The sequence below is a fragment of the Trichosurus vulpecula genome, chromosome 4 (assembly GCF_011100635.1).
Source record: "Trichosurus vulpecula isolate mTriVul1 chromosome 4, mTriVul1.pri, whole genome shotgun sequence".
Taxonomy (NCBI): domain Eukaryota; kingdom Metazoa; phylum Chordata; class Mammalia; order Diprotodontia; family Phalangeridae; genus Trichosurus; species Trichosurus vulpecula.
The window spans coordinates 292865631-293009809 of record NC_050576.1 but is presented as its reverse complement, the minus strand read 5'-3'; positions in this window follow the sequence as shown (position 1 = coordinate 293009809).

Here is a 144179-nt window from a genome sequence, read left to right as displayed (position 1 = left end):
GGACTGGAATCCTGGCTCTGCTATTTACAATCTATATGATCTTAGGGAAGTCACTTATCATTTCTGTTCTTCAAGTTCCTTATCTGTAAAATAAAAGTTTGCACTAGATGGTCCCTCCCAGCCCTAGATCTATGATTCTGGGGCAAGATGATCCTATGAGTTTGTTGTTCAGTCGTTCAGTTGTGTCTGACTTTCTGTGACCCCTTTTAGAGTTTTCATGGTAAGGATACTGAAGTGGTTTACATTTCCTTCTCCAGCTCATTTTACAGATGAGGAAACTGAGGCAAACAGGGTTAGGTGACTCACCCAGACACAATTCATGTCTGAAGCCAGATTTGAACTCAGGAAGATGAGTTTTCCAGACTTCAGATCAGGCACTCTATCCATTGTGCCACCTCACTGCCCTGATCCTATGAGTTTATCACGGATTAAAGGTGGCACAGTGAATAGAGCACAATAAATGAAAGACACAAATAATGTCTCAGTCAAATACCAGTAATAGTAGTAAGCATTTTAAGGCTTGCAAAGTGCTTTACAAATATTATCTCATTTTATCCTGACAGCAACCTTGGGAGGTAGATGTTACTATAACTCCCATTTTACAAACAACAAAACTGAGGTGGTTAAGTGACTTGCCCAGGGTCACAGAGCTAGTGTCTGAGGTCACATTTAAACTCAAGTCTTACTGACTCTAGGTCTATCTTTTGTATTACCACTTAGCTAAGGCAAAACCTGTATTTCAAATGGGGACATTTTCTATGTAGGTTTTGGAAAAGAAAATTGTTCAGTCTGTTCTAAATGCTTTTAGATGAAGCTCTCAATTATGAAAAAATTCTTGGTTAAGTTTTATATCTCTACACTTGGTGTTCCTCATTGGTTTGCCAACATACATAAGTATAGGTGGTGATCAGTCAAGTAACTCAATGGACGTTTAGTAAGCATCTACTGTGTGCCAGGTCAGATGGCACACTTACTATGTGCCATCTACTATGTCTCCAGTGCGAAGTTCTGGAGATACAAAAAGAGGCAAGAGATAATCCCTGACCTCAAGGAGCTCACAGTCTAAAGCGGAGACAGCAAGCAAATGAATATGTACAAACAAGCTATAGAGAAAATAAATAGGGAAAGCATGGAACAATGAAAAGTGAAACGAACAGAACCAAGAGAACATTGTATACAGTAACAGCAATATTGTTTTAAGAATGACTTTGAGTGAATAAGTCATTTTGACTATTCTAAATATCCAAATTAATTACAAAGGACATATGAAGATGTTGTGTGCATCCAGAGAAAGAATTGAAACATAGAAGTATGTATAGAATGATTTTATATACATATGTACATGCATACGTACACATACATATTTATAAATCTATGTATACCTATTCATGTCTAATGGTCACCATTGCTAGGATGGGGGGGAGGGAAAGAAAAAAAGAGAAAAAAGAAAATTAGTATATAAATTATATATATACTTTTATTATATATGTAAATGGAATAGCAAATTGTACATTAGAGATTTTCAGTTTCACGTGTAGTTTTTTTTATTATGCCATGTTATGGAAATTCTTGCTTTATCCCATAAATTAAAAATAAAATAAATTTAAAAAAAGAGGGGACTATGTCTGTGATTTTGTTGGTCTAAGGAACTCCAGGATGAGAAAATTCATTCTACTGATGCAGGCTGGCTCCTTCTTCACAACTTAAAGTCTTAGAGAGTTGCTCACAGTATGGAGATGTTAAATGACTTGGTCAGAGTCACACTGCAAGTATGTGTTGGAGATGGGACACAACTAAGGTTTTCCTAGAATTCCTGGATATATTTATAACTTTATCTAAAAATAAGTTCTAAAGATTTTTTTTTCTTATAAAGTCAGATTCTTCTCTAAAGACTGGAGCAATTTGACATCATCTGTCTCTGTTTTTCCAGGAAGAATACAAATGAGCTCTTTAAAAAGCTCAAACTCTCTAGTTAGTTGATAATAGGAACTTGAATATTCTGTACCATACTGAAGCTAGAGGGGAACAGAGGAGGGAAAAATAGGAAGTAGTAGTAAATAGATAAGCAAAAAAATGTAAATGAGATGGAAAATAAGAGAAAGATGGTGCCACCTGCTTGGGTTTATTTGTGAGAGCTAACTTTTTGTGACATTTTTCAGGGGTCAGTCTGTTTCTTAACACAGTTGGATTTTAGAAAAATTGCTTATTATATAGTCAAGCCCCATTGAGAAGATTTACCTTGTGGGCAAAGCAATGAGGAGTTGTGAGCCTCAAACTCTTTATCCTAGACATCAAATGTATAGCACCAAGTAAAAAGGAAATAGAAACTTCATTAAGTGTACCTCGCTCCCAGCAAACCCAATATGGCAAAATTTCACAGTCTGGAGCTACAGGGAATAATTCATTCTGAGCGGCTTAATTTTGGTGATAGCTGAGTATTCACTCCATTTAAGCCCCCAGTATACTTTTTTGGGGATGTTTATAGCAACTCTTTTCATGTTAGAAAGAAAACCTGGAAACCAAGGCAGTCCTCAATTTTGGGGAATAGCTAAATAAATTGTAGTATGTGAATGTAACAGTATCTTATTATGCCATGAGAAATGATGAAATGGACAATTTTCAGAAGAAACTGGGAAGATCTCTCTGAACTGAGAGGATAAGATTTTAGAGAAAGATAGAAGGATGGTGAGACAGAGAGACAGAGATTGATCTGGGAGTCATCTTCATAGCTATGTTGATTAAAACCAGGGGAGCTGAGATCGTCAAGAAACAATGAGGACCCAGGAGACTTTGGGAGATCCTTATGGTTAGGGAGTTACTTGGTGGGACACTGATGATAATACAGCAAAGGAGACCAAGAAGGAGCAGTGGTACAAGGTAAAACATACCCAGGAGTGAGAAATATCATGAAACTCAGGGAGGAGAGGATGGTCAAATGCTACCAAGAAGTCAAGAAGGATAAAGACAGAGAAAAAGCCACTGGATTTAGAAATTAAAAGATCGTTGGTAACCTTGGGGAGAGCAGTTTTACCTGAAGCTTCCAGAATCTTTTAAGTTCAAGAAAATAACTGAGCTAACACTTGTAATCTGCTTCTGAATATACTTATTGGGACCCACTGAATGATGGTAATGATATGGTTTATCTGATGAGTAGTCCTGTTCTAATAGAGCCTCATGGAACAATAGAAGAGAGAATGATATTATTCCCTCCTTCTCACTTGGTTTGTTGTTGAGACTGGAGCTCTGGCCATTGGGTAGATTGATGGAGAGAGGAGCTGAATAGTGAGTATGGCCTTTGCTCTCCGAGGGCTAAGAGGCGCTTCTGATCCTACTCACATTCTAGACATTTTGCTCAATCCACTATCAGAAAGGAACATGTGGCTTATTGGGACAATTATCACTATTATCCTGTCTAGAAATGAAGGAAATGCATTTTAACTTCTGAACATTATTCTGCCATTGGAAAAAAGTTATTAAATAGGGTTTCTTTTAAATTGAGTAGGGTAGAATGAATAATTTTCATGTCAAAGAACAGTGTGTACCTTATTCTCCTTTTAAGCCTAAGTGCTATATACGGACCTTTTAAAAACTTGAGTTTTTCTTGTATCATTTCCAATATCACTTTTACAATTTTTTCAAATGGAATTTATTGTTCCTGGATGACAAGCACATTAATAGGGTCATAGGATTTGTTCTTGTTCCTCCTGGGATTCGTGTTTTTGGCTAGTCGTTTAAAACTTTTCCCAAGAACTTGATGAAGGTTCAATTTCAACATTGCCTGCGTTCAGATGCAGGAAAGTTTTCTATGTCTTCATTGCCTGAGAATCCTGACTGTTTAGAATATAATAGGTGAGCCTCTCCATGAATACTTTCTACAATGCATCCCTACCTAGACTGAGATGTTCAGAGTGGCTTCTATCATTCCCCAGAGATTTATGCCTTTCTGTTTTCTACCATGTCATACATCATACCAATGAACATAAAAATTCCTTCCTGGTCAACATATAGTGATGAATATCTTGGGTGTATGCTCCCCCATGTTTGGCATAATGATCTGTGAAATCTGACACCATTGCTCCCCCATCAACTCCATCTTTGCTTAATACAGGACCCATGAAGGTAAGAAGTCCCAATTTGCTAGTTCTTATCCTGTATTATGGTATAGCCCCTAAACTCCTATCTACTGTTTACTTATCTCCATGGTATGGAACCAACATGTGGTGAGGCACAAATCCCCTCCTTTTGCTACTCTGTCCTCTATTGTAATTCTGCTCCTTGGTAGTTCATATCCTCCTCTACTCCCCCTCCCATTGTGCCCTCTGAAACTTATTTAATTATTAATTGGTAGTCTCCTTTATTGGAACTCCATCTCTGTCATATCCACCAAACAAAGGGCATACTCCAAAACTCCTATGGCTTCTTCTATTTTCTCTCTCTGATCTTTCACCTAATGACTTTATCATTGCCCATGGATTTAATGATTGTTAATATCATTTAATTATCATTAATATTAATTGTAATTAATATTAATATCACTAATGTGTGGGATGAAAGACCCTCAGCAATTAAAAGTTAATAAGGAGCCATCTCAGGGTGGGAACAGAAATAAATTTTATTCAATTCTCAAGAATTGGGCATACTCTGCTAGAACAGATCTAGCAAGGGAGGCGCTTTACAAGAGGCAAAGCACCCATAATTATACCTAACACAAGAGAATTCCTGCCCACCTCTGACCCTTCTCAACATTGGCTGGGAGGTGGGCTTACAATCTGAGCACGAAAGCTAGACAAAGAACTGGGAAATTGAGGCACAGAAACTCCAATTCCCATTCCCTTAGTTAATGATTACAACTGAGGTGACATCTATAAATCTAAAGGAGAACAGGATAAGGGGAGGAGGATACCCTCTCCATTCTTTACAGGAGAGAAAAACAGGTCATTATGACCCTGTTCTTGCTGAGCAAATATTTAAACCAGAACTAGAAGAAAGAGCAAAAAGTTTCAGGGTAAATTTTCCCAGAGGCTGAGCCATCAGACTCTCAAGGCCTCAGAAATTTTTTTTTACTTCCCTATTTATTGATTTTTAAACATTTTTTAGTATAGATATTAGTATAGATATAGATATATATTCATACCTATCTTTCCTGGGAAGTCCTCACATTTTGTTTACCTCACACAACTAATATTAATATATGACTCCTAGACATATACATATGGTCCTTGTCTTTTCTTAATCTCCAGCTCCATACCACCAGTATCCCTAGTAGAACTTGGTGCCTACTAGACATCTTAAACTCAATGTATCTTTTCCATCAAATCTGTCTCCTGAACTTTCCTGTTACTGTCAAGGTCCCCATCATCTTTCCAGTGACTCAACTTTCAAACTTCAGTGTAATCTTTCACTCCTGCTTACCCCACATATCCAATTAGTTGCCAAATCTTGTTATTTCTTTCTCCACAACATCTTTTGGATGCATCCCCTACTCTCCTATCACACAGTTACCATACAAGTTCAAACCTTTATTGCACTTGGCTTCCATTATTGCAATAGTCTCTCGTTTGGTTCCCTGCCTTGAATTTTTCCCCATTCTACTCCATCTTCCACTGAGCTGATGAAGGGGTTCTTGTAAAGTTCAGGTCTGACCACATCACCCCATGCTCGATAGACTCTGTTGGCTCATTACTACCTCTAACACCAAGTACAAATGCCTCTGCAATTGGCATTTAAAGCCCTTTATAACCCGATCCTTTCTTACCTTTCTTAGCCATCTATTCTCGATTTTGCCTAGCCAAACTAGCCATCTTGCCCTTCTTCACATCTGATGCTCAACATCCTGTCTCTGCCTTTGCATCTGCCAGCCCTATACTTGAAATCCTCTTCCTCCTAACCTCTGTCTCTTGGAATTCCTGGGTTTTTCAAGATTCAGCTCAAGCACCACTTTCTGCTTTAGGACTTCCTGGTATCTTGCCTCCTTCCCATATCCCTAACTTACTGCTTGAACTTTCTCTTCCAAGTTTACTTTGAATGCTTTATATGTGTTTTATGTATACATACATACATCTGCATGTACATACATGTATACATACATACACAAGCTGGTGGTTCAGAGGATAGAGAGCTGGTCCTGGAATCGGGAAGACCTGAGTACAAATCTGGCCTCAGACACTTACTGCCTGTGTAGCCCTAGGCAAGTCACTTAACCTCTGTTTGTCTTAATCCACTGGAGGAGGAAATGGAAAATCACTATAGCATCTTTGTCAAGAAAAGAAAATCCAGTTATGGTCATTTGCCTCAGTTTCTTCAACGTCAAGAAAATCCAGTTATGGTCATTTGCCTCAGTTTCTTCAACTGTAAAATGGGGGATAATAATAATAGCAGGTCTCTCACAGGATAGTTGTGAGGATCAAATGGGATAATAATTATAAAAAAACATTTAGTACAGTGCCTGGCACATAGTAGGTACAATATAAATGCTTATTGCCTTCCCTTCCCTTCCCACATTTTGCTTTTTGTCCTTGTTTTTCCAGCTCTTAGCACCATGCCTAACATAGAGTAGATGCTTAATAAGAGCTTGGTGCTTAATTGATTGACATGAACTTCCCTTCATCCTTTATCTATTCATCTCAGAGTCTTTACATCTCCTGGTGATATTAGAAACATAGTTTCCTCTAGAAGATACTTCATTCCTGACTGCCTGCTCCAAGTATGGGTCATCCTTCTTCCATGATCTCTCAAAAAAATGTGTCTAAAAGGAGGAGTTTGTATATCTCTTGCTCTCCATCACTACTTTGAGGATCATGATCATTCAGCATCCTGTCCTCTTTTGATGTTCATGCCACTCTATCTATATCACTTGGTTCTGATGCTTACCATGGTCATGTACCAGGCTTCAGATCATTTCCTCTCTATTCTTAAGGAGTTAAATACTTGCCTCGTGGTCTTGCTCTCAACTCCAACTCCTGCCTTCATACTTGGGGGTTTCAATATACATGTTGATGTTCTCTCAAACATCCTGGGACTACAGTTTGTCAAACTTCTTAACTTTGATGACCTATATCTGCCTCCAGATTACAATAATACCTCAGTCATCTTACATACTCACATTAAAAACAACAACCCATAACCATCTGAATCTTTACTCTTATTCAGATACACAGGACAGTTTCATACTTTTCCCCTTCTCCAGCCCTAGAGATTTGCATCCCTACTTTTGGCTGATCTCTCTTGCTCTGTGCTTTTGCACATGCTGTCTCCATGTCTGAGATGCCCACCCTCTTCACCTTTGTCCTTTAGAATTCCTAGCCTCCTTCTAAGCTTAGCCCAAGCGCTACCTTCTAAATGTGACTGTTTCTGATCCCTTTGGCTGGTAGGATATTCTCCCTTGAAATTTCCTCATGTTCTTTGTATATGTTGTTTCTTCCCTATAAAATAGTCTAGTCCATGAGAGTAGGGCTAATTCATATTTCTCTTTTTATTCTCAGCATCTAGAAGTCTGGATTTCCTCTAAGGTCCCATTATAGATCTAACCTTATTTGCTTCTAGGATTTGGAGCTGACCCATATTGGTCTAATCTGGTCTGATTGGTCCATAATCCCAACCACCTGGCCTGGGTTTGACCTGAACATTCTGCAGACTATAAAGAAATGTCCAAGCCCTAATGAAATGTTGAGAAGCAGGCAAGAAGTGGTTTAGAGACCATGACAGCTAAGATAGAAGGATGAATTAATGAGAGCCAAGAATGAATGAAAAAGTATGTATTAATCATGAATCATATCCTTGAACATGGTAGTGTTGTTATTAATTAATTATGTTATTACTTAATGATTCTATTAATTAGCACGGTCATTTTAATTAGAGGAGTTGAGAATAATGCATTGCTATTCTTTTTGATGCATTTACAAAGCTGTGCCCTTCCAGTGTTCATTTGCTAGTTTTAAAAATTACAACCCAGCTGAAAGAGCCAATAGGAAACCTGTCATATTCAAAAGCCATTCATAAACTAGGTCTTTATCACTACATAGGGGCTGGCTGTTGAACAATGCTGCTGACAGAATCACGATCACATCTGTAATGTATGTCTATTGTTATTCAGAGATGGTTTGAAAGCTAATCCCTCCTCGATGTATGTAATCCAGCAACAGAGAGCTAGTCAGTTGAACACCTGATCAGCATAGAGGAATGGAGATCACTGTGCAATTATGTGGAATTAATTTTTCCCTCTTCTTTCTCATGATCAAAGCTGCCTTGCGCTGAAAGAATGTGTGAAGTGAGCTTGCTGCTGTTAAAGCACCGATGTTTGATGGCCTATGGGAAAGGCTTTAGCTAGTGTCCTTCAACCAACCAACATCCACGGGATGATAGACCAATTTTGATGTGGCATTACTGTTGACACTTCTCATTCTGAAAGCTTATTTTATTTTGCTGGTCCTTCTTGTCTTTATAAGGAATATTAGGAATATTCCCAAAAGGTATTTTTCAGCCTGAATAATAATAGCCTACATTTATAAAGTTTCTTTTAAAGGTTTGTGAAGTACATTGGGGCAGCTAGGTGGCACAATGGATAGAATGCCAGGCCTGGAGTCAGGAAGTCTCATCTTCCTGAGTTCAAGCTGTGTGACCTTGGGCAAGCCACTTAACCCTGTTTGCCTCAGTTTCCTCATCTGTAAAATGAGCTGGAGAAGGAAATGGCAAACCACTCCAATATCTTTGCTGAGAAAATCCCAAATGGGGTCAGACATGACTGAAATGATGGAACAACAACAACAATAATAAAAGAAGTGCATCACAGTAACTTTCTCTGTGGATCTTGACACCTCTATGAAGCAGGTGCTATTATTAATCCCATTTGACAGATAAGGAAATTGGGGTTCAGAACTTTTAAAGGACTTGATCATGGTCACGGAGCTAATAAATATTAGATGCAGCCTTCAAATACTGATCTCTCAGTATTCTTTTCATTATACTATGTTGTCTCTATGAAAACTAACAAATTTTACTTCTTTAATCCGCTAAAGTATGCATGTCATTAAAAATGCCTATTCTTGTTTTCTGAGTCCTTTATGAAGGCAGTTAAGTTTTTTTAAGTGATCAAATGGATAACAGAAGTATCAATGGGAACAAGGATCTACTTTGGGAGTTGTGCTAGACAGTAGGTGATTAAGGTTGAACTTAAATCCAATACAAAAGTCCTACTCCAATGAGTTATCATGGCACAGAGGTGACTCATTGTTCCTGACTACGCCAGAAGAATGTGACCTCTGGAAGGTTCTATTAAGTTGGAAAATCTTTGCATAGGGTTCAGCATTGGAATGTACCTACTTTTTAAGGATCAACCAAGCTAAGTACAGAGAGGCTCATAAGCATTAGGTAGACCAAAAGGTGATGGTTTCTTCTTGGCTGTTGTGGCCCCTGAATAGTACTTAATTAGATCTATGATATTGTTAAAAATGTTGAGTTTTCTTCTTATTGTGCAGATAACCTATCTGTACTCTCTTATCCTGTATAAAAGGAGAAGAAAACTGCCTAATTTACCAGCCTAGATACCACAGAAAATAGGATGAAGAATAGCAGTAGATGTGAACAAACATAGCCCAGAGACAAAATCCAAGGAAGGAGTCAGCAATAAAACTCATTGCTTCAGAGGTCAAATGGTACATAAAGTATGGGTAATAGGTAAAGTGAACGAGAGCCTCATAGGCATCACTCAGACTTGGTGAGATGGGAACTGATGACTGTTGTCAACCCACAGGAATCTGATCTCTCAAGAAGGATTTTAAAGACATTATAGATGAAAGAAATGAGAGCGGGCAGAAGAAGGTGAATACAAAAATTTGGCACTATCCTGTAGCATAAAAAGATATAGAGTCCTATAAGAATAGTCACAAGTTTTGAAGCAAGATGAACTAAAGCTTCCTGGAATGCTAGTTATTAAAAAAAGTGGTTTTGTTTGTTTTTAAATTAAATATGAGAAATGAAGAACACCGGAGAGGTGACTGGACCTCTCCAGGGTAGATGGCATGATAAAAGTAGATGACAGAATAAAGTTAGAACTACTAAAATTTCGTTTTGCTTCTGGTTTTTTTTTCTGCCAAAGAGAATAATCTTTGGAATAAAAGGATAAATATTGCTAATAACAATAGCATTTATAAAGCACATTAATGTTCACAAAGTACTTTACATATGCCATCTCATTCGATCCTCACAACGATCATGTAGGGTAGATGCTATTATCATTCCTATTTTAGCTATGTGGGCACTGAAGCTCATATGAGTCAACTGGTTTATCCAGAATCACAAGTTAAGAAGCATCTGAAGTAGGATTCAGACTCAAGTCTTCCTGATTTCCAGTGTAGCACTTTACCTACTGTACCAACTAGCTGTCTTCATAGGGAGTAGGAGCATAAAAAACAATTAAGGACATAGTAAGATAGCCCTCCACCAAGTCCTCATCTTCTGTGGTAGCATAATGTAATCTCTGGGAGGTTCTACTGAAAAGCCCTTGAGTATTGCCTCAGCAACAGACTGAGTCTATTTCCTGAGAACTAACCTGACTGAGTAGAAGAATGTCACCAGTAGGCTGGCCACCTGACGATGGATGTTTTTGGCCTTAGCGGACCATGACATAAAGTATGGGGTCCCACGTAGCTTCCTTCTATTTTTGCAGTGACTGTGGCAGAGTGTAGGGAAAAGTTCTACAATGCATGAACATACTATAGACACAACTGCTGTATATGTCTAAGTTGTGCATGTATATAGACATATAATGTAAATGGGCAATGGATTGGCTAAGAATGAATCAGGAGGGCTGACTGAATTGCCTATGGAAAATGGTGACCTAAAACTTTCCTCTGAAACATCATTTTAATGACAATATTCTCCTGGTATTGTTCTATGACCGAGAGTCATAAAACCCCATAGTACCTGAAGAACTGAAATTGAATATCTCTCATAGTACAATGTAGAGGTGCCTATTGGGTATGAGTAGGCTTCAGCACACAACCAAAAAGGAACAACAAACAACCACTAAAGAAATGTGTGATTGAGATAGTGGTCTGGTCATGTGGCAAGTTAGAGATAGCCATTGAAAGGCATATCTGCTATACTTGTGTCCTCATGGTAACAAGAGAAAGCCAGGGAGGCTCTTAGCACATTGGGAAATCTCCTCCAGTAAACTTATGGAAGGGCATGAACAAGAGTTAGAGAGGATAGGCAATCATGGATGGATTGTGACTTGCATTACTGCAGGTGGAGATCACAGCTTTAGTGGAGTAGTTAAGCTTTTAGTTTCTCTATTCATTTTCGGTTCTGAACATCCTAGGAGGAGGATGAATCTAGCTGTTGACCTTCATCGAGAATTCAGTTACTGTAGGGGCAGGGGATAGAGCCAACTGGATTTAGAGTCAGGAAATCCAGAGTTTAAATCCTTACTGGATCCTTATTGTGAGACCATGGACAAGTCACTTAATTTCTCAGCCTCAGTTTCCTCACCTGTAAAATGAGGGGATTGGATTTCAGTGGCTTCTAAGGTCCTTTGAAGCTCTGAATCTATGAATGTTACTGTTTGAGATGCCTGCTTATTTCTCCCAAAGTCCTGGTACTCTGGTGGGAATGACTTAGTACATAGTTAGGCAGCCATAATCTCTGTGTAGTATTTTGGAGCCCTGAAGGAGATAATCCATTGTACTCATTCATAATAAAGCTCTCAGAAATGAGTTTATTTGCCAGGGAATCAGAAACCCTTAAAGAGGTTTCATCTGGCTGCATGTAAGAATAATTTGCCAATTCATTTGGCCATTCTTGAACTTGTTGATCAAATCAAGCTCATTGAGATTTATCTTGGCTTTCATGTAATAAAATGAATGTCCTTTTATTGGCTCTGTTTTAAGAAAAAATAAAATAAGGAAGCTATTAGAAAATATGACTTGTACCTCAGTCTCCACTCTTTTGGCTATTGAAATATTAAACCAAGGGACATACATTTTGTGTCAGTGTTCCTATCAGTGCTGAGCCTCACAGCTGTTGGTTGGGTTTATTTCACTAATAAGCTCTCTGCTACACTGGATGCCATCAATTTGCTTCTCTGAACAGTAAGCATTGGATCTAAATAGGAGAATCTTTTTAGTTCAGCCTGGAATACCTCCATTTTCATATCTGTGGCCTTACATAAAGCCACACTCCTAAAGGATTTGCTGCATTGGAAGTTGAAAAAGCAATTTCCATCTTTCATGCCAGCTTCATACAGGAGGGCTGGATCAGGAAACCACCATTCTGGGCCCTTGACAGCATCAGACTGGAAAAGCCTTGTTTGTGCTTGCAGTTAGGTGAATGAAGCTGACAGCCATAGAACTTTGGGATAAAACTCCAACTGTGTTCCTAGAAAGAAGTACTTTGAATCCTATTTTGGAAAAAATCCAGGCATGGTGAAATTAGTGCAGATGACTTAAAAAAAATTTACGCTTGGAATCAGTATTAGGAACAGGATATTAAGGGATAGATTATTGAATAGAATCACAGAATGTCAAACCTGGAAGGACAGTAGAGACCATCTAGGTCTGTGCTTCTCATTTAACAGCGGAGAAAACAGGCTAATGGAGATTAACTGGCTGGCTCATTGTAAGCCAGCTAGGTGGCAGAGGTAGGTCCAAGAACTATAAATGGAAAGTAAATTAGATGTTACTTTGGTCCAAATCTCTCCTTTTACAGATGGGGAAAATGAAGACCAGAGAATTTAATTCCCTCTAGTTGGTAAGGGACTTGGATTTCGCATAGCCCTTTTACAACCCTATGTATATTGTCTTTGCCATTGGAATGTAAGCTCCTTGAAGACAGGGCTGTCTTTGCTTTATATTTATATACCTAGTGCTAGGTGAAGCAGTGGATAGAGTGCCGGGGTCTGAGTCAGGAAGACCCAAGTTCAAATGTGGCCTCAGACACTTACTAGCTGTGTGACCCTGGGCAAGTCACTTAACCTTGTTTGCCTCACTTTCCTCATCTGTGAAATGAGAAGGAAATGGCAAACCATAGTATCTTTGCCAAGAAAACCCCAAATGGGGTCAAGAAGAGTCAGATATGACTGGAAAACCAGCAGAACCCTGCAGCAGCACTGGCATAGAGAGATAACTTGAACAGTGCTGTGAGGTCCACAAAACACTTTCCTCATAACAACTTGAATTAGGTAGTAGATGTATTATTGCCTTCATTTTACAGATGGGGAAAACGAGACTGAAAAAAAGTTAAACCATTTATCTATAGCCCCATGACTAGTAAGTGTCAGAGCTGAAGTAGATTCTTTTCTTTTTTGGAGGGAGGAAGGCAGGGCAATTGGGGTTAAGTGACTTGCCCAAGGTCACACAGCTAGTAAGTGTGTCGAGTGTCTGAAGTCACATTTGAACTCAGCTCCTCCTGACTCCAGGGCTGGTGCTCTACTCACTGCCGCTGCCTACCTGCCCCTGAAGTTGATTCTTAATAAATGTTCATGGGATATTTTGTAGCAAGTGACTTGCCCAATTTCTCCTAGGCAATAAATTTCACAGTTGGAATTCCTGCCCAGTAATCCTGACTCCAAATGCTATTCTCACTGTAGCACACCTGTGGAATCCCTGAGCACTTTAGCACTCTCCATATCATGCCCATCTTGTTCCCTCCATAAAAACGCAAACTCATTGGGACTGGAAGCTCAGTGAAATAATGCTGCTCAGTTTTTTACTGGCTTGCTAAATTTGTGTCTCCCCTGTGAGCCCTGAGTACTAATAAGAACCAAAGAATGTGTCTGGAAATTGGAAGGCTAAACTTTTGGAGTCCTGTACTATGATTTGTGAGCCTCCATGGGGTGGGATGGTCCATAAGATTTGCGTTTGCTTCAGTTGGGACAGCTAGAGTCTGGACCTGCGATTTCTTAGGATGTTGGGAGCTCCCTGTGCTGAGACACCCTCAATAGATTAGAATCACCCAGTTCCTCAGAGGTTTAAAGATTGCCCGAGGCACCGAAAGGTTGCCTGTGGTTACATAGCCAGCAGACACCAGAGGTAGATGATCCTTATCTTCCTGTAGAAGTAATTAAATACCAGAATCTGTGTTTGAAGGGACCTCAGAAACCAACTAGCACATATCTGAGTCGAGAATTTCCTCTGTACCATTCCCAACAAGCGATCAGCCTTTGAGGGTTCATTTTTTAGAATTTAGAACAGTCACCAGTATTGTAACACAGAAACTTTTGAAGATTTGAAGGAAATACACACCTCTCCTTGAAATTAATTAAGCTCCCTTTACATCATAGGTGTATTGCAGCAAATTATACTCATTTTTGTACTCATGGCCTCCAGTTGTAATATATAATTGTAAAAAAATTGTAATATATAATTGTAAAAATATTAGATTTGGAGTTAAGGAACTCCATTTCTAGGACTGGCTGGAAACTAAGCGCAATCTTGGGTAAGCTGACCACTCTAGGTCTCAGTCTCCTCATCTTTAAAATGGCTTTGGAGTAGGTGATCTCTAAGGTTCGTTTCAGCCTTAAAATTCCATGATTTTTTGAATGCTTCAGTATTTTGATTGATCTATGATAACAGAAACGTAGGTAGGTCTTCCCCATGCCTACGCAGACTCTATAGGTGGTAGTGTTAGTAGAAGCAAGAAGACCAAATTGGGAAAGCATAGGCTATGTTTGGGGAAAGTGAGTGCCCATTGGTGTGCTGAACTGGTGTGGAGCCTGCTGATTGCTGCTCGGTTGGATTGCCTGGGAATCGGATTACTATATGTTTATTGACTCTTGTTTATTGTTGTTGCCTCTGCAGTATTTTGGTTCTAGCCAGTAAACATAAGACATGGCTTGAGGGAAGGTTTCTGAATGGGGTGTGAGTCTAACACCACAATGACCCCAATGCCAGTACAGGGGAGTAAGGCAGGGGCCTAAATAGCATACTGGCACCCGCTCAGGTTGACTAGATGGGTGAGATGGTCCTTTTTTGGTCTCCCATTTCCTTTTATTCTTCTTCACTCTCTGCTGACTTCTCTGCCTTTGGTCTAAGAAACCTTTATTTCAGTCTCTCCCCATTACTCTTTCAGATTTATTTGTCCATGAGCTCAAGTTTAACCTGCTATGCCATCCTATGCATTCACCTGGACTATGAATTGAATGATTTTGTCTTTAACCAGGAGGGTTCTTTCTCCCAGGCCCTGCTAATCACCCACACTCACCACTGCTTTTCAGGCCGGTCTCCGTAGATAAATGGAAGGCCTTGAACAGAAGGAGCTTCTTGTTTTCTGTACTCTGTAGTCAAGCACAGTGAGTTTTCCCTTCCTTTTCTCACTTCTCTCTTCACCTAAGCAGCACAATCTGCTTTAACTCTAGTACTTTTAACTCTAGTTAAAACTCTAGCTTTTAACTCTAGTACTCTGTACAACCTAATCTAGTCCTCTTCTCAACTAATTCTCAATAACTTCTATAGGTTTTTTCTAAACAAAACAAAACAAAAAACCAATGCACTTTTGCTGAAATAAGCCCCCCCCCCCCCCCAAACAAACACAAGCAAAAACAAAAACTCAGGAATTCTGCTTGATTTTCACAAGAAAGGAAAATCCTCAGCTCTGGCTGTGTGACCCAGGAACTTTGTCTCTTTCTTCTTGCCAGGCTAGTTTTTAATGTGCACGTAGTTCAGTCACTCTTTGCTAGTGACCTCCGTGTTCTCCTTGACTCAAGATCAGGTATGATGGGAAATATAGGTCAGTGTAAGCCTTGGTGAACATGACAGCTGTTTGGCATTTGTTATAATGTTAGTAACACCTCTCCTCCCGCCCCCCACCCCCCTCCATGCACACCCACATAGTCAACTCACTTTGAAGAGTGTAATGGCATGGGTCGAAGGTAATGGGTTTTCCCCTTTATTGGTTGTCTTTACTCAAAGGCTGATCACTTGTTGGGAAGGTTATAGAGGAAATTCTCGATTCAGATATGTGCTAGTTGGTTTCTGAGGTCCAGATTCTGGTATTTAATTCATAAGTAGATAAGGAGCATCTCCTTCTGGTATCTACTGGCTATGTAACCACAGGCAACCTTTCAGTGCCTTGGACAATTCTTTAAGCCACCGAGGAATTGGGTGATTCTAATCTATTGAGGGAGTCTTGGCACAGGGAGCTCTCCCCACATCCTAAAAAATCATAGGTACAGACTTATTCTTCTCTTCCTCCCAAAAAGTAAAGGTAAGTTTGAGTCTAAATTAGCCTACATTCTAAACCAGCAGGATCAAAATTAACAAAATCTTAACACACATAATTATAGGTATCACATAAGGTTTTTTTTGTCATATAAACTAGTAGAGGGGGGCATCGTTGAACTATGAATTGCCATATCCCTCTGATAAATGCAGTAGAAGAACCCCTAGTACTTTAAGGCTGCCTTAACAGTTCATGTTATTTCTGAGATTCCTCCTGGTGGTGAGAGTTTGGCAGGTAAAATCTTGGCGTGGGCTGGCATTATTTGTATTGTATTTATTTGCCAATTGTTCTGAAAAATATCAAATTATACAATAGGTATAGGAAGCCTTTGGTGATTACTGAGAATTTGGAGGGTAACATCCCTTAGGGAACCACCAAACCCTATTGCAAGGCTTCAGGAAATTACAGACTATCAACTTCAACATTACCCCTTTGTTGGAGGACTAGAGTGGGGATGGGCAGGCATGGAAGGGGTTGCAATGTACATCAGTGGAAGAAATACAAGGGGATCACAGATCCACAGACCCAGCTGGTTATTTTGAGTTAGTATTTACTCTTAGAATAAAGCTGATGGAGTTTTAAAAACCTATATCTATGTATCTGTAGATCTATGTATACATATATATATCTGTATCTATAGATCTCTGTCTCTGTCTCTCTCCCTCTCCCTCTCTCCCTCTCCTCCTCTGTGAATAACAGGTCTGGAAGGTCATAAAAAGATATAGTAGGGCTGAGAAAATTAGGGATTGATTTTTAAACTATCAGAAAGGAAGGTTTTGTTTTGTTCACTAAGAACTCATATTTCCAGTGCCTGGCTGAAAATAGGAAGCTGCCAGGGCTGGAGATATAGACTCTTGAGCAAACACCATTTTTGTCTAAGTAGCAGAAGAGTATGAAAATGAAGAAATTGAGCTTGTTGGGGGAGGGCATCCTGAGCCTTTGGCGACATTTGGCTCTGCTGAAGAAATGCAAGTGACATAATCCCTTGTAGGGCAAAAGGTAAGGCAATGAATGAAATGAATGTTTCGTGTAAATAAACATGCACATGCAAAATATGCTTTGTACATTTTCTGTTGAATATTACAATATCTGGGGTTCATTAGCTCTATTGCAAGTAATACAGTATTTGTCCCATGAAAAAATCCAAATATCCTTCAACATGCTTTTGCTACACACATAGAAGGCTAAAATATACATGTAGAGAAACATGGATAAGAGTTTCAGCATTAAATTAGGTTGGATTATTTTTCATTAAAATTGCTAGATGTATTTTAATTGTGTCCAATAAATTACACTTTGTGTAAAAAAAAAAGAACATTTGGTTAACATTGGGGTAGAATTTTATGATTATATAGAAAAAGTACAGGCCATAACAAATTAATTAAATCATCAGCATGCAATATTCCCAGGGTATTATGGTGAATATTTACACTGAAAACATATTGTCCCAGTACATAGAAGGGTTAAATTTTGCAAATCCAAGCTCTCATTTTGTTAATATTTCCATAAGATTCATTAGAGCCATTTTCTCAGAAGATTGTTTGAGAGATCAGAGTTCAGCAAGGACTGGAGTGTATTCCTATGATTAATGCTAGTTACTGAATGCCATGAGCACACTATACATGCAATTTGAGCATACCTGTGTGCTTTATTAGAGAAACATCAGCTGCCGGGTTTGGTGTCAGTGATGGGCAGATGCTACCCTCCCTAGGGAATAGGTCATTCTCAGCAAGAACATTTAGATCTGATTGTGGGGTGGGGAAAAGGAGGAAATGGAGGAAAAGGATTTGCCAGCCCTGAAGCTTTTCCTTTTTGACCTTCCTAAACCAACTTCACAGGGTAGTCAGAAAGACAAGCATGTGACCATGAGCAGTGAGCAGCTATAGTGGAATAGAATAAGCCGTTGGCATGGGATCAGACAATCTGGGTTCAGCCAGGTTCCACTAAGGTTCATACATAATGTCTGATAATCTATGTTTATAAAAACTAAACTATATATCTCCAAAGACTTGCCTCAGGTTTCTAAGAAAGATTCTCCCCCTCCTCATCTCTTTCTCTCCTCTTTGTCTCTGCCTCCCACTCTCTCTCCTTTCTCTTCTGCGTCTATCTTCCTCTCTAGTGTAACAGTTGCTACCTTGGCTTTCATTGCCTGAAAGTCAAGAGCATTATCACATTTCGCCTTTCCCCCAAGGGTTCTCTAGTACCCTTAAAGGGGTTTGGGGATTCCACCCTCTCTGCCATTGGCTCCTGCCCCCATGGATGATGTTCTTTCAATTGTAGGGGCCCCTTGCAGTCCAATTTTCTTTAACTACTTGACAGTTGGATCAGCTTTTACAAAGGAATATTTACTTCACATAATACGTATGTAGATAAATGTATTAATCCTATATATATATATTATATATCAAATAGTGTTTATGGAGAGAGTACTTATGACTAGGAAGGTTAGGAAGGGTATCTTGTGTGAGATGGTATCTCAGAAGTGCTTCAAAGGAATCTAAAGATTGCATAATGGAGAAGGACATGGCAAACCACTCCAGTATCTTTGCCAAGAAAACCCCGAAGGGGGTCATGAAGAGTCAGACATGACTGGAAAAGACTGAACAACAACAGAGATCATATAAAGGTGAGGTGAGGAAGGGGAGTGATCTGGGTTTGGGGGAGACAGCCTGTGCAAAGGCACAGAGACAGGAAGTATTTAAATACAATAAATAGGGAGATTTAAATAGGCTAGTTTGACTGTAGCACAAAGTGTGTATGTGTGAGTAACACGATCAGTCCAGAAAGATAGTTTGGAACCAAACCATGAAGACAATATTTCATATGTATGCATATAAGAAATATTTTATATATAATATTATAAATAAGTTTTATGTATATGCACACATTAAAATAACAAATCATTTAGAGTTCATATGTTTTATTCCTTATTTTCTTAATTTTTTTGAGATTGTTTTTGAGTTGATCACAAAATTATTTTTTAAAAGAGATTAAACATGGAGTTAGCCACCTCCTGTAGACAGTTCCCCTGTCTGCCAGTCCCTTCTTCTCTAAGCAAAACCTTCCACCTTCTTGAATTATCTTCTTAGGGCTGATTTATGTAAATGCTGTTTACTCCATTAGGATGCAAATTCCTCAAATGCAGAGCCTGTTTTTATTTTCTTTTTTCGTCTTCAAAGAGAGCACTGTGCCTATCACAGGATAAGCAGTTAAAAATGCTTGTTGATTGAGAGTCCTTGGCTAATCCATCCCCACCCCACCCTCTTGGTGAAATAAGCAGAATCCTGCAACTGGAAGAGAAGTGAGGTCAATTACCCCCATTTACAACTGAGGAAACAGATTCAGAGAGGTGAAGTAAATTGTTCAAAATCTCAGTGAATTAGGAGTGGCGTGAGGAGTAGAATTAGGGATTTTTGCTTTATGCTATTCTCACACCATTCTCTCAGCTCATTTTAAATGCTGAGAAATTTAGTAGGGAAAGCAAGCTTATTTAAGTTGAACTAAACTTGGCTCATTTTAAATGATGTTACAATGCTGAAGGCTGAAGTGTCCAAGAATTGTACTTTCAGTTAATTGCCATATTCTTTTTTATACTAACAATGAGGCTTTGAGTTTTCTGTGTTTGAATCTGGTGTAAAAAATACAACAATCTCTTAACATCATCAAGGGCTTAGAGTACTAAAAAGAGGACAGAACAACGCTATAGTGACACAGAGGTCCAATTAACCACATGTGGTTCACACACTTGGATAAAAATTAAGGAGAAGTCCAATTCAGTGCTTATCAAAATTTTATCTCTAAGGGAATCCAGAAATAGAGTTTTTCTAATATGTAGCTGCTAAATCAACTAATTGGTAGTTTTAATTTTAATTCTAGGGTTCTCAAGCAAAACTTTCAGGTAGGGATTCCAAGACCTTGTGAATTTTTAAATAAATGATCTTCATGGTGAAGGAACCTTCTTTTTTTTTTTTCCTTGGAGATATTGAGGATTCAGATCCAGAACACCACAATAAAGTGAATATTGTGATAAAGTGAGTCACATTTTTTTTTGGTTTCCCACTACATATAAAAGTTATGTTTACTCTATACTTCAGTCTATTAAATGTGCCAATAGTATTATGCCTAAAAAGGTGCATACCTTAATTTAAAAAATACTTTATTGCTAAAAAAATGCTACCCATCATCTGAGCCTTCATAATCTTTTGCTGGTGAAGGGTCTTGGTTAGCTGATGGCTGCTTACTGATCAAGGTGGTGGTTGCTGAAGGCTGGTGTGGCTATGACAATTTCTTAAAATAAGACAACAATAAAGTTGGCTGTATTGATTGACTCTTCCTTTCACTAAAACACTTAGAGACTATTGTAGGGTTATTAATCAGCCCAATTTCAATATTTTTGTGTCTCAGGGAAATAGAGATGCCTGAAGAGAGGGAGGAGGGGAGTGGCTGGTTGGTGGAACAGTCAGAACACACAACACTTATTGATTAAGGTCATCCTCTTATATGGGCAATGCTCATGGTGCCCCAAAAATAATTACAATAGTAACCTTGAAGATCACTCATCACATATCACCATAATAGATATAATAATAATGAAAAAGTTCAAAATATTGTGAGAATTACCATAATGTGACTCAGAGACACAATGTGAGCACATGCTTGGAAAAATGATGCTGACAGACCTGCATGACCCAAGGTTGCCACAAACCTTCAGTTTGGAAAATATGCAATATCTGTGGAGCACAATAAAATGAAATGCAATTATATGAGGTATGCTTGTACAATATTAGGGCTTTTGGCATAGTATCTAAACTTGCATCCATACTAGGCAGAATATTGCAATTCCACAAAAACTCAAAGGAATTCCAAAAGCATTATCCACTAGCCCCTCTTGCTTTCACAGAATATATCCAAAGCCACATTTCATATCCCCCTTTGCCCATCTGTACATTTTTATTTTGCACAGCCTGTCATTGCTATCCTTAATTAGCATTTAAGAATCTGAATAAGCTAGGCAAACATCAGCTACAAAAGCTTAACTGTAAATCATTTGGGCCAGATGGTGTATTCTGTCTACCAGATGCTAGTGCAGCCATACCAAGTATTCTATCGCGCTCTGAGAGATCATTAAGTGGTCTCTTATGTTAATATTTGTTCATTTTATAGTTGTACAGATTCCCTAATCATAGAAAACATGAGGCTTTGGAAAAATCAAACCTATGGAAAGGTTGCATCCATCTGTGTTTTTAAAAGTATGATGGTACTTTGATTTGGGGCACATGTTGGTACCATCACTATCAACTCTTTCCACCCAAGGGCATCTCCTGGCAAGGACATCACTTCCCTGGCATTAGAAATTGGAGTGAGAGGTCCATACTTTAAGGTAGTTTTTTTTTTTGCTTCAGTATGGGATAGAACCTTTTTTTTTCTTAGCAAGTAGAGTTATTCATTACTTGAAGAATCAGCACTTCCTGTCCCTTCCATGCTTCATGCTTAGCAGTGTCTGTTTTTTCAGTAACTCGTAAATGAGCCTTTAATTTTTGCTTTACTTGGCAAGTGATATCCAAAGATTATTAGAAGGCAGGGGTTGGATGCTTAAAGACTTCAAAATCACCTTAAAGTCAAATGAAAAATAGCTTTGGGAGGGGCATTTAGGTGGCACAGTGAATAGAGCACTGGCCCTGGAGTCAGGAGGACCCGAGTTCAAATCCAGCCTCAGACACTTGACACACTTACTAGCTGTGTGATCTTGGGCAAGTAACTTAATCCCAATTGCCCCCTTCCCCACTCCAAAAACAATAGCTTTGGGGAAAGGCAAGATGGAAGGTACCAAAAAGAATTAGCGGTTGGCTTTCATTGTATTTTCACCAGATTGAACTGATTTAATTGAGAACAGAAGGGTTTACTCAGACACCTTCCAATCGTCTACAAAGCTAGAGTTACACCTCTTTTTGAATTCAGCCAACTTTTATTAAGCACCTACTAAATAAAAGGAAAAACAAAAAAGAAAAATAAAAAGAGTCCTGGCCCTCAAGGAATAAGGATGGGGTGAGGGACACAATGTATACATCTACAAGTAAATAAAAAACATACACAAAGTAAGTAAATAAAAAGTATTTAGAGAGGGAAATGGCAGCTGAGGGACAGGAAGAAAATGTTTCATATAAATGTGGTTCTTGTGTTGAGTTCTGAAAGGATACAGGAAGTGGAGGTGGAGAAGTATGTGCTCCAGGAATGGGGACTGGTCTGAATGAAGAAGGCATAACAGCTGGGAGATTGTATGTTGTGTGTGCTGAATAGCAAGTAAACTAATTTGACTGGAAAGTTGAGTGAGTGAAGGGGTGTAAAGTGTAGTAAGCCTGAAAAGCTAGGGTAGAACCAGACTGTGAAGGGCTATAAATGCCCAAAAGAGGAGTTTGTAATTGTTCCCAGAGGCAGTAGGGAGCCATAGGAGCATTTTTTTTGGTGGTGGGGGTAGGGAGGCAGTCAGGGATAAGTGACTTGCCTAGGGTCAAATCATTAGTAAGTATCTAAGGTCGGATTTGAACTCAGGTCCTCCTGACTCCAGGGCCAGTCCTCCATCCACTGTACCACTTAGCTGCCCCATGATAGGAGCTTTTTGAAAAAAAAAAAAGGGATATGGCAAAATAGGATATCAATTCAGCAGCTTTGGAGAGGATGGTTCTGAGTTCAATTAGACTGGTGGCAGGGAGATTAATTAAGAGGCTATTATGGTAGTCCATACCATAAGAGATGATAGCCTGCACTAGGATAGTTGTGGCATGAATGGAAAAAAAGGGAATGAATGTGAGCGCTGTCATGGAAATAGAAATGGCAAGATTAGATAGAACTAGATAGGTATAGGGAGTGAGGAAGAGGCAAGAACCAAGGATGACACTGAGGTTGCAGATGTGAGTCACTGGAGGAGTGATGGGAATGTTGACAGAAATCAGAGACTTAGGAATAAGGGTGGGTTCAGGGTTAAAGATAATGAGGTCTCTGTGGGCTATATGGAGTTTGAGATACCTATGGGGCACCTGCTGGGAAATGGTGCTGTGAGATTAGGATTCAGGAGACAAATAGGATCAGGACATAGAAATTTAGAAGTTATTAGCATAGAAGTTATAACTGATCCCATGAAAGCATGTATGATCTAGGAAAGAGAGGGTATACATAAATACATATGTGTACATCTATGTATATATTTGCATATAGGTATACACACATACACACACAGAAAAAAGGTCCCAGGACAGAGCCTAATGGTACATTAGCTTTTGGGGATCCTTGGATGGATGCATGGATGGATGGATGGATGGATGGATGGATGGATGGATGGATGGATGATGATCAGCAAAGGACACTGAGGAATAGCCAGATACACAGGAGGAAAACCAAGAGAAAGTAGTGTCATGAAAACTCGGTGGGGATTCAAGAGGAAAGAATGGTCAACAGTGTCAAACATTGCAGAAGTCAAGAAAGATGGAGGCTGAGAAAAGGGAATTTGGTAAAAACAGATTTGAAAATTGAAATCATTGACAGTTATGAACATGGTCTCAGCTGAGTGATGAAATCTGAGTGCAGGGTATTGAGAAGTGAGAGGAGAGGAAGTGGAGGAGCCTGTAGACTGCTTTTTGAGGAGTTGAGGAATGAAAGGAAGAAGATAATCTGTTATTTGCTGAGGTGATAGGGTCAAGCTAAGGTTTTTTTTTTGTTTCGTTTTGTTTTAAGATGGGCCTCCATCATTCTGGTAGGATACAACATCTATATAGAAATACAAAGTAATTTGAGGAAGGGGGGGGAGAGAGAGAGAGAGAGAGAGAGAGAGAGAGAGAGAGAGAGAGAGAGAGAGAGAGAGAGAGAGGGGGAGGGAGAGAGAGAGAGGGGGAGAGAGAGAGAGAGAGAGAGAGAGAGAGAGAGAGAGAGAGAGAGAGAGAGAGAGAGAGAGAGAGAGAGAGAGAGAGAATATATAATAGTAAAGAAAAGTAGGTTGGAATCAGATTGTGGGGGACCTTAAATGCCAAACTATGAATTCTACTTTATCCTCATAGGCAATAGGGAGTGACAAATATTTTTGAATAGGCAGTTGATATGGTTGGACTAGTGCCTTAGGAAGAATATTTTTACAGCTGTATAAACCAGATTGGAGATTAGAAGGAGCAAAATGAGCATTATTACAACAGTCCATTTGAGAGGTGATTAGGACCTGAACCAGGATGGGAGGCATGTGAACAGAGAGAAGAGGACATTCAAGAGACATTAGGGAGGTAAAGCTGACTAAGTATAAGTAGAGAGGAACAGTAGAGAACCTAGGATGTCTCTGTAGCTATGAACGTGGGTGATTAAGGAGGTTGCTATTATACTTGGTCCAGAAGTGGAAAGTTTGGAGAAGGGGCAGATTTATTGAAGAAAATGAAGAGTTCCAATTTAGATGTTGAGTTTGAGATGCTCTCAGAACATCTAGGTAGAGATGTTCCTCAAAGAACTGACCAAACGGAACTGGAATGTTGGAAAGAGATTTCTGAGAGAGATGTCTTCAAGATTGTACCTTATCTATGTAAACCAACAACTTGCATTCTGGGCCATGGGTTACATCTTGTCTCACAGAATTCTCTAACTGGCCCATGATTCTGCTTAGGGCCAAAAACATAGTTGTACTCACATCCTCTGTGATCACTGTGCAGCATGCATGGGGGTGTTCTCTGGGGACAAGATAACATGAATTTGTGGTGGACTCATTCAAAGCAGTTTTGTGGCCTCCTTTAGTAGCATTTTCTAACTTGGGAGGAGAAGCTGAGAAAGTCAATGCTGAGGATGACCCAGGGTTGGGAGGAGACCCAACATGAATAATCAAGGGACTAGAAGTGCAAGTGGTTCCAAGGTGGGATAGTGAAGAGTTGAACTCGTAAAAATAAGTCCAGAGCAAATATGATGCACAAAGAGAATGGTGAAGGGTAAAGGTGATCAAAGTTTCAACAGAAACAAAGGATAGTTTTAGGAGGAATGTAGCAGGAGTTGAGATGAAAGGACCAGAGGTTATCATTAAAGAGGGAAATGCCAGAGTTCAAAATAATGGAAGTGAGAATTTGTGATAATGGGGAGATCTAAAGTATTATCTTCTGAGGTAAAATGAAGTTGTAGGGAGTCAAACAAGTTGATGAATTGAGGGTAGGGCCCAATTGATGGAGTTGGAGCCAACTGATTGTGAAGATTTCAGTATGGGCATTTACACCTTGGAAATCAGCAAATGTTACAAATCAAGGCTTGATTCATTGTTTTTTAAACTGTCTAGACTTTAAAAAGTGATGGATAAAGTGTCACTAATACAGATTAAGCTTAAAAAGTGTGTCATGGGTAATTTTTTTTGGAGAACTAGTTGCTAAACACTTTTCAGCACACTGTTAGAGGTGGTTATGGTATTTGAAGAGACATCAGTGTTAATGTTGAAGGGAAGGGACTGAGGCAAAAAGGAAGACTGCAAGTCAGGTCTTCAATTCTTTGAGAGAGGAAAGAGTGGTCTCAAGGTTTGTAGGTTATTATGACGAGAATATGGACATGCTAATATAAACAGATGGACTGACTCTCAAATTAGAAAAGGGGCTCAGTGATGGTAGCAAAGGAAGGGATTGGAAGTAGCTTTGAGGAACAAGGAGTATGCAGAACCTTCTGCCTGAGCTAATCTGTCAAGGGGCATGGTGGCAAGAAGCCACCAGCATTGGCTAGAGGGTTCAGAATGATGATATTCTGTAGGAAGCCAGATTTGAATGAGCATAAGAGGTAAAGAATATGAGAAGACATTTAGTATGAAGGGGATTTGTCAGTGATAATGTGGGGTTCCAGACAGCACAGTGGGAAGGGAGAAGGGAGGGAGGCCAGAGAGATGGGGTGGGGAGGGGGGAGAAGGAGAAAGAGGGAGAGGGAGAGGGACAGGGAGGGAGAGAGAGAGAGAGAGAGAAAGAGAGAGAGAGAGAGAGAGAGAGAGAGAGAGAGAGAGAGAGAGAGAGAGAGAGAGGGAGGGAGAGAGGGAGGGAGAGAGGGAGAGAGAGAGTATGTTAAGAATTAGGGAAGTGTAACCTACTATTGTTGGAAAAGAGTTCAGTTGATCATAGCAGGGGATGGGGAGGTTCACACTAATTGTGGCCAGAAAATTCATGTGAGGGGGGACACTTACCTTGGACAGCATGGGGCTAGATCAGCCACCTCATTCTTCCATCCCTTTCTATCGAAGTCCTTAAAGGGGCTCTCCGCAGGGCAAGGAAGTCAATGGTAGTAGGGTCCAGGAAGGTCAGTTGTGAAACAGGCCTCAGTCCCAGTTGAGGGGCAAGGAGTGGGGAGTACTATGGCAGGCTTCAACATAAGGGGCAGGGTTAGCAGTGCCCTGTGTTTGCCTCAGCAGTGGTTGTCTCCGGTTACCTAGGGCCTAGGTGGTGACGGAGGGCTGAAAATTTTTTTCAGATGGCTATGGCAGACAGCATCTGGTGAGGCAAAGTAGAGTACTTTCTGTCTCTACTAATGACATTAGGTGCTGGAATGAGGAAGAGGTCCTTGGAGAACCTCTGGCCCCTACTTTCTTGGGCTGAGTGATGGTGAAGGATGGTCCAGGTGCTGGGTATATGTAACTGTACCCATGACACCTTCTTTCTTCTCCATTCAAGATAGCCTCTGCTTCCAAAAGCACCTGGTTGTGACATGTATATTTAACCTCCCCAAGGAGGCAAATCACAGGGCCTTATTTGCTAGCTGAGAAGAATGACTTCTTCAACCAGTCTCTAAGCTTCATAAGGGGAGTAGTCATGTGTTGGGAGCTATCTCCAGTCATCCTGATCTATATCAGGCCACTGGACCCAGATGGCTCCGGAGGAGAAAGTGAGTCTGGTGACCTTGCCCAGCTCTCCCTCACTTAAATCCAATTCATTTGCAAGTCATGGCATCATCTTCCTGATGTCATGGTCCTCTTCAAGAATGAAAGACAAACAACAGCCATGTCTTAGCTCAGCTATTTCTCTCCCCTCCTGGCATCTAGCAGAGCACTGGCAAACAGTAAACACTGCATAAATATCGCATAAATGGATGACTTAGCCAGTTATTTGAATTCATATTTCTAATTGGTCTGGTTTCCTAGGGGTATAATGGACTCTGGATCATTAATTTTTTTTTTTTTTGGTGAGGAAGGTACTTTGTAAGCTTTAAGGTGAACACATTTAGGTCATTACTATGATTTCACCAGCATGTGGAATTCTTAATGTGGAAACTCCCGCCATGGGTGCAGATTTGCAACTGGTCAGTCACTTCTAAGTAGCCACTTAAAAGCTGTCTGAAGCACAGAGAGATGGGGACTTACTCAGGGTCATATAGTCAACGTGTGTCGCAGGTAGAATTTGAGACCAAATCTGCCTAAGGTCAGCCTTATATCTACTATGTGGCCTCTTGGCAGAGTGCTATAATAATAAAAAGTCACATTAATATAAAACAAAGCAACATGTCAATGTGTTATGGTTATTGTCAGTAGTGCTCTACTGAGGCATCAGGAAACTCTTTGTTTTATCTTCCTTTCTTCGTCCTTCTTGCCACTATACCCACATAGTACGAGAGACCTTGATTCTAGTTCTGGCTCTGCCCAGAACCATCTTGAGCAAAACACTGCACCTTTCAGCCTCAGTTTCCTCATCTGTAATGAAGGTGTTAGACTAGATACTATAGGAGAGAGGCAGGAAAGGAAGAGAAGGAATATGCATTTTATTTTTTAATTTTTGGAGGCAATTTGGATTAAGTTAGTTGCCTAGAGTCATACATCTAGTAAGTGTCTAAGGCCAGATTTAAATTCAGGTCCTCCTGACTCCAGGGCCAGTGCTGTACCCACTGCTTTACCTAGCTTCCCCAAGAATAAGTATTTATTTAGGGCCTACTAAGTGCTAGGGTCTGTTACACTCTTTTTTTTTTTTTACAAATATCTCATTTGATGCAATCTAAGATTCCTTGCAGCTCTAACATGGTGAGATCCTATGATTCCAGTTGGCCTGCCCAGGTATCTAGCCCATGATGAGAAAGTCCACCCAGGTCATACCCACTTTGTAATCCTGGGTAACTTTACTTTCTAATGAGAGGAAAGCTGTTGCTCTGGTCCTTACAGTGTCTTGGGAATTTTAATATCATCACTCACCACAACTTTCAATTTCACTCAGTGAGTTTCTCTTGAATTATCTAGATAATTTCTTCTGTCCTTTGTTTTGTCCTAGTAGGAGCCTTGACCAAACCAACAGAACTCAGTGCAATGCCTTCTGCATACCATAGAAGGGGAATATTCTCATTGGAGCATAAACAAGTAGGAAGAGTGTTTACCAAACTCTCTGAGTTGAATACCTGGGTTCTAAATAGACCTCTGATTACCTTCTCACTCTGTAATTTTCTAGTTGCATTTTCATTCTTCTGGCTGGTGAATCACAACAGGGAGAAAAAAGGAGTAGATGACTACAATTATTTAAAATGATTTAATCTTCTTAATTTGATTATTAAGTTTCTAGTATTTAGTAAAGTGCCTTATATATATATACCTACTCATTCTCTTTCAGAATCCTTGTGTAGGTACCATATTCTGGTGTGTTGTGCACTGAGCCACCCTGGTATATTAGCTCTGAACTCTGAGACAGAGGAATTGAGGTCAAATTCTGGCCTTACCACTTACGAGAAATGACTTTGGGCCAGTCACTTAACCAATTTGATCCTCATTTTTCTCAACCCTGTAATGGGGATAGGAATACTGTCCTCATGGAAGTACTCACCTCTTGAAAGTGTTGGGAAGGAAGTGTTTTGTAAACCTTAAAGCTTTAGATGAATGTGAATATTACCATGATTTACATTATTAATAATCATAACTTGTGATAAAATGCTTCATAAATACTAAATATATCTAGAATTTTAAGATTTTAAAAGCACTTTGTTCCAACAATCCCAAGAGTAGCTATTGTAAAGGGACTGAGACCTCAGACATGTAAGAAGAACCTTGGTCCCTCACCTTCCTGTTTTCTGTTCCTATCAGACTTTCCTAGACATTTGCATAGTTTAGCACTCATTCCTGCAAGGGTAAGATAGGTGTTAAAAGGAAGCAAAAGGTGCCTATGTTTATCTCTAGCCTCAGAAAGGTTAAATGGGAGGTTGTTGTTGTATTTGTCCTCCATTCTTGAAGAGGACCATGACATCAGGGAAATGATGACATGACTTGCAGTTGACTTTGATCTGAGTGAGGGAGGGCTGTGCAAGGCCACCAGGCTCACTTCCTCCTCCAGAGCCATCTGGGTCCAGTGGTCTGATATTTACCAGGATGACTGGAAATGGGAGGTAGGGGAGTGATGAAGGGATTTCACTTGCCCAGACTCAGTTGGGAATAAGGACTAGGGACCGTTTGTGGGGTTGGCTGAGTCAGAGAAATCTCTGGGATGTTTGAGCAGTGTGGGATCAGGTGGAGGCTAATGGTCTGTTTAATAACAGAATTGAAGACATGGGTCCAAGTCTAAAGCAAATATCATCTTCTCAGGCTCGCTTTTTCCTCACTTGGAATTTCTTCTGGAAACCTTTGGATAGAACTCATGTCTAGGTTTCCGTAGATGTGGGCAAAAGGACCCTAGCTCTTATGCAAAGACTCGAGGGAACCATGTTTCAGGTTTATGACAGCCTTTCACAATTCCAAGGGTGTATGCAGTGCTCTACAAAAGAAATGGTTCAGTCTTCCTATTAAAGTGACCTCAATACCCAGCAAACTGATGTGTAGCTAAAACATTTTTTCTCGTGTGGATGGAAATGTGCTTTAAGTGAAATGTGCAAATGCAAAAACATGCAAAGTAGTTATAATAGTTCCTAAAGAGCTGACAACATCTTCCTTCTCTTCCTACCAAGCCTCACTTTCCTTCCTAAGGACCTATGCCATATCTAGCCTTACAGTACTATCCTAATGGTTTGAACTTCCTCAAAAGGGAAACAGTTGGGGATATTATAGATACAACCTACTGGTACCCAAACTAGTCTCACCTTCACCCTATGGACTGATATAGACTTCAAGTACTGTTTTGAATTTTCCCTAGAAGGAAAAAGATTTGCCTTCTCATTGAGCATGTGTGTTCTGAATAACTCATAGTAACAGCGGAGGTTACAGTTCAAATTTTTGCTTCTTTATAATGTAACTCAGTTCCTTGCTTTTTTTTCCAGTTCCAGGACTACGTGCTTAAGCAATTTGTCTCCAAGAGTCTGTCACTGAATAGGAAGGTACCTTCCTCTTTTCCTCTATATAAGAGACAACATCCAAAATCTCTTCAAAATTCAGTCTCATCTAGGAAATTTCCCTTTTCGCCTTTATCCAGAATGGTGGTTCCCATAACCTTCCAGGGCTGACACAAATAGTATCTAGGAGAGAGGCTATGTGGATGGTAATCCCCTATAATGTTATACACTTTAGAGCAGGGACTCTTAACCATGAATTTTAAAAATTATAATGATATTTTAATATACTGAGTCTCTTTTATAATTTGTGTATTTTATTTTATTCATTTATAAACATTATTTTCAGAAGGGTACCTTAGATTTCACCAGCCTGCCAAAAAGATCCATGACATATAGAAGGCTAACCTCTGCTTAGAGCAAGACTTTATGGAAGGAGACATAATCTAGAAACCTGGTTAAGAGGTGGGGGTAGAAGGAGGGACATTAATAAGAACATGGGAGGACAGCAAAAACAAACTACCAACTTTACACATCTTCCCTTGAGCTGATGCTGGACGTGCATGTTCTCACACACATAGAAATTCAGTCACTCATCTCCTTAGTCACTCACTACCTCTTTGTTCCAAAATAACCCATTGTTACCTCTATCCTGCTGTTGATGATTTAGAAATCTGTGGGACTGGGGAAATCTAGGACAATCTATAGAGTGTAAAAGCCACTCATGGATTACTGTGATACTCAATGATATCTAAGACCATTTCCATCTCTGAGATTCTGTAATTTCAAGAACTGAGACTGATAAAAGACTGTCTTTTGATGTAAGGTAGCATTTCCATCTGTTCAGTTTTTATATTCCCTGAATAATATTTCAAAAGTTATTTCTTTTAAACTAGTATTTATTTCTAGCACATTTCACTTAAAGCAAGTTTCCATCCACACAAGAAAAATGTATTAGCGACACATCAGTTTGCAGGGTACTGAGGTCACTTTAATAGGAAGACTGAACTACTTTTGTAGGGGACTGCATACACCCTTGGAATTGTGGAATCCTACCAAATCCACCTACACCTGTCAGGTGGAATTTTTTTTCTTAGGAGTGATCACCTGCCTCAGTTTCAACCTGAAAAAAGAATATTTGATCATATTTACACTCCCGTGCTTGGCTTTGCAAGTGGGAAGGGAAGTTTCCCAGGGTTTCAATTTTAAAGAAATACAATTGTAGTTCAATAGTCAGCAGAGATGATAGGGAGTGGGCACTGCAGGGCCATAAAGCCAATGTGGATAGTACTGATAAAGGGATGTGGAGCTTATTTAGCCTAAAACTGGCTCTAGCAAAAAGAGGGAAGAAGTTAATTTCATTTTATTTCAAATCAAATCAATTCAATATAATAAATACTTGTTAAGCTTTACACTCAGGAAGAGAGTGCACAGTCTGTTCAAGGTCCTTCCAGTGCTTTTTCTGAGCCCTCTTTTCTACATATCCAGAGCTTCATATTGTTAGCTAGTTTCCCAGGATTCTTCACTGGGTGATGCCCAGTTTGAAGATGCCTCTTCCTGGCACTGCCCCATGCTCCAAACTCTTCCCTGCCACTGTATTTCCTGCAGACTTATCTGTTCTTTGATCTATCTTCTCAGAGACCCACTTTCCACTAAAGTGAGTCTGAGAAACTTTTCAGCTAAAGAGTTCTTGGCAGCCTGTAGCTCATTGAGAAAATCCCTTTAGGATTTTTTTACAGTATGTTTTTACAGTAGTCTTTTAGTTCCTTAACATAAGAGAATGGCCTAAAACATTGAAATTTCAGGCAAGCTTAGTGGGAATATATTTTGGGGACAGGGGGATTTTTAAATTTTTTTATATATTCCTCATACCACATAGGTAAGAACAAGGTCTACACCTCTGAGTAATACTAGTCCTGATTAAACAAATTCTATTCTGCATAACCTCATCACTAATAGACTTCGAATTTTATCTGAGGTCAATATAGCTTTAAAATGTGTCTATGATATAATGCTTTTTGGCAGGGCAATTGGGGTTAAGTGACTTGCCCAAGGTCACACAGCTAGAGTAAGTGTCAAGTGTCTGAGGCCGGATTTGAACTCAGGTCCTCCTGACTCCAGGGCCGGTGCTCTACTCACTGCGCCACCTAGCTGCCCCACGTCTATGATATAATGACTCAAAATGGAAAGGTACTTTGGTATAGTGGCAAAATTTCTGCATTGAGTGTTAGAAGGGCTAGATTCTAGTTTGAGTTCTACAAGTGAGGGCATGGATGCTATTGGTGCAATGGCCTGTTGTGGTAGCCCAGTTCATGATATTAAGGAATATAGACAAAATCATAATCATCTTGAGCTAATTGCAAGGTTTATTGAATAATGTACATGAAATGGTCTAAGCCTGTCCCTTGTTATACACCAATTATCTGGACATACTAATGTAAGAAAATATCTGCTTCACTCCCAGCTGTTGAGTCCCTGGGGAAATGAAGTTGCATTTTCAGAAGCTGGGCTATTCAGATGACGTGCAGATACAGGATGACCCATAGATTCTAGAGGCTGCATGGTTTTATTCTGAATTTGACAAAGGACCTCTTAGAGATACACCAAACTCAAATAGGTCAAAAGTATAAAGTCAGAAACCATTAGAATTCCTTTGGAAATTGCACTCGAGGATATTTATCAGTTATTTTAGTTGATTCTATCTCTATGTACTCCACTCCTTTTCTGGGAGATCTCACCAGCCCATATCACCTACTGAAACTACCAAAAAGCAGTGCCAAAGAATATGTGAAATGTCTCAGTTATCTCTTAATCCTATCATTTCTATGAGTCAAGCAATAAAAAACCCAGGATGTTAGCTTTCTTAAATTTTCCCCATTCATGAGTACAATCCACAAGCCTCCTCACTAACTCTTAGACTCTTTGTAAGTCCTAAATCCACTCAATCATTATCATGATCATCAGTTACAAATTAATACTTTTAATTGATGACCATATGCAACCAACAGGTTGCATAAATAGACATCACCTTAAACTTGATTGAATGGTAGAATAATTCAAATAGTTTTATAGGAATCCCAACAGTTCTCGAGATTAAAGCTTTATGTTTGGAAGCTCAACATTGTATTGGAGGGTATGAATAAACTTCAATTATGAAGATACACGCAAGAACTAATGACTTGGTAAGGAATCTGTCACAAAAGGTAAGGGCCATTTATTTATATACAAGCTCTGAGGTATATAAATATTTTAAGCTAAGTGTACTTTCAGAGACTGTCCTACTCAACTTTAAATGCTCTGCTTTGAATGGGGAAACTAACAGACACTTTCTCCCCAACATCCCAACGAGGGACAATTAGAGCTAGGTCAGCTCTCAAGGGTTTTCATTTTCAGGTATTCATCCAGACTAGCACAAATCCATCTTGCTTTAGAGGAAGCCAAGCATTTCCACCAGCAGAAAATGGCATCATTCCTATTTGGATGCGGAATGCATAGGAAGCTATATCAGGAAACATTACCTGGAGTGCTACTCGGGTGGCATTAAGCTGCCTTGTTCTGTGTTCTAATTAAAATGATTGCCCAGAAAGGTCAATGGGCTGAAAAAAAAAGCCTTCTACAGCACAGAAATGCACTGTCACCCTGCTTCTTCACTGAAGAGCACATCATTTTCATTAACCTGCAGGCAATCAATTGGTCTCCAGTATCTCCAAAGAATCAAAATATCATTATGGGGAATAATAGGGATTTGAAACTAAGCTTTATCCTTAATGAAATATATTTAATGAGAACATAGCAAGATGACCCCTTCCCTAGAAGCAAGCACACCTCTTTGCTAGGGAAACTGAGGCAAATCGTCACATTCCTGTTTCCTCATTGGCAAAAAGTGAATGAGGACTTTATTGAAACTGCTATTAACCTTTTTTAAGGTCACAGGAATCCAGATCAAGAAATGAAATGAACTCAGAGATTCTCTATTAGTGTCTTAAGGCTTATATTTTCAAGCTATGCCACATTCTAGTCCAAGACAGGCTACTTTGTTCCCTGTAGTTGACTGAATTTCTATCTTCCCAGAGCAGAAAATAAGTGGGAGAAAGGAAGCAAGTGAAATAAAATGATCAGAGTTTACACAACATTTATTTTGAAGATGTAGGAAGTGTAAACATGAAAAAATGGATTCTTCCAGTCATGGTGAGTGGAGGCTTTGATGGGGGTTAGGTAGAGACAGTCTCATTTCCACACCACTTTTTGAAAGCACCTATTAGGTGTAGAGAGAAATGAAATGGCCAAAAAGTTTTGGTCCCTTCCTTTATAGTTTATCTGCTATTAGCAAAGATGTAAGGTAAAAATGACTGTAATCAGGCTTCTAGTTTCTCACCTTTCCAATCCATTTTTCACAAAATATATTTTTTCCACATAGTTTCAAAATATTTCACAACATATTCCTAAGGAATAGATTGCCATGTTACTCCATTTCTTGAGAACCTTCAGTAACTCCCTATTGCCCAGTAAAATATAAACTCCTCAGCTAAAAATTTAAAATCTCTCACAATCTGCTTTAGGCTACCTTCACTGTCTCATTTCATATTCCCCTTTTGGATTCTCTGTTCCAGATGAATTGGTCTACCTATTGTTCCCAAACTCAGCATTACTCCATACTTTTATACAGGCTGTTCCCCCCTATCCTTGGAATATAGTACTTCTTTTTTTTTTAAATTATAATTATTATTTATTTAATATTTTTAGTTTTCAGCATTGATTTCCACAAGAGTTTGAATTACAAATTTTCTCCACATTTCTACCCTCGCCCCACTCCAAGATGGCATATATTCTGATTGCTCTGTTCCCCAGTCAGCCCTCCCTTCTGTCACCCCACTCCTCCCCATCCTCTTTTCCCTTACTTTCTTGTAGGGCAAGATAGATTTCTATGCCTCATTGCCTGTATATCTTATTTCCTAGTTGCATGTAAAAAGTTTTTTTTGAACATCTGCTTTTGAAACTTTGAGTTCCAAATTCTCTCCCCTCTTCCCTCCCCACCCACCCTCCCTAAGAAGGCAAGCAATTCAACATAGGCCACATGTGTATCATTAGCAAAACCCTTCCACAATACTCATGTTGTGAAAGACTAACTATATTTTGCTCCTTCCTATTCTATCCCCCTTTATTCAATTTTCTCTCTTGACCCTGTCCCTTTTCGAAAGTGTTTGCTTTTGATTACCTCTTCCCCCATCTGCCCTCCCTTCTATTGTCCCCCCTTTTTATCTCCTTCCTTCTTCTTTCCTGTGGGGTAAGATACCCAACTGAGTGTGTATGTTATTCCCTCCTCAGATCAAATCCGATGAGAGCAAGATTCACTCATTCTCCCTCACTTGCCCCCTCTTCCCTTCCTACAGAACTGCTTTTTCTTGCCAGTTTTATGTGAGATAATTTACCCCATTCTGTCTCTCCCTTTCTCTCTCTCTCTCTCAATATGTAATATAGTACTTCTTAATCCTTTTAAAATGTCTAACTCCCTTCAAGGCTCAACTCTGTTTGACTTGGTATAGGAATGGTTCCCCTAGTCATTAGTACCTTGCCCCTTTGAATTATCATATATATACTTAGGAGAAGCTATGTGCTGTAATAGATAAAATGCCATACCTGGAGCCAGGAAGACTTGTGTGAAAATCTTGCTTCTGACGTTAGCTATAAGATTATGGGCAACTCATTCACTTTCACTGAACCACAGAGAGAATAATGTTTGTAATACCTGTATCTCAAAGGGTGTTGAAAGATAATTCACGAAAAGCCTTTTCCAAACTTTAAAGTACCCAATAAATTCCAGTTGTTATTGTATTTATTCATTTATAACTTTTGTCCTTTCTTTAAGCTCCTTTAGGGCAGGGATCTCTCTCTCTTTTAAAACAAAGCAGAACAAAACAAAACAAAACAACAAAACACTCCAACTCCAGAATCTGCTGGAATGATTTTTGTCCTCATGTCTGCCTCCTGGCTTCCCTGGCTTTCTTCAAGTCTCAGTTAGCTAAAGTCTTACCTTCTACAAGAAGCCTTTTCCGGATGGCTTAATGGTAGTCCTGTCCTTCTGTTGATTATCTTCATCTTGTCTTGTATATATTTTGTTTGTATGTAGTTTGTTTACATGTTGTCTCCCCCTATTAGATTGTGAGCTTCTTGAGGGCAGGAACTGTTTATGCCTTTCTTTGTATCCCCAGCATTTTGTGCAATGCATGGTTTTATTTGTTCAGTTGTGTCTGACTCCGTGTGACTCCGTGAATCAGACTACCCATGGGGTTTTCTTGGCAAAGATTCTTAAATGGTTTGCCATTTTCTTCTCCAGTGTAGTATTAGGCACTTAATAAATGCTTATTGATTTTCTTTGGGAAGTCAAGATCAGTGCCCAGAAGGAAATGGAAGCATATGACAATCCCAGTCAAATTCACTGGTTTGGGAACTTATAGTGGGCTTTTCACAAGAACTAGATGAGTCAAGTAATGTTGCGAATAACAAATTATTAGTGTAATACAAGAAGGGACACCATCATCAGTGACATGAAATGGCATGGGAACAACCACTTACGAAAGTCACAAAAATATTTCACCTCTTGTATGGGGCATTGCAATATCCCCTGGGTTTTCTCTATAACCCTAGCAGATAGACTCCCAAATAGACTACCACCACACAATTACACAGACTCACACATGGCCCTACAAGTAACCTTGATGAGGGGAAATACACTTCCTCTACTCACCACTCTAGCTCTTGAGGTCTTATCCTGCGTATCTATCTATATAATCAGCCACTAACAATGGAATGACTCTATACTATTTACAAGCTGTTTTACTTTATAGTTACCCTTAAAGGAATATTTAGAAAATGTTGCTTCAATACAAATAGCAGTCCTCTTTAAGCCAGAGAACTGCAACAATAATTAAATTTCCATTTTTGGGGTATACAGATTAGCCCAATTTGTGATTCACTCATCTAGACACTCCATTGTCCCATCAGAATAGAGCTCAGAGTGACACAGCTGGATAAACAAACCTAGCTGTTCTCCTGCAAAGCAGCTACAAAAACCCTTCTATTTTTCTTCTTACTCCAGAGATGGCAGTAGAAAGCAGCAGGTTACCTCTCTAGGTGGTACTGATGGGCAATAACTGTCATTGAAGTTTGTGACTAATGAAGCCAATTTTTAACTTCCACCACTCAGGAATCACTTAGCTGAAGCCTTCTGTCAATTGGTTATTTCTAATGACCTCTGCTATGACAGAGAAGCATTTCAACCATTCTTCAGTGTCCTCAATTCTTCCTCTTAGGTTCCTAAGACAGGGTCTTCTATATCCTTCAGTGGCTTAAATGAATCTCTCAGTGACTCACATTTCATTTAAAAAAGCCACTTCCCCTAATTTCCTTATCAAGCTGAATTTTAAAAAAATAATACTTCAATCTCGAAATATTTATATGGTTTCTCATTTTAAAAATGTACCTCATAAAACATTCATATGCAAATGAGTGGAGGTGTTCAAAACGCTTGTGGCTCTGAATACATCAACATGGTTCTCTACTTAGTACTCTGAACTGTGTTTACTTACACTCATATTTTCCATTTTTAAAACATAAAATATCTTTCTTTGCCTCTTTTAAAATAGCATACTGTTCCCACACAGGTGAGAAATCATTCTACATTATTCTACATTATTCACAAGGGGATTTTAGTTTTTGTATTTATATTATAGTTCATTTTGCATCCCAAAAATGTTCAAATCCCATCTTAAAGCTGTGATTCTTATTTTCTAATTCTTTAGTTATCAAAATATTTACCTATAACAGTGGAAATATCTTATATTCTTTGAAAGTATAAAATTTCACTTTATGTAAAAAGAATTTTTCTGCCCATTTCATGCTTAAATTCCTCCATATGAAAAGGGTCCTAAAAAGTATCATGTTTTACATTTGGTACATTTTAACTCACCCAAAATTTGAAGACTAACCTGGCTTAACTTAAGACACCAATGGTGAGAAGGGAGGGAGAGAAAAGAAGAGAAAATATATAAGGGCTTCCTGTGAAACCTCGAAATAAAGTTAGGATAATGTAGGAAAGGATAAAATCAGGAATGTTGCCTGAGCGTTGAGTGTAATGGTCTTACAACCATGACTTCCAGAGGGAGCCCATAATTTTTCTATGAGACACCACTGCATCATTACAAGTTCTTGCTATCCTTTCTAGTTTGATGGATTTGTAACCTTTCAATTCACTTGGGCAGCTGAGGAAGCAGAGAAGATTTAAGGGTTTTTAAAAGGGGGTATGTGTATTTCATCCAGGTGGGTTCAATTGCCTTCCCACTGCTGATGTCACTGACAGGAAGGTACTAGGGTTGTACTATGGAACACAGAAGGTGAATGTTTTTAGCATGGAAGGTTTCAGACACAGAAGATTCCGGGAAAAGGCAGTTGTTTCTGAGGAGAAGCAGGAGAAAGTATTGGGGGGGACAGCAGCAGCAAACCCAGAGCTCCCCAAATTTCCTTGTATTACTCTAAGGATGGATTAATGTTGATAAGTTCCCCTTGTTAATCACTACATACAATATAAGCTCTTTAACCTGTGTAACAACAATGCTGCTTGCAGCTGCTGTGGAGGTGTAAGGCCAAAAGGATTCGTATACCTGGGGGTGGGGGGGGGTGGCTAGCCAGCTGGCTGGCTCTCTCTCTCTCTTTCTCTCTTTCTCTCTCTCTCTCCCTCTCTCTCTCTCTCTCTCTCTCTCTCTCTCTCACACACACACACACACACACACACACACGCGCGCGCACACACACACACACATGCACACACACACGCACATGTGCCTAGATACAGGCATGCCCACTCTAGTCATGCATGGGAGCGAGCACGCACACCAGCACACAGGACAGCTGCTAGCACAGGTTCTTTGATTTGATTTTCTAAGGAAAGCAACTTTAAGGGGTTTACAATCTCACTTGAATTAAACATACATATATCATTCACTTAGTTCGGGGGAAAAAGTCAGCACTCTAAACTTCAGAGAGAATACAAACAGAAATTAGAAGCAGAAATTATAAATGGAGAAAATAATACAAATCAACAGACAGGCTTCCATCTGACCATAGCAATATCCATAGTTACCAGAGAGAGATGCACCAACATCTGGTTTTTCAAAGCTGGGGGGCTCCTTAACGGCTACCCAGAATCTTGTCTAGGGAAATCACAGGAATGCTCTTCCAATGAGTGAGCCCCAAAGCTAAATGCTAACCTCCAAGTGTATATACACGCTTCTTCAGGGTCAGAGGTGTCAAAACCATGTGACTGAACATACAGTTACTCAGAGTCTCGACCAGGAAATCAAAAGATCCTTCTCATAAGCAAACCCCCAAAGCAAAATGCCAACCTCAGAGTATGTATATATCTATATCTATATCTATATTTATATCTATATCTATATATACTTTTGGCTAATAGGCTCAGAGCCAGAAGGCATCACAACCCTGGTGACTCAGTGCCTAATTAGCTTAGTACCAAAAAGGTGTGGAAGCCTTCCTACAAGCAATCCTCCCCTAAGCAAACTCCTCCCCCAATAGGCTCCATGTGAGGCCTATTAATAGAACTTAGGTCTCATTAACATTACAGAAGGATAGGAGGGAGCTAGCTTATGAAGGTCTTTGGATGCCAAACAGATTGGCTCCTTTGAATTTGCTCCTGAAGACAAGAGGAAGCCACTCACCTCTATTAAGTGGAGGTGAGGGGAGCAACATGATCCAACCCGTGTTTTAGAAAAATCTCTTTAGCTGCTGAATGGAGGATGTAAGAACAGACTTCTTTGTTCTCCTCTTGTCCCAGCACATAGTAGGTGTTTGATAAATATTTCTCTCGAATGGAATGGAGTGGAGAGGAGTGAATGGAGGTCTTGCTCAGAGAGCATGTCGTATATAGGTACTACAGTGAAAAGCTCCAAGAAGTTATTTTGGGGGTCAAGACCGCTCATTGGGTAGAGAAAGGTCACAAAGAATTAATGGCATTAATCCCCAAAGACAGATTTTGTCAACATCACAGACTTTTCTAGGGATAGCCCCCTCCAAAGTCTCAAGCAAAATATCCTTACTTTCCCAGTTAGTCAAATGGGAGCCATTGTAAAGGAATCTTGAGCAGTTTCAATGAGAATATAAGTGTTTATTAAAACATATACCTATGTCATTGACATGGTGAAATCACAGGGCCTTTTGTCTGATGATCCCTAAAGAAAGGATTCAGGAAAATTAAGAATATAATATAGTAATAATTCTCTTCAGTTGTGAAACATATGAATGAATGTCACATCTCTAAATATGGCCTTGACTTTCTTTTTCCTAAAAAGAGACTCTTTTCTATTGTTACATTTTATTCCACTCTTTGCTTCCCACCCATTTTTCCCCTTAAAAAAATCTGACCCACCATTTCATCTGTATAGGGAACTTCCCCATGTGAATTTTCCCCAACCAATGAATATGGACCTCTTTTTCATTAATTTGTAATCTTAGAGAGTTGTTGGGGGTGGGTGTTGTTTGACTTTCCAAGGGTCACACTAGCAAGAAGCAAGTAGTCAGAGATAGAAGTCAAACCCATATGTGGCCAGTTGTCTTATCTACTGTGTGAGCCCCCTCCCTCCCTCTCTTCCCTTCTCTCTCCCTCTCCCCCACTTCCCCCTTCTCCTTCTCCCTCTCCTCTCCTCTCCCCTCACCTCCCTTTCCTCCCCACTCTCCCCTCCCCTCCCCTCCTCTCCCTCTTTCTTGCTCTCTTTCCCCCTTTGCTCTTTGAGTGCTACTCCCTCTTCTTCCGCTTTGCCTTCTGTTCTATTAATTAAAAAAGTTTCTAAACAACAAATATTCATGTATGAAACTGTTTAAACTTAAAAAAGAAGACACACTGTCCTTTTCTTGTTAAAGAAAAAGAAATTGTTGTTCATTTTTAAGGAAGCATATATTCCTTTTAGTCACTGAGATAAACAGAATTGCTAGTGATTATTTTCAAGATAAAAAAATGGCCACGCACTCCAATGGCCTGGAGAAAACTGATTGAGAAATCCTGGTTGATGAAGGCAGCAACATGAAACAACAGCAAAGCCATTTTTATCTAACCTGATAACTTAATTGTTGCTTTCTAATTTAGATCTCTGTAACCACTGAAAGAAAAGAAAAATAAAATAATATATATTATTAAGTGCATCATAAAAGTCTCTCTTCTGAGACCCATTAACAGTTCTTGCAGGAGAGTCTAAAATGGGGTGCTAATGGACTCAAAATTGATTTATTTAATTGTGAAAAGCTCATTGCTATAAGTTACTGCTTTCTGCTCCTGTGCAGTCCCAGCTTAAAGACTGGAAGAGAAAGCTGAAAGGATTAAAGAGGACATCATTATCTAAGCTAGCCTCCTTCCGGAGCCTGTTAGAAGGAAGGGTCTATTCAAAGCCTGCCTTGGATTTTCTTTGTTTCTGATTTGGGGAATAAGTGGTAATTCCAACGTTTGCTTTCTTTGGCTTCTGTCCACTGTCTTAGTATGATGCTAGCTCATTTGCCCTATAAGAGAGGCTAACAGACTTTTTCTTTCACATTGTCTCCCTGTCCCCCATAGTTCTTTGTCTTTGTATACCTTCAATGGCAGCTAGGTGGTGCAGTTGGTAGAGTGCTGGGCCTGGAGTCAGAAAGACTCATCTTCCTGAGTTCAAATCTGGCTTCAGACACTAGGTGTGTGACAGTGGGCAAGTCACTTAACCCTGTTTACCTCAGTTTCCTCATCTGTAAAATGAGCTGGAAAAGGAAATGGCAAATCACTCCAGGATTTCTGCCAAGAAAACCTCAAACAGGGAAGGAAGTGGTAAACCACTCCACCATCTTTGCCAAAACTCCAAATGGGCTCCTGAAGAGTCAGATACAACTGAAAAAATAAAAAACTCCTGAAACTACTATAAAACTAAAAAAAAACTACTAGACCTTCAAAAGACTTGCTTACAAAGAGGTAATGAAATCATTTCAGGTGATGCCAGCAGAAGAATCTCTTTTCGTGTTCCTTAGTATTGGAAACACAATGAATAGAGACTAGATTGTTTGTATCTGAACTAAATCTGATCCTATGTGATTGCTGCTCTGTTTGGCTCTAAAAAATCAGCTCCCCATCCCACCCTTGAGCTGCATCACCTTCTACTCCCTTTCACTCTGAAGTCTCTGATACCAGAAAGGAGTGGTGTCTGTTCTGTGTAGGGGAGTAGAATTGGTAGACTGAAGAAAGGAAGCAAGGGCTTTCCACCTACAAGGTGCCCCCCCCCCCAAACATATAGAAAACGCAAAAGATGCAAAGGAGTCCCAGGAGTTTCTTCTCTGTCAGCTACCTCATTTCCCTGTTGTTGGTGCCTTTTACAGTAAAGCAATTGTCAATTTTCTCTGAATTTATTTTGTGTATACTAATTTATGTATATATTGTCTTCCCCCATTAGGAAGCTACTTGAGGGCAGAGAAAACTTTTAGAGAAAACATTTATTAAGCACTTACGTGCCAGGCCCTCAAGGAGTTTACATGTGAATGTCTTCTTGACAACACAAAAAAGGAGGGAGAAGTAAATGGGCATGGTGTGGAGATGACCAGGATATGTCACAGAAGCCTGGTTCCAAGCAATAAAAAGTGAAAGCCCATCTATCAGAATCCAGCATACTAGAGTCAGAAGGGGATGATGGTTGGAGTGCAGAGGATATAGTATGGAAATGTTTTTTCTTTGTATTTTAGCAATAGTGCTTAGCATAGTGCCTAACTCAAAGCAAATAATAAATGCTTGGTTGTTTAATTGGAGTACAGACGCAGAAACGAAAAAAGCACTCAAGATGCTCCATAACGTTCTCCTCAAAGTTCTTCCAGGGGAGCCTAACGATCTGAACAAGCACCCACCATCATATCAGACCTGCACTCCCCGAGCAACTCAAGAAAATAGTGGAGATGTTGGCACGGATCAGGTTTTCACCCTTTTCCTCCCTCTCCTGCTGCATCATGGCATGGCTCCTGTCCTCCAGCTGGAGGGGTCACATTAGGAACCCACTTTTTTTCAAGAAACATGCTGCTGAGGAAATATCCCTTTAGGAGGCTAGTACCTATACCCTTTTACTTGGGAAGTCATTAATTTGGAATTACTCTTAAGGTAATCCCTAAATTGAGAAAGTCATTCTCAAGACTTTTTTCAGGCCATACAAGCACATGTTTACCTTTGCCATATGTTTCTGCAGATACTTTCCTGTTGCCATGGCCACTCAGACAGGGAAGTTTGTCTTCAGGAAGTCTAGTCTCTACTTAGTTCTCAGCAAAAGAAAAAAAGACAGAAAGCACCAAGAACTTTAAGTCCAGGAACATCAGGCCATCTGGGCAGACACTCATAACTCACTGAATACTTCTGCAAGTCACCATTAACTATTCCTGGGGGAGGAGGGATAGCCTTACCCCCTTACCAATATTCTTTAGAACGATTCTGTTGTTCTTTTGGCTTGAAGTCCATGCTGGGGTGGGGGAAGGGGTGCAATGGGGAGTGGGAGGAGAAGGATCACGACCTGCTCACTTTTGTAGATCATGAGGTAGAAGTAACTCTTCAGACGAGAGTTGATTTCCCTGACTCTTGTTGATCCTCTTGGAGGAGTCTCAGTCACTGGGGACTTAGAGAATCCTTGTGTTCCCTTAGTGTGCCAGGGTGGACCCCTACCCTCCATGTTGAGTTGTCCTTCAAATACCTTCAAACAAAGTCTCAACTCCATAACTCTGTGGTTGAAGATATGGTGGTGCAGTGTATAGAGTGCTAGGCCTAGAGTCATGGAAGACTTCTCTTCCTGATTTCAAATCTGGCCTAAGACACTTACTAGCTGTGTGACCCTGGGCAAGTTACTCAACCCTGTTTGCCTCAGTTTCCTCATCTGTAAAATGAGCTGGAAAAGGAAGTGGCAAATCACTCCTGTACCTTTGCCAAAAACGAAGAGTCAGACACTACTGAAAATGACAGAAAAACCACCCACCAAAAATCGAATTGTTCATTTGGAACCCAAATAGCCACCAGGGACAGTGACTTCTACTATTTCAGTAGAGCTTTATAAAGTGGTGGCTAGCAGAACTTTGATTTTGGGGATCTTGAGATTAGCCCAATTAATTCTGAGAAATTTACTGGAAGGAACTTTAAAAGCTACCTAGTCTAACTCTCATTTTACAGATAAGGAAACTGACACCTAGTGATTTTAAGTAAACTTACCTAGGGTCACAAAGATAGTAAAGTGAAGATTTTAATCACCCTATATAAAGGTAGGTAAGGAGAGTAGGGGGTATACTCCATCTATCTTGTAGGAAAAATTCTTAGGTACCTCCCCATAGGTAAAAGACTAATTCTGTGACAGTAGATAATTTAGGAAGTTGTCTTAACTTCATTTAGCATCTGCCAGTGTACCTTGACCCAGATTTCTTTAGGCTTGGCCTGAGACAGGAGTGCTTAATCATTTTTGGGTGTGTCATGGACCCCTTTGGCAGTCTGGAAAGACTATGGATCCCATCCCCTATCTTTTTCTTGACCCCATTACTTATCATCATGGAAGCTTTGACCTGCTACATTTCAAACCTGGACCAGTTTGCCCCTCATTAGGGAGCCTTGTGGCTCCTCCTTTGACTTCCATTCCAGATGGCTCCTCTTATCAGTGTTAGACTTAATGTGGATATTGCAGCTTAGAACTCCTGAACTCAAGAAATCCTTTGGCTCTCCTTGGTTTGCTTCCTTTAAGCCTTAGCTAAAGTTCCATCTTTTGGGAGAAGACTTCTCCAATCTCTTTTAATTCTATTACCTTGCCCCTATTGATCATTTCCAATTTATCTTGCATATAGCTTCTTTGTACATGATAATTTGCATTGTATGTGCCCCATTAACTCCTCTAGGGCAGGGACTGTCTTTTTTCTTATTTTGTATCTCTAGTGCTCAGCAAAGAGCCTAGCACGTAGCAGTCACTTAATAGATGTTTATTGGTTGACTGATCCATCAGCTTCAGCCTTCTCTAGTAGCAAGGACTACAGGCAGACATCACCATGCCTGGCCTGACCTTTCCTCAGAATAATATTTTTTAAATGCATAAAACAATACACATAGGGTAATAAAGAAAACCAAATATATCAAAAAATCAAAATTTATGTTTTAAAAAGTTTGTGGACCCCAGGTTAAGAACTCACTTGGGTTTTAAAGATACAAAAGAATCACTTCTATATAATATTTTATAAGCGTGTTACCGGTTTATCTCATTATTTTACCTCCAATTGGAATTTAGTTCAGGGACATCTCCAAATATAGTTTAGGGATACCTGTATCTTATCTTTCATTATTTTTTTAAAAAAATCTCTTTCTTCCCTCTGTGTGACCCATGAGAAAGCACGATCATATTATCAAATAATATAGTTCTACTGCAAGCAAATGTAATGAGAAGGACGCAGTAAGAAAATCTCCAAATGATGCCATACTCTTTAGACACATCTGGTCAGGCATCTGAGTGCCTAGCACCAGCCACCGATCTATTAATGACTAAGTTGACAGGTTTACCCTTCCTAAGGCAATGGGTATTCCTGGAAACTGTTTCCAGAAGAGCGTTGCCTTTTGTTCTCCTCTGTCCTCAACTCCCTGCTGTCACAACTAGGAGTGGTAGAAAGGGGCACTAAACCCTACAACTCTTGTGTTTGGCAAGCATTTTTACTCTCTCTTTGTCTAATGGCTTCCTGATTCTAAGAGAAGCTATGCATACATAGCATCCTGGTAGATATTTTATTGGGTATCTTATTCCTGTTTTTATTTGATGCAAATAGTAAACCACCATATATATGGGTTAAACATGCTCTATCCTCTTTCCTGTGGGGAGCTTGTTTCTACCATCATGTGACCTGGGATCACTAAAAAATAGCAAATTAGAGAATGGGAGGGGTGTTGCCAGTAACGGGGTTTAGAGCTGACCCAGTTGTTTAAATATAGGTAAACCAGTGTGCCTAGGCTGAACAAATGCAGGCTTCTCCACTCTCTGAGAACCACAAATCGTTTTGTACTTTCCCATAGTCTTGCTTATTGAGTCTAAAGGGTGAGTGTGCTAGTTTCTGCTTTTTCCTAATGTGTAGGATCACCTTAGTGCGAATAGCACTACCTAGTGGTTAAATTAGTGTCCCCAGTACCAAGGGCAATGTTTTGCACATAGAAGGTACTAAATATTTATTGAACTGACCTGCTACCCTGTTTCTGGGACAAAATCTGGATGCAAAAATTATCCCCTGTAAAACTCAGAGGAGTGTTTGGGTAAAACAACTTTGTTCAGGGCTGCTCAGGAGTTGTCAGTGATAGCATGCCTGAAGGAAAACTCTGAAGGGCTTCCCTCGGAAGCAGGAATCCTTAATCTGGGGTCTAGGCAATTGTTTTTTTTTTTTTAAAGCATTTTATAATGGTATTTAATTATAATTGGTTTCCTTTGTAATCATATGCATTTTGGTTGATGCATTTAGAAACATGACTCAGAAAAGGGGTCCATAGACTTCACCAGACTGTCAAATACCACAAAAAGGATTAAGAACTCTTGCTTTTAACAGTATGTATTGGGCTGTAGGTTGGGAAACAAAGTAAAGTATTTAATACTTTCTGGCAGTGAATTGAATCTCAAAAAAAAGTTCTTTGCAGAAGTTTAGCTCTAATGAATGGATTACCTACCAGGTCAATACATGTAAAAGCTTTCAGTATGGTTTTGCTATAGTATTCTCTACTCATGAGGAATGAAAAGCATTTTTTTCTGCTTTGGAGAGACCAGGCTAATAGCCCCTCACATAGGATAAGAACTAACCTATTAATCTAATCTCATTGCCACAGGCATTTTTTGACCTGAGGACAATTTGTAAGGCTGTAAAATAAAGAAAATATTTACTTCTGTATGCATGATTAAGTCTATTGTGACCACAGCTGAAAGATGAAAGTCCCTGGACAATTACTTCGATTATTTTCTACTTTGTGCTTCTGACTTTCTGAAGCACTTGTTTGGTATTAATGATGGCTGCACAGACTGGGTACCAATTAATAGTGAGGAGAATTCATCTTATTGTCACAGCAACCAAAAGGCCAAATTGATGATTTCCTATCAGGATATAAGAGGGATATCATCAATTCCACCTTTAGAAGCCCTCTGTCTTGAGTTCTTTGCAGCTGATGGAACATTAGTGTTAGATCTTAATTGGCAGTCAGTGCTTCTGGTCTGGTAGGCTCTGTTGAAAGAAGTCAGAAAATACTGACCCAATTTCACAGACCATTTGACAAGTATTACCACCAGTGCTATCTCCAGCATACTGATATTCTCTAAGAAAAGAGCTAACCAAGATTCAAGGGCCTGAAAATGGCTGGAAAGACTTAATTATGCTCCCTCTGACCACAGAGGACTTTTGATTTTGCCATCCCTAAGTAGACTTGATATTTTCATTTATTTTCTGACTGCCAGGTGGAATGTTGGCATCACACAACCAAGTATTGCCATCTGGGCTGTGTTCCTGGATGTGGTATGAAGCTTCTTTTTGTGAGGGAAACCAGGGTGGTAGCTTCCTGTAGACTGTGGGAACCAATGAGACTTAAAATCCACCCCACTAATTTCAGCAGTGAAAGGAACATGGGCTATGTCTTGGCCCTTCTTTAGGTCCATCTTATTAGTCTATCAACCAGCTAGTATGATAATTGTTATAATTATACTTGTTAATTATATAAATCCTATTCTCTGAGACAATCTATAATACTTAAGAGTTAGACAGAGCAAAAGATTGAGTTCTTCGACTTAAAAAAAGCAAAAATAAATTTTAAAGGTTACTCAGCTCAGTTTTCCCTTTCAATTCAAGGAGAGCAGTAGCCATAGGATAGCTAGGTGCCAGGCCTGGAGTCAAGAAGACTCATCTTCCTGAGTTCAGATCTGGTCTCAGACACTTACTAGCTGTGTGACCCTGGGCAAGTCACTAACCCCTGTTTGCCTCAGTTTCCTCATCTGTAAAATGAGCTGGAGAAGGAAATGGCAAACCACTCCAGTATCTTTGCCAAGAAAACCCCCAAATGGGGTCAGGAAGAAATGGGGACCACTGGAAAACAACTGAACAATAACAATCTTGAGAACAAAGAGAAGACCCATTCTTCTTCCCCTACTGGCTTTGTGAAAAACTAACAACCCCTGCCCCAAAAAATGTTCTGAATTTTCTGGGGAATCAAGCTTCAAATTTACTTTCAATTTCAAAGATGTGGAAAATTAAAAAAAAGAAAAACATAAAAGGCCACTTTTTTCATTTAATGGAGATGAATATGTACTATTAGTCTTTTGGGTCATAGATCTAAATCTTTAGGGGACCTTAGAGCCTGCACAGTCCAGCCTTTGGGGCGATTTTGCTCACTTTTCAAACAATCTTTTAGGGTTATTTTGTACTATGCTGTTTCTGTCACTGCTGTTTCCTTTGCTGCACTTCCCTTTAGGAAACTGAATTTTAAGTGGTATAAAAAGGCGCTAAGTAAAACAGTGTAATTGTGTATATTTTCTCCCCCTCTCTCTTCCATCCTCCACCCCGTTTCTGATAAAATGGTTGCTAGGGATTAAAGATGTGCTCTCTGTCTTTTGAGAACATAAGCTTCCATTCTACTGGTTAAGTTATTTCTTCAACCATGGTCAGGGATTTTGCCCCACATTAGGATGCAAAAAGAAATGGGGGAGAGAGGAAGAAGGGTTGAACTCTTAAATCATGGCATGGTGGAAGACATATTTTATAATAAAAAAACACATTGGTCTTGGAATCCAATGGAAAGTCTTGGGTTTGAATTCTTCTTCTGACACTTTTTGCTGACTTCTCTGACCATAAGTTTGCTCATTCAGGAAATGGAGGTAATGATATCTATAAATGCCCATCTCATGGGGCATGAGTGTCAAATGAAATAGTATTGTCAAGCTCTGAGAAGAAATGACCGAAGAGTCACAAAGGTTATGTATCCGCTGTTACCTGAAAAATACCAAAGAGTTCATAAAGGTAATTCTCCAATTGTCAACCTCTGAAAAATAAAATAAAATAGAGCAAAACCAAAGAGATAACAGTGGTTATAAACCAAGAGCTTTCTTTATTCCGTTGGAGGAGGGAACCATGCTGGGGTCTGCTCTGATACCAAGGAGACCCACTGCAGTGAGGCTGAGACTTGACACATATGGTAGTGGCTATGCACTGAGCCGTAGCCATGACAATGCAGGGGGCGGGGGTGGTGGTGGTCGTGGTGGTGGTGGTGGAAGCAACAATGAAGCAAGTTTGATTCATAGCCGGGCTTCATGACTGGAACATGGTTTCTGCAGGTGTTTTTCTGAGCTCAGGGAGCACCTGGAGCTGGTGTGAAACAATTCTGGGATTTTGCTGCAGCAGAGTTCATTCAGAGGGTGAGCACAAAGGATTGTTGTTATGCCAAGCTCAGGACGCAGCTTGCTTGCTGGCTGGGCCTCCGCTCTGGAAACACAGGGTATCTTCTAATAGTAAAAAGAGAGGGGTGGTCTTGGCATGGGGATCCTGACTCTCTCTCTCTCCCTCTCTCTCTCTCTCTTTCTCTCTCGCTCTGTATATATGTATATATATATATATATATATGTATATATACATATATATGTATATGTATATATGTATCTATATGTATATATACATATATATATACATACATACATAAAGTATTTTGAAAGTATATTTGAAAGTATTCTACAAATATCAGTCATCATCATCAAGTAAAAAATGCATATGTAGCATTTATAACTTAAAAAGGAAAAATTGGGGACAAGCTAAGAAGAAAGCAATTCACACAGAACTTCTGGAGCTGTGAGGGCTGTATCCTCTGCTGGTTGTGGTTTTCTTCTAGGTTATCCAACTATTTTTAATTTTGTGCTAGTGAACTTTTTATACAAAAGTTTATCATTTATATTTATTATTTTATTGACACGTTTGTTTTTACATCACCTTCATTTCTGAATATGTCTCTTCTTCCTCCGCAGTAGAGTCAACAAATCAGTTGGTATTGGTGTTTGTCCTTCATTCTCAAAGAGTATCATGACATCAGGAAGGTGATGTCATAACATGCAAGTGAATTGGATTTAAGTGAGGGTGGGCTGTGCAAAGTCACCAGCCTCCCTTTCTCTTCTGGAGCCCTCTGGGTCCAGTGGCCAGATACAGATCAGGATGACTGGAGATGGCACCCAAAAGTAGCTATTGGCTTTGAAGCCAAGAAGAACCTGGGTTCAAGTTGTGCCTTTGAAACATACCATCTGTATATCCCTGGCAAGCCACTTAACCTATCATTGTTCTAGGAAACCTTATCAGGCTATAAGATGGAGGGAAAGTGCTGACCTGTATTGGCAGAGAGAATTTCTTCATCTGAAAGTTTAAACCATAGTGCCTTTCCTAATTCCTTCCTCACCCATTCCCAATAGTCCTCCATTCTCATTACTTTCAGAAGGGATCCCTTTTGTCTGATTCTCTCTCTTGCTCCAGGGGTTTAGAAAGTTGTATTAAACTTATTCTGAGCTATAGGACACAATTTACTATTTTTACACATATAATTACACTATAAGTTTTACACATATAATTACACTATAATTTACTTGCCTTAACTTGTTTAACAGGAAATCACTTAGGGGCAGAAGGGAGCCCCAGTAATCCTTTGTACAAGTGGGGACCCAGAAACAGGAAGATTTAGTGACTCACCTAAAATAGTAGAAAGAGGGGAACCAGAATTTTTGGTTCCACTCATATACACAGTTGAATACTTTTTTTTTCCTTCATAGAAACATTCCCATAGAGAAATGCAAATGAAAGCTTCTCAAATTGAAAAAAAAATCATTCTCTCTGACCTTCTTCTCATTCAGATCAATGGATAACCTAGAGAGGAAAGTTAAAAGACAGTTATTGTTCTACCCCAAAACAAATAAAATCCCTCTTCCTGAATTGTAGTATTTCAAACTAACTGAATTAGTAGAAGAAAAGCAATTGTATTTGAGAACATATAGAAGATTTATAGCTTATGTATATTGAGATTACATCCTCTGGAAGTTTCCTGACATTTAGGTACTTGTCTGCCTTCTGCCGTGTATGTGTGTGTGTGTGTGTGTGTGTGTGTGTGTGTGTGTGTGTGTGTGAGAGAGAGAGAGAGAGAGAGAGAGAGAGAGGAAAACATTAGATAAAATATTTGAAATGTAAAATATGTCTGCCTTTTGCCTTATAAGCCTGAGAGAGATGAAAATTAAAACAAAAATTCATAGGAAATTGAATTCTGTCTTGAAAAAGGATAGTTCATTCTGAAAAGTAAAGACTAAAGAACAAATTTGTACTGGACATGGCCAACACAGGAATTTGTTTCACTGGACTATGCATATTTATTACATGAGTTTTATTTCTCTCTCTTTTGTTCCCCAATGTGGGTAGGGTGGGGAGGTTGATGTTAGTTCTTCATTCTTGAAGAGGCCCATTGCATTAGGAAGGTGATGCCATGACTTGCAAGTGAATTGGATTTAAGTGAAGGAAGGCTGTGCAAAGTCACCAGCCTCACATTCTCTTCTGGAGCCCTTGGGGTCCAGATGGTCCCAGATGTAGTGGGATACCTTGGCCTTTTTAAGCTAAGGTCTTTCCCAGGTGGGGAGGTAAAAGGGAGAGAAAATAGATTCTTGCTAATTAATTTTTTAAATTAAAAAAATTAATATTAGACATTTGTATAACTACCTAAACTTGTTTAGGATTCATTTACAATTTAATTAATTTCATTGTCAAAAAGACATCTGACTTCCAATGACAGATAAGGGCAACACTCAAGTCTCATAGCAAGAGTCCCCAGATACCTGTCAGGCAGAGGACTGGAAGCCAAGTTTGCCATCCCTCTTCCTCAGGAGGTAGGAGAGAAGTAAGAATCTAAATGACCTACTTATGAATTCCCATTAAGAATGGCAACTCAACTTTGTGAACCAATTCCTAAGCAATTGGGAGCATAATTTTTTTTTTTAAGATCATTGGGAACCCTTGTCCCAAAGATTCCAGGAGGGAAGTCTGAGGGAGACTTGTCTTTCCCCTCTTCACCCTTGACTCTCCAATGCCTTCCTTACCCCAAACATATACACATATATATACACAGAGATCAAAATGGGGAACGTTGCTAAACATAAAGGATAGAAGAGAGACTAGTAAAGCAACTTTTACAACTGTATTCTAGAATTAATTGTGTCTCGCCTGTGGCATTCTCTTCCAGCTCTCATGATTTATGATTCATGACTTAAAAGTATTTAGAAAAATATTGACTAAACACAGTAGCAATTGTAATCATTTTTTAAAAAGTGGAATTTTTATCCTTTTGTTGCCAATGCTACTTCTTTAAATGTGCATTGATGGTGGAGTGGGTGGTATGCAGTGTTTACGTTGGCATGGTAACCAGGAACTAATTTTCCAATGTTCCTGACTCTTGATTATTGCTATTTACTTGTATGAGACCCAAGGCTTGTTTTTTTCCCCTCAGTAGGTCAATGTCCTTTTATAGAAAAAAAATGGTTCTCACTACTTTGGTTAGTGATCAAACTTACTTTCATTGTCTCTCAAGCCATTGTTTAAATATATTTTAAATTGTTAAATGAAGTTCTGGAAACGCCAAGGTCTGATCTCTGTTTTTTTATTTGTCAGTACTGATTTGTTCTTTAGTTTTTATTTTTCAGAGTAAACTATTTTTCAAGATATAATTCAATGTCTCATGCATTTTTTTAAAATTTTTATCTCTCTGAATTATAAGGCAAAAATAGACATTTTACATTGCAGACATTTTACATTTCAATCATTTTAATCTAATTTTTCACTTTTCATCTCTCTCTGTCTCTGTCTGTCTCTCTTGTAGCAGGCAGACAATGAGGGACTAAGATCTCTTTCAGTTCTAGATCTAGGGTCAGGGGATTTCTTACTTTACACACAAAGACACTAAGTTTTATAGAGGTTAAGTCCGAGGTCACATAGTGGATGGAGATGAGATTTGAACTTGAGTCTTCTCAGCAAATCCAAAGCTCTTTCCATTTCATCCTCTTGCTTCCTCTACTTCTTTTATTTTTGTGTTAGTTTTTTCTCCTTAGAATGCAACTTCATAAAAGCTAGACCTTATGCCTCTTCAATTCTTTTGTATCCCCTATGATATGTTGAAATCTGACAAACACATGGTAGCCACTCAATAAAGACTTCATCAAGTAAGTCAATGGGTAATAAGGCAACGTATAGTAGTTTGGAAGCATGCAACAATTCTATCAAGGATCTCTTTGATTTCGTGTAGCTGCTCTGATATTTCAGCAACAGTTCACCCTATAATGGGATGACAAAATTACAACTTCATCATCACTGGAATTGTCTATAGAGGATGCTACTCCGAATCATAAGAAGTTCATCATAAGGGCTCTCCAAAGTATTTCCTAAACAAAGTAGCATGTAAATTTCCAACTTTAGTGTGTTTTAATTAAAATAGATTTTTAAGAAAAAAATCATCAAATATGAGGTGATTAATACTCATGATGTATAATTAGTTCTAGAAATAAACTATTATTGTACTTACCGAGCTTTAAAAATGGAGCCAGAAAGAATTTGCATTAATATATACCAGAGGGATAAAGTTTGCTTGACCTCAATCCAGTTTTTTTTCCTTAAATGTTTCATATTCATTTAGATTGCTTCATGGAATATTCTTACCTGTGAGTTGGGCTCTTTTCCAAATAATTCACTCTTTTAAAATTGCTAATGTATAGCTTACATTTTCTTTGACTTGTCCTATCTGACAATCTCTTAACTCAAAGCCCAGTGACTCTTTAATTCACCATTTCCAACTAGTACCTCAGGACTCTTTGATGTGGCTGCAAGAGGTTTTGTTGTTTGGGGCTTTTGCCTTCTTCCTCTTTGCCAAATTTTTATCAGAGTGGTATAGAGATGAGACCCTAGTGAGAGGGGAGAAAGGATGACTTGAGTGTGTAAAAATGTGGTGAAGGGAGTGAAGGTAAGGTGAGGTTGGTAGGAAGCAAGAGTGGGAATGGGAAGGGGAGTGAGAAGGACATGTGTTTCCCCTTCTTTCATTAAAATTTATCTTGTCATGGTCACATTCTTAAGGGTGTTGTAGACTGGAAACTGTCAGGAAATATTTCTTTAAAGTTCAGGGATATGAGGTACATGTGTTTCATAGATACCTATGTGTTGAGCAGTACAAAGATTCTATGAGTTGGGATGGGGGAAATGAGGAGGAAGCAAGAAAATAAAAACATAGCTTTTGCCTTCAAAGAGCTGATGATTAGTTAGTGGGAAGAACATATGATTTTGGAGTCAAAAGAGCTTTATGGGGGGATTTATTTACTTTTGTAAAATAACTTGATGTCTGGAATATAATTTGAATGATTTCCAAATTTTTCTAACGTTGAAATAAACATCTGATTTCCTTGCTGTTCCTCCAATAAGATACTCTATCTCCAGCTCAGGACTCCTTGGTATGGGTACCCTAAATTTCAAGCTGGGCTGCTAGGTATCCCTAAAGGAACGTGATAGCTATAATACTAGTCCTTCTGGTGGCAGGAGTAGTGGGAACAGCTCTAGTCTGCTGGGGTCTCCAGTGAAACACAGGCACCTACTTAAAATAGATATTCAATGAATGTGATGCTATTTTCCTTATCTATAAGATGAGAGGCAGTATGGAATAATGGATAGGGGACTATTCTTGAATGAGAGGCAGGCAGTGAGGTGGAATGGTTAGAGAGCTGGCCTTGAAGCCAGGAGGACCTAGATTCAGGTGTCACTTCAGATATAGATACACACATACATACACATATACACACACACACACACACATATATACACACATATACACACATACATACATATAGACATATGTAGATACATACTCATATATACACACACACACATACATATACGTACACACACATATATCTATATCTATATCTATATATCTGAGGTGAGAGCTGAATCTAGGTCCTCCTGGCTTCAAGGCTAGCTCTCTAACCATACACACACATGTATATATACACACATATATGTATATACACACATACATATAGATATATTCATATATATACACATACATACATATATGTACACACATATCTCTATCTATCTATCTCTATCTGTATCTATATCTATCTATCTATATCTATATCTATCTCTATATCTGAGGTGAGAGCTGAATCTATCTCCTCCTGGCTTCAAGGCTAGCTCTCTAACCATACACATACATGTAGGTATTTATACACATATATGTATATATGCACACATATATATGTAGATATATAGATATATATCAGGAGAAACAGGTGACTGGGCAAATCACCTGATATCTGACAGCTATAGGCAACTCTCTTAGACTTATACTTTGAAAAGAAAGAGCTGACCTGTAATGGTAGATGGAGTTTCCTCACCTGAGATTTCCCTAAATCAATGAAACTTAGGCCTAGTCCCAATACCTATCTCTGCTATCAAATTAAGGAGTTGGACCAAAATAGTGAAGTCAAAACGGCTTTGGGTTTGGTCCAGAAGGCCTGGGTTCATATTCTAGCTCTGCTATATACTATTTGGGGTGAGCTTGGTCATGTCACTAAAATCTCTCTAGTCTAAAGTGTCTTCATCTACAATGAACTAAATGGACTAAGAGATCCTAAATCCTCAGGTACAATTCTAAGTCTCTGATGTGATATTTTTGCCGCTGATTAGTGGTTTTATTCTCTTTGTACCCCTGCTTCACTTCTGCCCATTTTTTCTTTCTTACGTAAATAGCTTTTCTCACTATTCAGATCCTATATTCCTGTTTAAAAAAAATTCCAGTTCTCCTGAACCTCTAGCCCTGTGACCGCCAGCACTGGGGCTTGTGTATTGTTCAGTGGCAATAGTGAGTCAATGAAACCCTGAACCAAGCAATGAATGGGGTGACCCTAGACCAACTTGCGCTTGAATTATCATGAAGGAATAATGCAGAGGGTGAAGCAGGCGTCATTGCCTTCAAGAAAAGCTGGCCTTCCCCATTGATTATCAAAAAATTTATTTCCATCATGGATTCATAAACTCCATGAAGACATCCTTTACTTTGTTGCCCACTCTTTTTGACCTCCTGCATTCTAATACTTCTTACTTTCCACCCCTTGTTCTCATTTGGAGGGAAATAAATGTCCTGGATAGGGATTGGGAGAGGTTTGAAGGTTGAAAGGGCAGTGAGTATAGAGGACCTTGGAACAATGGAGAAGTTGAAAAGAAGTGGAAATTGTTTTATGCCTCATTCTGATCTTTAGGAAGGGATGACCCTCTTCTTTGCAAAGGATGACCAGTCTAATTGTGTCCTTGAGCCCCTCCCCTTAGCACAATGCCTGGTAAACAATCACTACAGAGGATAGAATATTGGCTGTGAAGTCAGAACACCTGGGTTCAAATCTTGCTTCTGATGCCCATTACCTGTATGATCTTAGGTATTAAACTCCTTAGGCCTCAGTTTACTCATTTCTAAAGTGAAAGATTTAGATATTGTCTAAGGTCCCTTCTAGCTATAGATCTGTGAACACTAATAAAATGTTTGTATTAAATTGTATTAAATTAAATTTTGCTTTCATGGAATATTAGAGTTAGTAAGAAGCTTTGCAGTTTCCTGAATTCAATCCTCTTCAAATGTGGGCCCAGCTCATTTTCCATCTGTACTATTTGTCCCAGATACGAGTCCTATTGGATAATTCTATATGGTTTCCATCCCAATGGATGTTGAAACTTTGAAATAGGCATTCTTCATCCACTTGGACTTTTCTGTGGAGACACATAGGCTAAATTCCTATGAATGATTATGGCTCCCTTTCAGGGGGCCCTGCATTGTCATGGGGCTTGATTTGCTCAGCACAATGTTACCTGCCAAGAGGGACATCTAAAGGATTTTACCAATCGCCAAGAGTCCCTGGACTTCACATTAGATCTCCTCTACATATGGGTGAATACTTTTGGCAAGAATAGATCCTACTGTTTTGTGCTTTTCTTTGTTGTATATTAGCAGACTTCAGTCCAGTCAGTAAGCATATATTAAGCACTTTATTAGGCACTATGCTGAATGCTGGGGACACAAAAAAGGCAAAAACAAAAATTGGTCCCTGCCTTCAAGAAGCTAACAATCTAATGGAAAAGATAACATGAAAAAACTATGCATAAACCAGAAATATACAGGATAAATTGAATAAATTTCAGAAGAAAAGCATTAGCATTGATCTTAATGGCTTTTTGTAGAAAGAAAGATTTTAGCAAAGACTTGACAAAAGCCAGAAGAAAAAAGGGGTGGAGATTAGGAAGGAAAGCATTCCAGGCATAGGGGACAGGTAAAGAAAACATCTGGACTCAGGAGATGGTGTCTTGTTAAAGGAACAATAAAGGGGCCAGTATCATGGATCATAAAGTATGTGAGGGAAATAAAATATAAGAAGACTGGAAAGGTAGGAAGGGGTTTGAGAAGCTTTAAAAGTTAAACAGAAGATTTTATATTTGATCTTGGAAGTGATTGGGAGCCACTGGAATTTATTGATTAGGAATGTGCCATAGTAGACCTGTGCATTAGGAAGAACGGTTATTGATGGCTGAGTAGAGAATGAATTGAGGTGAGGAGAGATGGGTCAGAGAGGTCAACGGGCAGGTCATTAGAATAGTCCAGGAAGGAATTAGTAAGGGCCTGAATCAGTGTCAGAGGTCAAAAATATGACTCTATGAGAGCTGTTTCAAAGATAGAATCTATAGGTTTTGGCAAGAGATTAGATATGGAAGGGTGAGAGAGTGAGAATGATGCCACCTAGATTGCCAGCCTGGGTGAGTAGGAGGCTGATAGTGCCCTTTACAATAATTGGGAAGCTAGAAAGACAGCAGAGTTTGAGGGAAAAGAGGAGTTCAGTTTTTGATGTCAGTAAGCTGAATTTTAGTGTAAGTAAGGTGGATTTTAGTGTGTGTGTAAAGTGGATTTTGTTATTATTTCTTAGGGTTCAGTGTCCCAGGATCTATAGCCAGAACAATCTCTGTTTCCCCGCTATTAGATATGAGTTCCCAGGCTCATGGTTCAAAATATCTCCACCATGCTTGCGCAGCATTATATAAGGCTAGATAACATAAGCATGTGTGGTGCTTAGTAAACATCCACTGTGACTGTACAGTGAGATATAGGGATGAGGCGATGTAAAGTTGTGAGGCTGTTGCTGGCAATGTGCCCTCTTTGTCTGTTGCCCTATAAAACAGGTGGGCATTGGTTAGTGAGTTGGGGAACCTTTGTGGTTGAATGCACAAGCTGGAATGCTGTGTGCCTTGACTGGCCCCCATCAAGGCTTGCGAGGGGGAATCTGTGTTTGCCTCAACCGGCCCCCATTGAGGCTTGAGGGGACTTAGGGGATGTACAAATTGTGCCTGTCTCGATTAACCCTATTGAACCATAGGGGGAGTTGCCCCCCCTTCTCGCTGGCCCCTGTGAGAAGGGTGATTAGGGAATGCTGTAGGAGTTTGTGGTGCTTCCATTATCAGCAATACTGTGTTAGAGAAGACTAGACTAGAATAAAGCTTATTATTAACCCCTTTGAAGCTCTCTTTCCTGTCTGACCAGATCAAGAGTGAACCTGTTAGAGGCTGGATTCCAAAGTTCCAGTGCCTCCTGTGTGTTATCTGTCTAACAGGCATGTTGAGTTTAAGAAGTCTGTGGGATATACAGTTCAAGATACCTGAAAGGCAGCTGACATGAAACTGAAGGTCTTCAAAGAGTTGAACAAAAGTAGATTTGAGAATCATCAGAATAACGATGATAATTAAATCCATGGGAGCTCATAAGGTTACCAAGTCAACTAGCATAGAGGGAGGAGAAAAGAGGATCCAAGGAGATTCCTGGGCCATATTGATATGTATACAAACGGTGCCCTAATGGTTAAGAGTTGCTTTTCCAATACTTTGTGAAGCCCCTAGTTTATTCTGTAACCTGAAGGTGTCCTAAAGTCCTTTCCCTCTTATCTCAAACCTGTATCAAAAGAATTGCTTTTGTCTCCCTTATACTGTGTTCCCCAGGTCCTTTAATTTTTAAACTGTATCCTCCTGCCCTTTTCTTAAATCCTTAAACCATAAAGAATTCCATTTGTCTCCTTCATTCTATGTCTTCCTGTCCTGTCTTTATTCTTTAATCCCGATAAAAATATCTAAAAGTATATCACCATTCTGAAACTGCCCCAAATATCAGGGTCTCACTTAGCTTTCTGGCTAAGGAGGTCCGTAATGCTTTTTCACGTAAAAAGGCTCCCACTGGCTAAAAGAGAAGGTCTAAGTGAATTCTTTCACACCTGAACCAGCTCTCCCAACCCTAGACCTTGACAATACCAGCAGTAAGGGGCCTTGATGAAGATCCAGCAAAGGAGACTGAGAGTTTTCTGACTCTGAGGCCCATGTCCTTCCTCTCAGCCACACAGCATCTTCAGAAATTGCAGAGATCAAGAAAGATAAAGGTTGAGAAAATGCTATTAGATTTGGTAATTAAGCTATCATTGCTAACTTGGGGGTGGGGCATGGAGGGAGAGAGAGAGAGAGAGAGAGCAAGAGAGAGCACACTGTCATCAAATGAGTTTATTTTCAATGTCTTGGACATAACATAACATGCTTCATCCACATTAGCTGAATTGAATTTGTTTAATTAGAAGGCTGAATTGATTTCGAAGGAACCAGAATAGAGAAAGTTAGGGGAAATTGGAATTGGATTCCCATTAAAAAATTGAAATAAAATATTTTTAAAAAGGAAACATTTTTTGGTGGGATGTTAGAGGGAGAAGTGTTGAACAGGAGAAATAGGTAAAAAACTTTTCTATATGAAGTTTGGTCTTTATTAAGTGAAATAGATGATGAAGGAAATTATACCTTAGCTTAACCAAAACACTCCTCCAGCTCAAGCATCTGCAGGTAGTTTCCCAAGGGCCAAGAGAGGCTGAGGGCTTGTTGTTAATTTACTCTTCACTCAGGCCTTGATTATAGCATTTACATAGCCAATGGGACACAATTTGGGCATGAATCATAATGCACCTGGAAACAGGTTATTATGGCCCTATTTGGCGTTCTTTGCTGCCCCAAGTGTTATTAAGAACACTCCAGGGAGCTTCCAGGAGAGAATGTGCCAAAGGGCTTTGGAGCAAATCAACCAGAGATATTTCATCCCAAGTGCTTCAGTCTTCTTTCACAAAGACTAAGCTAAGCAGAAGGAGGGGACCTGCTGCTTACTCATTCATGTGGTAATGATTTATTGAGAGCTCTTTTCTGCTACTTCTCCATACATCTAATGCCTCTTATTCAGGAGACCAGGTACTCAAGCCAGAGAAAAATCTTGGACTAATTTCTCTACCGGAGAGCCATACCTTGGAGCTCTCTGTTCTGGCTTCTGTAGCCTCTGAACATCCAGTGGATAGAGTATTGGATGTGAAGTCAAGGACACCTGACTTCAGCTAGGTGGCACAGTATACAGAGTGCTGGGTCTGCAGTCAAGAAGACTTGAATGCAAATCTGACCTTAGACACCAGCTGTGTGACCCTGAGCAAGTCACTTAACTTCTGCTTGCCTCAGTTTCCTCATTGGTAAAATGGGGAGAATAACCACCTACTTCACAGGTTGCTGAGTGGATTAAATGAGATATCCATAAAGCACTTAATACAGTTCCTGAGACATATTAGGCAATGAATAAATGCTTATTTTCTTCCTCCTTCAGATGCTGTGTAACACACTAGTTATGTAATACTGAGAAATTGCTTAACAGTCTTAGTTTCCTCATCTGTAAATGTGGAATTATAAAAGCACCTACTTCATAGGAGAAGCAGCTAGGTGGCTCAGTACATAGAGCACTAGGCCTGGAGTCAGGAAGACTTGAGTTCAAACCTGACCTTAGACACATACTAGCTTTGTGAACCTGGACAAGTCATTTGATCTGTTTGCCTTAATCCCCTGGAGAAGGAAGTGGCAAACCATTTCAGTATCTTTGCCAAGAAAACCCCATGGACAGTAATACAATGATAAAATTTATGACACCAGAAGATGAGTCTATCAGATTGGAAGGTGTCCAACACACTACTGGAGAGCAGCTACAAGTAGAATGAAGTGGCTGAAACAAAGATGAAAGCTCAGCTGTGGATGTGTCTGGTGACAAAAGGAAAATTTGATGCTGTAAAGATCAATATTTCATGGGAGCCCAGCATGTAAGATCTACAAACCAAGGTGAGCTGGATGTGGTCAAACAGAAAATGGAAAGGTTAAACATTGACATCTTGGGCGACAGTGGACTTAAGTGAATGAGAATGGCTGAATTTAATTCAAGTGATCATTACATATACCACTGTGGGCAAGAAGCTCTTAGAAAAAATGGAGTTGCCCTCAAAGGGTGAGAAAGGCATTCCTGGGGTATAATCTCCAAAATAGCAGAAAGATAAGTTTGAATCTAAGACAAGTCATTCAATATCGCAATAATACAAGTCTATGCTCTAACCACTGATGCTGAAGAGGCCAAAGTTGATTGGTGCTTTGTAGACCTACAACATCTTCTAGAAATAATACCAAAAACAGATGTCACATTCATCATGGAGGATTGGAATGCTAACGTAGTAAATCAAAAGCTAATTGAAATAAAAGGCAAGTTTGCTCATTCAGTACAAAATGAAGCAGGGTAGAGAATAATAGAATCTTGGCAAGATAATTAATTCACTGCTCATGGCAAACACCCTTTTTCCACAACCCAAAAGGTGGCTCCACACATGGACATCACCAGATGGTCAATTTTGAAATCAGATTGGTCAGATAATTAGCAGCCAAAGGTGGAGAAGATCTATACAGTCAGTTAAAATAAGACTTGGAGTTCACTGTGGCAAAGATCATGAGCTTCTTGTTGCAAAATTCAGACTCAATGTGAAGAAAGTAAGGAAAACCATTAAACTGCATAGTTATTGTTCAGTCATGTCCAACTCTGCATTACCCCATGGACCGTACTGTCCATGGGGTTTTCTTGGCAAAGATACTGAAGTAGTTTGCCATTTCCTTCTTCAGTGGATTAAGACAAAGAGAGGTTAAATGACTTGCCCAGGGTCAGACAGCTAGTAAATGTTTGAGGCTAGATTTGAACTCAGGTCTTCCAGACTCCAGGCCCAGTGCTTTATCCACTGAGCTATCTAGCTGCCCCTCAGGCCATATAGGTATGACCTAAATAAGATTCCTTATAAAATGAAATGGAAGAGATGAAATAGATTTAAGGAATTAGACCTGGTAGATAGAGTACCTGAACAACTACGGAGAGAGGTTTGTAACATCGTATAGGAGACAGCAACATAAAACATCCTAAAGGAAAGGAAGAGCAAGAAAGCAAAATGACTGTCTGATGAGGCTTCACAAATATCTGAGGAAAGAAAGAAAAGGAAAGATAAAGGAGAAAGAGAAAGATAAACCCAACTGAATGCATAATTCCAGAGACTAGCAAGATAAGGCTTTCTTAATTGAGCAATGCAAAGAAATAGAAGAAAATGATAGAATGGGAAAGACAAGAGATCTCTTTGAGAAAATTAGAGACATCAAGGGAATGTTTTGTGCAAAAATTGGCATGACAAAAGACAAAAATGGTAGGGACTTAATAGAGGTAGAAGAAATTAAGAAGTGATGGTAAGAATATATAGAAGAAATATATGAGAAAGATCATCACATCACCAATAACTATGATGGTGTAGTTACTGATCAGGAGCCATACATCCTGGAGAATGAAATCAAGTGGGCCTAAGGCTAGTGGAGGTGATGGTATTCCAGCTAAGCTAATTAATCCTAAAAGGTGATGCTGTTCAAGTGCGGCACTCAATGTGCGAGGAAATTTGGAAAACTTAGCAGTGGCTGCATGAATGGAAAAAGATCAATTTATATCTCATTTCTAAAGAGGGGCAATGCCAAAAAACATTCAAATTACCAAACATTTCACATGCCAGCAAAGAAAACCTTATCTTGCTAGTCTCTGGAATTATGCATTCAGTTGGGTTTATCTTTCTCTTTCTCCTTTATCTTTCCTTTTCTTTCTTTCCTCAGTACTTAAGATTTTGTAAGTTGGACTTCAGCAATATGTGAACTGAGAATTAGCAGAAGTGCAGACTGGTTTTTGAAGAGGCAGAGGAACTAGAGACCAAATTGCTAACGTTCGTTGGACTATGGAAAAAGCAAGGGAGTTCCAGAAGAATATCTACTTCTGCTTCATTGATTACCCTAAATCCTTTGACTGTGTAAATCACAACAAAATGTGGCAAGTCCTTAAGGAGGTGGGGGTAACAGATCATCTTACTTATCTCCTGAGGAACCTGTATGTAGGTCAAGAAGCAGCAGTTAGAACTGAACATGGAACAGCCTACTAGTTAAGGATTGGGAAAGGAGTATGACAAGGCTATATATTGTCACAGTATTTATTTAACTTATATACAGAACACATCATGAGAAATGTCAGGCTGGAAGAATCAAAAGGTGGAATTAAGGTTGATTTTCAGGAGAACTATTAACAAACTCAGATATGCAGATGATTCCAATCTAATGGCAGAAAGTAAAGAAAAATTAAGAAGCTTCTTCATGGGGGTGAAAGAGAAAAATGGAAAAGCTGGCTTAAAGCCTAACATGAAAAAAATATTATGGCAACTGGTTCCATCACTTTCTGGCAAATAGAGGGAAAAGAAATTTTGTACTCTTGGGCTCAAAGACTGTGGTAGGCATTGACTGCAGCTATGAAAGTAAAAGACACTTGCTCTTTGGAAGGAAAGCTGTTGTTGTTGTTTGTCCTTTACTCTTGAAGAGGATATGACATCAAGAGGGTGATGCTACAACTTGCAAGTAAATTGGATTTAAGTGAGGGAGGTCTGTGCAAAATCACCAGCCTCACTTTCTCCTCTGGAGCCATCTGGGTCCAGTGGCCAGATATAGATCAGGATGACTGGAAATGGCCTCAGATGCAGTGGGAGACCATGGCCTTTTTAAGCTAAGGTCTTTTCTGGGTCTCAGTTTGATTGAGTCAGTGCCCATTCAGGGATTAACACTAGGTAGGAAATGAAGCCAGAAGGAAAGCTATGGCAAATCTGGACAGCATACTAAAAAGCAGAGACATCACCTTGACAGCAACTCAAAGCTATGTTTTTTCCAGTAGCAATACATGGCTGTGAGAGTTGGATTGTAAGGAAAGCTGAGTGTCACAGAATCGATACTTTCCAATTGTGGTGCAGGAGACTTTTGAGAATCCCTGAGACAACAAGGAGATCAAATCAGTCAATACTTAAATTAATTCAGGCTATTCACTTGAAAATTCAAATACTGAAGCTGAAACTTAAATATTTTGGCCACATAATGAGAAGACAAGACTTATTGGAAAAGGTCCTGATGTTGGGAAAGAGTGAAGGCAAAAGGAGAAGGAGACAGCAGAGGATGAGATGGATAGATAGTGTCATGGAAGCAACAAACACGCACTTGGACAGACTTCAGGAGATAGTGGAGGATAGAAGGGCCTGATGTGCTGTGGTCCATGGGGTCATAAAGAATCAGACACAACTGAATAACTGAGCAAAAACAAAATCCTCACAGGGTTGTTGTGAGGATCAAATGAGGTAATATGCATGCTTTGCAAACCTTAAAACTTTATATAAATTTAAGCTTTTGTCATAAGTAATTTTGTGAATTTATCAAACATCACAAGAAGACAGCAGACAATGAATGACAGTACAGATTTGCTTTTTCCCATGTGTTGAATCTGAGATCTTTGGGAGTGTTAGGGGGTAGGAATTATACTTAGTCTGTCCATCAAATATTTATTGAGATCCTACTGTGTGCTTAGTCTCTACTACTGAGCATTCTTAAATTGTGTCAAATATTTAGAAATGATTGTTTCAAACACAAATTAATTTATATGACTGAAAAGTCACTACTCATTTCACTGCTTATTAAAATAATACATGGTTATTGACTTTCTACAAAAGGTCCAAAAAAGTCCTCAAAGGGGGTAAAATGTGGGGAACAACATAAACATTTTATGAGTTGCCAATTATTGTTCTTTCACTTCAGGAATTGTTTTTTCCTGATGATGATGATGACAATGACGATGATGATGTATACCTATGATTTACAGCATGGTACAGTAGAAAGGCTACTGCATTTAGAGTGAGAAGAGATGGTTTCAAACCCCACTCCTGCTGCTTGTGTGACCCTGGGTAAGTCATTATAATCATTCCAGCCTTACGACCTTATTTGCACAGTGAAGGATTGGGTTAGATCAATGGTGTCAAACTTAAAAAAAGTGTTCACTAACATAAAGGATCTTTGCACGCTGCATATTGACTTACTTCTAAAATGTGATATTATCTATGTTTTGTTGTATTTTTATTTATTTTGTTAAATATTTCCCAATTACATTTTAATTTGGTTCTTTCAGCAAAGGAGTGTTCCCTGATACATAGAGTCCTGATATGCATTTGATACCTCTGTGTTAGGTGACATTGTGATCCTTTCCAGCATTAAATCTATAATCCTATATTTTTATCCATGTAGAAAGCTTTTAATGTGGAAACTCCATGTTTTTAAATGCATAAGAGAAAATGCATAGAACTGAAAGATAAACCAATTATGTTGAAATACAGTTATCAAATTTTTTTTAAAGTTCTCAAAATTCAGGTTATGGATTCTGGTGGGCTACCACTTTTCTTGATAACTTATTGCAAATTGCACTTGACAGTGCATCATACCAATGGAAAACTAGCCCCTCTGTTGGTTCACACAGTCTTTGAGCCTCACCTATAAGAAATCAGTAAAAAGATGACCTAGGTAGAGTTTGCAGCTTATAGTCTCAGGAAGTTGCCTGGGGCAGTGAGAAGCTAAATGGTTTTTCCAGAGTGACTCAAGCAGTCTTCATTGGAGGTAGGATTTGAATCTAGGTTTTCCTGATTCTGAGGCCAGTCTTCTTTCCTCTATGTCACACTAACCTTTTCAAAAATTGAGTGAAAATATTAAATAGGGACAAATCAATAAGGATAGGATCTTTGAAAAAAGTCAATATTAAGTTCTTTTTGTCTTTCTGTTGTTTGAGTGGTACTGTGTACAATTGATTTTTTTATTAGAAGAATACATATTAAAAGGTTTTATTTTCTCCTAGAGCATTTCAGAGGAATCTGCAAAACACTTAGGGAGATATTAGGAAATTGTTCAGTTGAGAAGAGTTATATCAGCTCCTGCAGCTGTCAAGTGACGCAGATGATCTTCACTGGTTATCGATTATTAAAGTTAAAAGTAGATCGTTATTATGCAGTCCAAACATAGCTCCACCAAAATGTGGTGTTTCAGTAATGTCCACATACCATCAATTGTGCTATTAGAAAAAAATCCCATCTTATCATTCCTTGTTGTCAAGGATATGACTAATGAATTTGATACCCAAGACAAGCAGCACTAAGTGTTGTTAATCAATCCTATCAATCAATTTTATATTTTATAATGTGAAAATAATATGAGAAGAAACTAGGGATGATTCAGTTAAATGAGAAAGAATACCTTGGAACACTTGCCATCATTTTGGGAGAGATCCAGAGGCCCCATCTTTTCTTTGTGAAATCTTAGGACATTGGCTAATGAGAATAGAAATCTTAGTTCATTATTCCCTGTGGGAAGGAAGACCTTAATACCATCCTCATCAGGTGAAGGTACTTGAAACTCTGCCCCATAAGAGGAGACAGAGATCCTCAGACACTGGTCCTTCTTTGGGGAGAACCTTGGACACTGAAAGGATCCTGGGGAGCAGGTAGACAGAGCTGGAGCAGGGAATTGCTAATTAATTTATGAAATTATGAAATGGGGCAGGCTAGCCCAGTTCTTTGGATACTGACTGGGAAAGACCATGATGATAGCGAGAAGAGAAGCTGTAATCATCCTTCAATGAGGCACAGAGTGCATAGGGGCAAATGGCACAGAAAATACAGAGATAAATAGTGAAAGGTGGGGGGAGATATAGAGGCAGATGAGTCAGAGGAGACTGGGATTGGGGTGGTGGAGGAAGGTATGAGAAAGAGAATGGGGAGAAGGAAAGGCACAGAGAATCACTTTGGAAGCACTCAGCAGCATGGACCCAGGTAGAGATGGGACAGTGCTTAGGGGCAACAGTTTGAGGTCTTAGTCTCATTTTGATATATTTTTTGTGGGGGAGCAGGGAGGAGGCGGGGGGGGGGGGGGGATAGACTGATGCTTATCTGTGCTGCCCTGGAGTTAGTTCATTAACATATTGGTGTTCTGCTGGTCTTAACTACAGCATAGGACCAAAAGGCCCTGACAGTAAAGCCTAGATGGCTTCCTCTAATTGAGCCCATGTTACCAGGATGTGATTTGCAAATTATTCTCTTTTGATCTTTGGGATGGTCCTTATATGATTTCTAGGTTTCCCTTTGCAGTTTTATTTCCTGCTATGGTTACTTTATAGTGGCTACTTGTCAACTTACTATACTGACTAGAAGAAGTGGGGGATGGTTAGGGGAACCAGAACAAGACACAATTTTAACACAAATGGGAAGGGAGGAATTGTGCTATCTGATAGCTTTCTATTTTGACTAGTTATTCTTGCTAACTAGGTGCTAAGCCCACTTGTTTCCATTTTATTAAAGGAGTGCAAGTGTTGTCAGAAAGTACCAAATTTTAAAATTGCACAATTGAACAGATGACTTAAGATATTTGGAACCTCTATGTTTTGTTACATTTGGCCAAAGCTCTAGTTGCCTCACCTTGGTCATGGTTTTGCTTACAACTCTCACCATTTTATGTTACAATGTTTTTCTTCCATTATCAGGGAAAGGACGGATTTCCTAAGCTTACCTATGCTTCATTTATTTTTTGCATGTGGCATGGGGAATTACTTCAGAGTTAAGTGTGTTATTGTTTTTGTTCCCTCCTCCACTGAAAATGATTTTTGTTTTGGATTAGGGAAATGTGAGTCCCTGTGACTCTCTTGTAGCTAGGTCTACACAAACAAACATATTTGTGTGGGACAGATGTGGTTTGATTTAAACCAGTGGTTTGTTTGAAAAGGAAGTAGTTGAATTCAGCTATTAAAAAAACCTATTGCTTGACTACATTCAATCTTTAAAAAGTGTGTGTGTGCGTGTGTGTGTGTGTGCGTGTGTGTGTGTGTGTGTGTGTGTGTGTGTGTGGCCTTTGAGCAAAAGGGGAGTGAAACCTGTCCAAGGAATGAAAATATGTCAGAGTAGATAGGATCCTGGATTTGGAGTAAGGTAGATCTGAGTTTAGATTTTATCTCAGACACATAATGGCTTTGTGTCACTAGGCAAGTTACTTCCTGTCTCAGTATCACCATCTGTAGAAGGAGAGTCTTCAACTCAGTAGTCAGTAATGTCCCTTCTAAATATATGATCCTATGAATATGAAAGGGAATCTTGATTATCAAGATTAATTATTCTGTACTCCATAGCTCTTTCTATGCATGTATATCCATGTGTGCACATATGTGTGTGCACATATATATGTGTATACACATATGTAGGAATATACATATGTGTGTATGTGTATGTATTTGAGTATATATGATGTATCATATATATGATACATATATACATGAATATGTGTATACATGATGTATCATATATGATATACATATACATATCATATGTGATACACACATACAGGATGTATCATATACAATGCATCACACATATGATACACATATACATATGTGTATGATACATATACGCACACATACACAAACACACACATGTATGTATATGATGTATCAATCAACAACTATTTATTACAGGACTATGTGCCAGGCACAGTGCTAAGTACCAGGGATGGGAAATAAATGAGATTGTCCCTTCCCTCAAGAAACATTCTAAGAGGGGAGAAACATGCACATATTGTGATATGTATAAAATCCTTTAGTAACGTATTTACACCTAGACTTTTTGCAAAGCTTTTTTTTCAGAGCAATCTTGTGAGTTAAGTATTACAAACATTTTCATTTTCTAGATAAGGAAATTGAAATATATAGTCTAGGTACTAATGTCATCCAATTTGAGGGTGACAGATGTCAACATTTTTCATTTGAACTATGTTTTTTCATTTGAACATAGTTTTCTAGAGTTTTATTTCTGATTATTGGGTTTCTCCCAACAATAATAATTAATTTTCTCTCTTGTAATTGTAATCTTTTAAAAACCATTAACTTGTATAACTTCAGTATAGCAGCATTTATATTTAGAATTGCAAGCAAATATACTTGTATTTAGCATTTTAATTTTGATTGGAATTAAAACATCTAGGAAGGTGGAAATAGATTTGTCTGTGATCCACCAGTGGATAATAAAAGTGATGATTTGAAGAGCCATCAACTTAATAAGAAGTAGAAAGTTCTCTAAACCTCCACCTCCAACTCTACCTCTTCCTCTGCACCACATTTTATTGTAGGATTATGCTTCCATGGGGAAGTACATCAGGGATTCTGCCATCTTCTGCTTGGAGCCTGGTTTCTGTTGGCATGGGGAGGTGCTGAAAAGGAAGGAGGAGAAATATGATTAGGAGACAGAGGAATTTGCCTACAGTGGAGGTAGAGACCCCATAGTGCACCAGAGAAAGATGGTAGCCAACAGGAATAGAGGAAAGCCGAAGGGAGGAAAATTTGTGGTGGAACGGGGATTGTTACTTGGGTCTTGATGGAAACAAAACAAAGTGACAAAAGCCAAAGAAAGGAATATGTATGTGAAGATCAAGTGGGAACCCTGGAGTGAGAGGACATTTCCTGTGGATCAGAATATTATGAAGAGGAATAAATTATGTTCACTGAGGGAAAGCATATGTAAATAAACAAACATTAAGTAAGGGCATTAACTAGTACAGATGAATGGAGATACACATCTTTCTAGAGAAGGCTTGCACACTTATTGACAAACACCTACTCCCAGGGGACTTTCTAGGGGACTCTCATCCTCTCCCTGAACTGCTGCGCCATTGCTGGGAGAGTTCTCTTTGGGGACACATTTACCTCTTTTCCTGCCTCCCCCACATACCTCCTCCTTCTCCAAAAAAAAAAAAAAAGAAAAAATGTCCCAGTCTTAGTTTTGCCTAATTTGAGTTCTTATACAGATAGAGATACATATACATACCCAGATATGCAGAATTCAGGCCTGATTCCAGTGTTTACTATGTTCTAAAAGAAATGTTTATGTATGACATATCTTGCTATTTCCCCCACATCTAACAGCAGCTAGCATATATAGGACTTTAAGATTTGCAAAGCATTTTATATACAGCAGCTCACTTAAGCCTCAGAGCAATGCTATGTTAGGTGCTAATATTACCCCCATTTAACATAGGAAGAAACTGAGGCTGAGGAAGGTTAAGTGATTTGCCCAAGTTGAAGACAAGAGCAATTTCTGCAAATCTTTTCCCTTGGCTAGGGAGTGGAAATCATCTGCTGTACTCAGGTGACTGGGAATTAGGTGCGAAAGTTTTTAGTAAATTTTAAATTTAAGGTAGTATCTTCATGCTTATGCTAGTTTTATACTGTTAGATAAACTGGACTGTTTTTAGATTCACACTTACCTGTGTTAGAAAAAAAGTTTTAGTCCCAGCAGCTAAATGACCTTACTTTAATTTTGGTGAGTTAATGAAGTATAACTGCTATAAAATGTAAATTGCAAATAAAGAGTAGTTAGTCAGTGCAAAGTACAGGGGTTGGGAAGTCACAGAGTATGCATTCAAATCTCCCCTCTGATACTACTTTTTTGGTCACAGTCATTCAATATCCCTGGGATTCAGTTTCCTCATTTTTAAAATCAGGGAATTAGTCCACTCAGGTGGACTCTGAGATATTTTCCAGCCCTTAATCTATGGTCATATGATCATACTCATGATCCCTACTTAGGTCATAGATATAAGGCTATGCTGGACACATGTATGTATTACAGGCAGGAGGAAGACATTGACTTTGACTTCTGGATTTTTGTGGCAGATTATTCTGATGTGGTTTAGGGGTGCTGGGAGCCCCAAAATATCAAGGTACAGGGCAGTGTCCCCTGAAATGAATTCACACATTCAAATCATCCTCTAGCCAAGTGGCAAAGTTTGTTGTGATGCTGATAAGGCAGGCTAAGTTCCTTAGGTAACTTGTAACTTAATGGGGGTGATGCTAAAGCTTATATAGAAAAGAGACAGTGAAAAGAATGCCAAGTATGCTAATTAGGTGATGGGGCAGGATTAGGGAGTGGTTAGTCTTCAAGGGAATATGTAAGAAGTCCAAGTGCTGGGCTGCTGGAATGTATGGGAAAACTCAGGGAGTCAACAGAGATAGCTTGGTTGTGGGGACTAGAGTTCTGTTCATACAAAGATTTGCCAGTGGCATGGTCCTTAAGGATCTGGTGCCAGGGAAAGAGTCCTTCAGCCAGCACCCTTGTGTTTCTACTGATAACCTTTATCTAAGGAATTACAGGGTCAACTCTGTATGTGCCTGTAACAAGGAGAGAATTTCTGCTTCCAGAGACATGGTCTGTGTCTTTTGGGTTCTGGGTCCTTTCACCCTATCAATCCAAAATGTTTTGATATTCCTAAAATGTTCAGAGGACCAGTTTCACTCAGCTCTGTGAGGTTTCTTTGGCAGAGACTCCCCTAAAACAGGTTTTGGGGCACATGATCCTTATGAAAAAAATAGACAGTTACAAGGAATTTCTAACCCTAAATCACAGTGAGGTTCTGACTGAGATTCTGCCTTTAGTCAGTAGACCAAATGCATGGCAGAGATTAAATACCACAAGATATGAGTGCAATATGATGATGTCATTAAAAGAATGTGAGTTGTCTATGAGTGTGCCCTTTGTGTTTCTACTTTTCCCATTGATGGGTATATATTTGTGGAAGAGTGTGCCCAAAGTCTGTGGGGAAAATATTTTATTGTAACTTGTCTTGCTATGCTACTTTATTAAATGCCTTTGATTTGAACTAATTGTGTCTCCTTGCTGACTAGAAAAATTAAATACATCTAAGGGGATTCATGAGCTATGATTTGGAGCAGATTCAGATGAATGGCATGCTGTAAATCGGGGACATATAAAACCAGACTGTTCCTCATGCTAAGCTTAAGTTAGCCTTGCCTGGGGGATCTACACAATGACTGGAAGTTGCCTCCAGGTGCTACATAGGAATAATATGTCATGTAGAATTAAAATATCTCAAAGCCTTTTTGTGAGCTTTAAATTAGTTTTCAATTGCTTCCATGAGATGTATTGTAAATATTCCAGTTTCATAGAATGAATCTTAATGTGTTTGTTACTCTCAGAGGAAGTAGCCCAGAATATACTTCCAACTTCTAGTAAAAAATTCCGTAAGCATTCTACTCACTAAATGGCTCCTTAAACTGTTTCTGTTTGTGGTTTTCTTTCCTCCCTTATTCCTGTCGAAATTCAGTACAGTAGGTTGTGGAAAAAACTCCTGGGAGTGGTCAAAAGCAGCCCTCAAATTTGTCAAAAACCAGAGGTGAGTCAATGGAGCACTAAGAGAATATTGGACATTTGTCACTCATGCTCCACAATATTGCAGAGTCCCCACACTCATGTCAGAGAATGGAAGATATATACACATAAGCTATCATGTAACTTAGGCACAGGGTAAAGCCAACACCATAGCACAATCATGTAGTATTACTTTCTACTAAAATGCTTTATATCTCAGATCTCCAAAGGATTTAAAGACATTGCTTATTCTTTACTTTTGATATATTCTCATCTAAGTCTCCTAAGACATCTTGAGAATCTACTTCTGGCTTTAAATACCTCTAAGTAATTAGATGAAATACACAATTGCTCCAGGGTAGAAGATGCCTATAGATAGCTTTGATTTCTTCACCTGAAAACTGCCTGTTCATATCCTTCGACCATTTATCAATTGGGGAAAGGTTTATATTCTTATAAATCTGACTCAGTTTTCTTGTATATTTGAGAAACAAGGCCTTTATCAGAGACATTTGCTGTAAAGGTTGTTTCCCAGCTTTCTGCTTCCCTTCTGATCTTGGTTGCATTGGCTTTGTGTGTACAAAAGCTTTTTATTTTAATATAATCATAATTATCTATTTTACATTTCACAATGTTATCTCTTGTAAACTATTCCTTCCTCCTCTAATTTGCTTATGGTGTCACCCTTTATGTCTAAATCATGCACCCATTTTGACTTTATTTTGGTATATGGTGCAAGATGTTGGTCTATACCTAGTTTGTGTCCCATTGTTTTCCAGTTTTCCAAGCAGTTTTTGTCAAATAGTGAGTTCTTATCCCAAAGGCTGGGGTCTTTGGGCTTATCAAACACTAGGCCACCATGGTCATTGACTACTGTGTCTTGTGTACCTAATGTATTCCAGTGATCCACCATTCTGTTTCTTAGCCACCACCTGATAGTTTTTGATTACTGTTTTATAATATAGTTTGAGATATGGTATTTCTAGGCCACCTTCATTTGGATTTTTTAAATTAATTCCCTTGATATTCTTGACCTTTTATTCTTCCAGATGAATTTTGTTATTGTTTTTCCTAGCTTTATTAAATAATTTTTTGGTAGTTTAATTTGGTAGAATTGTCATTTTTATTATATTGGCTTAGTCTATGCATTATATTTTTCCAATTGTCTAGATCCAGCTTTATTTGTGTGAAAAGTGTTTTGTAATTGTGTTCATATGGTTCCTGGGTTTGTCTTGGCAGATAGATGCCTGAGTATTTTATATTGTTCACAGTTATTTTAAATGGAATTTCTCTTTCTATCTTTTTGCTGGGTTTTCTTGGTCATAAAAAGAAATATTGATTATTTATATTGGTTTATCTCATATCCTGCAATTTTTTAAAAAATTGTTCATTACTTCAATTAGGTTTTCAGTTGATTCTCTGATGTTCTCTAAGTATACCATCTGCATCTGCAGCATAGCATCTTACATCAGTAAGGCAAGGTCCATGACCTTGAGGATGACCATGAACATGCTTGTATAGTTCAGAGTTGCGAAGTATGAAAAACTCTCTATGTAGAAGGCAGAGGAAATATAACATTTATTTAGACTCTGGAGGATTAAATCCAAGAACCAATACCCCCAATTTGATATAGTAGCAATTATATTCCAAAACTAGTAAGCCTACCTCAATGTAGTAACAAGGAAATTAAAAAACAGTATTATAACAAGGAACCAAGTCGTCTTGTAACCTTCTCCGCTGCTAGGGCCTTACTGTAAACAATTACTCAGGAACCCTAACTCTCCACTCAGCACTCTCTTCTGCAGCTCTGCCAAGGTTGGTTCTCTCAAAGTCTGTTCTTCAGCACCCTCTTGAGGTCTGCTGCCTCAAAGTCTTCCTCTCAGTTTTACTGCTCTCAGTTTTCTTCTCCTCTTCAATTCTGCTCCCTCCTTTTATACAGTCCTAGCCTACATCTGATTGGCTAGAACTCAGGTCTCTGATTGGCTGAATTCATGGTTGACTAGAACTCACTGGATATACCATTGGCTCTGGTCTTAGCAACTCCTCTTAGGGTCCTGAGGGCTTCACGCCCACATAGGGTTAGCACCTAGTAAGTAGGGGCTTTAGGCCTACTTACAAATAAAGATAAAATCAAGCTTTCCCATTTAGGCCCACCTGAGGCCTATTGAATGAGTGGGGAAGATCTTCAATCACATTAATATTACACATCTGCAAAGAGTGATAGTTTTGTTTCCTCATTGCCTATTCTAATTCCTTTGATTTCTTTTTCTTTTCAATTTGTTTTTCTTTCAATAAGAGATTGCTATATTTTTTACATTTTTAGTACAATACTGAATAATAGAGGTGAAAATTGGCCTCCCTTTTTCACCCTTGATCTTATCGGGAATGCTTCTAGCTTATTCCCAATACTTGTAATGCTTGCTAATGGTTTTAGATAGATGTTGCTTATCATTTTAAGGAATGCTCCCTTTATTCCTATGCTCTTGTATTTTTAATATGAATGAGTGCTGCATTTTGTCAAAAGTTTTTGTAGCATCTATTGAAATAATCATATGATTTCTGTTGGTTTTGTTATTGATAAGGTCAATTATGTTGATAGTTTTCTAACATTGAACCAACCTCATATTCCTTGTATAAATCCCACCTGGTCATAGTATATAATCCTTGTGATATAATGTTGATAACAATCTTTAACTGATTTTACTTCCAACAGATTCAGCTTCACAGTTTCACATAAATATTCACCAGTAGTTCGTCAAAGCTCTCACTCTTTGTAGGGAGGTTTGGAGCACTCAGGAAACAAAAAGGATGCTAAATGTAATAGCCCACCAGGACTTTTTCTTTGAAGTATTTAAGAGCAATTGTTACTAATTGCTGACTCACTCAAATTTACTTCAAATAGTTATTATTCCTACCTAGTTTCAGATGGGGTGATTAAGTAGTTAGAGTTTGAAAAAGCTTGTAGAGAAAATTGGTTAGAAACTAGCACTGTGGTACTTATCTTTCTATTTTAAACATTTTTATTTCTCCCTTTCCTTTTTCCATTTTGCTATCCTTCTTGTTATGGATTAAATGTCTTAAGGAAAGTAAATAAGTTTTTGGCTTGAAATACACAGTTCTTTTATTCTCTTTCAAATTGTTTTGTAAATGTAGAAATATATTTTTATATTAGTTTTGTGACTCATTTCATATTGCTCTCCAAAATGTTCACATCAATCTACATTCCCACCAACATGCTTGTTTTCCCACAGCTCTAACATTGTTTTTTGAAATCTATTTTTTGTGCTATTTTTTGATTCTAGTGGGTGTAAAGTAGCATCTTAGGGTTGTCTTGATTATCATTTCTATGTTAGGGAATATGTATATTTTTCATGTGGTTATTCACCATTTGATCTTTTTGCTTCATGAATGGTCTATTCACATCCTTTGATCATTGCTCCAGTGCGAACTGTTTATTATGGGTCATATATGTTTAAGTGTATAAATTTCTTACAGATTTTGTATATGAGACCTTTTGTCTGATATATTTGCTAAAGATGTTTTCCTCAATCTTTTGCTCTTCCCTTAATTTTAGATATATTGCTTTTTATTGTACAAAATTATTCAGAGTGCATTCTAATATGTAGTGAGATATGAATCCAAACTCATTTCTGTTTCTTTTGGATTTTTTTTTTGCATCAACAGTGCCATTTTCCAATGTTTTTAAGCACCAGTTTATCACTTTCATATACTTTGGATTGTACTTTTTGTTCTCTATTACATTTCATGGATTTTGTTACTTTCCTCGCCCTAGATAATTTTTAATAATTATTGCTTTGAGGTTTTGTATTACTAGTCTCCTTTTCTAGTTTTGTTTTTCATGAGTATTGTTATGACTTCATCTATAGGGAATTTCTTGATTGGCTTGATGTGTTCAAAGAGTAATGAGCTTTTTGTTTGGGACTTAAAAAATCTTCCTGTGAATGGTATGAACATACCCATTGGCACCACTTTATTGGGATTAAAAATATCTGACTAAGTTTCACCAACTGGAACTGCAACCAATATGAATCGATTGGTTTGGAGTCAGCTCTTAGTGCCCCACCAGGGTATATGCTACTCCAAAATGCATTGGTTGGCTTGGACTCTGGAGAGGATAGATTCTATTGGGAAAAACCACCCTTTGGGCAGAGCTACAGAAAGGAATCTTTATTGATGAAGTCTTGGCACGTTTCATGTTTCCTATTTATATCTTTGCTCCAGGGAAATTGTTAAAGTGCAATGAGAATGTGTGAGTGCCCCTTGCCACCTATCCATCCACCCCAAGAACTGTAAATGTCTGCATTGTGGTAGAGGCAGACATATGCTTAACCAAGTAGTCTGAAAGGGGAGTTCTTAGAAATGGCCATTTCTGAACCCTAGTCCCTTGATGAGAGGAGGGGGGATATCCTAAGCACAATGATTCCAGAATCAATCTTTTAAGTTTGGGCAGCACTAGCCTCAGAGGTTACCTTGCAAGTAACTCTGAGAGTTCTGGGATATGATGTTCTAATGAGAGAAGGGATTTACTGTGCAGAATGACTTTTTAGAAAGAGAAAGGTGATCACCTGTGCGGCCGCTGCAGCTGGAAGATCAGTAAAGGAATAAAAACATGATGGTGTATGGGTGGGGAAGGGTGGAGGAGAAGCATGACCAAAGACATAGATCTTGGACTTTTGCATTATAGTAAGTTATTGGGACAGTGCAAAGTTGATAGGAGATTGTCTAGTGTCAGTTTCCCTTTTAGTGGAGTCCAAGAGATCCTTATAAAAAGACCAGACCCAACAATATTAGGTCCTTTTGACCATCTAGTTGTTTGAAAATAATGCATTTTTGTTTAGAGAAGTCCAAATGCAGAGTTTCCTCTGTGGTTTGAAAGAGGGTGTCACTATTATATTGTAGTGTAGCCTATGTAGAAGCTACTAAAATAGGTTTTCCCCCCAGGGGATGTCTAAACTATGTGTTGTTACTATGATCATTGGAGTATTCTGTGGAAAAGAATGACTCATTGGAATGTCTGGAGATCACCTGTACTGGTAAACTAAGTTTTCTTCCAAGAGAAGTCCAATTCATGGGGTAGATCTGAGTCTGGAAGGCTTTAGGACTTTGTGAAATAGTAGGACCCATTAAAGAGTGAAGATAATTGTGATGATTGGTTAGAAGTTACTGTGAGTTCTTAATTTTTTTTCCTGGTTTATGGGTTCCTATAAGTCCTTTGCAGTTGCTAGGTGGCAAATTGGATAGAATGCTGGGCCTGAAGTCAGGAAGACTCATCTTCCTGAGTTTAAATTTGGCCTCAGACACTCACTAGCTGTGCGACCCTGGGCAATTCACTTAATCCAGCTTGCCTCAGTTCCTCATCTGTAAGATGAGCTAGACAAAGAAATGGCAAACCACTCCAGCATCTTTGCCAAGAAAATCCCAAATGGGGTCATGAAAAGTTGGCGTGACTGAATTTCTCTTTCTATTTCTTGCTGCTGGGCTTTGTTGGTAATATATAGAAATGCTGACGATTTATATGGGTATATTTTTATGTCCTGCAACTTTTCTAAAGTAGTTAATTGTTTCAACTAGTTTTTTAGTTGATTCTCTAGGGTTCTCTAAGTATGCCGTCATATCATTTTCAAAGAGTGATAGTTTTGTTTCCTCAGTGCTGTTCTAATTCCTTTGATTTCTTTTTCTTCTCTTATTGCCATAGCTAACATTTCTAGTACAATATTAAATAATAGTGGTGATGATGGGCATCCTTGCTTCACCCCTGATCTTATTGAGAATGCTTCTAGCTTATCCCCGTTATGTATAATGCTTGTGGATGATTTTAGATAGATACTGCTTGTCATTTTAAGGAAAACTCCATTTATTCTTATGCTCTCTAGTGTTTTTAATAAAAACAGGTACTGTATTTTGTCAAAAGCTTTTTGAGAATCTATTGAGATAATCATAAGATTTCTGTTAGTTTTGTTATTGATATGTTTGTGCTCATAGTTTTCCTAATATTGAACCAGCCCTGCATTCCTGTTACAAATCCCATGTTTCTATATTCATTAATGATATTGGAATATAGTTTTCTTTCTTAGCTTTGCCTTTTAGTGTAAGGATGTAAATTATATTGTCTCAAAGAATGAATAGCACAGTACCATCTTTCTACATATTTTGAGATAGTCTATATAGTAGAATTAATTAAACTTTCAAAGATTTCATATGATCATAGATCTAGACTTATAAAGGACCTCAGATACCACCTAGTCCAATGGCCTCATTTTATATATGAGGAAACTGAGGCCCAGGGAGGCTAAATGACTTGCCCAAGGTTATACAGTGTTAGAGGCAGGATTTAAACCCATTTGCAAATCCATCCAGTTTCAGTGTCTTTTTTGCTCAGCAGAACTTAAAAACCTGTTTGAGTTCTCCTGAGATTGGTCTGTTTAGGTTATATACTTCTTTTTTGGTATTTGATCTTTCTATACATAATCATTAATTCCTTTCACATATCAAATATATTAGCATTGTGCTATATCTATCAATTTCTGAGAATTTTCTTGATTTATTTTGCTTTCATTGTAATTAGACAAAATATATAAGGAAAGTCTTGTCTTTACAGATTCAGGAGATGATCTTAGGCACATGAGATGTTAAAAAAATCATAGGGTTACAGTCTCATGAAGGGAATAGGACTATAGTTCTGGGAAAGATGGTGAGTTAGAAATCAGAGGGGTTAATCTGGAAAGGATCTCAGAAACCTTCTAGTTCAATACACTCCATTTTATAGATGAGTAAACTGAGACACAGACAGGTAAAATGAATCCAAAACCAGTGTCCTTTTCATCTACCCTACTGTGTGCTCATCAATCAAGCCATATACTCCTTGTGTTTCATTGTCCAAATCAGAATGATTTTCAAGTTCTTCCTCTCAGGAAGAATTTCTGTAGATCCTCAGGTCCTGATCTTTGATTAGGCTTCAGGTGTTTTTCAGCATGTTTATTGTACAATTTGAAATTTTTTTGAAAAGTTGGTATTGTATATAGAGCTTTGCAATCTGCAACTGCACTACTTAGTAATTTCCTTTCTCTCTCCTCTTTCCCCACCCCAATTATGATGAAATCCAAACTAGCTCTTCCTGGTTATTACGCCATCTCAGACAAAGCCACTGTTCTCATACTACTCTAAGAATATCAATCTGAGGAAAAATTCATTCCAAAAGCACTAACCCATTCATTGAACAACCCAGTTTTTCTTGGATGTCCCCAAAGCCCAACTAAAAAGTGAAACATGATGACCTCTTCCTAGTTTAGATTAAATTCAAGGAATGTTGACTTCTCTGTCATGGCTCCATATTGCCTAGAAACACCATTCTCCTTTCTCAATTTCTACTTCATGCAAGCCAAATAGGAGTGATCCCTGTGATTTTTAAATGTGAATTTCCTATTTACCAAATACTTAGAAAAGTTTGGTTCTAAAGAATGTTTTTAAAATGCCAGTCTAATCTAAGACAGATGAAAATCAAAGACTTCCATAATTGGATAATTTTGATATTGTTAATTACTTTTACAAGCTAAGAACAATAGCCGGGGCACTATATGCATCAGATTCAAAAGAAAGAAGAAAGGAAGGATGAATAGAAGGAAAAGACGAAGGAAGGTAAGAAGGAAGAAGGGTGATGGTATTTAAACTTTCATCTCTCCTCAAGTAGTGATGGTTAATTCAGTATTCACTCTCGTCTAATTGAGTCTTCCAAGGACCAGAGGCTTTTTTCAGTCTATTCTTTCTCCTCCTCTTTTTCTTCCTCCTCTTCTTCTAAGATACTAGTGCTTTCCCTTCAGGGATTACTTTCTGTCTGTTCTGTACACATTTTGTATGTACCCCCCGCCATTAGAATATGAGTTCGTTGAAGGAAGGGATTGTTTTTTTGTGTCCCTGTCATGGAGAGTGCCTGCTACATAGTAAATACTTAATAAATACTTACTGACTGATTGATTGATTGACTAGACATGAAAGGTTAAATACTTCTTTCAGAGGTCTGCTACTTAGGGCTGCATTCTTGAGGTTCCCAAATAAGAGCTCAGTCCAAGCAGAGAAAGAGAACAGACAGGAAAGATCTGATAACTATTTACCAAGATTTAAAGAAAGTCTATGATTCAGTGTTTTCAACCTAGCAGATGCAGGCCAGGTAATTATCAGATGCTTGATCAGCAGGCAATATGAAGATATCCAGGTGGGTAGGTGATTGATCTCAGAGAAGGCAAGGAATAGATATCAGGAACCTGGACACTGTGATGCAAGGTCAGGAAAATCAGTCACTTCAGGAACAAGGACATCGTCAGCATCAGCAATGAGAAAAACATGCAATAAGGGCTGCGTGTATAGCACTGTGTTCTATTTTGGGGAGATAGAAAGTTTAGATAAGAAATGGTCTCTGCTCTCAGGAAGCTTACATTCCAGGAAGGGACAAAAACTCTATCACAGATAACTATAATATACACCATAATTTGTGGTTTCATTTTTCAGTTATGTCCAACTCTTTGTGACCTCATTTGAAGTTTTCTTGGCAAAGATAATGGAGTAATTTACCACGTCCTTCTACAACTCCTTTTACAGATGAAAGGAAGTGACAGGGTTAAGTGACTTGTCCAGGGTCACGCAGCTAGTACATATCTGAGACTGAATTTGAACTCAGGAAAAGGAGTCTTTTTGACTCCAGGCCCAGTGCTCTACCCACTCTGCCACTTAAAAAGTTATTACCAGTCAAAAGGAGCACGGAAGACTTCTTGGAAGAGGTAGCATTTAAATTTGAGGCAGAAACTCAGTTATTAAGGATGGATTAAGGCAAGACACACTGGGGGCCTGGGACATCAAAGTCAGAACAGAAACAGCAGCACAAGGATATGATGAACCCCTTTCCTGGCAATTAGGCTTCCGATTTCTAGGGTCAGAATTGGTCCCAGAATAGGGGCAGGATTGAGTATCATTTTGGGATAAAGTATGATATCGCAACAACTTTTGTGAATGCTTCAAGGCATTTGCTTCTTTTTGAACCAGCACATGACATTTTGATGGAACCATTTATAATAACATTAACTTAGTTTCCAGAGGAATGAAACTAAATATAGGAAATGATAGTCAGTGCCACGATCAATTCCAAAGCATCATGATTAAACATTAACACACAAATTGCAGCCAGGTAGTGGTCAGGCTGAGGCAAATGTATGAATTAGGCAAAGTTTATCTTTGGTTCCCTGCTATTATGCCATTTGGCTCTGTCTTTTCCCTTCCAGGCTCTTTCCCCTCTCCAAAATATGCTATTCTTTGCTGTTCAAGGTTCTACAGGGCTCCATATTCTGGATCTATTCCTATTTCCTCCCACTCCCTTCGATACTGATGAGTCTGTGGTTCATTCTCATAGGGCCCTCCCACCAAGTGACTTAAGCTAATTGAGGTGTTGATGGCAGGCAAGGACTTTAATCCATCAGTGAGCATTTACTGAATGCCTACTATCTGTTTGTTTCTGTGCTGGGGTGTCAAGGATATAATGTCAAACATGAAATAGTCCCTGCCCTCAAGGAACTTTCATTCCCTCAGAGAGAGACAGCATGTGCACATATGTCTATTTAAGATATCCATCCATCTATCTATCTATCTATCTGTAAGACAGGTACACAGGAGGGCTGCTAGCAGGTGTTCTACAGCCTCTCTCTCTAGCACAAATCCCATTCTCATTGTCAATTGTTTCACAAATAACACATGGGAGGCAATGGAGTTTTTGGACTCCAGCCTCTAACAGGTGAAGACATTAGCACAGTGTAAGACAGATAACATTAGCACAAAGGAGGGCTGCTAGCACAGATTCACTCTTGATATAGTCAGATAGGAAAGACAGCTTGGAAGGGGTTAATAATCTTACTTTATTCTAGTATAGTCTTCTCACAAGAGGGTTGCTGATAATGCGAGCACAACTCCTGCAACATTCCTTAATTACTCTTCTTTCGGGGGCCAACAAGAAGGGGGGCAACTACCCCTATTTCTTGATGGTGTCAATCGACATAGGCACAACTTGTGCATTCGCCTAAATCCCCTCAAGCCTCAATGGGGGCTAGCTGAGGCAAACACAGATTACCCCCACACCTTGATGGGGGCCAATCAAGTCATACACAGCATTCCAGCTTGTGCATTCAACCCTAAGGTTCCCCACTCCTTGACCAGTGCCCACCTGCTTTATAGGGCAACAAACAAGGAAGACATCTTGCCAGCAATATCCTCACAATTTTACATCACCTCATCCCTATATCTCACTGTGCAGTTGCAAAGGATGTTTATAATTTAAGCACAAATATTTATATTATTTATCATTATATTATACTGTGAAAGCACGGTGGAGGTGTTTTGAACCATGATCATGAGAACTGGTATCTAACACCTGGGAACAAGAGATGGTTATGGCTATAGATCCTGGGAAACCGAACTCTAAGAAATAATAACAAAAATCCACTTTACATACTAAAATCCCCCTTATTTACTCACAGGTTCACTCTTGATCTGGTCAGACAGGAAGGATAGGAAGACAGTTTTGGAGGAGTTAATAATCTTACTTTATTCTAGGCTAGTCTTCTCAAAGGGAGTTGCTGATAACGGGACCATCAACTCTTACAGCATTCCCCAGTCACCCTTCTTTCAGCAGCTGACAAGAGGGGGCAGGGTGGAAGCTGCCCCTACATCTCAACGGGGTCAATTGAGACAGGCACAGCTTGTGCATTCCCCTAAATCCCCTCAAACCTCAATGGGGGCTGCTTGAGATGAACACAGATTTCCCCCAAGCCTTGATGGGGGCCAATCAAGGCACACACAGCATTCCAGCTTGTGCATTCAACCCTGAGTTCCCCACTCATTGACCAGTGCCCACCTGCTTTATAGAGCAATAGACAAGGCTTATTGCGAATAATAGCCTCACAATTTTTTTACATTTCCTCATCCCTATACCTCACTGCGTAATCACAGTGGATATTTACAATTTAAGCACAAATGTTTATGTTATTTATCATTATATAATATTGTGCAAGCATGGTGGAGATGTTTTGAACCATGATCATGAGAACTCATATCTAACACCTGGGAACAAGAGATTGTCGTTATGGCTATAGATCCTGGGAACTAAACTACAAGAAAGAATTACAAAAATCCACCTAACACACACTAAAATCCGCCTTACTTACACTATCTACCTCCTTTTAGGTTGTGAGTAGTTTGCTTAGTGAAAGGGGGAAAAAGTATTTTTATATAAAGAAGAAGTAATAAATTACTTTGAGAGGAATGCAAGATAATGTTCTCTTTCATAGGTAAACAGTTTGATGGGTGAAAGAAGCAGAAAAAATAACTTCTGTTCAATAAAAACTGTTAAAAATCCTTGTGATTTTTTTTTAAAAGCCCAAACACTTTTCAATGTTATGTCAGCAGTTCGATGGCCAGAAAATGTAGTAAATAGAATATTGTAAAGATAAAAAGTTTAAGTTACCTTGTAAATTATAGAAGGTGATGCCCCTTTCATATGTAAGCAATTTAGTTTCTGAAAGGGGCAGAAAAAAGAACTTTTACTAAAAATTTATAAATTGAAGCATAAAAAAACAATTTTCAGAGGCACAGAATGTTATGAAGACTAGTTTGATGACTGATAAATGGCTGAGGCTACAGTGCATTGTGGTCTCTTAGCTCATTTATATTGAACTGTTTTTAGAGTTTGAGAGGTTAAAATTTACAAAGTGGTAAATAAAATAACATTTTGTGACTATGGTGTGATTTTTTTTCACATCTATTTATTTCATTTTAATTTATGGAAAAAACAAGCATTTCCATAACATAGTATAATAAAAAAGAAAGGCAGTTGGTTTTCTAAGTAACAGAAAAGGGCAGTTTGTGAGGTTTTTTCCTTCGTAAGGGAAAGGTAAGTCACTTAGCATCAGGAGGCTCTGCATTTAACCATTGTTAAGTTGTTCTGAGACATTGAAAAATGCGAAGAACCTGGTTAGAGTTTGGAAGAAATTAATATAAGTAAAGGACTGAGCAGGAGAATGGAGAATCAGCAAGGGGAGGAAAAGCTGGAACTCATGGAGCTGTGTGAAGAGCCCAGTGGCAAGAGATTCCACTGACAAAGTGGCTTCCTCTGCTAGTTTCTGACTGGCTGGATTAAAGCTGAAGCTTGAGAGAAGAGAAGCCTCTTGGAGGTAGTGCCTGTTCTTCTCTTCTTCCCTCTCTGGTTAGAGAAGGAAAAGCAGAAAAGAGAAACAGGTTTTGCAGCTGATTTAGTGTTGGATTGGTTGGCTGACAACTTATCGGAAGAAGTGGAATCCTTGTGGGTAAAGAGCTTCTCAGACTTATTCGCATTGCTCAATGAGAACCAACCCGAGGAGCTTTGTAGTTCTCTGCCTTAAAGGTAAATACAATAGCGCCACACTTTATCAAAGCCCTTTTAAGGGTGATCAAAAAGAGCTCGTCAGAGTTTATTCTAGGTTGGGTTTGACTTGGGCCTGTCCCATAGCACTGTATGTTGATATCTGAATGAAACGAGATGTTTGTAGGTCATTCAACAGTTAATAAATGGAGATTTACTTGGCCACAGGAGAAAGACATTAAGCAAGAATATGCACTGGGAACACCCTAACTTGATTCAGCTGACCAGAGCTCCTCTCCCTCTGAGTGGCTCATTGTGGTCTGCCAGCTAAGCAACTGAAAGGCCTGGAGGTCCTTGTAGGTTTTTTTTTTGTATTCAGGTGACCTGGAAGTAATATCAGTAGCCTGAACCTTTAGTCTCCTGTGCCAATCAAGTCTTGAAGAGGGCTTCCATATCTTTTAAGGAAAAGAAAACCAAAACCCTAGCCTAACTTTATCGGGGGGAGGAGAAGTAAAAATATTGTTAACATCAGTTTGAGAGCAGAAGAGAAGAGGATTTGTCCAGGAGAATGCTGAGGATCATTAGGACAGAAGTTAGCAGAGAAGCAACTTTGTGATGGTGATGTTCCTGAATGGACCAATGTCATCAAGGCCTACAATCCAGAGTTTTAAGGTACCAAAAAATGTGGGTTTTCTTTACTCATGGGCTTCTCTGCCAGGTTTCTGTTGGGTCTGTGTCCACTCGTTGGTTGTAGAGTGTGTCCCAGGCTCGTGTGTAGACAGTGATATCTGATTGTTCTGGTATTTGCTTATGTTGTGTACTCGTACTGATCACTGTTATTTTTGTCTTATTAAGTAAATGGTTTTTCAAGATCTAATGGTGTTATCGTTGTGAGTGGCTGGTTTGTACAAATGGAAGCGTGTCCAAGGTGGGGCTCATTAGCTATAGAAGGGAGTAGAGGTGGGATTTATAACTCTAAAACAGGCTTACTTCTAGTACTCAGAGAGGCTTCGTGAATAACTATGTGCTAGTAATTTTCTGAGAGCTCAGACCTGACAGAATGAATGTAGATTGGGGTGAACATGCAAGCCAGAAGAGTGTAGGTATGGGGTATATGCAAGAACATACCATGAACCCTTTACAAACAAGATGAATTCAGTATAATGGGAGTATCAGGAAAGGCTTCAATTGGACTTTGAAGGAAACTAAGGATCCTAATGGAGGTGGAGGGAGTTTGTCTTCAGCATGGGAAACAGCCTATTTAAAAGCACAAAGGTGGAAGAATTGTTGTGTATGAGAAATGAATTGTTGTGTGTGAGAAACAGCAAAAACCCATCTTGGTTGGACAGTAGGATTCATAAAGGGGAGAAATGTTTAATAAGATTGGAAATGCAGGTTGGGGCCAGGGTATGAAGGGTTTTAAATACCAAACAGAGTGCTTTGTATTTGACTATAGAGGTAATAGTTGTTAGCCTACTTGGATCATATTTGCATGTTGCCAGTGTGGCTCCTTTAAGTGCCTCAACCCAAGAGAAGTAGTATAAAGGCACTACAGAACAAAGGGGATGGAAAGTTATTTTCCTGCCAAAGGGTCTTTCAGTGTTCCCCAAATCTTACCTTATAGGTACTGAACTTATCAGATAATTGTGTCTGACAAAAGTTGAACTATATATATATATATATATATATTTTCCTTTTGTTTTTCTTTTAAAGGAGAAATGTGTTTTTTTTTTGTCCCAGAGCCACTTTTCCTTTTGTTTGAAGGACTCACCAAAATTCAGAGAAGTTTAAGAATGAAAGGTACTAAGTTTAGTAACAAATCAAGAAAGCTAAGGAATCAGTATATGTAATGAGTCTGATGAGGTTCCGTAGAACCTGTTTATGAGCAAATGAAGTGATGATTGGGATTTAAAATATCTTTACCTTCTTCCTCAGAGAAGGAAATCAGGCTTGGAATGGTAAATTATAATCAAAATGAAGCAAGAACATAGAGTCTATTATTTCTTTTGTATCTAGTTCCTCTTCCCCCAAATATCTACACATTTTTACAATGCCTAATAAGTGATTCTGCAGTCAGGAGATCTGTATTGCATTTGATTGCTTTATACAACTAGAATGAAAGCAACCCATTCTTCTAAGCATTTGAGATGGGCTTAGTAAGTCCTGTCTATGATCAATGCATGGGGACAGGAGAGAATAAAACAGTAGGTACTTTCTGGACTTTGGGATGAGGTAAAAAAAAAGGAGAGGAGAAGAGTCATGCTATAAAATTATTTATAAACATGCTATTGATGAGACTGCAAAAGTCAGCAAGGTATCTCCATTAAGGGATGAGGGCATATAACAAATTTTATTGGGGAGAAGGAAATAAAAATAATATTAACTTATATTTAAATAGTACTTTATAGTCTAAAAGTGCTTTTATCACAGCCCCATGGTTTAGGCAGTGCAAATACTATTTTTATTATTTTGTAGATGAGGACACTGAGATTATGACTTTAGGTCACATGGGTAATAAGCAGCTAAGTTGGGGTTCAAATTGGCAAAGCTGAGTCTTCTGACTCCAAATCTATTCCTCTTTCATAAGCACTATATTGTTTTCAGAATGTAGCTAAGATAAAATAAATGATTGTCTAATTAATTGCATGTTATTTGATATAACATGGATGTGGAGGTTTTTTTTGGGGGAGAGCAGAAAAGTAAGTAGCATTATCCAAGGCTTACAACCTGGTGGTTACGAGTAACTAGCCATTAGAAATGTGTGCTATCCAGTGTTGTTCAGATGTAACTTAGGTAGCTAAATCACAGGCTGGATGAACTATCCCATAAGACCATTCAACAGGTCTTGCTCTTATTCCATCCAATTTTATGGTACCCAAAAGAGCCGCTATGGAAACAACAGGCAGTTCTTGTTACTGGTCTTTCAAAATGAGAGAAGTGCCATAGAACTAGTGAAAGGCAAATGTCTTGATTTTTCAGTTAAAAGAGAATAGTGTTGGCAGATGCTAGTCTGGGACCTTGACTTTGATTCATATAAAAATTGCTGAATCTATTATTAAAAGAGTCATTAGTGAATATATAGAAAAGGAAGTAATGATCACAATCAGAATGTTTCATTAACAAGGGGTCATGCTAAGATGACCTCATTTCTTACAGTAACAGGATTATCAGACTTGTAGATCAGGGAAATGCTGTAGATAAAATCTACCTACAGTTTACAAAAGCATTTGATAAAGTCTTTTATGCTGTTCTTGTGGAAAAGATGGAGAATTATGGATTACACAAAAATAAAGTTAAATGGATCTGGAACTAGTTTAATGGTTCATTTCATTTGACAGGAAGTCCCTGGTAGAGTTTCCTAGGATTTTATTCTTGGCTTTGTACTGCTTAATTTTTTTTATTGATTTGGAAAAATGTATAAATAGCATTTGGATCAGATCTAGAGATGATACAAAACTGTAATGGATAGCTGCTAAGTTGAATGACAGAAAATGAGCATTTATTGAGCAACTAGTATGTTCCAGGCACTGTGCTAATTGCTGTTGGACAAAGAAAAAACAGGCCCTGCCCTCAAGAAGCTCAGTAAATGGGAGTGGAGGTGGGGAAGACAACATTCACACAACTAAGAATAAATGAAATAATATACAGAATAAATTGGAAATAATCTCAGGGGGAAGGCACTAACATTAAAGAGAACTAGAAGTGGCTTTCTGTAGAATATAGGATTTTATTTGGGATTTGAAGGAAACCAGGGAAGCTACGAGTCAGAGATAAAGAGGGAGAGAATTCTAGGTATGGGGAACTACTTGTGCCAACTTGAGAGCTGGAGTGTCCTGTGTGAGAAACAACAAGGAGGCTGGAGTCACTGGATCATAGAGGACAAGGAAGCAAGGTATAAGAAGACTGGGAAATAACAGGAAGGGGCCAAGTTATGAAAGGATTTAAAAGCTAAACAGAGGATTTTATATTTGATTATGGAAGTAATGGGGAGCTACTGGAGTTTATTGAATAGGGGAGAGATACGGTCAAACCTGCACTTTAGGAAGATCACATTGAGAATGGACTAGAGTGGGGAGAGACTTGAGGCAGGGAGACCAACTGGAAGGCTACTGTAATCCAGTTGTGAGGTGCAAAGGGCCTGCACCAAGTTGGTAGCAGCATCAGAGGAGAGCAGAGGGAATGTATAAGAGACGTTATCAAGGTAGAATTGGCAGCAGATTGAAAGTGAAGGTCAGGGATGGGGTGAGTGAGGAGTGGAGGATGACATGTAAGTTGTAAGCCTGTGTGACTGGGAAGATGGCAGCGCCCTTAATAGAATTGTTAGGAGAGCACCAAAATCCAGAAATTGAGCAGAATGTTTTAGTAACTCTATTATGATAAAATTTAAGAGAGATAAATATAGAATTAAACAGGAGGAGAAGAACGAGTTGGATTACCTTTAGGCAGTGGTAGACCCCTTTAATGACCCATACTTCTCCCTGAAATAAAGGTTCTATTTTTTAATTAGCTTGTATTGATGCTTTCTGTCTTGATGTGTCTGTCACTTTAGTTTCTGCCCCCTGCCTCTTGAGCTTTTCCTTGTCACGAAAAGAAAGAGTCATATTTTCCATGACAATATACTAATACTGGTGGTGTTGGATTGTGAGTCATGGAAATCTCATCAAAAATAAGTGTAACTCAGAGAACAACAGAGAGGGTCATGGTGGGCGTGAGTAGACTGTAACACTTAAAGAAGGATTGTATTGTATTGTTACTGGCATTCAAAAGCTTGTAGATCCAAAATTGGAAGGAACCTCAGAGGCCAAATAGGGGATTTTTTTAATAGAGCAATGCAAAAATCTTAAAATCCAAAAGTAGAAAATAAAAATCAAACAGAAAGCTAGAATCTGCCTTGAAAGTCACTAGGTTTCCCATCACTGGAGGTTTTCAAACCAAGGTTTTGTCATGACTTGTCATATATGGTGTGGTGGGGATTCTTTTCAGATAAGGGTAGAACCACAGATAGCCTCTGAAGTGGCTTCCAACATTGAGATTCCATGGTTCCAAGTAGCCTTCTGTTGGCTAATTTGGCTTCCTGGCTTCTTTGATAGTGAGATGGAGGTGCTCTGGTTAGTGTACATGAGTATTCTAATCATCGGAGAGATATGAATATACAAACGGACATTATGGTTCGTAAATTAGTTTCCTGTAAGTTTGGGTACTGTCACCCAACTGTATAGAACCCAAGAAACCCTGGGACAACTGACAAAACCAAACTTCTGAACCTAAGAATCAAAATTCACTTTCTTTCCAATGCCCTATTCTGTGGGTTTTGTCAATCCTGTGCAAGCATAGCCTCGTGTCTGAACTGAATGGTTGGCTCCCATCCTCTAGTTTTACCCACTACACCTATAACAGTTTCTCTTTCATCTAAGTGCTTGACCATTTTTGTCTTTATCTGAAGGACTAAAACATTACAAGAATTAGGCCCCTTCTCTAATAGTTTCAATTCAGGTGTGTTTAATGCTCAATATATTTGTTTCATTTTAGTTGCGGGGCAAATCAAAGAGATTAAACATTACGTGTAACGTGTACCTGGTAATAGTTCTCCTTCAGGGAATTCATTGCAAAAAAAGAAGACTAAAATTATTCAATCACAGTCTGTGATAAACAGCTTTGAAATGGTGCATGAGAAATTAAATGATGTATCCACCTTGCATATATTTGCTTAAACATATTAAGCTAAGTAAGAATAGATATCATAACTAAAAATATGCATTCTCCATCATATCTGACACCAACTCTGTACAAGGCTGTACGTTATTTTTTCATGGCTCTGGAAACTCCCTATTTTTATAATTATAAGCTGACAAAAATGCATGGACAATTTTGAAAACTTATCCTTTTTAACATTGAAGTTTAGTGACCAAGATGTCAATTGAGACCCCCATACTTTCCGTTCCCTACCATGAGTATTGTTTCCTAGCATGTTCATAAATATCTAACTTATGAGACACAACTGTGGCATAGTGGAGAACACAGTGGATTTGGAAGAAAAGGAACTTGGTTAAAATCTTGGTACTGTGACTACCCACGTGAACTTGGCAAATCATTTCATCTCTCTCAGATTAATCTTTTTTCTTTTTCCTCCCCCCCACATAGTTAGCTGTTTATTATTCCTTTGCATAAAGGAAATTTAATTCAAATTCCATTTACAGGAAATTATTTTGCTTTCAGGTATTTAGTATTGGGTATATTGCAGAAAATCCAGTTGAAAATATGATACATTTTTCTCCCTGGCATGAATCATAATCAATCTATTAGTTATGAATGGAGGTCAGAAATTTATATATGGAATGCTTTCCCTTTCTGTAAGAATCCGGTAATAATAAATCACATTACTATGACATAAAAATCATATTTCTATAATCATAATACTATAAATAGTATTCTTTTCACAACCATCCTTGGATATTTAATTTGTGCTGGTTTAAAAAATATGTTTATTCATGGTGCAGTGTTGCAGTGTTGAGCCTGTAGTCAGGAATACTTAAGTTCAAATCTGGCTTCAGACATTTACTAGCTGTGTGACTTTGGGCAAGTCACTTCACCACTGATTGCCTCAGTTTCCCCAACTGTAAAATAGAGATCATAGTATCTACTTCACTAGGTTTGTTGTAAAGATGAAAAGAAATATTATTTGTTAACCACTTAGCATAGTAGGTACTTAATAAATGCTTGTTCTCTTCACATTTTATAGAAGCCAATTCACCTTCATTTTTTAAAAGTTGTATTGATATGTTTTCGTTTTTACATTATTGTCCTATTATCCTCACTCCATAAGAGAGTCTCTTATAGCAAAATAAACCAATTAAGCAAAACTAAAAATACAGTGTCCTCATCTGAAAATATATGCAACATTACACATTTGTAACACCTTCAAACCCTCTAAGTTAAATTGTTTTTTGAATTAACAGAAATCTATTTTTTCTCCCGTGCCCACTCCATTGTGGGGGGGGGAAGAGAAAAAGAAAAACAAATTTATTGTAATGAATATGCGTAGTCAAAACAAGTTCCCTTACTGCCTGTACATACACCCATACTCACAAACCTACACCCACAAATATGTCTCATTCTGCATCATAAATCTATCACCCCTTCATGAAGAGGTGGCTGGTATGTTTTCTCATCACTCTTCTGGAAACATGGACAGTCTTTGTATTCATCATAGTTCTTGCAGCTTTCACAGTTGTCTTTACAATTTTATTATTATTGCATACATTGCTTCTCTGGTTCTGGTCATTTCATTTTTTATCTGTTTATAAAAGTCTTCAAAATTGTTTCTTTTCATAATATTGATTATAGTATGAATTTTTCTTTTGATTCTCCTCACTTCATTCTGCATCAGTTCATATAAATTTTCCATGTATCTGCAATTATTTATTGTTTGATTTCTCTTTTAAATGAAATTTCATTCCCCCCAATAACATATAAAGACAACATTTTCACATTTAAAAAAATTGAGTTTCAAATTTTCTCCCTCCGTCCCTCCACTCACTCCTCCCTGAGATGGTAAGCAATTTGATTTAGGTTATACATGAGCAAGTATGCAAAACATATTTCCATATTAGTCATGTTGTGAAAGAAGACACAGATCAGAAGAAAAAACACACACACACAAGTGAAAAATAATATGTTTCAATCTGCATTTAGTCTCCATCAGTTCTTTCTCTGGATGTGGATTGCATTTTTCATAATGAGTCCTTGGGAGTTGTCCTGGATCATGGTATTGCTGAGACTAGCTAAGTCATTCATAACTGATCATCATACAATATTATTGTTACTGTGTAAATGTTCTTCTGGTTCTACTCACTTCACTTTGCATCAGTTCACGTAAGCCTTTCCAGGTTTTCTGAAATCATCCTGTTGCCATTTTTTAGCATGCAATAGTATTCCATTACAATCATATAACCACAACTTATTCAGTCATTCCCCAATTGATGGGCATCCCCTCAATTTCTATTTCTTAGCCACTACAAAAGGAGATACTATAAGTATTTTTGTACAAAAGGTACTTCCCCCACCCCTTTAAAATCTCTTTGGGATACAGACCTAGTAGTGGATCAAAGAATACGCACAGTTTGCCCTTTGGGCATAATTCCAAATTGCTCTCCAGAGTGGTTGGATCAGCTCACAACTCCACCAACAGTGCATAAGTGTCCCCATTTTCTCACATCCTTTCCAACATTTATCGTTTTCATTTTCTGTCATATTGCTTCATTTCTTATAGCTCAATAGCATTCCATTACATCCCCATTCCACTACTTATTCATTATTTTTTATCTGTAAAATGAGGTTCCTTCTAGCTCTAACCTTTTATGATTTTCTAAGCTCAACCACTCATATCAGTTGGAACAATTTGATTATGTTTTCTAGATGTTTTCTGCATGAAGTCTTGTGAAATATCCTCTTTTTAATTTGATAACTTTTAAAACATTTAATATTATTTATTACATTTTTCTGCTGAAATACAAAACTAGAAAAGTAAAAAGTCCTATTCCAAATTAGACCAAATTAGTCCACTACCCAGTTAAACCCACTGAGTAGATTTCTAGTTCTTGGCAGTTATTCCTAGTATCTCTTCTCATCATTTTTCTTCTGTTATTCTGCCATTTTCTCATCCTTTTCCCTATCTTTTTCTTATATTCATTCTTTGCTCTACCTAACTTCATCTCCACAAAAGCCATTCTGACTTTGGGAAAGTCGATCTACTATTTTCAGATATTTTTGTTAGTGATTTTAACATAACTAAGACAATAACACTGAAAGCTTACACACCTGCTATATCTTTAGGAGGAAAGCACCATAGTTTTAAATGACCTTCTTATACAATTTATCCTTTAAAATCAGTCAAGCCACTGTCTATGCCAACAGGTTACTTAACTGATAACACTTACGACATTAGCTTCTCTGGCATGAAGGACTTGGGTTACTTTTGTGTGGTGTCTGACTTCTTTATTCAAGAAATCCAGAAATATAACTGACTATATAGCAAGTACCTTCATTTAAAAGTTTCTCAGGTATAAGATACTGAAAAAGAAATGTAATAGATTAGATATCTAATGTCAGGAAAGATGATTATTCAGATGATGTCATCCAGTTTTAAGAATCTCAAAATCATTTACAATTTCCCTCTAGGGCCCATTGCTTCCTGTATTCCCCTTTCCTAGTACATATCACTCTGATTGCATCTCTAGTGGCCCTCTACTCAGGTAAGACCCAGTAGTTTCCCTCCCCGCTTAATTTGGACTGATTTTATTTAGAGACATTACTCAGAAGATTATTAGTTTATTGAATAGTCATTGTTGGTTGGTTTCCTATTGTCCTTTGTGCTTAAAGAGGACCGAAATAACATCATTATGTTGGGGTCAAGAAACAGTATGTCTGACTCTGGCTGGTCAGGCCAATATGAGCTCAAAAGGTTCTATCCCAAATCAGGCACAAATAGTCCATATGAACATTTGGAGTAGAGATGGCTCTAAATTTGTGCATCTCACTTTTTTTTAAAGTTACCATATAAATAAACGGAGACTTTGTTTTATGTATCACAGAACAGTGGAGGAGGCTGTGTGTAACTTTGGGTGAAAAATTCAATTATGTAGTCACTGGGATGCTGTAGTTGAAAATATTTGGATTGCCCTAATGATCTCTTCTAAATGCTTACTTTTTTATCAGAATAATTCTCAGGAAGTCAGTTTTTCTCAGATGGTAAGATCAAAGTGGATCTGGTGCCTTCTTCAGAAGCCTCATAGTCCAACCTCTCTCTATATGCTCTGGGTATTACCTAGAATCAACCTGGTGAGTGTCCTATCGGTCTGACTAATAGCTACCTCTTCCAGCAGAGACCACAAGTCTTAGCAGAAAATTGCTATGAAAAAGGCTTCTCTTGGAAAGGTAGCAATTAGTGATGAGAGAGGCAGGGTGGTGTCATGGAGAAAACACTGATTGTAGAAACATTTGAGTCAGAAAAGCTGAGCTTTTCTCTTGAATCTGACACTTACTATTGATGTGACACTATGGCTGAATCACTTGACCCCTCTGGACCTCAGTTTTCTTTTGCAAAATGAAAATTATCCTTGTATTATCTACCTCACAGGGTAGTTATGAGAAAAAATGTTCCATAATCTTCATTCACAATGCAAGGATAAATAGTTATTACAGATCAAAAACTTTTAGAGGAAGGTCAAGTATAACTAGGATTCTCCCTAGAGTTTAGTTTTGTCCTGATTTACCTGGGGAGGAAGGCCACTATCACTGAACCCATAATCAGGTAAGGAAGATAACCTATAAAATGTCATCTTTACACCTGATGACCTTTCAATCCTCAGAAAAGAGTGTCGTCCTTTCTCAAAGGACGATGTTTTAATTTGTGTCTGCCAACTCGATTATTTTTTCAGTTCACTGCTGACTGACTCCCATGAGATGATGGGGCGTATTGTGGAAATTTTGCATAGCTCTCCCTCTACCAACTACCATAGTTTATAAATTTTTTTAAAAGAAAACATTTTTAGAAGTATTTTTTTTCTTTTGAATGTGATTAGCCTTCAGGGATAATATTATAGTCATCCTTAATAAATAAAGATCATTCGTTAATTTCAAGCATAGTCCAACCTCATTCCCTCCCCTCTTCTTTAAATGATACTGCAAGGATTTTTATATACGCAGTCTGAAATAAGTAGGAACTCATTTTGCTTTTTAACATCATCTTGCCTAATCCCCAGAACTTTCAGAAATAGCGATTTGAATGTTTTTTGGTATCTCTAGTTTCCCAGACACTGGAAGCAATTAACAGATGTGAGGGAGATGGCACAGTACCTAGTTTTTACTGAGAAGACTTAATGAGGAGCTTACTAGACTGCTGCAGATGAAGAGGTTAAGGTTTTAGGCTAGGAACACAATGAATAAGGAATAGGTTAGCTAGGAAAGAGGATTTAAGTCAAATTTGAATTGGGACAAAATTTAGCAAAACATCCCTTTTTTCACTTATTCTTTCCTGTTCCCCACTTTGGATGGTATTCATGTCTGGAAGACTATCATGCATTTCCTGAACATAATCCCAGGGGAGAGAAAAAAAGAAATCTAGTCAATGGCTGATAGCATTCTCTCTTCTCTGTGCCCAGGTGTTCCTTGGCATAAAGGAGTGAATCAAGCCAAGTGCCTAATTCACGCACCTATTTGGCTGCAGGTTAATAGTGATCATGATTTCAGTTGTAGTTTTGAGAAAATGGAAGGATTTGCTGGCTAGAGGCATTGGAACAAGCAGTAGCAACAGCCTGAGAGTAGCTGGAAATACCATGTGACACATTTAAGTGTCCATAGTCTGTTTAGGTATGCGTACTTTGCTTTCATATTTGTTGTCCTGGTCATCTTGGGACCCCAAATGCTCTCAACATATCTATCATCTCTATGGTTGATTTAGGATTGGAACAAATCTTAGAATCTAAATTTCCCATTGAGTTATTCTTTGGAAGTGAGAAGGGACCAATTTTTTTATTGCCTCTTGCAATTTGGGGCCTTTCCTGGGGGAATCTCAAAGGTTCTCTTGAATCTCATAGAGCTGATGAGCAAGCAATGTGTATGCAGAGATAAACTTATCATGATTTCTTTCTTTCCATCCCACTTTGACAGCCTCCACAAAGATCCATAGATCTTTTCACATCTCTGTCTCTTCAGTAGAAACAAGAGATAGTGTTATTTATTGGGATAGCTCCCAATTTTGAACACCAATTTGAACACCAGATGTCTTCATTTCAGAAGATAGAGATAACTAAATGGTCTATATTCTGCCTCAGGGAAATAAAAGCCAAACAGTCCCAAGGCTTCATCTATACTTTGCAGTAAGATGATTTAAATACTAGTTTTCTTTTGAAACATCCTTTATGTAGATAGGTGTGGTCTACTTAGTTAAAAGGCTTATGTGACACTGGACAAGACATAAATCTTCTATGTGCTTCAGGGAACTTTCTAGGACTTACCTACTAAGTAAGGATGGGATTCAAACTATTTTGGTGGAGGGTGTTCCAACACTAAGATTTTCTCATGTTAATGAATCAGATTCCTTATCTATTTGTCTATGAGTCTAGGTTGGTCAATAATTTCTGGTCTTTAAAAATATAGTTGTACTATTATGATGTTCAAACATTTCTGGTCTATGTAGGATAGTTGGCTTGTTTTCATCAGTCAGAAGCAAAGTTATAACTGCAATATTTTAGCCTAAGTCCTTATTTTGGATGATAACTGGTAAAAAACAGACTTACATATTGTTTCAGTTACTGTCAGTGCATGACATCTGTCTCTTTCACTCATTCTTTTTGAATGAGAAGAATCAATGGAGAAGGTTAAGGCAGAGTAAGTAGAATCAGGAGAACCATTGATACGCTGGATATGGCATTGCAAAAAAAACCTCATGTCCCCAACTTCGAAATACATAAGAACTAAAAATGATATATGGAAGACACTAACTGCATCCAGACAAAGAACTGATAAATAGAAGTTACGTATAGAATGATTTTACATTATATATAAATATTTGCGTGTAATGGTAGCTATCACTAAGGTGGGGCAAGGGAAAGAAAAAAGAAAAATAAATTTACACGATAACTATCATATATTTAAAAGGAATATCAAATTGTTCATAATAGATTTGTAATTTCATGTGCAATCAATTTTCCTATACTACATTATGGAAATGCTTATCTTATTCCATAAATTAAAAATAAAATAAACTTTAAAAAAGACATAAAAACTTAGATCGTTGAATGCTATGATCAGTCACAACTCTATAGGACTGATGATGAATCATGCTTCCCAGTTCTTGGCAGAAAGGTGATAGAACAGAGGCATGTACTTGGTTAATTTGTTTCTTTTGACTATATTCATTTGCTGATAATAATGGAGTGAGACTGGGAGAAGTGAGATGCTGTATTAGGAGGGCAGAGTTTATAATCTCAAAGAGGATCATAAACATGTCTGAAACGTTCGGAACCGCCGGATATAAGAAACTCTCAAAGTAGAAGGCAGAAGAATCAAAACATTTATTTAGGCTCCACAGTAACCAACCCATGAACCAGCAACCCCATTTTGATATATTGATCAAAAGCTTCCAGGCCCAATAAGTACGCCTTGAAAGAGTAACCAGGAGGCTACAGAGAAGCATGATTGCGTAAAGCAAAATCATGTTTCCCCCTCTATGGTAATAAGATTACCCACTGGCCTGAAGTCTTTGTTCAGCTTTCTCCCGTAGGTCAGCTCTGCTGCTGGCAGCTCCTGCTTCAGCTGTGTCTGAGGCTGTGGCTGTAACTGACGTAACTGCCGTAACTGTCGCTGTAACTGTCGCTGTAACTGTCGCTGGCTCCAACCGGAAAAGGAAAAGAGGATCTTCAAGCTGTCCTCTCCCCTCTTATAGAGTTTTTGACATCATCAAGCACCGCCTGAACGACCAGGGCCGATTGGTTCTTGACTTGGCCCCTCCCCCTAGCATAGCCGTTAACACCTCCCCTCAGCCAGCCCCATGACTCATCACACAGGAAGTTGTCTGCTTCCTGGAATGCTCTTTGGGCTTCCTGCCCCGGAAGAGCAAGCCACAGTGTCCAGAGGCTCAATGAGGTAAGCTGAGTCATTCAAAGAAAACAAAGGCCATTCTGGCTACACTCCACCCCTTGTTATAGGATACATAATCTAATCAGCCATGTATCCTAGAACATACATTGTGATCCAATTACAAAGGAAACTAAAACATATCATTCATTATAAAGCAAAACATATCATTTGGTGACATTCCTAAATATTGGTTTACGATTCAAATGTGATCCACCCCTAGGTCCCAGCAAGATAATCTCTTCAATCAATCATCCCCAAAATAATTATTAATAATTCAAATGTCCACCCCTAAATCCTTGTATCCATTACATAGGATCAATAATATCATAACAATAAAACAACACAGCAAGGATAACACAAAATAAGTAAACAGAACACTATCATCATTTCCACCCCCCTTGAACGATTGGGGCTCAAAATCTTGGGGTGAGGGGTGAAGGTCTCATTTTCCATAGCTTCTTCATGCTGAAATTGGATGTAGAGATGGCCCTGCCCCCAAAAAGTCCCATTCCAGAGGTCATTTCTTTAACGAGCTGGCAGGAATTCCAAGAATGCTACATGCTTAGGCAGTCACCGGAAAGTGCAGGGTGCTTAAGCCTGAAGGAAACAAAACTAGCAACAAGGTTAGCCAAAACAAAGGACAAAAAGAATAGTCTGTGAATCTATTATTATAACCTATTCACGGTAAAATATATGGTTCAGGGGTACGATTTGGTAATTATTTTCCCCTGAATAGACAACTGTTACAGTGTTGTCCTTCCCATGGGCTATAACTTCTGCAGCCTTTGGAATATCATCTGGCTTCCGTTTTACCCATACCTTAGCTCCTGACTTTATTCTATCAATGGAGCAAGACCCTTTTGCCCCTCTAGTAGTTATTTTGGGAGGAGGGTCAGTTTTCACAAAGGGTATTTTTTCACAGGGGATAATAATGACTTGAACCATCCTATCATTTCTACAAAATTGTACAGGTTTTTTACCCATATTCTGGAGTGTCACAACAATTTCTTTTGATAATTAGAATCTATCACTCCAGCCAATACATGTATTCCTTGAGCCGCTAATCCTGGTTTAGGTAATATCCGTCCAAGATGATTCTTGGGGATTCTCATACATACTCCAGTAGGGGTTTTTCTTATCTCTTTCCTATTTAACCTAAAATTCTCTATACAATGTAAATCATATCCTGCTGAACCAGGTGTTCCTGGACTTGGTAGTGGGACATCTTCCCTCACAGTCCAAAATTCAATGTTTTGGATCTCACATGTTTGCTGTTCTCTGATCTGCAGATTTGGGGTCATCATTCTGGCTAGAGGTGTACTCCCCCCTAAGGGCCTATTATTCAAATTACGTAAGGCAATAGACAAATTATCCTTCCAATGTCGATATGAATTATTTGAGCTTAATTTTCTCAGCTGTTCTTTCAACAATCCATTCATTCTTTCAATTAGCCCAGATGCTTGTGGGTAATATGGAATATGATATATCCATTCTATATTATTCAACACACAATATCTTTTCACTTCTTTGCCCTTGAAATGTGACCCATTGTCACTTTGAATCTGCATTGGGGTTCCATAATATAAACTTACAATATCTAGAGTTTTACAGGTGTTTTTCTGAGTTGCGTCTTTATAAGGACAAGCCACTAGTACACCTGAATAGGTGTCAACACACGTACATACATATTTACATCCTTTATCCTGGGGTAGTGGGCCAATATAATCTATCTGCCAAATTTGGGCTGGAACTTTTCCCCTTGCTATTTCTCCAGTAACTATCCTAGGAAGAGTTCGTTCTTTTTCTAATTGGCATATACAACACTCCTCTGTTATTTGTTTTAACAACGCATGAGAAATACTGATACCTCGATCCTGTGCCCATCGATGGGTGGCCTGGACCCCTAAATGGCCAGCAGTCTGGTGGACCCATCTTGCTAAGGCTGGGTCATCAGTTGGAGTCGGAGTAGGGACAATACATTCAGTAGCAATCTTTGCTAGTCGATCCGCATGTGCATTGTACTCACGTTCTGGTGTGGTCAGGGTTGCATGAGCATCAACATGAAAAACTGACAGATCTGTAACCAAAGACATGTCCCATATATTTTCCCATAACTCTTTACCCCAAACTTGTTTGCCATGAATCTCCCAATTCTGATTCCTCCATATAGGCATCCACGTAGCTAATCCATTAGCTACCGCCCACGAGTCAGTAAATATATGACACTGTCCTCCTTTCTCTGCTCTGATGGCCTGATGCACTGCCATCAGTTCAGCATATTGGCTACTTCCACCTATCCCAGAACTTTCCAGAGTTCTCCTTGTACAGGGGTTATAGGCTACTGCTTTCCAATGTCTCTTCTGTCCTAAATATTTTGCTGTCCCATCAGTAAACCAAGCATGTTTCTTCTGTTCTTCATTTAGTCCGTCATATCCATTATTCCATTTCACTAAGGATGGTACCATCTGTTGCCTAGATTCAAGGGGCTTTTCATTGCTCTCAGTATCAATGTTCGCCACAGATTCATGTAGAGCAGAAACTCCATTTTTGCCTGCTCTGGACCTATTCTGAATATACCACTTCCATTTGATTATGCTTGCCTCTTGTGCATGTCCAATTCTGTGAGAAGCTGGGGTACTCATTACCCAAGTCATAATTGGAATTCCAGGCCTTAATACCACTTCATGACCCAGAGTTAGTTGCTCAGTTTCTACTAAAGCCCAATATGCAGCTAACAGCTGCTTCTCAAAAGGTGTATATTGCACTCCAGATGAGGGCAGTTTCCTTGACCAAAAGCCTAAAGGTACACTTCGGCTTTGTTGTTTTTGCCACAGACTCCAATTTGCATAGTCATCTTGTACAGTCACTTGTAACTCCACTGGCCCATTTTGCATAGGCCATAAGTCTAGAGCTAATTGAATAGCAGCCTTTGCTTCCTCAAAAGCTCTACTTTGTTCAAGTCCCCAGTCAAATTCATATTTCTTTCTGGTGACTTTATACAAGGGTTTTAAAATCTGTCCCAAATGTGGGATGTGGTGTCTCCAATAACCAAACAGCCCTATGAACTTTTGGGCCTCTTTCTTATTGGTAGGGGTGGGAAAATCCTGGATTTTTTGTCGAGCTTGTGGGAGAATTTCTCGCAGTCCTCTATTCCACTGTATCCCCAAGAATTTTACAGTTTGAGCTGGCCCTTGAACCTTTGCGGGGTTGATTTCCCATCCTTTGCTTTTCATATGGTCAATTAATAATGCTAAACTCTCCTCCACCTCCTTTATATTCTTTCCCTGTATCATGATGTCATCTATGTAATGTGTAAGCTGTACACCAGGTAACTTTAATTCATCCAAATGTTCAGCTACAATCCTGTGGCAAATAGTTGGGCTATGAATATATCCTTGCGGCAGGCGTGTAAATGTATACTGTCGGCCTTGCCAAGTAAAAGCAAACTGATTCCATTGCTTGGGGTCTATTGGGATTGTAAAGAAGGCATTGGCCAAATCAATAACTGCATACCAAGTCCCTTCATGTTTTTGTATTCTCTCTATTAAAGTAACCGTGTCTGGAACAGCAGCATACAAGGGAGGAGTCACTTTGTTCAGCTGTCTATAATCTACTGTCATCCTCCATGTTCCATCTGATTTTCGGACTGGCCAGACAGGGTTGTTCCATTGAGTAGTTGTAGGGACTAACACTCCTGCCTCAACACATTCTCTTATAGTGTTGGCAATTTCATCTTGCCCACCTGGCACACGATATTGCCTCAAAGTAATTATTTTAGAAGGTTCGGGCAAAGTGATTGGATCCATCTTGATTTTCCCCACTAAGACTGCATTAATGCCCATTTTCCTCACAGCAAATTGGTATTTCCCTTCGGGTAAATTTAAGGTCATACCCTTCAATATGTCTATTCCAATGATGTATTCGGGAATAGGCACAATAACCACACTATATTCTTTCTTGGGCAACTGTCCAATTTTCATCATTAATTTAACTTGCCTGGCTGATATTTCAGTCCCTCCTAGTCCTGTAATGGTAATAGGAGTTCCATGGCTGAACTTGTCTGGATTTCCATAAATAAGGGTGGCCTCGGCCCCAGTATCTATTAATGCCTCAGTTACCGTACTTGACCCATTTTTCCAATATATGGTCAAGTTAATGTGAGGTCTACAATCCAGCCTGTGTATTTCCTTAATTTGGGCTGGGGCCTGGCCTGTTCCCTAGTATTCCCTTTCATGTGATTCACTTGGGTATGAAGGTTCAACATCTGTAGCATTTGCAGGAGCAGTTCTGATTTCCCTATCTCTCCTGTTATCAAGGCCTTTATCTCTGTACATTCTATATAATTCATTGGTTGGAATTCCATCTATCATTTCAAAACCTACCCCTGCTCTCAATAAAGCAGTAAACATTTCTTTCCTTGTTACTCTCCTTTGGCGCCAAGTTTGCTGGTTATTCACCCTTCTCTCTCGAGGAGATCTATCCCTTCCCCAGTCACCTAAGTCATATAACTGTAAAATCTTATTTATCACTGTTGTAAGACGGCTCCCTACTTCTCCAAGTAATAAATTCAAAATTAGTTGTTTATAAGCAGGGGGAGCTGTCCTAATTATTAAATTCCTATGAGGCAGTCCCATTGGATCATTGTAATATTTGTCTGCAGTTCCTATCATAATGGCAGTCTTCATTACCTCCTCCTTTAGTCTCATGATACAATCTCTAAGTGAATACCAGGGTCTGTGCTCAGTGGGCCACATAGAATCAGTATCATATCTCTTATTGCATCCCACAGCGGCTAATGCCAACAGAGTAGTCCTGCTATCACCATCTCCTTGCTGATGATGTTCCCTAAAAGCTTGTTGAACTAGAGGATCATGGCTGATACCTATGAATCTCATGCAGTCTGTCCCATCTACTGATATTCCACTGGCCCCTTGATCACTGAGTCTTACCATCCAAGATATCAATGGTTCTCCTATTCTTTGGCTGAATCTACTCAAAATATCTGTGACCTCTTGCGGTGAGAAATCTTCCTGAATTTCCCTTGTAACTGAATCTTCACCTCGGGTTTCTGTCTTCCTCCTTTGTATGGGTCGAGCCCTTGTCTGATCATTTAACCATCTCCTATTCTCTGTGTGAGGCACATCCTGTAACATTGTCTCATTCTCTCCCCACTCACTTCCTCTGCCACCATGGCTAGGACGAAGCAGGCAGTCAGGCTCTTTCTGGGCTGGGTTGAAATGCACTCTGGGCTTTTTTGGTCTCCTGTTGCTCTTAGCCACATTAATAGAAAAGTTCTCATTTGAGTCAGTTTGGTCTCCTGCTATCTGAGATTCCCCTTCTTCCTGTGGGGTAGGAGTGCCCCCATGTCTTTCACTTAATCTCAATCTTTCGTATACTAGCCGGTAGGCTGATAACACTATCCAGCTTTGCCTAGATAGTGATGCCCCTGACTGAATCCCAACTTCTCGTAAACACTTTTCCAAATCCCTAGGATCTCCTCTCCGTAGCCTTGGTTCCCAGTTTTCACAGGGTCCAGCTTTTTTAGCCAATTCTTTTGCTAGGGAGGAATAAAATGGATCCTCCCATCCTGGGATATTCATCTCTTCCTCTGGAATTGTTCTGCTTCTAAATAGAGATCTTATACCTAGCGATCCCATCCTCGTCGCCAAATGTATTAGGAGGGCAGAGTTTATAATCTCAAAGAGGATCATAAACATGTCTGAAACGTTCGGAACCGCCGGATATAAGAAACTCTCAAAGTAGAAGGCAGAAGAATCAAAACATTTATTTAGGCTCCACAGTAACCAACCCATGAACCAGCAACCCCATTTTGATATATTGATCAAAAGCTTCCAGGCCCAATAAGTACGCCTTGAAAGAGTAACCAGGAGGCTACAGAGAAGCATGATTGCGTAAAGCAAAATCATGTTTCCCCCTCTATGGTAATAAGATTACCCACTGGCCTGAAGTCTTTGTTCAGCTTTCTCCCGTAGGTCAGCTCTGCTGCTGGCAGCTCCTGCTTCAGCTGTGTCTGAGGCTGTGGCTGTAACTGACGTAACTGCCGTAACTGTCGCTGTAACTGTCGCTGTAACTGTCGCTGGCTCCAACCGGAAAAGGAAAAGAGGATCTTCAAGCTGTCCTCTCCCCTCTTATAGAGTTTTTGACATCATCAAGCACCGCCTGAACGACCAGGGCCGATTGGTTCTTGACTTGGCCCCTCCCCCTAGCATAGCCGTTAACACCTCCCCTCAGCCAGCCCCATGACTCATCACACAGGAAGTTGTCTGCTTCCTGGAATGCTCTTTGGGCTTCCTGCCCCGGAAGAGCAAGCCACAGTGTCCAGAGGCTCAATGAGGTAAGCTGAGTCATTCAAAGAAAACAAAGGCCATTCTGGCTACAGATGCAGAGAATAGTGATAGAGATATCAGAAAAAAAAGAAAAGAAGAAAAAAAGAAAAAAGAGAGAAGAGATTGACAATGAAACATTTTGAAAATACATGAACAACAGCTGAAGGAAGTTCAGAAGCAGGAAAAATTGACCAGCAGGGCAGTGTGGTAATACTAAAGTAATTTAACATATACTTAAAAAGCAACCAAACTGTGTAAAGAGATTCAGTGTTTCATTGACAATTCTCTTTTGCTGTTTTAAAAAAAATATGGAAAGTACATGTTTGTCAAATTCAAAGTTAGAAAAGAATATTTTTTTTTAGAAAGATGTCATGGTTGATCTCTCTCATAATTGGGTAACTCAGGTCACCTGGTAAATTAAACACATCTCTGCACAAATATAACAGAAGTCCATGGACACAGAAGAAAATATAGTAGAACTGTGGGAAGATATAAAGGAGAAAGGGGGCTTGCATGCACCAGCTGGAATTGGCTCATTCCAGTGAGTTACCAAGGTTCTCTTTGAAAGGTTTTGTAGTTTTTTTAAATCCCAAACAATGTATGTAGGAGAAAATTTACTTCTTAAAACTGGATGTTTATCAGTCTCTATTCCTACTAGATCTCCTCTTAAGTCCAACTGTACCTTGGGACAAGGAGGTGGTCCTGGGTTTTTAAAGGTTACGCCAACAGGGTGTAAATGCAGGTAGGCCATACCAAGCTTGAAAGGCTTGGAGTAAGGGCGTTAGACTTTGTGTCTATTATCCAGGTCCTACCTAGCTAGCTTTGGAGAGGCTCACAACCAGAAAATTGCTCAACAGATGCTAATTTGTTTTTATTCCTTGGCAATTCATGAAGACCATTTAGTAAAATGTAGAGAGATTATGGTCTGCATGGATAATCAGTCAATATTTATACTGACAAAGAAGAGTCTGAGTGACTGGCATTATGAAATTTGCATTTTGAAGGCATAAACATTTTCTTTTTAGCTTTGAGAGCTATTTGGGACTATAACAATCTTTGAGCCATAAGGTAGATTTGAGTCATACCACAGAGTTCTTAGAGAGACACACTCTTTTTGTGAAAGGCTGTTGTTGTTTGCCCCTTTTTCCTGAAAAGGACCATGACATCAGGGAGGTGATGCCGTGACTTGCAGGTGAATTGGATTTAAGTGAAGGAGGGCTATGCAAAGTCACCAGCCTCACTCTCTCCTCCAGGGTCATCTGGGTCCAGTGGCAAGATATAGATCAAGACTACTGGAGATGGCCCCCTACTCTGTGAAAGACAAACTGAAAACAAGAAGAGAGATCTGAAGAGAATTGGTGGTACAGGAATGTCAATACAAAAGGGGAAAGAAAAATAAACAGGGCTGAGTTATTTGGAGAAAAAGATCGAATAAATCCATTAGCCCATACAGGTGTGGCAGAGCCGGTTGTTCCTCACTGAACTCAACTGCTGTGGTTACTTGTGGTTGCTGAAGGAAGGTTTCTCTAACCTTGTGAAGCCCCTAGTGTTGTACTTTGATCTTTTTTGTCTCTGATACTCTTTCACCTAAGATTAGGAAACAATAAACACAGAGGAAAAAAAGAAACAGGTAGCATGAGTTCATGAATATGTGGTAGCTGGTTGGGAGATAGGGCCCTATGCTACTCTGTCTACCTTGAGGCACAAAGCAATTCTTTCTCACTGAAAAGCCACCAGAGGGCTACAAACAGTTCTTCCAAGCCCTTTGTATGCACTGTCTGTTCCAGATCAGCAGCTTTTACTCACCAAAGGACATATTCTGACATGTCAGAAAGGGCCTATTCTTTAGGCATGCCCAGATATATGCTCACCAGGCTTCCTTATGCATTGGAATCAGTCAAGATATATTGTAAATGTATCTGAAGACTGAGCTGGCATTGGCTAGCCACCCATTATAGAAATCTGAACAGTGGCCCTGCCCTTCCCCTTTTTCTACCAAAGAACTCTAGGCTACATGCTGGTCTAAAAGTCCAATGGGGAGAAAACATGAGAAAAGAAGGGACTAAGCCATCCACAGGGGGATAGGGTGCTTTTCTGATAAGTCCATCCCCTTTGACTTTCATTTGCCAATGAATTTGGAAGCAGCCTGGGTTTTGGAGAACCAATAAGAGCTGTTTCTATGTCCTCTTAACATGGGGCTGGAATACGTGTCTCTCACTATGAGAGGGTCATTCAGCCAATGGCCCATAGCCTGTAATCTCATCAAGTTGATCAGGAGACACATAAATTGAAGGGGGAGGAGAATGACACTCTCTTTGTAGAAATATTTTTGTCAAAATATCCCAGATAAATCTCTTCCATGTAGAGAGGCAGCATGGTGTAGTAACTGGCTTTGAAATCAGGAAGACCTGGCTTTGAATCTTCCTGCGATATCTACCAGCTATATGACCCTGGGCAAGTCAGTCGACTTCTGCCTGCCTCAGTTTCCTTATATATAAAATGAGGATAATAATAGTGGCTACTTCCCAGAGTTGTATGAAGATAACATGAGATGTCTATAAAGTGCTTTGAAAATTGCTGTATAAATGCTAGTTATTATTATTGTCATTTACTGTTCTATGGGAAACATTTTATGATTGACTCAAAGAAGTAGCCAATATACCCCTATATATTATAACCTATATATTACACATTATATATATATATGTACATATATATAACATGCCTTGTATATTATAACCAATATATCTCTATATCAATAGGAATTGTTACAGTCTAGTAGCAGACTAATTTAATGCTGAAGGAGCTCAAGCCAATCCCCTGAAAAGAAACTATTGTGGGGAGGAGAGTCAAAATTCTCCAGAGAAATCCCATTATTAGGCTTTGTTATAGAATTTACACAGAAGGAAATATTGTTAAGTCTTCTAAGACAGGAATAGCTGAGGCAGAAAAAACATTAAGGAGAAAAGTAGATGCTACAGGACTTAGTGTCATCAAACAAACTCAGGGCACAGATGTTCAGGCCTGTCGAACCCTACCTAAGCCATGAATCAAAATTTGTGTTTCAAAAAGAGAAGAAAGAAAAATCACATTCATTATTGGCATTCACATTGTCCAAATTTAGCTTAAAAGGCACTGCCTCAGAGTGAAGCTGCAGATGAAAGAAATTCTTGATGTTCGTCAAATATTTTAATCAGCATCAATAACCCTAGATATGCTTATCAAAGTGCCATTGATAAAGCCTTTAATACCAGAGATGATTTTTTCTAAAAATTTGATTGAGAGAATAATTTCTCTGAAAGGGAGGTACTTCATTTTTGGCCAAGATGATGATATTAGCCTATGTAAAATACTTTTTTTAGATGACGCAGGCAACTTCCAGTGGGCCTAGAAATATACTCAAGTGATCTAAATAGACTTCTTATACTGGGGTCATGGGCCAGTTGTTAATCCTTAGACTGATAGAAGAGTAAACTGTTATGATGCATAAACAACCAAAATTTGTAGTGTTCAGTGAATGGCAGTAAATAATATCTACAAATATAATTTCAGTTGATAGCTTATTTCCTTCTAGATACTTGGAAGGTTCCGATGATATTCCCTCCCCATCCCCCAGCTTCAATAAGAACAATATCTTAGGAAATGGCAGTTATGGTACCTGTGACCAGATTGGGGAGGCAGCTTTCTGTTGTTATCCAGGGTGGAATGGGATTCTGTCACTCAGAATGGGAGGACAACTACAAAAGAAGGCATCTGGGTGGTTTGTTGTATAGAACACGGCTGTCCAACCTTAGGTTTTTATTGAAACAATAGACAATACATTTTGATGTGCCATTTTAGTGAGAACTCTGCCATAGCTTGGCTTCCTTTACTAAAGCATTTATGTAAATTTCTATGCTTGTAGGTGGGCCTCATAAATAGCACTGCAGCCACATTTTGGACAGCCCTAGTATAGAATAAAGGAGTTGGTATTAGAAAGACACATGCCCTTGAGCAGAGCAAGGTCACATGGTTTAACAGAAGTGGCTATATCTTAGGGCCCACCAGAAGGGGGCAGGGCATACGTTCAGCCCCACCCTCCTGGTTATAGTAGAATCTCTGAGTTGGAAAGAATCTCAGAAGACATTTAGTCCGACCTATATTGATCGTACCAAGAATCTCTTTTACATCGCGACTGATGAACAGTTATCCTCCTTCTGCCTGACACCCTCTAGTCAGAAAGACTCCAAAGTCTGTTAGGGGAGGTTATCCTATATTTAGATAGCTATAAAGCCTAAAAAGGTTTTCCTTACATTGTACTTTAAACTATTTGCTGTATCTGCTTATTGCTCCCAGTCCATCTCCCTTAGGCCATGCAGGACAAATTTAATTCCTTTTCTTTATCAGCCTTTAAATTATCCAAAGACATCTATGATGTCCCTAGCCATCCCACGCCCTTGACCCTTGACAAAGTAGTAGTAATTTTTTCAACTGATCTTTATATGGGATGGTCTATAGTTCTTTAGCTTGGCTCTACTCCACGGCCTTAGATTAGGCCATATTTCTTGACTCTTACTAGTCATGTAGCAAATGTATTCTATTTTTTTACAAGTGGAAATCAGGCAGGAGAATATGAAGAAATTTCATACAAATTATTACTTGTTAAAACACAACAAAGGTTAACCTGAAGTACATGTCTTATCGATGGAGGGCCAATAGAATTGTCACATGATAGAAATATGTTGAAAAATTCAACAACTTTTGAAAATATTGTGTTGTGGTACTGTCACGCATTCCTGTGGCATACAGAGGGTACTAAACAGTACACCAATTCCCTTTGGTTTTTAAAATCCTCCTTTAGCTCTTCCAGCAATGCTTTTTGGGCTGGAGACCAGTTCACATTACCTTTTGAGGTATCAGACATGTCTATAGTGTCATTACTGTCCTCTTCCATATTGGTATTTTAATCCTGCCTGTCTCCATAAAAAGAATCTATTATCCTCGATTTTTTTGTGTTCTTCTTCATGTTTGTTGTTTTGCCTTTTCATGGCTTTATAACAAATTTCTGCCTATGAGGCTCAGGGCTCTCTGTCCCAGCTTTCTTATTCTGGGGATTGTGAGTCTAGAATTATAGCCTTCAGTTTCCTGAGGTGTGGGGGAGGGGTCTGGCTTCCTGGCGTCTCACTCCCTATGGGTGCTCTCCAGTACTTGCTTTTCAGCAATGACCTCAGCTGTTTGTTGTTTGAGCTGATCTCTGGCTCTTCCCCTGGGGGAGCAAGATTACGTCTGGGCTCCTGATGTTGACCCCTGCCGACTCTGCCCCTCTGGGACTAATGAACTTCTACTATTTGTCCACTGAAGCCCCCCTTCTTTCTCCTCTGTTCCAGCTTTCTTTTTTTTTTCCCAAGGAATTCTCTGGGTGAGGCGGGGAGGGATTAGAGCCATTTACCTGGCCATTATGTCTCCCAGAAGTTCAAGAAGCCGAGTTTCTGGGCTGTAAGCATCGGGAGTTGGTGTTTCCCGGCCGATGGCGTTGCGCTGCCTCTAGTTGCTTCCACAGATTGCTGTCCTGTGTTGGGAGGCCTGGGGATCTCCACCAGTTTTGGGCGCCCAGCTTTCTCCCAGCCTGTCTCCCACGTGGATTTCCCGGCCGGCCGCTTCTGCTTTGGTCTGGAGCTGCTCCATGTGCCGACCCCTCTCCGAGCCTACAGATTCAAGCCTTCGGCCTTTCAGACTCTCCCGGCTCAGAAATTTGCCCCACACAGACTGCTCGTGGTTTCTGACTCTCTCAAATCTGCTCAAATTCACTTTTTTATGGGAATCTGACAGACCTTGTGAGAGAGAGCTCCAGTAACACGCTGCCTTCATGTGGCCATCTTGGCTCCGCCCCCCCCCCCCCTAATTCCCTTTGGGATGAAGCTGCTGACCAGTGCATGGAAAAGGAGCAAATGCTTAGAAATGATGTGAGAGGTGGTGGGACCAGATGGTTGGTGGCTGGTAGTGATTCTGGCAAACTGTTTTCATCAGGCATTATAACTGTGGCATGTGGGCCTTTGTGCTAGACAAAATAGGCTTACTTTCAACATGCATGGCAAAGATTTCAAATGTTTGAGGTGGTGTACTTAGTAACATGAATTCTAGAAACAACACGAGATATGTTTTAGATGTGGCACCATTGAAGTAGCATTATAAACCAATCAGACATCAAGTGTTTGGCAGCTAGGTGGTACAGTGGATAGAGTGCTGGGCCTAGAGTTGGGAAGATCCAAGTTAAAATTCAGTCTCAAGACATTTACCAGCTGTATGACTGCTCAAATCAATTTACTTCTGTTTGCCTCAGTTTCCTCAACTTTAAAATGGGAATACAAACAGCCCCTCTCATAGGATTGTTATGAAGGTCAAATGAGACAATATTTGTAAATTACTTAACCCAGTGCCTGGCACATATAGTAGGCACCATTCCAATCCAAGTATTTATTGAACATTATGAAGAAGCCACCATATAATTTTTTGATAAGAACTATTTTATTATGTTTAAATCATGTTGTTAAATGTTTAGAAGGAAAGGGATCTAGTCCCTTTCAGAAAAAAAAAGTTTCTGTCAGGAAACTTGTTTCTCAACCTACTATGTTCCTTTATTTCTAGAGATTGTATCTCTTATTTATCTGTTTTATCATACCAGTGGAAATTGTAAAATTGTAAATTTTAATGCATGTTTTGATACTTTAATTTGTTCATGGTGTTATCTATAGGGGTATGCTCTCTGCTAGGGCAGATAGCAGTGATTCCTGCTCATGTCTTTCCAAAAATTCCCTAGATACAGGGTCTATCCAAAGTGTTTGGAAAACTTACTTGGTCTTCTTAATAGTTTAAGGATACCGGTATGTAATTGGGGCTGACCAACTCTTCCTCTTGCTCCATGGTGGCCACATCCTTTTCATTTATACATGTCCTTGATGATACTTTTTATGCCATTTCTTTTTCACAAATTATGGTGGTAATATGCTACTGTTTGTTTGTACCTCTCTGCTTCCTTCTGCATCTTTCAATTGTCCTTTGGATAACATGCAGTTTTGATCCTTTGAACAAAATAATCTCTGTGATTATCTCTATCAAAGAATCTTGTCAGATCTTAAAATATTCAGGAGTAACTCTTTGTTGGAGAAGAGTCTTTAATGCTACATTTTCCTCTATTAAGTTAAATTCTTTTTTTGTAACCAACAACACAAACCGACACAGTTGGATGTTATATTCTCTACATCTCTCATAAATTATGTCTCTGAAAATGTTATTTGTTGTAGAAAATCACCTATGAAACATTCTTCCTTTCTCACATATTTTGGGAGGTTTGAATATCTTTTATTGTTTCTTCCTTCCCCCAAAATGGAAAAGCACACCATGTCCATAGATTCCATGAATAATCCAATCAGACAAAGGCAAATAAATGCAAAGCGAACCAATGAGGTGCCTGATTTCTGTATTTACAGTATGGTATGGACAAGTTTAAAAGATGCTACAAAATATACAGGTGTTCTTCATTATGTTGACTAAGATATACTTATATTTCATACATAAAAATTTTGTTTCCAAGAGTGAGAAATATAAAACCAGAATCATACAGGTTATTTACTATGTAACTTTATGAAAAAGCTGTACAATCCAGTGACTATACATAGAGACTATATCGGTTTCTCTCTAGGAAGAGTTATATACATAATGTATGGTTACCTTTGATATGTATATAGCCATTCTCATACAAAATTTATAGAAATGGCAAAGTAGCTCTAAGTATCAGTAGATGCTCATGTTTTCTCCTTTATCTTTTTTTGTTCTGATCATATTCACGATCTTTGCCATTCTTTTATAAGCTCTTTGAGATCTCTTGCAAATAATTTCGTGAGTGTTTTTATAATCATATTGCCTCCAGCATGAATTTTTCCTGCATGTTTTCAGTCAGGTCCAACCATTCTTCCTGTCTTAATCTACTCAAATGTCATTTCCACTTCTCTACATAGCAAATGCGGTCCATGGGTGGTAAAGTACAAATGTGGTGGTTCCACAATTGTCACTAATAAGAATACATCACTATGGAAATGTTGGCAAATCTGGTTCATTTCACATATATGTTTTTGCCTTCTAATTTTATCTCTAAGTGTTTTCAGGATGATCTAGCTTACTTGGGTGTCATCAAGATTTCTGTAGACTCATTTTCCTCACCACTGCTTTTTGCTATTTTGTGAAGCGCTATTGCTCATAACCTTCTATCGACCTCCTCCGTTATGTTTTGCAAATGAGCTTCTGTTCTAAGTTGGCATTTCCTTTTGGCTACCATGTCCCTCTGTTTGGCAAGAAGAACAGTTATTTGTTGCCTGGGGCTCTTTCTGGCTCTTTTGGTCTCCTTAATGAGGTGGCTGTTTTCATAGTGAATTACAACTATGCAAATGGTGGTAATTGCATTTGATGCCCTTGTTTTTATTCATTTGCCTTTTTTTTCAGAGTTGACAGCTTATTAAAATGAGTCAGCTTGGAGCCACTGGATCTTCTTCTCATCTTTATCTTCTCTTCTAAATTGGCCTTGATTTTGGTCTTATGGTAGATATTGTCTTAGTTTGGAAGATCTGTAACAGATGTTTGTCCAATAGCTCGAATTATCTTCATGGTGTTATTTTTGCCCATGCTGATAATAAGACTTGATGATGAGAATGAGCACCAGAAGGCTAAGAAGCACAGAATTTATTTAGGAAAGATTATATTTTTAGGTGGAAAAGGAACATAAGTGATTATGGAAGTTTGTGCTTTATCCCACTTCTCTCAGTTCTTGTGCTGGAACAAAGGCTAGCCCATGGTCCTCTAATTCTGTTAATAGGTGATGGGAATACCTAATCACCTGGGAAGCCCTGGAATCATAGGCATAGTGCCTAGCAGGGATTAAGCAGAGGTTTATGGGTTAGTACTACAAATCTAAACTGGCGGGAAATTATTCTAATTACCTATGTGCCTACTATTACTTTTGGATGTTTTGGGAGGCAATGCTGCTCATAACTTTATATCACTTTTCTCCGTATTTTGAAATGTTCTTACTCTCAACTGGAGTGGGGAAACCCATGGCCTCAAGGCCACATGTGGCCTTCTAGGTCCTTGGGTGTAGCTTTTTACTGAGTCCAAGTTTTACAGAACAAATCCTTTTATTAAAGGGATTTGTTCTGTGAAGTTTGGATTCAGTCAAAGGGCCGCAGTTGAGGACCTAGAGAATCACATTTATTCTCAAGACCTCAGGTTCCCCACTCTTGCTCTAAACTGTTGTTTCCCTTCTGCTGTCCTGAAAACCATTTTAAAGCCATAAGTTTAGTCTGAATAACCTATTTTGAGTTTCCTGGTATGTTAGACAAGAGATGATTCTGATACAACTGAATACCAACATAACAAGACTTGTTATTACATTCATTCAGATACTCCACAGGGCAACTCACGGCATTCCATTATAATCATAGTTATAGCTAAGGTCTGCTATAGCAAATTTAATTCATGGCACAGATGTTAGTCCTGTCCCTCAATGGCAACATTATCAAAGCACCCCACAGCTTTAAATACCTACCTTGCTTTTCATCAAGAAAGGTATGGATTTGTTTGTTAAGAGAAAGTTGTGAATGTTTTGTGCTCCTTGACTGCTTAGACTTTGATTGCAAATTTTTCTTTTAAACATACTCCCAAACAGCTGCTCTCAGGGATGCTGTACCACAGTTATCCCAGCTTGGTATTCCAGAGACTAATGATGAATAATGCACATCATTTTACCTGCCAGTAATGTACATGCAGTTTGTTATTTCATTAGAAGGCAAACATGTCACATTATTTGCCACAACACAGCCCCTCAAATAGAAAAAGCAGAACCACCTGTCGAGTTTTCCAAGGAATGACAAAAATAAAAGAAAAAGGCAGGAAAAAAGCTGACAAACCTAAGGGAAATATTCTTACGTAATACCTAGTCTGTAAACAACACTTATGAGCAGCGCCTCTGTAAGGAGCATGTCGATAAATTGTTTAGGGAATTAGAAAGGACAAAGGCAAGGTTAGCTCTACACTGTCCAACCTGAGTAACAGACAGCAGGTCCTTGTTCAGGTTCTCATTCTTAGCAAAGGAATCAAAGGAAATTATGAAGGAAATTGTGAAGCCTGAAGCAGGGGAAAAGGTATAGGATTAAGTGTAGAAGATGTTTGTTGAACTGAAACAGTGGTTAAAAAAAATAAGCTTCCAGTGTGGAGCTTTGAACAGACAACTGGGCTCAATGAGCTGAAGAAAGCTCAACAAATGTAGGGGCTAGAAATCTCTAGTTTAATCTGGTATCCTGAGTGACTATGGGAAAATGAATTCTTTTCTAGGTGACTTAGTTTTCTCAGCATGTCTTCATTTATCTGGCCTCCATCTACTTGAATATCCAGTTTGCAGTACCTGGGTCTGATCACTACTCAAAACCTTTAATACGTATCTATTACTCATAGGATAAGCCTTAGAGTAACCTTTAAGACTTTCTATAATCTGGCTCTAGCCTACTTTTTCAGCCTTATTTTTACCTTATTCCTTGTCATACACTGTCTATTCTAGCCAAATTGTACTAGTACATACTACTTGAGATTGTCCATTCTCTCTGGCATGTAGTAAGCACTTGATAAATGTTTGTTCGATCAAATTGAATTGCTTGGTCCTGCAAGTCCGTTTGAACTTTGTGTTGTGATAAAGAGGGTCCTGTATTTAGAATAAAAGGAAATAGCTTTGAATCTTGATTTCTTCAATTTATGACCCCTGTGAATTTGGACAAGCTTGTTTCCTTGCCTGTGAATGTTGGACTAGATGATCTCTTAAGTCCTTTCCATCTTGAAATCTTCTGGTGCTAGGACAGAATGCTTACCACTTTGGCGTGAATTGTGTAAATTGTCATATCATTGTAAACAGGGAAATATGAATTCACATACGTTATTCATAATTAACTTTTGGAATTTATTGCTGGGAATGGTTCCAATGGGTTAGATTACAATCAGATATCTTCCCAGCTTAGTAGGACTCTTCAGTCTCTGTCTCTTAGGGGCTGTATACAGTAATCAGGTCTCACATCAGAACCTTGTCATCAGACTGCCTGGTACTTATGTTTTTCTTAAGATGTTTGCTTAGTTTGTGAAGCCATGAAGGTGGCGATTGTTTTGGAATTTGTACTTCCTTTTGTTTAGAGGAGTTTTGGATAAGTCATTGATTCCTATTTTAACAAAAGGGAGAGACAGAGACTCCAAACCTAAAGATGATGCTGTTGACCTTGGATCAAATGACCTTGGAGAGTGGAATGGTCTAGCATAGTAATTATCAAAGCATGATCCTCAGACCCCTGGGGGTCCCTTAAACCCTTTCAGGAGTTCCATGAGATCAAAACTATTTTCATAATAATATTAAGATGCTACCTTCTTTTTAAAATATTCCTCCCTTTTCCAACTACATAACTGTGGGAAGCCAGATTTTCTTTATATACACCAAACAAAATAATATGTAACAGATTTAATGCAGAAACAGATATGAGAATCCAGCTGTCTTAAGGCATATATTAAAAAATTTCAAAATATGTAAAACAATACTACTTTTCCATTCTGTTTTTTTAAAAAATAAATTTTTCCATAAAATGTTATTTGTGGTCACCTGTAGTAGGTTCATTACTGTTATTATAAATGAACTAACAAATATTTTTAACATTCATTTTTTATTTCTAATAAGATAAATACCAATAGCTATAACTTGCATAAACAGAAGTTTTTTTGTGTTCTCAATAATTTTTGAGTGTGAAGTTGTCTTCAATAATTTTTAAGATTGTAAAGGGATGCTGAGACCAAAAATTTTGAAAACCTCTGGCCCAGCAAATTGAAGAGAGCAATGGGAGTAGGGGCTGTTGTTTTAAAAGAAAACAAGAAAAAAAAGAAATCATATCTAGGGATATCTAGGGGGCACAGTGGATAGAGTGCTAGGCTTGGAGTCAGGATCCTGAGGTCAAATTTGGCCTCAGACACTAGCTGTGTGACCCTAGGCAAGTCACTTAACCCTGTTTCCCTCAGTTTCTTCATCTGTAAAGTAAACTGGGGAAGGAAATGGCAAACCAGTCTAGTATCTCTGCCAAAAAACCCCAAAACACCCAAATGGGTTCACAGAGTTAGATATGACTGAAACAACTAAACAACTCTTCTATTCATTTAGTTAGGGGTGTACTTTTATTTTTGTACAAAATACATACTTCCAAACAAGCATCCAGGAATAATCCCCATCCACACAAAGCACATTCCCAAGAGATAGTTAAACAAAACCACTTAATAGTATGATTGCAATTGGTAGACTAGTAGATGTCACTTTCCATTTTGGTTGTTTATTGACTATTAACAGAAAGGACATATGCTGTAACTTTCAGGGTATGAAACTTCTATTCTCTCTTAAATTTAAACTGAATTTTGCTGTCTCTTGGTGTTGCCTTCATTTACATTGTTATAATAACTGTGTATTACTTGATAACTGAGCTGGCTCAATGCTAGGCTGGGAGACTGTGCTAGACTTGGGAGATCAGTGCTATCCCTTTATGAATCACTTTGTGGTTAAAACGTACAAAGATTGATCAGGAATGCCCCACATTAAGATTATATATGCTTACTTTGAGAGGTTTACTATTTATGGACCATTCTTTCTCATCCAGAGGTTGGGGGGAGAGGATTAATTCCAGATGGTTCTAAAAGTCCTAGTCACAACATTCCCTTATTCAGAAAAAGGGAACCTAAGACACTTCTGAGGATTTGAGGAGTATCTGGATCTCTCTTTTCCTTTCCCTTATATCCTTTTTACTCCACCAACAAATCCATGCATCCTTTTAAACATGTCACACACACACAACCTTTCGTAAACCTTAAATTGCTACATACAATATTAGCTTTTACATACACATATACATGGTATCTTAAGTCTGAGACAATGCCAACCTGTTTTTTAGGATGATGAGCACATCTCAATTTTTCAGGGGTTGATTGCCTAATTTGAGGATTAGCCATGACCTTTCTTCCCTTCTTCTCTCTACCTGCCTTCTTTTCATGGCTCATTAGCACCTCTATTGGACAAGAAATAAAAAAGTGGAATAAAATTAGGGATTATTGATGGATTTCAATTATTGGCACTTTCTCCATCTTCTATTACCTTAGATAAACAAGACATAACTTTAACACAGCTGATGGTAAAGCATATCGAAAATACAAAATGCTTTATAGATTTTAAATGTCGCTACATGTTACAATGATGAGAGGAAGTGGAGACATTTCAGAATATATACTACCTAGTCAATGGGAGACTGACTGCAACTCCCATTTGGAAAGAATGACAAATTCTCAAATTAGCCTGCTCTGTCCACCAACGTCCTCTCACCAAAGTGCACATCAATGTAGTGGGAGTGACATTCAGCGGAGTAATTCAGTTATGGCAAGCCATGGAAATTGACCCGACTCCTACCTTAAGAGTCACAGTACCATGAAGGAACATTTCTCAGTGAACTCTAGGAACTGATATGCTAGTTTGGATTGCATGATGTATGCAATTATGAATTGCATCATTCTATGATATGACACAGAATGAGAAAGCATCTTCTGGTGTGGTAAATTCTTATTGTAGCTTTAGACTAAAATTAAAATACTGAAAAAGTTTTAAAAGAATTTTAAGGGCCAAAGGTATTCACCACTGTTGTGGAAGATAACCAGTTGAAAGCCCGAATGGAGGATGGATTCCCTCTAGACGTTGGTGATACAGTGCTGATTGAATCAAGCCCCAGAATGCTAAACAGTCTCTTTAATGAGATTCACAATCACTGCAAAGAGTTGGAACTGACAATCACCACATAAAAGAACAAATTCTGAAGTATGCTTAGTATTGAGACATCCATTTGGATAGACAACTTGAGTTGGTTTATCAATACGGCTACATGTGGCCAACATGCAGATGGATACTGTTTGGGCCCAGAATTAAATAGAAAGAAAGCAGGCTGGATCAAACTTGAAAAATATAGCAGCATTAAACAAATAAACTGTTCCCTGAAACAAAAGCCCATCTTTTTAACATAAGCATTCTTCTGGAGGAGGTAATATATGACAGTGACTTACAAAAAATACCACAATCTAAAATTGAAAATTACCAAAAGGCCAATGGAAAGATGCATGTTTGGGGCCAATAATCTATATGCAAGAAGGAATATAAAAGGTGTCCTGTAAGAGATGTATGCATGAATAAGGAAGTAGACCAATCATGAGACAGAGGCAAAGGATGGATGGCTCAAATTCTGACTACCCAAGTGTAAAGTTTTTCCACCTCTGATAATTTGCAAGATGATTAAATCACAGGTCTGAAATATGCCACCCTGCCTTGTTATTATTATTATGGAAGGGGAAGGAGTCTCTTTGCTTAATTCTATGAACTGAATGTGGTGTCATACAGAATTTCATGACTGTGTCCCTCATGTTCCAGGAAAATAACTAGGCAAGTATGTATAATTTTATTTTTTAATGGGTTCAAGTACTCTATGACCTGACACAAGGAGTCATACTTGAAGCTTATGCTTTTCCTTACTTAGAGTCAGAAGTTGTCTGAGGGAATTTAAACAAACAACAAAAACAGCAAAGGTGTGCTGCCTGACCCTGTTATGCTGTTAAACAGTAATTAGCAAAACTATTAGGTATTGGATGAAAAGAAATGTTTAAGTGTACACATAGATTAAAGAAAAAGATTGGGAAATCCAGAATTAGAATAAAGGGAATATGATAAATTAGTATTTGATAAATCCAAGCTTGAAAAACACAGAGGGAAGAAAGGACTTGGTGCAGTAGGAAGAGTGCTGGATTTGGAATCGAAGGACTTCAGTCAGAATGCCGGTCCTTTCCCTTTTCGTATGTGTTACCTTGGTTGAGTTATTTATTTAGGTTCTCTAGGTCTTGATATTCTCATCTGTAATGAGGAATTTGAATGGCATGATCTCTAAGGTCTCTTTTAGTTCTAAATTTATGATTTTACTGTTCAATAAAAAATATTGAAAAACCACTAGAGCCATACCTAATATTATCTACCACAATAAATTCCAAGTGGGTCGATGATCTAAATATTTTTTAAAACCTCCATAAAAATTAGAAACAAAAGAAATGATCTGATCACAGTTGTGGAGAGGGAGAGTTTTTTTGCCTATCTTATATTAGAGAAACTTTTGATGAATTTAATTATGTCAAAATTTGCATCTGAAATTGTGCTACATTTCCTCAACAATGCCTTGATGATGGTTAATCATTCTTGTGACTGATGTGGTAGTGCTCTGGTAGTCCACCAATTTCACTGCATAAATGAACATAGCAGGGAAGGCTCTGGGCAGTCTTGTCCCTTTGGACTCAATCTTCCTTGACTCTTCTTGCCCTGAACCTATTTGCTTATTAGTTCCTTGAAATAATATTCTTTGGTTCCTGTCACTTTCTTAAATTTTTTGCACTTTTTACACAGTTCTCCTACTGTTCATTTTCTCTTCTGGTCTTTGCCATGTGTCTGAAATCTGGCTGTGGGTCTAATTGAGCCATTTTTTGTCTCCATTTTAAAGGATTAGTGTAGGATATCTGAAAAAAGTTCCAAAAGCAATACTTCAATGGATCTGAGATCTCATCATTGGTGAAGATCACAATCCGTATCGACCCAGTCCTGTGGGATTCACTTTTCTCCATTTACTTTGACTTACTCACTGTTTGAACATGGATAGGTAATATGGGGTAGGACTAGAAGAGCAGTGACATGTGAATGACACTCTATAAATATTCTCTAATGAAAGCTTTCCTCTATCTGTCTGTGTGATCTCATCCCCAGAGAGACAAATATTTGACTCTTTTTTTCTTCAGTCCATATTCTTAAAGTAAATCATTGTGCTCTTTACTGAATGGAACCAACTCTTCACCCATTTTATCAAGTGTAGAACTGCACCAAAGGTATTTGGCATTGCATTTAGAGTTTTAATAAGTGTACTTCATTATAATTTGTTACATTTGTAACCCTACATTTTTTTAGGCATTTAAACACTTTATTTTGTGGTGTCCAAAGTCTTCACCAGAATGTCAAAGGGATTTATAGACTATGCCAGTTGCTATAGGGTCCATGACACAAAAAAGCTTATGAGTTACAGATAACATTGTACATGGTAAGAACATAGAACTTAGACTCAAAGAACTTTGGCCCAAATTTTGGCACTGCCACCCAGTAGCTCTGTGAGTTTGGGCCAATCATTCAACTTCTCCACCTCAGTTTCTTTATCTGTAAAATGAAGATAACATTCTAAATATCAAACAAGGTCCTGTGTACCTCTAGATCCGTGCTCCTGTGACCCTGTGAAGATAGGCCTCTCCAAAGTTAATGAAACTGGTCCTCAGATAACAGACACACAGTCTGTCACCAGGCCCAGATGGGACATACTTCCAGATTATTGGGATCTGCTAGAACTTCTGTACTGTTTTCTTTGAGAAGCAAGGGTTGCCTCCATGTCACAGTGAGGCACTGGAGTAGGAGTGGCACATTGGAGTAGGAGTGGCACATTGGAGTAGGAGTGGCATATAGTACCTCCGTTTTTTCCTTTAAGAAACTATTAGACAAATGTTTGTGAAATGTTGGACTCGGGTTTTATGTAATTCATGAAGAGGTTAATTGAGAAAACTTGATGAAGGGCATATATTCTTTTCACAGATGGTTAAACAGTGTAACTCCAGAGACCCACAACCACTTCTTGACAATAGGACAATGTATCATGAAAGACACTATTTTGAAGATAGAGAAATCATTTCTGGAATAGTATTGGGCAGATTATATAGTAAAGATGAATGAGAACTCATTTTTTTCCTTTGGAAGGAAAAGAAAGGCCTGATCTACTTTTCCTTGAATTGAGACATTTTATAATTAGGTGGGTAGAGGTGGGAGGGGGGGAAGAGGAAACAGGGTGCAGTGTTTATTCCTGGAAACTGAAAATGGCATTCTATATTGTGTGTGTAAAAAAAAAAACCCATTTCTTAATATGCCTCCAGAATTTTTTTTCAGTGTACTGGCTAATCCCTCTAATACTCACAATGGTAATTAGAAAGGGCAATATGTAAGAATGAATGAAAAGTGTTTATGATGTGCTGTATGTTATTGGGAAAAAAGTCATCATTAATCTTCAGCCTAGAGTGGTTGCCCTTTCTTTGGAAATTTGAAACACAGACTCTCCTTTACATCAGAAGTGTCAAACACCCAGGTGAGCCAAATTAAAATGTAATTGGGAAATAGTTAACAAAATAAATAAACACAATAGAACATAGATAATGTTAATATGTGGTTCTCTAGGTCAGTATGCAAAGATCCTTGTATATGGTTTAGTGCTCCAAACCTTTCTGTTCCAGTTTGACAACACAGATATTAGCTATGCTGTGACAATTATGTATATAAAGTGATTTGCTAACCTTAAGCTTTAAATACAAGTTAAGTATTCTTTTTTATGGCCACTCCTTCCCCAACCCTAGATGTGTCTCAACTTACCTGGACTTGGGCAAAGGAAAACCCAGCAGAGGGTTTTCCACCCTCATTGCTTTTCCTCCAGAGACATCCCTGAACTTGTCTAGGATGGTGGGGAGAGCAGCTACCTTTAGAGTCATCTACCCCTCTCACCTTTTTCCTTTGTCTTGGGTTGTCCAGTGTTGGGTTGTCCATTCATCACCACTTGAGATACCTTCTCCTTCTTGTCTTCTTCCTTCTTGACTGCTTGCAGGATTTCTATGAGATGGAAGTCAGCAACTGTACTCCTTCCTATGAGATGTAGGACCAGGCCATACCACATCTGCTGAATCTATACCCTGCAGAGCTCCAGCATTATAATCCAACCCTGAGTTCTCCCTAAGACTGTGTTTAATCATTGGATTATGAGATCCTGGACTGTTTTTTTTCCCCTTTCTTTGTAACCCCAAACTTAACATATTGCCTAGCACTTAATAAATGCTTCTTGACTGGACTTCCAGATTTCCAGACCTTTCCATCTGCCCTGTTATTTTTCTTGTGGTGGCATGGGAGAGGAATGGGGAAAAATGAGGGCCCCTTGAGGTTCCTAGTTCTTTGATCTCTCTCATACAGCTATTTATCCACTCAACAGTTTCAAATCTCAGAGAGCTAGGTCCATAGCAGTTGTTCTGATGTAACTTAGGCTTCCCTGATGAGAACTCTCCATTGTTAACATATACTGGGGTCTCTAGCATCTCTTGTCAACCCTCCATATTAGAGCTGTCTGCTATAGTAGCTTAAACTGCTAGAAATTCCCCATAACACACATAGTTTTCTATGATCTTGTCAATCCATATAATAGTAATAATGATGATAATATTAACATTTATATAACACTTTCAGGTTTGCAAAGTGGGTTACAAAAATAATCTCATTTTGTCTTCTCAACAATCCTGGTTTATAGGTAGTTATCCTCATTCTTTTATCTCCATTTTACTGGTGATAAACTCAATCAGGCAAAAGTCAAGTGTTTTGCCTAGGGATGGACAGCTAATATGTATCTGAGGCAAGATTTGAACTCAGGTCTTCTGACTTTAGGTCAGGTGCTCTATTCACTGCCACCTAACTTAATATGTCACACAACCCCAGGGGTATATTAGATAGGCCTGCGATCAACCAAGATGGCCCTACCTCTTCCAAAAGGAGAAGGGATGGTAGAGCAGGGGATTTCCAGAAGAGTCCTATTATTTCACTCATTCTCTGCAAAACTGCACTCAAGTCAGAAGCAGAGGAATCATAGTACAGCAACAGTTTCTGGCATCAATACAGCAAGTATTCAAGGCTTATCAAACCTTTTGATAAACTTACCTATTGACTTCAGGTGTGAAGCAGTCAGAGCATAAAGGATGATTTCCTTCTATTTTCCCAAATAATTTTCCTACGTGTTGGTGGGGCTTCCTTCTACTTGAGCTTGGTCCCATTTTTTATACCATTTCTCTACACCTAAGCTGTTCTCATTTGCAGTTCAGATTTTCATGGTTCAAGAAGGTGTTCCCCATTTAAATATATTTATCTGTCAGCTAACACAGCTGCTTTTGGAAGACAGAAGCTCACAAAGCATAGTCATGATTCAGAATGACAGTACAGCTAACTCTCCTAAAAGTCTCATTTGGCTTGTCAGTAAGGCTTTTGCACATAAGCTGGGCCCACCAGGAAGAGCCACCCAAGTTCTGAAAACCATTATTGATGAAAAGATTTTCCCCCCTGAAGCTTCCAGGCAGAGCTAGATATAACATAGGCTTACTTTGGTTCTCATCTACTAAAAGACCAACACCCAACTTCTAAAGACATACCTCTTCCCTGAATCAAAGGGAAATAAGATTTCCAAAAGAGTTTCAGAAGGACTTAACTTACATGTCCAAGCAAGGGAGGAGGGCATATCACAATCTTTCCAGGGGCATAGTAGAAAAGGGCCTGACAGCCTATTACAGATGCTATGGACATGCTCATATATTACCAACTCACAAAAAGCAGAAGATACCACGAGCAGTATATTTACTGGAGTGCTCGTGAAAGAAATAACGAACCATAACAATGGCTTATCTATATGGCAATCTGAATTTATAGGAACAGTGGAAAGTATTGGGAAAGTTGACCTCATGAAGGTGGTGGCAAGACTTTTCTAAAGACTGGACTATTCTTCCTCATAAGGGCTACTTCTCTATCTCAGTATCTAGACATTTGACTATTAAACCCTTTGGATAATATAAAATCATATTTCTTAAATTGACAATTCAGGAACCAAACTTTACCCAATATAAAGAAAAAAGATTTATTAAAACAAACCAACAAACAATATCCCCCCTTTAGATTCACAGAAAGAATAAAAGATCAGTTTAAGATTCTAAGATCAAAACGTAGAATGTAGTCTACAGAGTACAGCCACATAAATGTTCTCTTTCCCTTCCACAATAAATTCTTCTGATCTTTGAACGTAGGTGATTAGAAGGCTGGTTCGGTTTACCTTCTGCTTTGTGTCAGGTCTTCTGCTAGGCACTGGAGGATACAAATTTTAAAAATGAAACAATCTCTTCTTTCAAGGAGCTTTCATTATTCTGAACAGGTGCCATTACTCTGAGAAGTCTGGAAGAGGGAAAAGTTTAAAGGGCGATAGAAATAATTCTGTTGGGGATACTGAGGCTAAATTTTTAGCAGGGTGTCTCAGGGATGATGTTCAAACATCAATTGTATATATGAGACTGGAGTTCAGGGGAAAAGTTAGGGCTGGATATCAGTTACCAAAGTGAAGGGCCATGACATTGTCTGGGGCCCTACGCCTTGACCCCCAAAGGCGGTATGTGATCCACTAATTGGAAAATGGAAAGACAGGTCACATTCCATGCTTGTTGAGATAACCAGTGGTGCACTTGTCTTCAACACAGATATGCTTGCCTTATTTTCTACCACTCTTCTTTCTTTCTCTGATGTTCAGGCTCCCAATCTCCACATTTCTGAGCTGGGTGTTATAAGGGCAAGCAAAGTGGGACTTTTTACTGTTTTTTCTTTTGGAGTGCTTCTCAGTACTAAGGCAATCAAGTGCTTTTGATTGACTCTTGTCTTTGTTTGTACGAAGGCCCACACCCTTTTGCTAATTACGTCACAAAAGATGTGAAGCCCTTGGGCCCTGAAAAAGGGTATATATATTCTGAGGGTAGCCGTTAAGCTAGAACTCTCAGAACTGTGGGAGGAGAGGTTTTCCTTTGGGGGCTCACTCATTGGAAGAGTATTCATGTGATTTGGCCAGACATAGACATTAAGGAGTCCCCTGGCTTTGAAAACCTAGATGTTGGTGCTTCTCTCTCTGGTAGTGTATGTATTGCTATGGTCAGACAGAAGCCTGTCTGTTGATTTGTGTTTATTTGCTCTGTTTATATACTTTCTGCTTGTAATTTCTGTTTGTGTTTTCTCTGAAGTTCAGGGTGCTGGTTTTCCCCCCTGAACTAAGTGAATGGCATATATATGTTTGATTAAAGTGAGATTGTAAACCCTTTAAAGTTGCTTTCCTTAGAAAGGCAGATCAAAAAATCTGTGCTAGCAGCCCTCTTATGTGATGGTGTTATTGGCCTTACACAGCCACAGTAGCTGCAAGTAACATTGTTATTACAGGTGCAGGCCCCTTAGAAGTACTTTTAAACTGTGTATTTTGATCACATATGGGGGGTGTCACATAACAGAATGTGGGGGTAGTGAAAAGTTTGACAACAGTAAAAGGTTTCTATATGTGCAATGACCAAAAATTCAAAATCAAATGCGTAATGAATCTGAGGTGTTTCTGGCAGTGCTTGCCTGTATTGCATTGTGTGATTTCACTACAGCCTTGGTTCTGAACACGCAAAAGTTTGCTGAGTTATCAAGTGTTTAAAATTTGAGTTTCCTAAAAATTGTTAAATGAATTTTGGCTTGGGATTAGAACAGAATTTCCAACAATTTCTGAAATGGCTCCTAAACATACTTCTGCCATTTTGTGTTATGTATGTATTTGAAGTGATGTTGTCAGCATTGATCATTATAAAATCAAAATATTGATCAACTCTGAAAAACATTGAAGATGTTCTTTGTCCTGTAGTATCAAATATTCTGCCAAGATTTAATTCTTTATGTAAAAATAAACAAGCACATCCATCTCATTAGTATGCAAATTTGCTTTCATCTTTGATAAATGGAAAAGTTTTATATATATATATATATATATATATATATATATATATATATCAAAGAATTATTTTAAAATAAATTTCTTTATGATTTATTATCAGTAAATGTTAGATTTGTATACATATTTTATATACCTATATACTTGGCGTTGCAAAAATTCTTGTGTGAAAAGGGATAGCAGTGGAAATGTTTAAGAAGCTCTCCCTTAGAGTAGTAATAACATTAAACTAACCACTCCCTACGTCACTTTGTGTATTTGTCCTTACAAGCCATGCTCAGTGCTTGTGACCAGTGATAAATGAGTAAAAGCCCCATCCCTTTTCCTTTAAGGTGTGACGCAATGAGTCGCAAAGGATGCATAGGCAGGGATTGATTGTGATAGGATCTCTGCTATCATGGTATTATCTTCCACTCCACCAAAAAAAATCCACAGACCTTCCAAACATCATTCTTACTTTCAAGGGCACTAGTATTTTTCATTCATTCAGTTTTTCACAGCCTCAGTGTCATCTTCAACTCTTTGCTCTCCTCTACCTCACATATCCAGTCATTTGCCAAATCTTGCCATTTCTACATAAAAAAGTATCTCTTGTATCTAACTCTTTTTCTTTACTCAGACAGCCACCATCTTAGTTTAAATTCTCTTTGCTTTTTGCCCAGGCTATTGGAATATGCTCCTAATTGACCTCTCTGCCTTAAGTGTCTCCCCTCTCTATCTCATTCCCCACCCAGCTGTCAAAATAATTTCCCTAAGTCTCCAATCTAACCATGTCACTCCCCTACTCAAACTCCAGTGACTCAAGGATCAACTACTATTTTGTCTTTATTTCATCCTTTTAAATGTTAATTTTGTTTACATTTTATAATATATATAATTAATAATGCACGAATGTAATTTATAAAAGACTAAATATGCACGTATTAAGGATAAGTACTCAATTTCTTTTTAAATTGTGTATGTGCATGATCAAAAAAGTTTGGAGACTGGTGGTGGTAATTTGGACTCATTGAAGCAGGTCACACAGAGAGAGTATAAAGAGAGAATTGGATAAAAATGGTCAGGACAAGGAAAGAAAGGGAGGATAAAGCAGTAGAATCTGAGAGAAGTTGTCAAAGGGATGGATGGAGAAGTAGAGGAGAGCAGTATGCAAAGGGAGGAGGTAGCCCATAGTGTGAAAAACTGTAGAAAAGACAACCAATTAATTAGACAAGCAGGATGGAGACTGAGAATGGGCCATCAGATGAAGCTACTGAGAAATTATGGGTGACCATAAAGGAAGCAATTTCAGTAGTTAGGGGGTCAGTAGTCAGACTGCAAGAAGTGGAGGGGTGTGTGGGTGATGAGGAAGTGGAGGTATTCAGTGTCAGTCTCTCTAGGAGTTAGGGAATGAAATGGAATTAAAATATAGGATTATAATTGGAGGGAATAGCAAGGACAAGTGAAGCTTATTATTATTCTTTTAAGGATAGGAGAGAAAAGATTATGGTTGTAGGGAGTCAGCAGTAGTGGGACAATGAGAGTGAGAAGAAATAAAGGACTGCATAAAAGAGAAAGCAGTTCTTTCTTATTCACAGAGAGAGGGAGAGTGGAACACCAGCTTGCAAAAGAAGCTAGCAGTTAATGGAGTTCACCTGTCATCAAAAAATTAACAATTGAAGCTGGAGGAAGAAGCAAAACCTCAAACTTTCTGCAGTTGACCCTATTTGGCAAACAAATGCAAGGTCTCTGACTACCGTAAGTGAGGGCTCACTACAGTTACATTGGTTGGTTGTTGTCCTTTGTTCATGAAGAGGACCAAAATGACATCACTATGCTAGAGTCAAATTAGAATATGTCCATTACAGTGTGGCTGATCAGACTAATATGAGCTTGGAATGTTCTACCACAAGTAGGGTGCAAATAGTCCATGTGAACATTTGGGGTAGATTCTCTAAATTTGCACATCTCACATTTCTTTTGAGGTGTTTCAATTCTGCTTTGCTCATAGAGCACAACACCTTCTCTGATGAAAACATGCCATACTGAGCAGTCCTGTGCCAGTATCTCCCATGTCACACTATTCCAAAATTCTTAAGAGAGACTGTGAGAGTGTCTCTGTGTAATGGCAAGCAGGGTGGGACTTTTTTCGTTTTTTGTTTTGGAGTGCTTCTCAGCACTAAGGCAATCAAGTGCCTTTGAGTCTTGCCTTTGTTTCGATCAAGAGTCTCTGATTGAATTGGGAGTCTTTAATAACCTGCTTAAGTCATGGGAAGGCCTAGGTCACATGGGTTTGAGTTGTATGGTTGTGATGCCCTATGACCCTGAAGGTGTGTGTGTGTGTGTGTGTGTGTGTGTGTGTGTGTGTGTATACGTATATATGTATGCGTGTGTGCATATACATGTGTATATACATATGTATATACACATGTATATGCACACACACACACACACACACACACACTCTAAGGTTAGCATTTTGCTGTGGGCTCATTCATTGGAAGAGTGTTGTTGTAGAGACTCTGGGTAGCTGTTAAGGAGCCCCCTGGCTTTGAAAACCCAGATGTTGGTGCTTCTCTCTCTTTTGTAACTATGTATTGCTTTGGTCAGACAGCTAGAAGCCTGTCTGTTGCTTTGTATTATTTGCTCTGTTTATATTTTTTTCTGTTTGTAATTTCTGTTTGTATTTGCTCTGAAGTTCAGGGTGCTGACTTTTCCCCTTGAATTAAGTGAATGACATATGTATGTTTAATTAAAGTGAGATTGTAAACCCCTTAAAGATGCTTTCCTTAGAAAAGCAGATCAAAGAACCTATGCTGGCAGCCCTCCTGTGTGCTGGTGTTATTGGCCCTACACAGCAACAGTAGCTGCAAGTAACATTGTTGTTACACCCTGTATCACTTCTTCTGACCACCACGTGAATGCTTGCTTTGCGTGAATTCTCCGTGAAATAGTCTCTTTGGCAAGCATACATTTTGCATTAGAACAATGTAGCCATCTCATTGGTGTTGAGCTCCCTGAAGCAGAGTTTGAATGCTTAGTAGTTCAAGAAAGGACACCAGTGCCTGGTGTCTAATCCTGCCAGGTGACCTTCAGAATCTTCCTAAGACAATTTAAGAAACGATAGATTACAGTTGAAGATCCATGTGGGAAGAATTCTTCCTTCTCACAGTAACCTATACTTGGGTTTATTTTTAGTTTTTTTAATCTTAAATTGAACCATATGTTTATCATCAGAAATAAGTGATAATAATAACACATTTCCAACACATGTTAAATATTGTAAAGTACTCTTTAGGCATTACCTTATTTGAGACTTACAAGAGACTTCTGAGTTAAGAGCTACTGGTGTTACTGTCTTTACCTTTTTCTTTATGAGGAGTCAGTTTCAGATAATTGATGTGATTTGTACTTGCACATGGTTATTCATCTCAAGTATTAGCTAAGATGTATTCAAGATGTGATTGGAACCTACCACTCAACACTGTTCCTTCTACTCACACTGCCTTTTTAGGTAGTGATCATTCACCTCTTTAGTAAAGGCTTTTTTTGAAATAGAAAAAGCATGAGAATTTAGAGCATATTTCTGTCCTCAGGAATCCATACCTTCAATAGTCCAAACCAGGTAGCTTGCAAAGGCTTTGGCTCTGGGATCAGAGCAAGAGGAATCAAATCTCATTTCTTATGATTACACTTGTGTGACCCTAGGCAAGCCACTTACCTCCCAAAGACTCATTTTCCTTACTTGTACAATGAAGAGTTTGGCCTAAATAAACACTGAGGTCCCAATTCTAAATCTAGGACTACTAGGCATGGTACCTGAAAGGAGATGTTGACATTATCTATAGAGTTCACATAACACGAAATGTCAAATATTTCTTTTAGCTTGTGGACACAGTTACCTAAAATATTGACAGAATTTCATATCCAATGCTTATCCTTTCCAGGGGTTCTTTTTTGAGTTTAAATCATGATTTATTTATTAAAAAGTTTTAGTTTTCAACATTAATTTTCACAAGAGTTTGAATTATGAATTTTCTCCCCATTTCTACCCTCCCTTCTCCAAGATGGCATATATTCTGATTGCTCTGTTCCCCAGTCAGCCCTCCCTTCTGTCACCCACTCCCCCACATCCTCTTTTCGCTTACTTTCTTGTAGGGCAAGATAGATATTTATGCCCCATTGCCTGTATATGTTATTTCCTAGTTGCATGAGAAAACTTTTTTTTTGAACATCTTCTTTTAAAACTTTGAGTTCCAAATTCTCTACCCTTTTCCCTCCCCACCCACCCTCCCTAAGAAGGCAAGCAATTCAACATAGGCCACATGGGTATCATTATGCAAAACCTTCCACAATACTCATGTTGTGAAAGACTAACTATATTTTGCTCCTTCCTATCCTATCCCCCTTTACCCAGTTTTTTCCCTTGACCCTGTCCCTTTTCAAAAGTGTTTGCTTTTGATTACCTCTTCCCCCATCTGCCCTCCCTTCTATCATCCCCTCTTTTTATCTCCTTCCTCCTTCTTTCCTGTGGGGTAAGATACCCAACTGAGTGTGTATGTTATTCCCTCCTCAGGTCAAATCTGATGAGAGCAAAATTCACTCATTCCTCCTCACTTGCCCCCTCTTCTGTTCTACAGAACTGCTTCTTCTTGCCACTTTTATGTGAGATAATTTACCCCATTCTGTCTCTCCCTTTCTCCCTCTCTCAATATATTCCTCTCCTATCCCTTCATTTGATTTTATTTTTTTAGATATCATCCCTTCATATTCAACTCACTCTGTGCCCTCTGTCTACATATATATGCATATGTATATATATACATACATATGTGTGCATGTACATATATACATATATATGTATATATATGTATGTGTGTGTATATATATACATATATATATACACACACATACACACACACACATTCCCTTCAGCTACGCTAATACTGAGGTCTCATGAATTATACACATCATCTTTCCATGTAGGAATGTAAACAAAACAGTTCAACTTTAGTAAGTCCCTTATGAATTCTCTTCCTTGTTTACCTTTTCATGCTTCTCTTGATTCTTGTGTTTGAAAGTCAAATTTTCTACTCAGCTCTGGTCTTTTCACTGAGAAAGCTTGAAAGTCCTCTATTTTATTGAAAGTTCATATTTTGCCTTGGAGCATAATACTCAGTTTTGCTGGGTAGAACTGCTTGTAGAGTAGAGAGTACTTTGTCCCAAGCTTGAGGGGCTGTGCTGCTATTTTCAGAGCTACTTCTACACAGCAAGCTCTGCCACACTAGCACTCCTCCTCCCCCAAGAACCACCAACCTGCACCTGACTTAGATCTTAAGCAGGCTCTGCACTCCCACTCTGATCTGCCACTTAATTTCTCCCACCAGGTGGGCCTGAGGCCAGAAGCAACTGCAGCTGTAGTTCCATAGCTGCACCCCCCTCGACCCCCCCCCCCCCGCCCCCCTGCCCCAGGGCAGTGGCCGAACTGCAAACTCCTTTCACTCTGTCCCCCTGCAGCTTTTCCACTAACCTTCTCTGTTGTCTTTGGTGTTTGTGGGCTGAGAAGTCTGCAACTGCCACAGCTCACTGATTCAGGGTGCTAGGTCCTGTTTCACCCGGCTCCAGGTCTGGTTGGTTCTGCTGCTGCCCACTCTGGGCTGTGCTCCTCTTTGCTCCCAGCTCCATGTGCAATAGACCTCACCCAGTGACCATCCAGGCTGTCCTGGGCTGGAGCCCTGCTTCCCTCTGCTATTTCTTGTGTTCTGCAGTTGTAGAATTTGTTCAGAGCCATTTTTTATCCATGTTTGAAGGGTCCTGGGGGAGAGCCCTAGGCAAGTCCCTGCTTTCCAGCCGCCATCTTGGCCCTTTCCAGGGGTTCTTAACTGGGAGTCCAAAAATATTTTGATAACTGTATTTCAATATAGCTGGTTGCTTTTGCAAGCATAAGTATTTTATTATAGGCATTTAAAAACACCATGGACTTTACCTGAGTGCCACAAAAAATTCTTAGCATTGTAACCTAAAGTTTGAAGATAAGAAGAGAAACTGAGTCAAGTAGAGGTTAAGTGACTTGCCCAAGGTCACGCAGCTAGTAAGCATCAAAGGTTAAATTTGAACTCAGACCGTCCTGAGGTATTAAAATATAAGGTGGAATTGGTGAGTAGTGTGAACTTTAATTTTTCCAGAGACTTTTTTGTGCCCATAATATACATGTGCAGTGGATAGAATACAAGGCCTGGAGTCAGGAAGACTCATCTTTCTGAGTTCAAATCTGGCCTCACACATTTACTAGCTATGTGACCCTGGGCAAGTCACTTAACTTTATTTATCTCAATTTCTTTACCTGTAAAATGAGTTGGAGAAAAAAAATGGCAAACCTTTCCAATATGTCTGCCAAAAACACCCTCGAATGGGTCATGGAGAGTTGGATGTGACTGAAACAACTTAGCAGCAAAGAATGCTGCACACATGTATTTGTCTCCTCTGTTAGAATATAAGTTTCTTGTGAGTAGGGCTTATTTTATTCTGTGTACCTATGTCCCCAGCAGATAGTACAGTGTTTTCTTGCATACAGTGAACACTCTTGTTCATTTATTGTTTTTTTTTTTTAGGTCTTTAAGTCACTTTGGTTATATGCTCAGTAGAAGGATTATTAAGGATATGAACGGGTTAGTCCCTTTCCTCACATAGTCCCAAACTCTTCTTTGGCCCAAGATGTTGCGATGTAATAAATTTTGGAAACTACACTGTTTACCAGGTCTATCTAGGGAGATTAGATAGCAGGCTTTTCAAAACCTTTTGAAATAAACCACTACACTATTCATTCTGGAATATTTATTGGGCTATGTTTTTTTTTTTGTTTCTTTTTTGGAGGATGACCCTCACTTGTCTTTGTGAGAAACAAAGTTATTTTTGAAATCTCCAAATTCAATACCCAGTTCACTTAATGAAGAGGGATAGGTTTTTATCATACTAGCTTTATTGTAGTCTTTTAATTTCAGATGCTCACGAGACAAAGTAGACACCAATGTTTGAAGATATATTGCCCATTTAATCCTTTGGGGAATGGTAATTAATTGCTAGCTCTCTGCTTTGTTTCCCCAATAGAAAACAGAACAGAGTGAAAACAGAGAAATTGAAAGTGCTGTAGTGGATTTATCTTCCCTGGAAAGCAAAGTAGGAATTGCAAAAGACAGAAATCTGCATTTATGCACGGTTTTAAGATCATCAGCACAAATAGTTCTTATGATGTTCCATTTCTCTAATCACCAGAAAAAATGCGTAGTTTCCTTGCAGCTTTTGTGGCTCAGCCAATTAAAATTCCACCTTTGCATAGTTTCAGTCATAAAAATAAAGAGAATTAGAAATAAAATAAAAATCAAGGTTTGACATCTTACTGTGTCATACAGCCGAATATGCTAGTGTGAAAAGTTGCTTTTGATCAAAACAAAACAAGAAATGAAGGAAACAGTTTTTAAACATAACTGGAATTTTGGAGTATGTATTGAGTGTTACTGACTGATTTTTTTTTGCAATACAGATAACCTCAAAACACAGACATATATACACACATACAACACCACTTCAGAGAAAGAGATTAATGGGTGCTAAGAAGACAGTTAAATTCAAGGACTTGATGTAGAATGAACAGAGTACATTCATATAATAGAATACCCAGAGTCTAGAATTTTCACACTTGAATTACTCCAATGAACAGTTACTTCAATTTTTTTAAAGCTTGATACTTCTGCAACAACATGCTATTTGATCACAAAAGAATATGTCTTAGGGCAGTTCAATGTGAAAGAAGTGAATAACAAGCATTTATTAAACAGATACTAAGTGCTGGAGACACAAAGAAAGGCAAAACACTTTAATCCCCGACTTTCCCTCCCTCCAGCTCACACTCTAATGGAGGACACACCGTGCAAACAACTATGTACATGTAAAGATATATACAAGGTAGATGGAAAGTATTCTCAGAGAGAAGTCCCTAACATTAAGAAGACTGTATCATGAAAAAAAGTCCCAAACTATTGAGCAGAGATGGTTTTTCCTAGTTTTCCTCTACCTGTTTAGCCATAAGGTCAATGGACCCCTTAGTTGAAATTTTAACAGTCTGTGTGATCTCTAGAGGATTGCGTAGCACTTCTTCTGGGCAATTTCCTCAACTTGGTAATTATAGATTAGCAGGCTGGGTCCCCCAGAGTGTGGCTACTTTCAGGTTCAAGGGGTACTCTGTGAGTCCATGTTCCTAAAACTATAGCTTTTGTACCACCATTGATGAGCTTTCCCTTAATAGTCAACCAGCAGACATTTACTTGTGGATGGCAATAGAATTGATTTACATTTGCCAGCATGGCTCCTTCTGGCTGTCCATGATGGTAGCAACTGCTGTGTGTGTGTGTGTGTGTGTGTGTGTGTGCGCGCACGTGTACACATATATGCGCAGATATATCCTTTTAAAGTTTGCATAATGCTTTATACAAAACATCTTATTTAAGCCTCACTACAACCTGTGAATTAAATACAAACATTTCAAGAGAACATTAAAAGTATTTTTCCATGGTGCTCTGGTGGTATCATATGTTCCATTTTTTCTCTAGGAGTCTCAAATGTTCCTCTTGTTACTTATAAGACAGCAGACTATTTTATGTACAAATACACCCCATTCCTTTTTTTGCCTTTTCCTTGGCCCACAAGATAATGATTCTGTCTTCAGTTTTTAAATTCACATTCATAGTCTTTACATTTGAGAATATTCTGTATTTATTCTTTCTCTCCTTCACAAACATTTAGTTAGCCTCAGAATTTTTCTCAGGCTTTAAAGGAAAACCAACTTCCTTTAAATTATCTAGTCTGTCATTCTTCACTCTCACTCCCCCAAATGCCCTAAGCAAATATTCTCATAACAGAAACTAACATCTCAGGGTGGCTGCTAAAAACTTATTTTTTTCCTAGAGCTGAGTGAAAAGAAATTCTAAAGGAAAACTACCTAATTTTACAGCTGGAAGGAGTTATATCCTAGGGGCCCCAGAGAAGGATGAAATCTCCCCAATGGCGGTGAGCCACCATACTTCATTGTCTCAATGTATTTTTAAAAATGCGAGCAAAGGGGAAAGATGGTGGAACAGGTCAGAAAATTCCAAGCTCTCAAGATTTTCCCCACAAAAGAGAGGAAATAGCTCCTCAGGGCTAATATTGATCAGTGAAAATAAGTAAGAGTAGGGGCAGAAAAGGGTCATCCTGGAACAATTGGAGAAGATCTGAAGAAAAGTCCCAGGATGAGGTTTGGTCCCTGTGAAGAATAAACACCTCTAGGCTAAGTCCTAGGTCTGCTTAAACAACAAGTGGCAAGCTCTGGAGGTAGCTGGGTTGGCAGGCTGCCTCAGCCTTAGTGGCAGGAACTTTTACCTCCAGGACAGTATGAGGAGTTGGGCATCTGAGCCAGGGAAGATTGAGGGAACCTCTGTTGATGAGGAATGCCAGACCCAGTTGTGCTGCAGAGGTGTGGCCCTGGTGAGAAGGAACTAGAACATGCCCTGGTGAATGCAGAAGCAGTGAGGTGGGGACACTGCTGGCTATGAGCACTTACAGGAAGCTGGAGGTCTTGGTTCCAGTTCCAGAAAGTTGGCCAATTAGAAAAGGAGATCCAGAATCTTAAGGAAGAAAACAAGTCCTTGAAAATCAGAATTGAGCAAGGAGAAGCCAGAGAAATTACAGGAGATCAAGAAAAAACACAAGAGAATGTGAAACATCTCATAAGAAAAATGACTAAACTAGAGAACAATCAAGAAGAGAAAACATAATAATAATTGGACTACTTGAAAGCTATGATCAAAACAAGAATCTTGATACAATAATACAAGAAATAATTAAAGAAAATTGTCCTGAAGCATTGGAACAAGAGGGGAAAGTAGAAATAGAAAAAAAAAAAACACTGATCACCACCTGAAAGAGATCCTATGAGGAAAACCCATAGGACTATTATTCTCAAATTCTGAAACACCCAGTTCAAGGATAAACTATTATGAGCAACAGGAAAAAACCCCAATTTAAATATGGTAGTGCCACAATTAGAATCACAGAAGACTTAGCAGCAGTGACACTAAAAGACGGCAGGTCTTGGAACACCATAAAACAAAGAGCAAAAGAACTGGGGTTCTGGCGGAAAATATCATACTCTGCAAAGCTAAGCAGAATCCTGAATAAAAAACACTGGACATTTAATAAACTGTCAGGTTTTCAAGACTTTGTTTTTAAAAAAAACAAACAAATTTGAACTTAATAAAAGATTTAACACAAAAGAGCCAAGAGAAATATAAGGTACATACTAAAGACTAATTACAAGGGATTCAATAAGGACAGACTGTTTACCTTTTATGTATGTAAAGTGTATGTCTAAGATTGTTGTTAGTAATTGGATAGTTTGTAAGAAAAATTGGGGTAGACCTGAGTATGATATGACTTTACAAATAAAACCATGTAGGAACAGCTAAAATGAGTTTTGTACAAATGAGGTACAAGAGGAAGAACAGAGGAATTAGATGGGGCAAGTGGGCTGTTCCAGAAACCTACTTTCACTGGGAATGGGTTCAAGAGGGAATAATACATATATATCTAGAAGAGTGTAAAAGTCTTTTAAATTCAGAAAGAAATAAAATGCTAAGGGGATGGGGGAAGAGGATAGGGGAGGGATCTCTAGAGGGGAGGGTGAGGGAATAGGCAACAGGAGGGGTATTGAAGGGAGTTTAGATTAATGGGAATGAGGGGACAAGGGGAGGGATCTTTAGAGGGGAGGGTGAGGGAATAGGTCAAAGAGAGGGTATAGAAGGGTGTTTAAATTTTAGGGAATGGGAGGATAAAGGAGGGATCCTTGGAGGGGGGCTAAATTAAGTAATAGGAGGGCAAGGTAAAGGGTCAAAGTAAAGTAGAGGAGTTAGAAGGGATAGGAAATGAGAGATATGTACAAGCATAAAAACAAAGATCAGAAGTAGAATTTGTTATGGAATGTATACATCTATATATCTCGGTAAGTATGTATATGTATGTATATACATCTATCTATATATGTATTTATATATGTATGTATGTATATATAAGTATACACATCTCTATATCTACATACAAATATATCTGCACTTAATTGAAGCCTTCTGGGTTGGGGAAGGAAGAGGGAAAAAGAACAAAGTAAAAAGTGCACAGCAGAGAACAAAAGAAAACTAACAAGGAAGCAAAGATGGACAGCTCTCAACACAACATATAGTATTTATTATATAGGCTTTTTTGAAATGAAAATTTATTGTTGTATATTTTGAATCCTCTCCTACGTTCTGCTGTGTACATGACATGTTTTTTTTTCTTTTCTCATTTTGTATTCCAATATTTAAGTTTATAATATTCTTCCTTTTCTTATTGTATATCTAAGTTTCAGTAATAAAAAAAAAACAAAAAAAATGCAAGCAAAGCTATTTAATACAGATGCACGTAAGGTAGGGAATTATATAATACTTACAGCTTATAGAAAACAAATGTCCTTGTCCACCTAGTGACAGGGTGAATGTTTGGCTTTATCTTCATCAAATCCATTATCCTGTATGTCTCAAGGAGAAGCTCTGGGAAATTTGAATTCCCCACTCAGTTGGCCTCACCTGGAGATACCATAAAGCACAGATTATTAAAATGTTAAAAATTAAAACTGTACAAATATAATTGGTTTCCTTTAATATCCTATGCATTTTAATAATAATAAAATTATAACTAACATCTGTCACTTTTAGGCTTGCAAAGTGCTTTTATATGTTAAAGCTTTTGATTTTATTCACTTGAAAATTCTTCTGAAAAGGGATCTATATGCTTTACCATGCTGTCAAAGGTGTTGAAAAAGTCATATTTTTTTAATATAAAATATTTTGTTTGTGCCTCACTATAACCTGGGAGGTAAATACACATATATATCAAGAGAACAATAAGAGTGTCTTTCCATGGTGCTCATATGTTCCAATCGTGAAAAAGTCAAGAACCCTTTCAATAGAAGGCATGAAAAGGTAAGTGGAGATTAGGGTGCCTAGATGCTAAATCTGGAGGCAATACTTGTACAATTTTAAAGTTTATCACCTGGGTGTTTGGGTAAATGGGTGTGCAAGACTGTATAGTCACTCTGTTTCAGTTTGGGAAAGGGAATGGAAAGTAAGATGGGAGGTGCATTTCTGCTTGTCTTGGGGGTAATTACAGATCCAGAATTGGAAGGGACCTCCAAAGCCATCCAGTCCAATCTCTTCATTTTGTATATTAGGAAAGTGAGGCACAAGGAGGTTAGGTGATGTATCCAAGGTCATACAGGTAATAAGCATCCAGAGCCAGTGTTCTGATTCACTGTCCCACACTGGGTGCTCACTTCTCTAAGGCCAGAGGTTGGAAGAGCTGTACTACAAGGGAGAAACCAAAACCAGGGTATGGCATTGTGTTAGAGCAGAATGTAGGGATGCTGTGTCTGACCAAGCTAAGGAAACTCAAGTGTCCCAACATGCTGCAGGTCTGGTCTTTGAGTAGGATACTACTAAGAGATCAGCAGAAGAAGATATCAGCGCCACCTACTGGGAGCTTGTGAGAAGCCATAGAAAGAATATTAAGCATCTCAGGTTAAGAGCAGCAAAAGATAATGGATATCATCTGCTGGATGGGGCCTGTGGTCCTCAGGACTGTGGAAGAACTCTGATAAAGAGCAAGGAACCCTGATATTTGCTTGGAATCACAGAGAACTGCATTTCGATTGATGAACCACAGTATGTAGGTGCCCCAAGGACCCATGGAAGAGAATGATAATGAGTGATTATAGATAACTTTGCTGGGACTGTGGAGAATCTCAGTAGGAGAAACATACTAAATATCCCTGTTAGAGATGATATGTTTTTAAAGCTTTATGCAGGTCATGACTGTGATTAAATTCATACGTGGAGAATTGTTTACAGGCAGGTATTGTTACTTTTTACGAGTTCCATCATGAACTCTGTTGTTTTAACCTATAAATAAACATGTACATTTTTTGACCCTTGTGAATTTGTTGCTTTTAAAGGGTGGACTTGACATGCAGGATTGGGTTTGATAGTAAGGTTCTCAGATGATCTGTGTGGGAAAACTAAGAAATCTCTCACTGGATATCTAGGCCTTTTATATAATGTGAGACCCTCTGACACGAGAGTTACACATGTAGTAATGTAGCAAAGCATTGCGATTATACTTTGATTAAATTCTATAAATATTTATTAAGCACATATGATAAGTGGGGGCAATATGACAAGTGGAGCTTGGGATAGAAAGATTAAAAATAGCAGTACCTGATATACTCTAGGAGCTTATATTATTAGGGAATAAATAATATCTATATATAGGTTAGGATGAGCTAAGTGAGAGAGAATATATCAGCAGCACACATTTAAGGTTAGAATGGCTCGGTGGATAGAGTGCCAGGTCTATAGTCAGGATTATTCCTTTTCCTAAGTTCAATCAGGTACCTACTAGCTTGTGACTCTGGAAACATCACTTAATCCTCTTAGTCTCAGTTTCCTTATCTGTAAAATGAGCTGAAGAAGGAAATGGCATACCACTCTAGCGTCTTTGCCAAGAATACCCAAAATGGGGTCATAAAGAGTCAGACATGACTGAAAAATGACTAAAACATCAAGGTAGAACCTTACGGGGCAAAGGGGATACTCTGACAAAGTACTGTAAGTAAATCTGAGGAAGAAAAGAATTTTTTTGGCTAGGGTTAGGAAGATCATGAAAGGCTTCATAGCACAGATGGCATGTCAGCTAAGCCTTGAAGAAAGAGAAAAGGATTTTGGTAAGTAGAGATGAAGAGGGAGTACATTCTAGACATGGAAGATGATTTGTACCAATGGGTAGAAATGGGAGATGCTTGGTTGAATTTTGAAAAGAACCAACAATTGAGTTTGACTGGAACATAATGTTTATGATGTGAAGAAATATGAAATAAGAGTAGAATGGTAAATCGGAGTTGGATTTGAAGGGGAGAGTCATAACAGCAATAATAAATAACAACACTTTAAGATTTGCCAAGCCATATTAAGTCATTTGATCTCAAACTCAAGGCTTAGAAGCTTTTATTTTATGCCATTGGCATTTATGCCATAGGCCATTCAGCATTTTTGAGTCAGGGCTATCACATGGCTAGATATGAGCGCTAGACATATTATTTTGGCAGCTGAGTTTTCAGGGAAACGTGAGAAAGCTATTCTAATAGATAATAGCATAAGTAAATAGAAAGGAATAAATGTGAGAGATATGCACAGATGGAACTGATAAGATTGGGCAACTGAGTCACTGCTGAGAGCAAAATGGAAGGAAGACTCAGAGATGGTTCTGTATTTTTAAGCCTTCCTGTAATAATAAGACAAGTAGTGCAAAGAATAGAGTGCTTGAATTGATAGAGGGAATTCCTCAATGGAAGTTCCCTACACCGGTGAAATCACAGTTTGGGTAAAAAAAACCTCAGTTTCTGAGAGAAAAGTGCTTTACAAAGTACTATAAATGTGTGAACTACTATTTCCTTCTCTTTACATTTTTTCTCATTCTTTAAAAATCTAATTAAAAAGCCACCTCTGATTCACTGTTTCTTCCAGTTGATAACAACCTTTTCCCCCACCCCCACCTTCACAAAGCACTTTATTTTGCCTCATTAATTATGTATTACTCATGTCTAATTTTGTATTTTGACTAATTGTCATGTCTTTGTACTCCCTATAGCTGTAAACTTAGTGAGTTCACAGACGATTTTCTTGTATGGGGGGCACTTATATGGCTCTGGGGCCACTCTATCAATCCTAACTCTACTGGCAGGTCAGGTCCTCAGAGCCAGGCTACTGCTTTACCTCCTCTCAGAATTCCAAGCATAACTCAGAGGGGCTGGAAAATGTTTTCTGTAGGACTTTTTCCCCTAATACTCACTAGCTCCTACTGGAATGACTCCCCCCATGGTTATCAGTTGATATTAATTAGTCATACTTAGTTAACTTTTAGAAAGAATATTTACTAAGAACAGTTGGTTAAGAACAATTTCTGTGGCATTGTTTTCCTGCCAGTACGTGTGGAGTCCAGGAGAAAACAGGTTTAAGCTTAGAGCATATATAGCAAAATGGGGTCGTTCACAACTCCTGGAAGTGCTTTTTCTGGAGTCCTCAAGAATGTTTTCTTGAGGTATGGTGTAGCTTGTAGGTTGTAGAGTCTCTTCAGTTAACTTAAGTGGAGTGTGGTAATTTAGTTAAATGACTCAACTGTTCTTTTTCCCCACATGTCAGTCAGTCAGCAAGCAATTTATTAAGTGACTATTATGTTCCCAGTACTAAACTGCTAAATTCTGAAGATGCAGAGAAAGATAAGAGTCCCTTCTCTCAAATGTGAGGTTCAAGATTACCCAATTTGCAAGAAAAACCACTGAGGCAGAGCTCTGAGCCAATAACCCTTTCTTAAAGGGACCAGATTCCATCAATGAACGGGACCTTGGATCTTCATCATAATATGATATGTATCCTCTCTTCTGGGCTTTAGTTCTATAGTGCTTGATATCCAGAGACCCAGAAAAGTAAAAGTAAAATACAGGTCTTATTGGTTGTTAGACTTTGCTTTTGACTCTCCAGGAGGGCCAGAAATGATGCATCAGCATGGTTGGTCCCAGCATGAACAAGGTAAGGATTATCTCTGCTGATGAAGTGGTCATAAGATGGTCCCTTCCTCATACGGGGGAAGAGAGGGTGGTTTGGAGGTACAAAGATAAGTTGGAGGACTTTCCATATCATGTCACGATATCCCACCCATGCTGGGTTTGGTCATCAGCATTGTTAGCAAGTGAACTTAGTAAATACAGAGTGAGCAGTGAATGTAACGGTTTTACAGTTTGAGGCCTAATATGAGAAAAAATCTATTTATCTAATTATCCTTATATGACATAAGTAAGACCTAAAACATATTGAAAAGTTCTCAATATGGCAAAGTTTTGGGAGAATTGTGCAGAATGGCCAAGCATGGATGGGTTATTAACCCTAAAACTCCATAGTTGTCTGGATCTCCCATATCCAAGAGATCCCCGGTCTATCAGAGTATTTGAGAGAATATTCTCTGTTTTCTTTATGGAACTTGAAATGATTGGCCATTCCTTCTTTCATGAAATATTCCTCCCTTGACTTATATGGCAGTACATTATTTGAATTCTCTTACCTTTTTACCTGCTTCTTCCCTGATTCTTTTACCCTAAATGTCAGCGTCCCACAAGATTTAGTCTTCAGTCTTCTGTTTTCTTCACCCTACATTTTTCCCTCAGAAAATTCATTCTTTTCTATCCCTTCAGCTACTGCATCTATACAGGGCATTTGGATAAAGACCGGAGCTGCAATTCCATTGATACAGGGAACTTCCCAGGTAAGGATTCTTCCTCCCCCAGTGCAGGTTATCACCTTCTTTGCTCGAATTAATTTCTAGTCTTAGGGCGCTGCCAAGGGCACCAGGAGGTTAAGTGATTTGTCGGGGTCACACAGCCAGGATGAATCATGGTTGAGACATGAACTCAGGTCTTTTAGGTTTCCAGGGCTGTTCTATATCCATTCTGCCTCAGGAAATGATTCCCAAATTTATACTTCTTGTTCTGAACTCGGTCTTCCATTTCCAACTACATTTTTTTCCTTTTAAAAATGTTTTATTTTTAATTTATGGAATAAAAAAGCATTTCCATAACATAGTACAACAAAAAGATGATTGCACACAAAACTGCAAATCTGCTATGTACAACTTGCTATTCCTTTCACATACGCAGCAAAATTATCATTCTACCAACAATGCATTAGTGTCCCATTTTGTCCATATCCCCTCCAATATTTGTCATTTTCCCCTTCAATCATTTTAGCCAATCTGGTAGGTGTAAAATGATATCTCAGGGTTGTTTTAATTTTCATTTCTCTAATCTGTAACAATTTAGAGCACTTTTTCTTGTGACTGTAAATTGTTTTGATTTCTTTATTGGAAAATTGCCTGTTCATATCCTTTGGCCATTTCTTACCTTTTTAGATATCTGTCACCATGACCTTGGAGTTCGACTTGTCTAGAATCA